At 41.3% G+C, this 142,661-nt stretch overlaps 7 protein-coding genes across 10 annotated transcripts in view; 1 reads left to right on the top strand and 6 right to left on the bottom strand.

Moving 5' to 3' along the window:
- Positions 1–4,631, top strand: part of LOC110966593 (solute carrier family 22 member 13-like) — a 4,714-nt gene extending 83 nt beyond the window's left edge. Inside the window, exons 1-9 of the mRNA XM_051940379.1 lie at positions 1–292; positions 430–533; positions 2,514–2,668; positions 2,830–3,001; positions 3,485–3,605; positions 3,700–3,794; positions 3,909–4,123; positions 4,247–4,355; positions 4,433–4,631. The exon at positions 1–292 is cut by the window's left edge and continues 83 nt beyond it. Of these exons, the coding sequence (XP_051796339.1) occupies positions 1–292; positions 430–533; positions 2,514–2,668; positions 2,830–3,001; positions 3,485–3,605; positions 3,700–3,794; positions 3,909–4,123; positions 4,247–4,355; positions 4,433–4,631 (1,462 nt within the window). The remainder of the gene's footprint in view (positions 293–429; positions 534–2,513; positions 2,669–2,829; positions 3,002–3,484; positions 3,606–3,699; positions 3,795–3,908; positions 4,124–4,246; positions 4,356–4,432) is intronic.
- A 3,427-nt stretch (positions 4,632–8,058) lies between these two features.
- LOC110966590 (solute carrier family 22 member 13-like) lies at positions 8,059–15,119 on the bottom strand. Its single transcript, XM_022216014.2, has 10 exons — positions 13,819–15,119; positions 12,022–12,125; positions 11,501–11,655; positions 10,108–10,279; positions 9,873–9,993; positions 9,703–9,797; positions 9,409–9,623; positions 8,899–9,007; positions 8,579–8,773; positions 8,059–8,501 (listed from the first exon to the last, which is right to left on the bottom strand). Exons 1-10 carry the CDS (start codon positions 14,197–14,199, stop codon positions 8,426–8,428), a joined length of 1,623 nt encoding a protein of 540 aa, XP_022071706.1. The 5' UTR covers positions 14,200–15,119; the 3' UTR covers positions 8,059–8,425.
- Positions 15,120–15,408: 289 nt separating this feature from the next.
- On the bottom strand, positions 15,409–57,568 carry oxsr1b (oxidative stress responsive kinase 1b). Of its 2 annotated transcripts, XM_022216012.2 has the most exons (19): positions 57,190–57,568; positions 48,572–48,684; positions 39,820–39,928; positions 33,203–33,344; positions 26,864–26,919; positions 26,501–26,610; positions 25,912–26,013; positions 25,660–25,793; positions 25,264–25,312; positions 24,076–24,141; positions 23,874–23,996; positions 23,617–23,694; positions 21,736–21,771; positions 20,497–20,682; positions 20,285–20,340; positions 20,112–20,164; positions 19,773–19,841; positions 18,253–18,317; positions 15,409–18,054 (listed from the first exon to the last, which is right to left on the bottom strand). In XM_022216012.2, exons 1-19 carry the CDS (start codon positions 57,257–57,259, stop codon positions 17,980–17,982), a joined length of 1,692 nt encoding a protein of 563 aa, XP_022071704.1. In that variant the 5' UTR covers positions 57,260–57,568; the 3' UTR covers positions 15,409–17,979. The 2 variants fall into 2 exon arrangements, with proteins under 2 accessions (XP_022071704.1, XP_022071705.1); XM_022216013.2 differs by lacking the exon at positions 23,617–23,694 and having other exon boundaries at positions 57,190–57,548.
- A 688-nt stretch (positions 57,569–58,256) lies between these two features.
- On the bottom strand, positions 58,257–62,953 carry myd88 (MYD88 innate immune signal transduction adaptor). Its single transcript, XM_022216011.2, has 5 exons — positions 62,513–62,953; positions 61,355–61,486; positions 59,680–59,857; positions 59,148–59,239; positions 58,257–59,052 (listed from the first exon to the last, which is right to left on the bottom strand). The coding sequence occupies exons 1-5, from the start codon at positions 62,820–62,822 to the stop codon at positions 58,898–58,900; spliced, it is 867 nt and encodes a 288-aa protein (XP_022071703.1). The 5' UTR covers positions 62,823–62,953; the 3' UTR covers positions 58,257–58,897.
- A 1,797-nt stretch (positions 62,954–64,750) lies between these two features.
- On the bottom strand, positions 64,751–71,648 carry cry-dash (cryptochrome DASH). The gene is made up of 14 exons (XM_022216009.2): positions 71,449–71,648; positions 70,261–70,433; positions 69,766–69,859; positions 69,543–69,673; positions 69,306–69,454; positions 68,796–68,884; positions 68,627–68,700; positions 68,438–68,527; positions 68,213–68,292; positions 68,061–68,120; positions 67,782–67,939; positions 67,268–67,387; positions 66,886–67,062; positions 64,751–65,290 (listed from the first exon to the last, which is right to left on the bottom strand). The coding sequence occupies exons 1-14, from the start codon at positions 71,509–71,511 to the stop codon at positions 65,183–65,185; spliced, it is 1,566 nt and encodes a 521-aa protein (XP_022071701.1). The 5' UTR covers positions 71,512–71,648; the 3' UTR covers positions 64,751–65,182.
- A 1,263-nt stretch (positions 71,649–72,911) lies between these two features.
- Positions 72,912–121,071, bottom strand: map3k22 (mitogen-activated protein kinase kinase kinase 22). Its single transcript, XM_022216016.2, has 18 exons — positions 120,675–121,071; positions 107,354–107,437; positions 106,610–106,657; positions 99,174–99,283; positions 97,358–97,395; positions 93,564–93,663; positions 92,840–92,956; positions 92,470–92,584; positions 90,972–91,108; positions 89,271–89,344; positions 87,265–87,326; positions 81,562–81,633; positions 80,851–81,015; positions 79,353–79,501; positions 79,131–79,262; positions 77,968–78,097; positions 76,544–76,721; positions 72,912–75,035 (listed from the first exon to the last, which is right to left on the bottom strand). Exons 2-18 carry the CDS (start codon positions 107,370–107,372, stop codon positions 74,807–74,809), a joined length of 1,875 nt encoding a protein of 624 aa, XP_022071708.2. The 5' UTR covers positions 107,373–107,437; positions 120,675–121,071; the 3' UTR covers positions 72,912–74,806.
- Positions 121,072–126,052: 4,981 nt separating this feature from the next.
- dlec1 (DLEC1 cilia and flagella associated protein) lies at positions 126,053–142,453 on the bottom strand. Of its 3 annotated transcripts, none has more exons than XM_051940636.1 (38): positions 142,117–142,453; positions 141,901–142,041; positions 141,649–141,805; positions 140,306–140,419; positions 140,052–140,221; positions 139,546–139,766; positions 138,793–138,877; positions 138,611–138,698; positions 138,137–138,310; positions 137,922–138,058; positions 137,701–137,793; positions 137,369–137,459; positions 137,110–137,272; positions 135,796–135,988; positions 135,603–135,679; positions 135,274–135,436; positions 135,074–135,170; positions 134,843–134,973; positions 134,566–134,727; positions 134,316–134,446; positions 133,753–133,903; positions 133,431–133,547; positions 133,124–133,245; positions 132,829–133,008; positions 132,671–132,738; positions 132,426–132,577; positions 132,222–132,337; positions 132,052–132,122; positions 129,870–130,090; positions 129,546–129,707; positions 129,327–129,449; positions 129,118–129,212; positions 128,871–128,958; positions 128,551–128,742; positions 128,294–128,455; positions 128,056–128,206; positions 127,770–127,875; positions 126,053–127,642 (listed from the first exon to the last, which is right to left on the bottom strand). In XM_051940636.1, the coding sequence occupies exons 1-38, from the start codon at positions 142,198–142,200 to the stop codon at positions 127,516–127,518; spliced, it is 5,076 nt and encodes a 1,691-aa protein (XP_051796596.1). In that variant the 5' UTR covers positions 142,201–142,453; the 3' UTR covers positions 126,053–127,515. The 3 variants fall into 3 exon arrangements, with proteins under 3 accessions (XP_051796596.1, XP_051796597.1, XP_051796598.1); XM_051940637.1 differs by having other exon boundaries at positions 141,901–142,018; XM_051940638.1 differs by lacking the exons at positions 141,649–141,805; positions 141,901–142,041; positions 142,117–142,453 and having other exon boundaries at positions 140,052–140,217; positions 140,306–140,412.
- Between the last annotated feature and the right edge of the window lie 208 nt (positions 142,454–142,661).

The raw sequence follows: 142,661 nt of genomic DNA, 5'->3' as shown, positions 1-142,661 counted from the left end.
CAACTTATTTACAGCTCTTGATGTGATTAGTCAGGTGTTTACCGGCCAGAGCTTCCCACATCACTGCAACACTGACTGGATCTTGGAGCGTGGACCCAACCTGACAGAGGAGAGACAAAAGAATCTCACCATCCCAGTGAACGAGGATGGAAGCTTTGAAAGCTGTGAAATGTTCACACCTGTGGACTGGGATTTGGAAGACATTGAAAAGTATGGGATTAACACCACAACAAAATGCACAGATGGATGGGACTATGAGGCCAGACCAGGTGGTTCCACCATTGTGACAGAGGTAAACAAAGATAGAGATCATTTGTTCATTTATATGCTCCCTGCAGACCACTGCTTGAAATCAGTTTCACTGTATGCCCTGTGTGTTGGGTTAAATAATCATTGCCCTTTTTGTGTTTCCATTGTTGCTGTTTTCAGTTTGATGTGGTTTGTGACAAGAACGGTTTGATTGCGGTATCACAGTCCATGTCCATGGCAGGAATTCTTGTTGGAGCTTTGGTGTATGGGATGATTTCTGACAGGTAATACATCCCTTCTTCTGTGGCAAGGTTTTCTGATTTTCCTTCATATTAAGGAACTATTCATGTCATAATTAACCTCATAACGAATAGTGTCCCAGCAGTGGATCTGGCACTACAAACGAATGCCAACAATGTTTTTTTATCTTGTCTCTTTAGAATTATTGTGGAGATGTAATGAAGAGTTGCTAAAGGTTGATGCAGTCAGTCAGTGGAGATTAACATGATTCTAACAACCCTAGAAGCTGCTGTATGGAAAACAACAAGGGAGCAGTGACTGTTAAAGGGTTAATATAATTCTGTGACTTTATGAGTTGAGTCACCAAAGGAAGGCAACCCTTGTATAGCAATATACACCAATCAGCCACAATGTCTGCACCTGTTGCCAAAACAGCTCTGATCATTGTATCATAAAAATGGACCTCTGTTATGTCTGGCACAAGGACATTGGGAGTGGATCCCTTAGATCCACTGGGTTCCTGGATGGTACCTCTATGGATCGGGCTTGGACCAGTAAAAACTGTGTTGATACAAAAAATGTAATCTAGTCCAGATTTAACCCATGTAAGTATAGAGGTTTTTGATCTGGACTTGATCAGATGCAAAAAGAAAATGCATTAAAATCTCCATGTTTTTACATTTTAACATAGAACATAATGGTCGTACAAATGAAAAATGACATGTTTTAAAGTGTCTTTAACCTTTGCACAACAATCTCTTCCAGATTTGACCAACCTAAGCTCACTGGTTTTCGATCTGTTTTAATATGGTCCAGATGCAAAAAAAAAACAAAACAACAAATTATAGTGAAATTTCCATGGTTTTGCATTTTCACAAGTAGAACAACAGTTTTACTGATCAGAAACTGTGCATTAAATAATCTTCAGTCTCTGTATGACAACGTAGCTCATTTACTTTTACCTGTCAGTGGTTTTAGTCTTGTGGCTGATCTGTGTATTTTTTCAATAAAGTTATTGCCTACCATAAACATACACAGTTGTAAAGACTGTATCTATCATGGCAGTCTTAAGCTTACAATGATTTTTGTAACTTTCAATTTTCTATAATGGAATTAGTGAAACAAATATGTACTTGTCACAAAAGCAATCATGCATTTTGGTTCTTTCATTGATTAATTCTAGATTTGGTCATATGACCAAAATCTGCTGGGTGAAAAGTATACATTACAACTTGAATTATCAATTTTGGTGATTTTGAAAGCTTTGTTCATGAAAACAATTAAATTGTCTTAGTGGCATGGCCTCCTTGTCAGTGGAGCTGATGAATTTATGAATGGTTCATTTATTACACTTGTTAAATTCTGCCACAAACATGATGGTGGGGAAGTCTATGGAGCTCAGCACACATCTGAAAAAGCCAAACATTGCCTTAAACAATTCAGAAAAGTGACTCCAAAAATTATGTCTTAGTGTTTGACTTCTGTTTGATGCATATCTGACCGACAACGAAAAGGCCCTCTGGAGGAAAGTTTCTCTGGTCAAATGAAACAATGACCAGAAGTATGTTTGGAGGAGAGAAAGGGAGGCCTTTAACCCCAACAACACTAAACCTACCATAAAGCATGGTGGTGGCAGTATCATGCTCTGGGACTGTATTACTGCCAGTGAAATTGGTGCTTTACACCAAGTAAATGAAACAATGAGGAAGAAGGATTACCTACAGATTCTTCAGGGAAACCTAAATCATCAGCCAGATGGTTGAGTCTTGGAGGCAAACACAGAGCAATCAAAGGAAGTAAAAGCTTGTAGAAAGCTCCCAGAATCACCTAATTCAATTAAAATGACCAAGATACATTCACTCAATATTAACATTGCTGGATGAAAATTGGTGACACAGAAGATAATGCCATATGTCCAGACAACCTCTAATAAATCTATGACAGAACCAAAATGCATGACTGTTTTTTTAAATAATATATCTATAATATAATACGTTTGTAATTCTATTGTCCCCTCTGAATAGGTTTGGCCGACGATTTGCCATCCTCCTTGCAATTTCCCTCCTGTTGGTGTTTGGTGTGGCCACTGCTTTCTCACCAAACATCTATGTTTACATGGTTTTCAAGTTTTTTTGTGGGACTTCAAGTGTATCCATGACAATGAATGTATCAGTGCTGGGTAAGTCCACTCCTTTTATCATTTATGTCTTTCATATTATTTTATTTTTGTCTGGTTGAAATGTGAAAGCACCAGAGAAGTGCTGCTGCATTGCATACTCCAGTCTCCTGGTCTGGTTTTCTGTTTCTGTAATGTATGACCGACTCTCTTCTGTTTTACAGCTATGGAATGGACTGGTCCTTCAAAGGCTGCTCTTTGCACAATGTTAATCATAGGTTTCTTCGGTATTGGACAGATGTTGTTGTCTGGCATTGCCTATTTGATCCACAACTGGAGAATCCTGCAGATGGTACTCTTCAGCCCTCTCATCATTCTCCTTGTAGTCAATTACTGGTAAGACCTCTTCATAATACCATACCATCCATCCATTCTCTATACACCACTTTATCCTCATTAGGGTCACGGGGGTGCTGGAGCCTATCCCAGCTGACTCGGGCAAAGGCAGGGGACACCCTGGACAGGTCGCCAGTCTGTCACAGAGCTACATATACAGACAAACAATGACACTCACATTCACACCTACGGGCAATTTAGAATAATCAATTAACCTCAGCATATTTTTGGACTGTAGGAGGAAGCCGGAGTAGCCGGAGAAAACCCACGCATGCACAGGGAGAACATGCAAACTCCATGCAGAAAGATCCCAGGCCCACCCCGGGATTTGAACCAGGGATCTTCTTGCTGCAAGGCGCTGTGCAGCCCATAATACCCTAACCTTTTCAGATATTCTTCAAATGCTAAACGCCAAATAAGTGCCACAGAAGCTATGGTTTTAACGACTGAATCATTCTTTGTTTTGAAATTGTGTTTCCACAGGTTTCTCCCAGAATCAGCTCGGTGGCTCTTGACACATGGCAGAAAGGAGAAAGCACAAAAGGAGCTTCAGCGAGCAGCCAGGATCAATGGGAGGAAACTACCAGAAGACCTGCTAGACCAGGTGATCAGCATCAAGCACACTTTGACTTAGACAAAATACATTAAACCTCTCCATGCAGTGGATGTTTTCTAAAAGTTGTCTTTTCCTTATTCAGATAAATATGGAGCGTACATCTGAAAGAAGAAACATGTTTGACATCTTCAAAATACCGTATCTGAGAAAATATAGTCTAATAATGGGCTCCATCTGGTGAGATGATGTTCATGCCACTGTCCTTAATATCTGCAGTGCAAACATTTGTCACAGTTTTCTTGTTTTTGAGAAGAAGTGAAACTCAAAGCCTCTCTTGGTCTCCGATTTCAGGTTTGCGGCAAGTCTTCTGTTTTATGGACTGAGTCTGAACATTGACAGTTTTGGCTTGAATATCTACCTCACACAGTTTATTTTTGCTCTTGTTGAAATTCCTGCAAATGCTTGTGGTTTGTTTCTAATCCAATACTTTGGAAGGAGACTATGTGAAGCGTCTTTTCTGTTCTTTGGGGGTACTGCTTGCCTTGTGGTCCTCGCTGTCCCAAAAGGTATCTTGCAAACTTTGAACATGTTTCTGTTTTTTAAAAAATGTTTACAGAGAGGTGAATTTTTCAATTTTCTAACTGATATATCAGTCTTTATGTTTGTGTTCAATCTTTTCCCCCAATCAGATCTTCCTGTGGTGGTAACAGTCATCGCTGTGGTGGGGAAATTTGCTGCCACTGCTTCTTTCAGCACAGCCTACGTTTATGCAGCAGAATTGTACCCGACTGTTTTAAGGTAATGCCAAATATGCTGTGATGCATATGTAAAACCCTCTAAGTACTCATGTGATTCTTGATTGTGGGTCTTTGCAGACAGAATGGTGTCGGTCTGAACTCCATGTGCGCTCGTGTTGCCGGCATCCTCGCTCCACTGATCAGGCTGCTGGAGGTTTATCATTACACCATTCCCATGCTGATATATGGCATTATCCCCATTGTTGCTGGTGGTTTGTGTTTGCTGCTGCCTGAAACCCTCAATAATGAACTTCAGGACCACACTGAGCTAAAGTGAGTTGAGTATTCTTACTGCAATCCAAAACATCTATAAATATATGCATGCAATGTGTTTTAACTACATAATACAGTAGTTGTATTAACTGTGTTCCTTTTCTGTTTTTCTTTTCATTTAGAAAACCAGTGAATGGACCAATGAAGGACAGTTATCGTGCTGAAAACAAAATTCAAGAGCAACGACTCTAATTCTTTGAACTGCAATTCAAACCATAATCAGACTATTTTAACTGTTCTTTTACCATGTTAATCATTTTTGAAAGATAAGATTTTCCAATAACACTAACATTTTTTTTTGGCAACAAGATTTATTTGCGTATCTGGTTGTGTCTGAAGTCAAATAAATTCAAGTGTTACTTTCCTAATCCTCACAAATGCACACTCAAAACTCAAGACAGAACAGGGAAGTTTTACAAGTGCTGGTTCAGAACAGTTTGCTGACACTGCAGGAAACCAGGTCCAAGAGGGCATGTCTGACTTGGTGTTTATTGTTGACTTGTGTGTGTATAAATGTACATTCTGTTGAACATGTGATTTGTGCTTGTTTTTTTAAACCTGTTAAAAATCTGTTTTATTTCAACAATTGTATACCACCATTCAGAAAGTTTGGGGTCACTTCGAAATGTCGTTATTTTTGAAAGAAAAGAAGTTGTTTTTCCATTAACGAAAACATCCATCCATCCATCCGTTCTCTATACACCGCTTTATCCTCACGAGGGTCGCGGGGGGTGCTGGAGCCTATCCCAGCTGACTCGGGCGAAGACATTCAATTAATCAGAAACACAGTCTAGACATTGTTAATGTGGTAAATGACTATTCTAGCTGGAAACGACTGATTTTTAATGGAATACCTACTTAGGGGTACAGAGGCCCATTTATTATTTCTCCTAATCCATATCCACTGACCAGATCTAGAAGCCTCATTTGCCATGTCCCTCACCGTCTTCCTCAGACTCTGCACTCCCAGCGCTCTCAAAAGTGAAAAAGCTGACCCTGCAGAGCGCAGGGTCAGCCATGGTACAGCGCCCCTGGAGCACACACACATTCACCCATTCACACACACAGATGGCTGCCATGCAAGGCGCTAACCACAACCCATCAGGAGCAATTAGGGGTTAGGTGTCTTGCTCAGGGACACCTCGACATGAGCAGGGGATTGAACCGCAACCCTCCGGTTGCGAGACAGCCACTCTACCCACTGAGCTATGCCGCCCCGTTTTTGTTGACGTTTTTGGCCCTTTTTCCAAGCTTTGACCAACCCGAGAACAAGAAGTACATCATCAGCATCGGCGGCGTAACCAATGACGGGAAAACCAGCCTCACCAACCACCTGATCAAGAACCTGCCCAACTGCTGTGTGGTCCATCAGGATAATTTCTTCAAGCCCCAAGTTCAGATTGAAGTTGATGAAGATGGCTTTAAGCAGTATGATGCCATCACTGCTCTGGACATGGACGCCATGATGAGTTGGATCTATGCGTGGCTGGAGAACCCGGTGAAGTTTGAGAAGTCTCATGGCGTTAATAAGATCCTGGACACAGAGATCGTCCCAAAGTCGACCACAAGGAGGAGGAAGAGGAGACTCACATCCTCATTGTGGAGGGCTGCCTGCTTTATACCTACAGGCCTTTGATGGACGTGCTAAACCAATGTTACGGTTAGATGGAGGCAGTTGATTCGCTGTGGCGACCCCTGAAGGGAAAAGCCGAAAGGAAAAGAAGAAGACTTTATTTCCATCCCATATGAAGAATACAAAAAGAGGAGGTGCTCTAGGAAATAGACGGTGCCAGACCCCCCCCCCCCCCAGCCTGTTTGATGGCCACGTCTGGACCATGGACCTGCAACACAAGAACATCTGCTCACTGTGAAAGATTATTGAGAGCAGCTTTTTGTGATTTCTATGCAGAACACTATGATGTTTGCTGAGCTGTGCACTTTTAAATGACTTAAGAATATGGAGTACTGCTAGTGTTTATTAATGTTCTAAGGTTTACTATTAAATGTATAGAGTGCTATTTACTGTGTTCTATTGTATTTTAAAATTGACATTACTGCAGAGAACATTTCAGATTATTTTACTACAGATCACAAATCCCTGGATCCAGACTATAAGCCGCATCACTGCCTAAACCTAATGAGGGGGTCCTTGTGTCATTTCTGACCTTCCCTAAAATTTTCATCCAAATCCGTTTGTCCATTGTTGAGTAATGTTGCTACCAGACGGAAGGATCCAGGTTCGCCGATCTTCACATAACTCCGCCGAGTTCCTTGGTGGAGTAATAAACACAATACAGGTCAACTTCATAGCTAGTGCAGAGGAAACAAAATGAGACAAAGAAATGTCAAATATGTACTTTTTTACACCTTGAAGTATCAGCAAAAAATGTAATTTGTCCAAATTATCATATATTTTTTAAATAATTCTGTTAAACCACGCTTCAAAACCAATGTCTGATTTTCACTGGTAAATTTTCCTGGAATTTTTATTTATTAATTCTTTCGTCAGATTCAGATTTTTTCTGTGACCATTGTGGGTTTTTCTTTCATTAATCGAAGGGCACCAACAATTTTGTCCACGTGTGTAGCTGAACCACAACTTTACTAACGTCACCTTAGTGTCTGTTGCCTCGACTCCCATCTCCGTATGTCTCTTCCTCTTGTATCTCATATTTGAAGGAATAAGACAGGAGGCGAGGAAAGGAGTCGCATGTGTACAAATTGAGAAAAGATTGGCTGCAATTTGCACCCTGACCACTAGATGCTGCTAAATCCTACATGTGTGCTTTTAATGAAAAGACAGTCAGCGGAAATGGGTAGCTTCAAACACAGGATGGAAGGCACCAATGCCTAAAGCAACACCTATCAGGTTTTTTGAAATATGGATGCAGAGCTCCAGAACAAGCACTTTCCAAACTTTTGCACCATCAACACTCTCAATAAAAAGCTGCTAATATTTCACTTTGTTCAACAACTCATTGCTGAATTAATGGGTGTGAAGAAAGATGAATAAAAGTGATGATTATGTTGTACTTTATTGTACTTACTTTGCTACGACGGGTCACGACAGGTCTGCTTCTTCCTATACTTTTTCATGAGAGCTGACTCATAACATTGGTTTCAACAAGAATAATGAAATATGACAACATCAACCTTTTTTTAACAGCTGAACGCATGACCTCTTTAAAATCTTGTCTTAAGATTTCTTCTAATCAGGAAGCCTTTTTCAGAGTTCTTATTTACTTTGAACTTTAATTTATTCTTTTATTAATGTTCCTACTCTGCTTGTTTTATACACTTTCTTGTGCTGCTATCAGTATTTTTAAAATTCTGAGGATTTCATGACCTTCTGTTGCATTTTGCTGCCCTGCCAAGCTAGATTCTAAAAAGTGCTGCATAAATAAAGATTATTCATATCTGATACACATACAGAGGGTTCATAGTTTATTCATGGGAAAAGAAGAACACTTATACTCTCACCCAACAACCAAAGAGAGAGAAGACAAGTGCATAGCCAATATATAGCACATATAAATACACACACATCAGTTATCAAACAACACACGGCTTTTGTACAAATTAAGCAAATTGTTAACAGATTGTAACTACAAAAACAATTTTCTGGTTACAACCTGGAAAAAAGTAACAGATTGTAAATACAAAAAAAAAACTATTTTGTGTACTAATTTACAAGTTAAATGGGATTCAGTTGAAGGTCTGCATATAAACAAATTTCTTGTGTGCCAGCTGTCAGGAAGTGCAGCAATAAAACTGTGCAAACCAGTGCAACCATATAAATTACATTTTTGTGCTCTTTTCTGATTTTCCCTCATCAGTGAAGGATCTCGTGTCTGAAGTCCCATCCTTAGGTTCTCTGAAATGGAAAAGAAGATGATTGTTATGTAGAATTCTTGTAAGCGAAACAACTTGTGAAATGGTTCAGCAACTCACGCAGATTCAACGTGGTCCTGAAGTTCAGCATTGACGGTTTCAGGAAGAAGGAAACAAACCCCCCCAGCGACAATAGGGACAATTCCATATATCAGCATGGGGATGATGCGATGATAGACATCCAGGAGTCTGATCAGCGGAGCGAGGATGCCGGCAACACGAGCAAACACGGAGTTCAGCCCTACACCATTCTGCCTACCAGGACAGACAAAAAACTCATCAGTCTCATTGCATCTACTAAGAAAAAAACATGGCATCTTCTGCCAGTATGTCTTATTAAAACATTTTTTGTTTCTCATCAGGGATATTACCCGTCTTACCTTAGAGTTGTTGGATATAATTCTGCAGTATAAACATAAACTGTGGAAAAACTGGCAGTAGCAGCAAATTTTCCCAGCACGGCTACGACTGTTACCACTACAGGAAGGTCTGATGGACAAACAAAAACACATATCTGGGTCAAACAGGGAAGAAGTGACATACAAGTTTAGTATTTTCTTCTTCTGCATAGATCCACAGTGGATTTAAAATAAAGAAATCAAGATATAATTGAAGACTTCCAGCTTAAATCCAAGGCGTTGAACAAAACTTTAAGTCTGGAACCAATGGACTTTACCAAATGTTTCTTTTTAGCACTCGCTATAGTTTGTTTTTAGAGCAGGAAAGAAGCAAAAGCTTCTCCTAAAATAAAACTCCTGCTTGAATTACTAGATAAATCTCTTAAAGAGTAATATTTTTGTAAAATTGTGATTAGTCTCGATCTTCAAAATCAAATGATCAGTATCTTAAATCAGATAACAGCAGACATGTATCACCCATCGCTACGTTACCTGTTGGTACAACAAGGATTACGAGGCAAGCAACCCCTGCAAAAAGCAGCACCCCCGCTTGACAGATTCTCCTCCCAAAGCGCTGGAGAAGAGGCAAACTGCCCAGACGTGCAGGTAGTTCTACCACGCCAAAGATGAACTGCGTGAGGTAAATATCCAGACCAAAATTGCCAACATTCAGGCTCAGCCCATAGTACACCAGACTAGTTCCAAACCTATTAAATGTGAGAGACATCTTCAGTGCAGCCGCAGAGAGAATGGTTTCGAAGGGCAGAAGTTTGGAATTATACTCACCAGATGTAGCTCATTATGATGGCACGCTTTCTCAGATAAGAGATCCTGATGATGTCCAGCATGTTTCCTTTTTTGGACGTATCCTCAAACTCCAGCTGCACAATATACGTGTATTGTTTAGGTAAAAGGTGTGTTCCTTTCAGCACTTTATTGTGTTTGATATTGCTCACTTTTTCTAGAAGATCTTCTGGGACGTTTCTCTTGTTCACTCGGGCTGCTTTCCTGATCGCCTTTATGGCCTCGTCCTTCTTGCCCTGAGTAATGAGCCAGCGAGCCGATTCTGGAAGAACTCTAGCAAACAAACAGGTACCAGGGTTACAAACTGAAATCTATGTGGTCTTTTATGTTTTTCTGTGGGTGCGATTGTGGAAATAAGCATCTAATGTGGCGAAATCGGCTGCTGACATGTAGAAAATTCCTAGGACGAGGAGGAGAGGGCTGAAGAGCACCAGCTGCAGGATCCTCCAGTTGCGGATCAAATAGGCGAGGCCAGACAACACCATCAGTCCAACAGGGAAAAAAGAGTGGCAGACAATGGTACAGAGAGCAAACTTGGAAGAATCACTCCATTCTCCACCTGAACAGCAACAGCACAGACGGAAAAGGCACAACTTCAGCATTGTTCAGGTGGCGTGTTACTTATTTTAATGTGTTTTTATGGTTCTGGATTGCGGCAGGGCAACGCATGCAAGGCTCAAATCATAATATACTTCTGGAGTGCAAGCCAAGACACTGCTGAGACGTTTGATTTTACAAATAGAAAGACAGACTAAGGTCTAACTGATTTAGCATTGTTGTGTGCATTAGTATTTGTTAGCAACACCCATCAATGATTATGGGCATGTATGTTAAACTCACGCACTTTGCTTTGATTATTTAGATGGATGTAGATCATAGTCAAGGATTAATGAAACACAGGATGCATGGATCAGTTTGTTGATTAGCTAGTTAGCGTATTTAGGTTTAGCTTGTGTAGGATTCACCGTCCCTGTCGCTCCTTCTACCCTCCTTTCCCTTCCCTTTTGTCCTGTGCATGAGCATGAATGTGTAAAAGCAAAAATGTGCACAGGGCAAGCTAGAAAAATGTTGTGTGAATTGGTCCCAGCCACTTTTGTTTCTCATTTACAAAATATTTTTGTGTGTGCTGAAAAGTCACACAAGCTAAAGCTAGCAGATGGTGCAAAATGTCTGTTCCCATACAACTAAACGGCATTTGTACTTGTGTTTTGAGGGAAATATATTTCCTGACAAATTATGAGTATTTGCTGAAAGTAAACAACAAGCAAAAACCAAACTTGAGTCTAAGAATAATGCTTCCACATGGGGCACAAACCCCAGCTTCACGGGTGAAAATCCTGTTGCTGATGTACACTTTGATCCTCCCTCTTCTTCCTGACGTGGACTTTGCAACTTTGTCATTTTGAAAGCCAAATATGTCACAATGTTAGCTTTCTTTTTTCAAAGCAAAGTTACATTTCTTTCAAAATTGAAATACAAGTGCAGTTTAATTGCTTAGGAATGCCATTTTGCAGAGACAGGGTTGGATCATGAACTATTTTCACTTGATTTGACTCAAATTGCAATTCATTAAAATCACATACTCCCTCTTTAAACTGTGAAACAAAATGGTGTCGGTTTACATTCACTCAAGTTATTTGGGTCATCTACACGTATCGGCAGCTTTAAATCACCATGTGCAGAATTTAACAGTCTGATTTTCGAGCTCTGCAGTGGTAGGACCAGAAATGACGCGGTGTCAGACGGACGCATTAAATTCAGCTGTGAACGTTGTACCCACCTATCACAAATGCATTGGCGATAATGCCTGAAATAGCGGTGCCACCTAAAAATTTGAGAACTATATAAACATAGATGTTGGGTGAGAAACCAGCACCCACACCAAACAACAGCAGGAGGAGGAGCGAAAGCAGGACCACAAAGCGTCGACCAAACCTGCAGAGGCACGAAGAAGATCTGTTACAATGATGTATGAGCTTTTATACAAACGTGATACGCAGCAAAATTAATAGTATTTGTTGTTTTCCAGATATCACATGAATTTCATCTATTGTTTTCCTTCAGTCTTCTATAAACCTCACATTTCTCTTGCCTTTTCAGTGTCATATTAGCAAAATGAGCTTATAAGCTGCTAATCATTGGACAATTGGACTTAAAATATGGAAGCTATGTGCAGTACTTTTAGTAGAATGTGTGCATCCAATAGCTATTTCTTATTTTCAAGAATTTAAAGGCCAAGTCACTAAATGGACTAAATAATCAGCGTCTTAAGGTCAGTTGCATTAGAATAGAGGTTCGTACCTGTCAGCTAACTGCCCCATCAGGAATGCTCCGACCAGAAGACCAGCCATGTAGATGGACTGTGAGGCCTCGATAAAACTACTCCTGTCACACACCAGGTTAAACTGATAACAGCAAAAGAAGAAAAAAGAATAAATCATGACATTTGAAGTGTGCTTTTAGTCAATTTGTCAACCAAACAAGCTATCATTAAACAGCATCAGGTATCACAAACCAGTTATTAACCAAATTTCTTTACTAAAAGAGCATGGTGTCTCAGGCAAGAACTAAAGATCAGAGTTGACAACGCTTACTAATAGGCTTTGGACATATCTTTGGGGTCTAAATTAATGAAGCCAATGCAGAAGGGTCCTAAACTTGCATTTTTTGTGACAGCCAACGGGAGGCGACTCTTCTGGTTGCAAAAAGAAGTCTGATTCTATAGAAGTCTGTCAGAAAATTACCCCACTAGTCAGATTTATCATGTCGGTAAACAATTTTTTATTTAGTTTATGGTCTTAATCACTAGTTTTAAGTCTCCTTCAGTACAGCATGATGATCAGTCTGTAAATTACCCCCTTTCCCAGTAAAATAGACAATAAAGCACTGTATACTTTGAGGTATTCCAACCTTGTCAGTGACAAGTTGCTACCATGGCAGGTAGAGGGTCAGCAATGCATATCCATGGTAATGTGCACATTTAAATAGCTGTGAATGTGTTTTGAGCTTTGTCTCTTTTAGCACGCTTTCAGTTTGTGAATGGTGGTTGTAAAATTTTGGTCACCTAAAAACACCTTGTTGTTGTTAGATTGTACTAAAAGACACCCAAAGATTAGGGTTATATTTTCTGCGAGTACATGAGTGTCCACTAGGGTCCCGGTGATGTAAATTTAATCAAAGGCCATACACAAACTTCTGTGCAGATGTATAGATTCTCTACTCTGCTGTACATTATTTTGACTCACTAGATGTTGATTTTGGGTATGAACTCGCCATTTAGGCTGTTCGTTTCATTCGGCTTTCTCGACTCATGCTGAAAATGGCAAGTTTCCTGTAGATCTGAATCGTGCAGTAAGGTCGGCTTGCTTAGTTCTTTCAGTAAATTCGCCACTTCAGTGACAGTGCTTTCCTCATTACGTGCAAATGTTCCATCGAAACAACTGCCTTGCATCTAATTTGAGGGGCCACCATCACTGCATCCTAGGCTGAGGGCCACTGTGCAGTTGATTGTGATTGGTAGCCCTACAAACACACCAGAGCGGTTTCTTTCCTATATCTGATGATGCAGTGCAGTCAGACTATTCTACATTGCTGTTGATAGGTCTGGCTCTACAAGACGCATCCTTTAAGTAGGCTACAAACTGCATCTGCCATTTTCTTCCCCCACGGTGAGTATATTTTGCTTCAAATTTGACTTTCACAATCTGAAACTAGCATCTCCTCTAGTATCACAGTTCTTGTGAATTACAGCTGCTCCCTGCTAACCAAGATAACTGTGCATTAGCAGGTAACTTCTGGCGCATCTCCTCCAAAGCCCCGCCTTCTCATCCAAAGATGAGGTGGCAAAAACAAACGGCGATGACAAACACCAAACACAAGACTTCAGAGCGGTAGTCCACAACCCAATGGGTGACGTCACGTTGATTACATCGACTTCTCTTATCCAGTTTATGTTTAATGAGGAAAACAAGAAATCTCACAACATCTATGTAAGTAACAAGATGGCAATCTGCAATACTAAAATCCTACAAGCAGTAATGATGATACTATGAACTGGTGGCACAAGATAAGCTCAGTTTTTGCACAAATATATCTCACCTGAGTCAGAATGCTGGAGGCACCTTCAGGTATCTCAATAACCGTTCCATTTATGCATCCTGTTGTGGTGTTAATCCCATACTTTTCAATGTCTTCCAAATTCCAAGCCCCAGGTACAGGTGTGAACATTTCACAGCTTTCAAAGCTTCCATCCTCGTTCAGTGGGATGGTGAGACTCTTCTGCCTCTCCTCTGTCAGGTTGGGTCCACGATCCTTGATCCAGTCAGTGTTGCAGTGATGTGGGAAGCTCATGCCTGTAAACACCTGCCCAATAACATCAAACGCTACAAACACGGTGGGGATGCATAATGCAACCACCAGGCGTTTCTGATATAAACCAAACTCCCCGATCTCCTTCAAGATCTGCGCAAAGTTGCTCATAGCTGAATGTGAATTTCCTCAGAGTGGAACGCAAGAACAGGCGAAGATTTGGTTTAAAGCGAAGCTCAGTCAGCAGCAGTCCACTTGACGAAAGACCTCCGAGTTAATGTTTAAACCGATAATCACTGTATTTATGACAGTCAAATTGCTTACAGACTAGCATACCGCCCAGCATCAACAGTCAGATTACCTCAGGTGTAGCTTGTTTTATCAGTATAATAACTGTGTTTGATACACAAATTGTAGATAAAAGGCCTAAACCTATGACTGCAGCACACAAAAGTCTTATCATGACCTTATCAGGAGGAGCACATATGGTGGACATTCAACCTTGGAGCCAAAAATATATTCCCTGGACTGTAGATCTCCCAGTGTTCTTAGAAATCCTTCACTAACCAGACTGACTGAGCTGCTTTCAACAGCAGCAGCTTAGGACAGTGATCATATCTCACTGCTACGCAACATGCAAGAAGTAGAAACAATGATGTTGTTGCAAAAACGCTAAAGTAATTTTATGTAGCTGGCAGGACCACAACGTCCAAACCCAAGCCCTTGACAAAAAGCTAACAGATAAAGAACTCCCAGTCCTTTAAACAGTGCAGTGCATTGACCAGAGGGTCTGCTGCAGAGGTGCATTAAGGTAAATGCTAAATATTTATGAAGCTTGATCAATACTAGGGACCAAATCAGGATATGACAGGACAAAGTGGACACAAGGGCACGTAAAACAGGCTGGAAAACGCTGATAGAAGCAACCTTTAAGATAGTAAAAACAATAAACCTGAAGGGATTAAGAGCTATGGAACAAATCCAGTTCCTCAAATGGAGAATCAGCTATAAAATAAGACTTGCAACAGGTGACATAACAATGCAGAAGATGAGACTGAAGTCCAAAATTAAATGGTAATTAAATCACTTCAGGCTTCTTTGTTGTCCCCTTTCAGTTCTTGAGTAAAGTTCTCTTAACTAACAGGAGCAATTCTATTGAAAACCAGAGTTACATTTACAAAAACAATGTTGTAGGAGGAGGCTGATATGCTCATTCTTTATTGATTAAAAATAATCCAGAGAAACATGCTTCAAACTCCAAAACAATCAAAATTAGAGCAAATGAAAGAACGAAAAAAAAAACTGAAAACATGTGGAAAGTTCAAATATACTACAGCCTTGATTAGTTACTGCCTGGAGAAAAAGTGTTGTTGCTTTATGTTTTGTTTTTTTTCTGGTCATCTGTTCAGTTGCTACAGTTTTGTTAGAGACTGTTGGAGAAAGAGGGAGGAGAAATAAGCCATTAGATCTTCAACTCTTGTTAGAAGAAGGGCTTGAGCTACACAACACACACAAACAGACACGCACTTCTCTCAGGGGTCATACACACCGATCCTGTCCTCGTCTGCCATCATCTGCAGACAGGAAAATGGCACCAAATACTGCAGTTTGACAACTTAAGAGTAACATTGGGTTTGCTGCACCTCTTACAGGAGCAGATGAGTTGGTGTAATTTTCACATGCCACCAGAACTACTTTTCAAAGACACTTAAAGTCTAAATCAAAACCTTGACCAAAAAAAAGAGAGAGGAAAAAATACACTTGGTCATTTTCAGTTTAAGGCTAGCGTAAAATTTAACATGTTTATAGTCAAAATACTGAACATTTTATCTGCAAGCAAAAATGCATTCAATTTCATTCAATATGGCATCTGTAGGGTTATGACAGCATCACATGACCAAATGAAACAGTTCAACTTTGCTGGCATTTCAGATCTACACATTACAGCAGAGAGGTAAACGAACCTCCCGCTGACGTCGCCGGTAACTGCGAGGTGCACATTCATCAAACCGTGTTATTAATGCACGTTAACGCACAAAAACATCCAGAGTGCGGCTGAAAAGGATGAAACGTCTGTGCCGAGGACAGCCTTTTTTCCAAAAAAAAAAAAAATGTTTACAATCACGGCTGAGGTCTCAAAGCTGAAGGAAAGCAGAAAAACACATATGTTTAAGCAGCTGTATGACTTCAGATGTGGGTTAAAAGAACTAGCTACTGTAAACAGCCTCGGCTTTATTAAGAGCTGGAGGCGATTTTATTCAAAATTTGGGGAAATTTAAGGTGGCCAGGCATGACGTGGTGCATCTGTGCCTCCACTGTAAAATATATTCAAACTTGTCAAAAGGCAAAAAAAGTAAAAAGCTGACGATATCCGATGAGTAAAAGGTAAATGAGCATCATACGTGGCACACAGTTGACGACAGCGCGCCCTGCAAAACGTCAAACTTGCGGCGCTGCTGACGTCTTCCTTCAACCCACAGTCGTGTCACGAGACAGAAAAAAAGGCCAAGAGTGAAACACCCGGTATAAAAACAAATCAAAGCCAAATGTCATTATTTACATACTAGAGGTTAAATCAAGTACTTATTTTTTCATCCACATAAACAAATATGCACTTAAGTCTTCGTCTTTTTTTTCTTCTTAAGGATTTGTGAAACCGATTCCAAACAGACACAAACTAATACCGACAGACTGGCATCTGCTCGGACAGCATGTGGTTTCAGCTGCCGCACAGCTTTTTACTTTATAATTCAATCGATAATCAGATAGAGAAGATGAAGAATTTTTCTAGATTTTTTTGGAAGCTACGGTACTTGTAGAAACTCTTCTCCTAAGCTTTTTTTTTAATCGAGCAAAATTATTTGAGATTTCCATCAGGAGCATAAGTCTGATGATATCCTGTATTTTTTATTATTTATTGTCAACAAATCCCAAGTCGTATCCCAGTTAATATTCATATTAATGAGTAAGTTTGATATATAGTAGCTCATTAGCCTCTGCAACAGACCTCCTTTGTTACTGGGATACAGTGTAAACGTTGGACAGCCTTCATTAAAGGTAAACTGTAGTCAGAAAAACAATTTATTTGACTCAGTGAATTTTACTGCTGCTGAAATATCTCACAAGGAACCAAATACTGCTAAGAAATAATCACCAAGAAGTGAATCGTTAACGTGTATTCCATTCTAGGAAAGGATTTCACTGCTTTTATTAAATGATACCGTACAGTTTTTACCCATTTTTAAAGGAGCAAATGGGCAGTCACTGTACAGAAATTCAACATTTAGAGATACACTTTGCTGATTTTGGTCTTTTATGGGTTTTGTTGATAATAGGAAAAATACAGAATTTAACTAAGCCATTATTGTGTTCACAGCCTTCTGATCAAGTCATTTGGAATTACATTAAGTTTGTCTAAAATGTCATATTCAGTTCATTTGAAATGTCGTAAAAAGTTGGACATCGGCAGCTGAAACCACATTTGTGCATTTCAGACGACGTAATGCTCCACATGGTAGCCGGGGGACGTCCCCAAAACGTGCATTCAGTAGTTCTGATGAATATAAGGCATTGTTACACTTATCGGGGTTCGAGGGCGTTAGTTCAGATTGTGCAAATGCATCACATATTAGAGAGAAAAATAACAGAACGATGGAGATCAGAAAGGAAAAAAAACAGCTTGCTGTTGATACTTGCATCCTTCTACTTATACACTGTAAACTTTTATTTTTTTCCGAGTGATTCTCATACTGTTCGCTCTGACGCTTCAGCGGACCGCCTCATTTTTATCCAGGCGGCATTTTATAATCCTATGGGTGACACAATGGTACTGTTTTCTTTGGCAGTAGTGGTTTCTTTACAGCCATGGAAAGAAAAAAAAATGCATTAAACTATTTTTTTTTTAATTTTCACATTTTTTAGGCAAGTCACGGTCCCAGGTAGAACAACAGTTTAACTAATGCTGAGCTGAGCAAAGCCCATCAACTTGACGTCGTCTGGTATTTCGGATCCCTCAATTCCAGAAGCCTATGGAAATAAATGGTGGTGTTAAAAAATGTCAGCAAAAACATGTCTGAATGGTAAAATAATACAACAGTTTTGCTTAAGAGTAATCTTTTCTTCACTATTAGACAAAAGATGCAGTTGGAAGTAGTATTAAAGGATTTAACTTCTAGCTGGAAAAGACCTTTTTATTAAAAAATAAGAGGAAAAAAGCACACTCACCAGCTTGAAAGTGACATTTTTATTGGATTGAGGCTCATCAACTATTTTCTGTAAATTTGCAGCAACTGAAAAGAAAAGTAAATTTCAGTCCAACAAAAACTAAAAACACATCAAGACATCAGCTGTCTGGGTTCAAAAAGCAAAAAGATGTGACATTATTTTATTTACACTGCTATTCTACTGTCCTCTTGTCTGACTTGAAAAACAAAGCAAGTCAAACACACCCAGAGCGTCCTTTTGTTTTCCGGCTTCACTGAACCTTACAACCGCTATCTAGCTCAGCGATCACACAACGCCGGTCATAAACTCGGTAAATCAACCCTGGATCTGGCTGTGAGCCACATGAATGGGGCTGAGTTGGCATCTGAGAGTGTGAGTTATTAAGCTTATCATTATCACTGGGATGATGGGATTAGCCTTTTATAATCATATAATCATTCGGCGCAAGTTTATTTTTTAACAATCGGTTAAATCATTACCATGCACACAAGATTATGGAACTAAATTACAGATGCAGTCCCACTAACAACACAAATTATGCAAAGGACAAACAAGTATATTTACAGGGAGGACAAAAATAGTAATTTCACATTCAGGGTTAATGTAATGCTTTGTACTACACCTGCTGAATAAAAAAAAAAAAAATCACCTTAATGTTACTATAGAAGGCCTAGAAGCTTGTAAATGGCTGATTTGCTGTAGAGATAAAGGCTGAATGTTTAAGGAGAGGATATTTGTAGGTAATTTGTAATTCTCATTGTGTGTAAGGCCGTTTTATTCTTTCAGCTGAATGGTGGTGTTAAACAGTTCTGGGAGCAAATAAAGAAGAAATATAAAAACTTCATTCAAATCAATAAAAAGGCTCACTGCAAATTTTATAAAGTCAAGAAGTATATGGCTTTGGAGCTTTATCAGTCTCTGTTTTATGATTATATTGACATAAAAAGGCCTGCAGAACAATGAAACTGCTTTCAAATGGCAGATCTAAACATTTGAGGTCTGCAAGAACTTCCAGGAATAGTGAAGCTATTTTCATGAGCTTTGATCTGTTTTCTTGAACAAAACCTGTTCTGGGGCAGGTCAGGTGTTCAGCACAGGTTACCACGGTGATGGACACAGGAAGAAGTGAACCACGGTCCTTAATAAAACCTTAAGTCAACTCAAATTCTGCTTTGCAGTACAGGCCTCTGGACTGACCGTTCACTCGATCTGACCTGAGGTATGACACCTGTTAAAGCAGATTTCAGCATAGCTCACACCTCAGGATTGATTTATTGCTGAACTCCATTTGGGTTGTTACTGAGAACAGTATAAACAGTACAGATTTTTAATTTGTCGTTTGAAGTTTTCTTAAACGTCCTGCACATGCTAGTTAAAGAGTTAAACTGTTTGTATGACTGAAGGCCAAGTGACTGGATGAAATGTGCTCTACGTAATGAAAAGATAATCTTTAACCTTCCTGCTGAATGTGTCGAGCAAAGAATGCGTGAACTGGCAGCGAAAGGATTTTTATTACTGACCTATTACTAAGTCCCTCCCGTCCACCAGGCCTGCTGACACCAGCTCCTGCGACACACCATCTGCCGTGTCTGTAAATTCAAAGCATGAGACACCGGCTGTAAAAGGTGCACCAATACGGAACGTACCTCAAAAAAGCAAACAGGGCAAAATCGTGGCTTAATGATTTGTAACACACTTGAGCTCCCCGTGCTAAAAAAAAAAAAAACTCTTCTGGCGTGTTCCGACTGTTCCAAACATGACACCCAGAGCTCACATTTTGTTAAAGTAGACGGTTATCGGAGTACACCAAGCCTTGGTTTCGAGTGATAAAACTGTCTCAATACATAAAGCCCACTTACCTCTCCCTGGCATAAATTCAAAGCGGATGTCATTTAGCTCCTTCTTTGAATTTCTGAAGGGACAAAGGAAAGAATACAGATAAGAGGTGGAAAGTTCATAGAGTGTAAAGAAAAGGTGATGGCTAGATTGACAAATCATCCCCTCATTTTAGGTGGTGATGGGGAAAGCATACCTTAACCTTAATACCAAACTAATGGGAGCCTTAACATCGCCAGAGGCAGCTGGAGTCTGTTGGAACAGATACAAACATTTAATTTGCATAAAATGAAAGCTTCATTAATAATTTGCATCCCTACATGATGTTAAAAACAGCTTGTAGTGAATTGTGAATTTGCAGTGTTAAAATAAACCTCGTGATGGCAAAGACAAACTAAGGAGACTGGCCTGAGTGGGAACAGTAGCAGCAGCAGCAGCAGGTAGGCCTGGTGTGGGAGATGCAGCCTGGGCAGTGGATTGAGTGTTGACTGGTGTGGGCTGCAGTGGAACTTGGCCTGCAGCCTGAGGTAGTTCAGCCTGACCGGCGGCCATCGGCTGGAGTTGACTACTTAAAGGCTCAGGAGTCTGGAAAACCTGAAGGAAAAATGGGTTGAGTGGTCCACCTTTTGGCCCCAGACTGAAATATTGTATTTCAAAACCAAGGAAACTAAACAATAAGTCTGTCTCCAAGTAAGAAGCATTCAGTTCCAAAATGGATGTGCTCCGTTTGTTGTGGCATCTAGTGGCACAGAGTGTTTAAATTCCTTCAACAAGGAGAAAATGGTGGCATCATCTGTTACCATATTTCCTTTATTTACTTCGTCGTTAGAGGGTAAGAGGCCTTTATTTGAAGCAGGCATGTATTAGAAGCAAGCCTTTATCTCTAATTCCCTCCATTTGAGAAGCAAAATTATTCCTTTTTGATCCACTCCCATTTGCACAAATGCACTAGCCTAGCCGCGCTAGACAACCCACGGCAACGAATTTAATTCTCTGCCAGGGAGGGTCTAGTTACCCTCCATAAGGCTCGAGGTTGGATTCTCCTAAAACTGGCCGGACCAATCACCATGAAGTGTAGAGTCAGAAGGCGGGCGTAACTAAGTGACGACAGAGGCGCGACGATTCTGACAGAAACAACCGGCGCACAATAAACATCTTTCGACTCAGCTTTGGCCACAGCCCTTAAAGATTTGAAGCTAAAATTCAACTTGAAAGATAAACAAAGGACGGCACTGAAGTGTTTCATTGAGAAGAAAGACGTATTTGGACTTATGCCGACGGGATATGGTAAATCCTTAATATACCAGTTGGCTCCGCTGGTTGGGAAGCTAATGGGACTTAGCCACAATCCGCCGGCGCTCTAGGAACTACGTCAGCCTATTCGTTGCACTGATTGGTTGTATACCTACCCAATTGCTGCAGAGTGATTTGATAGACAACCTTTTAGCCCGCCTCCCTCCCTGTCGAACGGCCCTAGACCCTTGTGCCTCAGAACATGGGTCTAGCGCGGCTAGGCTACAGATCCATTACAAATAAAACCAAATTCATTCACATTCTTTCATAGATGTTGATTCTACCCAAATATATACCAAATGATCCCAAAGTGCAGAAACTACATCTGAGCAAAAGAGCAGCATTTTTACTCACCTCTGAATTCTGCGATCCCTCCTTCACTCTGGGTGACTGTTTCAAAAACAGAAGAGGATAACGGTCAGAGAAGGACTTCACTGTGACGACTTCAGCAAAGCAAAAACAGCCCGCATGGATGCAAAGAACACACAGAGCGGAAAAGATAAACGGATTAAAACGGCGCACTCGTTTACGTTGCTCACTTATCTGTCCTCTTAGTTTATTGTGGTTTCCATTGAGGTGAAGCAGTGAAGCTATCATCGCAGTGGGAAAAGAGATATGATATTGTAATAATACTTTAAATACACTTCACTGACTGGTGCTGATACGGGAGATATAAGAGTATTTATCGACCTAACACTGCAAATCGATAAGCAGTACCGATTTATGGGATTTGCAGGATTTTTGCATCGATATGTTAAATCCAGTGACTTGTCAGATATTTAACTGAATTTATTTCCAGTTTCTTAGATGAAAAATGACTAAATCTTTACATGTAAGCCTCACAGAATAAAGCTAAAAGATGATTTATTTGTAAACGAGTGACACATTCTACAACTGCGCTTGTGTTTTTAGTTTTTTTGAAAAGCAGAAAAGCAATATAAGTGAATGCAAAATCAGGAGGAAGTCACGCTGATATATTGTAAGAGCGCTTATCTGCAAAAAGAAAAGGTCCAGTTTAATCCAACTCTGAGGAACATAGAGGCAAACAGAAGCTTTGCAGGCCAAATGAAGACAAACTGACTTTGACTGAGGAGACGTGATGTGGCGTCTGAGCTGACGCAAGAAATCGGCTCAGGAATCTGCTGTGTGACTCACAGAAAGAGACTGTATTCGTCTCTACAGCCCAGAGATTACACAGGTACTCAGCCAGGCTCTAATGCTTATCAATTCACTTTAAATGTAGTGAGAAAATATGCAGTCATTTGAAATATTGATGGATGACGACGAATTCAGGGTAGTTTGGAAACATTATCCTACAGCTCTAGTGGAAGAATTTTAAGTTCAGTTTGCCAACAAGCAGCCGATTACAAAGCAGCGAGAAAGGAGCAGAGATAATATAAAAGTTTAATTCCTTGATGGTCATTAGTGCTCTGTTTGAAGATCATTACAAGGCTGATAAGTAATGTTCCTTGTTTTTTTAATTAAATATGATTTGGTCAGTATAAATTTAAAAAAAAAAGTGATTTAGAAATAGAAATGGAAATACAGATGGCTTCCAGGAAAGGTAACTCTCACTCCTTTGATTACATAATTCTAGTCTAAACATGAAATTTTCATTAGAAGTCTATTGTGGAGCTGATTTTAATTTTGAAAAAGCCACTATATCTGTAACACTTTAGTAAAAACCACACATTTGTCTCCTCCTCCATGTGACACAAAATATATCACTCTTTAAAAAGACACCTAGAGGGTGACTAATGGACTCAGACGAGGTTGACTTGTGGGTCAAATTCCACTCACGTGTGATCTGCAGCATGCACAGATTTCTGCTTAGGGAAAAAGCAGTAAAGCCTTCTGACCAACAAACCTGTTGCATAACTCTGGTAATTACCAGTCATCTTAGGTTAACGTCAAGCTATATAAGACTACGACAAAATCATTGCTTTATGAAGGATAAGAGCTCATCTGTGTGCAGATTTGCTCTTCTAAAAATCTTTCATATTTAACCAGGCACCAAAATGAGCCCTGATAATCTGTTTTGTCATAACTGAAGGATAAACTTTAATAATTAATAACTATATAACCGTTTCCAGCTTCCACGGCCTTCTTCTAACGCTTGTGTATGCAGCCCTCCTGCTAAAAGTCATCTATCTGTCCACATGCTCCCCTGCTAACATGTGAGAGTCCTTCCTTGTTAAGGGAACGCCATCTGTATCGTGGTGGCAAGTGAACAACCCTGGATGCAGGCAGCTCGAGTGGGTAGGAGAAGCGCACTTGTCGCCTGGGGGCGCTAACAGGTTTCACCTGCTGCTCCTTGTCCGTCAGACAGAACATACACACAGGGAGACTCAGTGGAGAGACAATGGACAAGCATGCTACTGCATAGACATGAGAACGACAATTTAAACAGAGTACAGCGATTAAAAGACATGACATGTGGAGTATAACAAAAGTGTTAATGTGTGAGGAGAAAGAAATAAGATTAGTCTCACCCTTAAGGCTGCAACAGCTGCTTTGCCTTCTTCACTTTCTTCATCCAGCTCGTCGTCGCTCCATTCCCACTCGCCATCCTCTGTTTTATGCAGCCGGCCACTGGAACCTGGCACTCGACGTACCTGTTACACGTACACACAAGTGAGCTCATCTTCTTAGCAATAAAGCACCAAGTGTAGCTTTAAACCTTTGCCCTTTTACCTTTTTCGACCTCTCTGTTATTGTGGGCGCCCTCTGAAGTAGCTTCTCATGTAAATACTCATGGGTCTGTCATGAGAGGAAAGAAAAAAATGCCTGTCACTCCACTACATCTGTTTATTGTGTTGCCTGATTAAGTCTCACATTACTCAGAGGTTTATTCCATAATGAGCTTCACTAAGACTCCTCAGCACTCTGGCTTTATGAAATTTAGGATTCAAAATCCCTGTAATTCATTTTACAGCTTTAAGCAACTCAGCTCTATCATATGAGTGAGTTGCTGACCACATGAAGGCCAATGAGGGCTCACAGGTCTCCAAAAAAACGGTGTCTGTTTTTTCTCCGCTCAGGCTTATTTTAGTCTTTGGAAGCAGTTTATCAAATAGTCTCCCCCTGTGGGCAAGTTCAGCAGCCGTTTTAGATCCATCTCAGGATTAACTTACACTAAACTGATGCTTTCTTTGTTTGATTTAACCTTTTACTTTATTGTTGCATTTTAACAGTGTCTGCTTTCAACAGATGGCAACATTTCATCAGGAGAATAGCATATGTGAGTGTTATATTCACATTAAAGTCCCTGCTGCAGAGTGACACAGTCCTCTTTTTTTACTAATTTATATCAGAGGCATCTGTGCTCTGAAATGATGAGCAAGCCTGTCCTCTGCTGCAAGTTCAGAGTACTGCAGTTGTGGCTGCTGATGAGGATCATGCCCAGAAAGCCTACCAGGTTGTATTTGGGCTGTGTGACTCGCTGAGCCAGCACTCTAGTTGTTGCAGTTGCTAGGGTACTGGGCAGTCAGAGGCTGATGTTACACTGCCTTTGTTACAAACAGCTCTGTATGGCCAGTAATGATGATCTCAGCTTGGGTCAGCCACAGTGACAAGTTAAGAAGTACCCTGAATCACACAAACATCTCAGCAAGACACTGTTTTGTTTTTTCATCTATTTCTACAATAATCTCTTCCTGTGTCTTTTTCAGAGCTTCAAGAGCTACAAACACTCCATCTACAGCCATTAGGAGCAGCACATTGTTTAACACAAGGCCATACTGAGGCCATTCAGACACCATCACGTCTGCAGGTACAGACTTTTGCTCATCAACTCAATCTAGTGCTTCCTAAAATGAGGATGATGCTGACTCAATGAGCAACTGATTCAGTTTAAGGTCCGGGGGGAGCTCCAGCACCTACCTTTGCTTTCTGAAAGAATTTATGCTTCAACAGCTCTGAGGACGTCGGCCTGAAAACAGCAGAACGACACTGAATTAATTCTATTAATTTGACTTGTTCGAGCTTTTGTAAGAACTCGGGAACCCATGTTTTACAGAACCGGTGAAGTGTGGTGGAACAAAATGGCAGCGGTCAGGACAAAGAAAGCAATTATGTGCTTCTTTGCTTTACAAGTGCTACGCATTATAAACCAACTGTTAACTGTCCATAACTGAACACCACTTTCTTCTTTTGTAATTAATACACACAGTAAGTTAGCATACAGCACAAAAATGATACATTTGATGAATTATTTATCCTTGAAGCCACTGTAAAGTATTCTGTGTTGTACGAGACAATATAAAAACCAACCGGCACCTTTTCTCCGGGTCCTTCTGTAGACACAGTGAGATCATCTTCCTGAAGGATTTGCCGTATTTCTTTACCATCTCCTTGTCTGTGATGCCGGTCTCCAGAGCTGGAGGATCATTCTGCAGCGTCAGCATCAAGACCTGAAGACACCAGAAACACTTTTTACTCAAATATCACAGCTATATTTGCTCCATGTCACTAATAAATGATAATAATTTACTTTTAAAAGGAGGTTTGATCGTCCTACAGTGTTCTTACCTTCATTGGTGGGTATTTGTGATAAGGTGCAGCTCCCGTGGCTAGCTCAATGGCCGTGATTCCAAAACTCCAAATATCGGCTTTGAAATCATAACCCCTCACCTGTGGAAGCAATTTTAAGCCGGTCAGGTAATTTGGTTTAAATTAGTTTGGTAAATGTGTATCATGAACAATATCTGTAAAAGAACTTGTGATGTAAATTTGGGGTCAGTGTTGGTTGATTTAACTGTCCTACATAAATAATGGTGACTTATCTCATACTGAGCTGAGAGTTCATAAACCATAAAAAGTACCTCAATATTGCAGTGAGAAAAAAGCAAAATGAGTTTTTAGCATATAAACAGGCTTATTTACCATTTGCACAGTGTGTTCCCAAAGCAGAAGCTGTTCCGACTGTCAGAATTATTTATTCAATGTATAACACACATAATCTGCACATTTAAGTCCTACTGTCTTACTGTTTGGTGGCAGAATATATATATATTGGTAGTACAGATGGTGAGTCATAAGCAAACTTTGTGATTGTCTGATTGTGCCTTCTAACAAAAAGTCGCCAGTTTCTCAAGGTTTCATGCCGGACTGTACTGACCTGCTCCATGACCTCCGGGGCCATCCAGCACGGTGTTCCCACAAACGTCTTGCGCACTTTATTTCGAGTAATATCTCCTCCTGTGGCTAGAAAGGCACTGACGCCGAAGTCTAACGGAAGGAAAAGTGAGACAAAGACACACAATGGACCCAAAGCTGTGAGTAAACATGACATAAAGACGTCTAGTTTTCCACTACAGACTAGACCTCTTGTGTATTAACCCACTGAGACGCTGCAGCTGTCTAAAGGGAGTTCAATAAATGAGATTTCAGCAAAGGTGAGGGGAAACATCTACCTGTTCACACCTTATGTGGATCAATAGTGACAGCTGATGAGAAGTAGTGTTGCCTTGAGGCTAAATACCTGCAATTTGCACTGAGCCATCATCCCCGAGGAGAATGTTTCCAGCCTTAAGATCTCTGTGAAAGACAAGATAAGAATTTGTGTATTAAACAAATCCCTCTTGCATATAGCTGCCAAACCGAAAAATGACTGTGGCTAAAGTCGAATGTATGGCGAACATAAACAGATGAGGCAAGTCAAATCAGAATAATTAAATTAAATTAATTGTCAGGTTCATGTTTTTTGAAACAGTACCCAGTTGTAATTTGTCAACAACATCATCCTCATCCATCTTGGTACCGCAGTCAGCTCTCATATTTCTTATATTTCCAGCACCTTGTTTAAGACTTTATTACTGACACACACAGTCTGTAGTTAATTTGTTCATCCCTGCTCAGCCTCCCCTGGTGGTGATAAGAGGATTCAGCAGGGACATCTGTCTGACTGCCTGTCTGCCACACACAACGAATACTGCCATCTCACCAGCCAGCCAGAGTTGTCATGGCAACAGACTTTCAGAGATAAAGATGAAGGGTCAAGTGAAAGGCGAGGGCATAAAAAGTAGGGAAAGCAGCGGTGTCACGGTGGACAAGCCAGTTCTCTCCGCTTTCCAGCTTCTCAGGAAATGAATGTCGATTTCAACAGAGAATAATGAAATAAACGCTTTAACGGGGCACAGAACACCAACCTCAGAACGTCATCCAACAGATTTGGTTTGTACAAATTACCATCAGACAGCTCTCTGAACTGTACTGACATGCAAATGATTCAAAAGAGATGCAATTGTAACCACAGAGCAGTTCCTGTTGTTGCCAGGTGAGGGCACTGGAGTAAAAAACTTGCGGAGGATAAATGCTCTTGGATCATTCTAGCAAACAAATTGGTCTGAATGAATGTAAAAATAGAATGGGCTTTAGAGATGAGACATGACACAGCTTTCCAGAAACAAAGACTCCCTTTACCACTTTATTGGGCCTATAATTCATTCCAAACAGACTGTAAAAATGTGCCAAATTCCAGATATGTGGGGGGCAAGTGCTGCAGGAGGAATTGTGGTTGCGGAAAAGATTTTTTGAGCTACTCGGAGAAGGATACTACTGGGGCGTGCATACGACTTGAACTGCATGCTAACATTTTCCCTGATGCACAAAAATACTTGTGAAGGTCCCAGGTTTGTAGGAAAAAGTGAAGGACGTGAAGTAGGCAGTTTGGCTCAAGTCCTCTTCTCCTGCAGCCACAGCCCAGAAGTGCAGTCTTCACAAGCAAGCTACTTAGGACTCAGTGTGTTAAAGGGACCCCTGAGTTTGCAGGCCACAGTTTAGATCTTTGTTCAAATCCTGATGAATAGCTACTTGAGTGCAGAGGCCACTTTTGCTAAGTGTGCTCCAGAAAAATACCACACAGCCAATAGATCTCATAGCGACAAGCGCCAGGGAGTGGCAAACACTGAGCCCCAGAGGGAGGAATGCAGCATATGTGACATATTAGGGACCAAAGTCTGAAAGTAAAGGATGGAGATTCCAACTGCAGGGCAAACTGGAGAATACGAAATAACCGGAAGACTGAAATATGACACAGGATGGGGTATTAGCTGACTTCATCAATACCTTCTCAAAACAGAGAGCTATGAGTAAGCAGCTCACTCAGAAGGAGCTTTTTGTGTACTATATGGGGCAAAACTTTGATGTGCATTTAGATGATTTACGCAACTGTCACACTAGGAATGATGCAGAGGAAGGGAAAGGGCGGATGAAAAACAAACATGACAGCCTTCGCTAGTAGCTTTAAGAACCACCGTTAGAAACGTCTGCTGTCGTCTGTGCTCAGCGGCTCTCCGGCTTGTCACTCTGCTGCCCTGACATAACAGTTAGGTGATATCAGGTCACAGTATTTTACGGTTTCTCGCCCACGCTACCTTTTCACGAAGAACACGCTCATCTTCTACCTTTGGTGTTAGCACATACAACAGGTATCGGTTACATCTGGTCATTTGAGATGTTGCTTTTTAAGGATTGGAGGGGAGGTGCTCAGCTGAGGCTGAAAGACAAGTTCGGGGGTATCCTAAAATACTTTCCCTCGTTTACACAACAGCACTGTCCATCTCTAGGAACGTCCGGTCATGTCTTCTGTTGCCTGTGATTGAGAATTTAGCCAAGGCTAATGATGCCCAGTATTCACATTTTGTGTTCAGTGCGAGCCAGTTTAACATCGAGTTCTGCCAACTTTTTCACAATAAAAGTCACATTTAAGAGTCTACAGCCATGTTAGCTTTTTCATGAGGCTGTGCTTTGGAACACTGGTCCTTTGAGCAAAATTTTAACATTGGAAAGCTAACATGGCTTAATATAACTCAATGCTAGTATGTTGGTGTTAGAAGACATAATGTTCACCATGTGTGAACATTCTGCATTTGTCAATTAGTGCTGAACACAAATATGTGGCAACCAGGGTTCATCAGATGACCACTAAAAGCAAGTCAGTCCCCACAGACCCCTATGTTAAATACCAAACTTTACAGCAGAAATAAAAATATTAACAACCTGACGCTAAAAATGTTTTCAGTCTAGATAGCTATTTTTTTCCCCATTCATGGCAACTGTACAGGGGCTGAATTTGCGCATAACTCGCCTGTTTAAACTGCATTAGGTCTTAATATTATACACAACTCAGGGCGTGGCCACTGTGAGTGACAGGTTGGTCGATCAAAGTTACTCAGCGGCAAAGTTATTAGGGTTCATCATTTGGATAACAGGTATGTGTGGAAAAAAATTCAAGGCAATTCATCATATAGCTGCTGAGATATTTCAGCCAGGAGCAAAGTGGCAGACTGAAACTCTGGCATCCCTGCAATCACTTCTCTGCTGTTGCTACAGATAAAGATCAAGAATCAACACATTTTATTGAAGTTAACTTAATAAGTTAGTCCCTGACTCTGCTGACTCAAACAGTTTTTGTTTGAGGTTCTACATCAAAATGAGTTTTATTTAAATTGAAAGCCTAAAGCTATGGCTCAGAGCCATCAAATCCTCTGAGTTATTTCAGGACTCGCTGTGTATATGCGTCTCTGTATGACATCATCGTCACTACACGCTGCTCAGCTTGTTGAAATTCACAGAACCAAATTAATGTCTAAGAAATAATTTTCAAGTGAATTTTCTCCTTACTATGCTCCACAGTGATAAAAGACAAGATGTGACGCTGAACCATTCACAAAGAGTGATCAAGGCGATCTGATTGTACCTCCTGCGCTCATTCAAGAACCATGGAGGCTATGGTTCACTGCAGCAGATTGTAATGTTCGGAGAAAAAGGCTGCAGAGTGCAGACAGTCATTAACATTCACAGGAGAGGAAGAGGAGGAGGGAGGAGGAGGAGGTGGTGACACAATGCACCATGCAAGTTCAAAGAAATACTGTAGCAGACAGGCAAAAAAAAACCTTCAAGTTCCAACTCCTAGTAGTCATCCAGCCATATGGTACAAAAGTAGGTGGGCTTGAGCCTGAAGAATAACTGGCAAATTATGTTTGTTTCCGTGTTAGGCACATGTTGCTAAAACCTAGAAGCTGTTATGTAACCACAAGAGCTTGAAAATTCAACCAGATATGTATAGTCTCTTCATATTTATGACCTACTGAAATGATAGCCAGCCTGTAGCCAGGTGGGAACAGCCGTGGTATGAAACTGTCAAGAAGATTTATCATTCTCATCTGGCAGCACTCGCACCTTGCAGCTCCACCGGGTCACCTCCTATGACATTACATCCTGGTGCCAGGCACACAGTGCCCCTAACAGGGTCGTAAAATAGGGTTTATTAGATACCCCGTGGGTCTCTCATAAGGATGAAATACCTTTTCCATCTTCCCCTCTTTTAAGAATACCCTGCTGACCACCAAATTATCTTCCCTCTGCATCTATATTTTGATTGCTTTTTCCACACTGCTGAATTTCATACTCATGTTTTTCCAAATCAATTTGTTATTTTTTTTAGTTCACCAACTTTCCTGAAATGCACAGCAGGAGCCTCTTTGCTCCCAGAGACAGCCATTACCTGATCATTACTGTACCACACACTGAGTAATTTGCTGGGCAAAACCCTCCCACTCATCTCATAAGTCAGCTAAAAGGCGAGTAAGAGCCTGACCACAGCAGCAACATCCCTGCTGTCCAGAAGGCATTTACATAATTAACTTGAAAGCTGATTTTCTACAATTCACTGACGGAACTGAGAATAAGTAGAATTCTTCTCCTACCATGTGTATGGTGTCTACCTGCTGCTGAAGTTAGAGAACAAGTGACACCTTTGAATCACTGACTTTCCGAGCTGCTGTGAATGAGGAGGTGGAGCAGTTCGCCGTTTTGTGGTAAATGTCTCCAGTTGAGCCTAGACCCCAGGCCATAAGACTCTAATTGCTTTCCTGCCATCCTGGGCTGGATGCAGCGTATCATGTGACACTTTCTCCCTTTCTTCCTCTTCGTAGAGCCTCACCCCCTTGACTCTCGTCTCACCCCTGCCCGAGGCTCCGACTCATATGATCCAGCTTACACAAGGTAAATACACATGGCCATATGCACTAATTTACATCAGCAGACACTGATCAACTGACCGTGGCCCCTCCAATCTCAGCATGTCAACAATTTTCACTGCTGGGGGATTACTTCACGTTTCCTTTTCCACAAATCACACCTTAGAGTCTTGGGATGAAGTGGTGTGGTGAATTAATGATCCATTCTTGTTTCCCTAATGTCTCCGTAAAACAGGGCCGTGTTAAAGGCAGCTTTTACTCAGGAAAAACATTTCCCTCTCTCTGGCATTGACCGATAACCCCGTCACATTATGCTGAAAGTGGATACTTACATCCTGCAGCAGCAGCACATTGCAGTGGATTTTCCTTTTAATTAACCCAGTAATTTAAACAGTATTTACGCTAATACCTTACATCTCTACCTATATTTTCCAAGGCACAGCAGTTTTCTCATTAGCAGCCTAATGAGCTGATTGTTTATTTGCTTCATCTACACGGCTGATGACAATACATTCCTCATCCGAGCTCGCAGTCAATCAAGCCTCCCTCTGTTTCTCATTGGTATGCTACTCTGAAAGCTGCTCAGCACTTAACCAAGCCAGAATGCTATGCATTATTTACACATGTAGCCTGTCCCCGGCTATGTGTGTGTGCCGGTGGGAGAACAGAGGAGTAGCATGAAGAAGTGAGTAATGAATATTAAATGCATAAGCAGCATTGTGAAGGCTTAGAGTTCATTGTAACAGCCTGAGAGCAGTGACTAAGGTAGGTCTTGAACTGAAGTGGAGAGCTTTCAGGATCACATTCCCTGTTGCATGCAAACTGGTTATTGACTCATTTCACTTACATATTAATAAAGTAACACTTTACCATTATTGGCCTGGAAGTGTTGATCTACTTACACGTCCTGCAGCAGTTTCCAGTTTAAAGTTATTGCAGTTTATTAAGCCACTGACTCCTTATACCATGTGTTTAGGAAAAAATGAAAGTGGGCAAACTGATTTTCATTCACAGCGTTTCTATAATGACAAGCCATAAACTCTTAACTACTGCCTCTTCTTCTGGAACATTTCTCACAGTCCCACTGGTGAAGTACAATGTCTCAGCGCTGGACAGATCCCAGTATCATCCCTGACTTTTAGAAGTATAATTGGCGGTCTGAAAATTTCCTTGGGTGCCATCATACATCTAATCTGATGAAGAATGCAAACCACTACTGCATATTGCATTTTGAACTGAACTGTGTACTAAGACTATGAATTTCTCTGCACAGGTCACCAGAGATTTCACTTACTTGTCTTGACTGACCGAAGAAATATGTGACAAGATCACTGAAAAATGGAGATAGTATGAAGCCTGATTAAGATAAAGAGCACATAATGGCATAATTAATCACTATAATGTTTAAAAATAGCCCGGAACGCCACTAAGTACATTAATGAACCCAAGGAGAGGAGCCAATGCTGTAAAGATGTCTCAGTGTGACACATGAATTCATTGATATTAAAATCTATACCTTCAAAACATGAATTTATGGTTGTCTCATTAAAATGCAAATTTATTCCACAATTCATCTAAGCCTGACAATGCGGAGGTTTCATAATGCATTGTGTATGTGTTTACAAAAATGTGCCAATACAAAAACTATACACGACTAAAACATAATGACATTTACTACGGGGACGACACAGAGGAGAAAACCAAGGGCAGACGTCTGTATTTCTGCTTCATAAACCTTTAAAGTGAAGTCTAATAAAAGCGTTTGTCTTCAGTAGTGATAAAAAGTCCTTTGTCAGTTTTATTATGGTACCAGTGTGCAGGGCAACAAGTCTTGTTACCTGTGGATCTGCCCATTCTTGTGTAGGTACTCCAGGCCTTCGAGCACGTCTTTCAACACGGTGGCTATGCTGGCCTCGTCCAGGACACCAGTCTTGTGTTCACCTCGCGAGATGATATGCTTGATCACATCCAGCACTGAGCCTAGAAAACAAATCAAACTGGTTGATAAAAAAGGCTAGACTTACAACGTCATCTTTTTCTGTGTTAAAAACTCAATTTGTGACTGTCAACTGTAATGTCAGACAGAAAATAAAACCCTGCAGCAGTTAAATTCTTTATAAATGGCTGGTTAAATGAACTTCTTCTGGTTTCAATTGATGACTGCATGCGCAAAAAGTCACCTCAGGCAAGCTAATGTAATTGGTTTAATCTGCTGTGCACCAAAACATATTCATACAAACACATACTTCTTGTTGGATTGGCAGCTGTTCAGTCAAGTTAATTCATGTATAATCTTATATTGTTAGGACAAATTAGATTTTTGGGACAGAAGGACCATTTTTCCCCCCCAATTCTGAATGAAAAACTGGATTTTATTGACAATCCAAATGACTTAGCTGCGTCAAGACAGAAAGTCCTAAACCACAAACAGCACAATGACCTTTTAACTTGGCCATGGCAAAACAGACCAATCATGGAGGGAGACAATTCAGAGCATTCATTACCATGCATTTTAAAAGGTAAAGCCACTAGTTGAAACAAATTTACACAGTGCTATGATTTTTTAAGTGTGAATGAGAAAAAAGTATCAGCATTTCAATTTATGACATTTTTTGGTCAAGTGACTTTAATTTAGACCGTTAAGACACACAATCTTTGTTTGTGGTTCTCCATCCAAAATGAGCTCCACCTGAATGCTTTTAGTCGGAAAATGTGCTGTTATAATCACCATGGCTACTGTCAGAGACTCTCTACTGTTTGCTGTCTGTAGCTACAGAGTTCAACTCTCAATCACACTATCATTGCAGTCTGTCTCTGCAGCTCAGTTCAACTTGCTCAAATTCATTATTTAGGTGAAAAATCTGACTTTAATGGCATTGGAACAGGGCAGAAATCCGGTTCAAATTAAGTATGTGGGTTAGTATTTGAGGGTATAAGTCAAACAGTTGTTTTTGTGTTCACTAAATAGAGAACCAGTGTAGCTTTGTTAAGTGACCTGGCCTGGTTAGGGCCATAAAGACAGGTTACCATGTCTCCCACAGTCTGGCTCCTGCTGCATAAAGGAGAGCTCTGGCTGAAAAGTCAGACTGCTGTCGGTGTATAATTTCCTTTGTGCTCCTTTCCACAGAATAAAGAACATCTCTCTGAAAAGAGGTTCAGTATTTGCATTCCATATGACACAAAATTGGACAACACTGGTGAATGGGGACAAAGCAGAGAAGCCAAAAGAGCGTCACTTGCCTGACAAGCTTTATTGTGCTGCGGTGATACACCAACACAAACATCCCTCTGCCACACTGTCTGTCTGTCCCTGCTTCTCTGACACACACACACCCACCCAACCTCAGCACTTGCAAACAAAAGCTGGAAATGGTTTCCTCAAGGTCCAGAAACTGCTCATGACACAATTCCAGGATTAAATTGATTGTGTTTTAGCAACAGTGCCAGGCTTTGGGTGCAAAGATATTTATTTGCTCAATCACTTCAGGATGTCCTCGCCTGCAGCACTCAGTCGAGCACTCACTGCATTACCCAGGGGAGCCATGGATGATGGGTCACCTGAGACGAGACGGTGTTATTGCACAGTCGCAGGCACAGCGAGACAGAAAGGCAGAGTAAGAAGGGAGTGAGGGAGAGGCGGTGAGTTCAACGGGTTCTTCACGCAGTGACAGTGCACAGAAGAAAATGTGATTCAGCACCGAGGGAGAGAAGACAAACTCATTCAAAGCAAAGGCGGTAGAGGGAAGGCGGGAAACAGCATCCTAGATGTGTGTCTGAGTGTGTGAGACAGTGGGTGTGTATGTGAGCATGTGAGTGAGTGAATCGGGGGAGGAAAAAAAAAAGTGAGAGGAGAGTGTAGGAAGAGTGCAGCCTAGCATCTCTGATGTGACAGCTCTTTGAAGCTCATTGAGAAAAGGCTGCCTGTTTGATTTTCTTCTTCTGTTCCTCCTCCACACACGGTTCCCCTCCTCTCTCTGTGCTACTGCACTCAGGCTGATTTTCATCTCCATGTCTGAAATGGCTGGAGGGAGGAGAGGTAGTGACAAGAACTGACAGGTGACAACGAGGAAGGCACTGCAAGTGAATGGAGCAGAGTTCAAATTAGAGGGAAATGTAGTCCTAATGAGCTCACAAATGAACGTGTGATTACACAAGAAAGCGGTCAAGTAGTTAATGTGCCTGACCTTAAATCTTTGCTCAACAGGATATGAAAAGTTACAGCTTCATTTTATCTTTGTGCCATTAAAGAAATAGTTTGACATTTTGAGAAATGTGCTAATTCGCTTTCTTTACGCTCAGCATGATGCTACTGCCTGCAGCTGGCGAACTCAGTTTAACTTAAAGAAAACCAGATCCTGTTCACGGAAAACAAAATCTGCCTAGCAGCACATCTGAAGCTCACTAATAAACAAGTATCCTAGTTATTTTTGTCATCTTTAAGTATAAAAATAGCATTTTTCCCAAAATGTCAATCAACTAAAGCTTTACAAAGAGGGTAAAGCAAGATAAATAGTGTATAGCAAATAATTTCACTGCTTTTGCACTGACAAGTCTCCTTTAAGCTGAGGTGGCTCTAGGAAAAGGTCCTGAAGTGCTGACAAGCACAGCGTGATGCAGGCTTTGGAGGATCACTAAATGCCAGCCTTGTCAGCCTCTTTCAAATTCATCTGATTGAACTCTTCATGCCTCATTAGGTTGTTTCAGCAAGCTGACACTGACTGACAGGTTAACAATCCAAAGGTTCATTTTGCATGGGAAAGGCAAGACAAATGACACCTGTTGGCCTGGTTCGGAGAGTGCGAGTCCAAACCCCAGAGGAAGACTTTACACAAATCACAGGGAATGAATTAAGTCCTGAAGGCGAAGTGCACTGTAAAGCATGCAAATACTCTGGAAAATGCCAAATCATCATTTCAGTTACACGCTGGATTAGCCAAATCTCACCCTTTCTTTGGACTTTAAACAAAAACTGTGCCCGTGTAAAAGTCGGGGATTCAACATAACTCTGCTCGACTCTACTTCATCCAAGAACATCACCTTCACAGCCTTTTTGTTTTCCTGGTCAGAGCAGGAGCTTTGGGGCTGAGGGAGAGGATGAGAGAGTAAAAGGGGCGGAGAGCGAGGATATGGGAGGTGGACGAAGGAGAGTAGAGCTGGTGCCAACTGTGCTAAAGGCCCATGTGGCATGCCAAGTGAAGTCGGAGGAGGAAAGTGAGGGTGGGGCATGGGAAGGACGGCAGCAAGGTATGGGTGGTGTTAAGGCAGGGTTGTTGGCTCCGGCTGAAGGAATCCTCTATCAAAACTTTTAATTAGTTACGCAATTTTTCCCCGGGGAAAGCCCAATATAACGCGAAAGTGAACAGAGACAATTCTGCATGTCGAACAGATTTCGATCGTCTTCATTCTGTGAACCTGGAGTTATCATTAAAGCTCTCCGTCAGAGCTTTGGCAATAGCTAAGGACCACCTCATGATGTGACAAATCCACCTGATAAGAATCTGGATTCTACGCTGAGTAGCATTCGATTGAGCTCAGCAACAGTCATGGTAGGTCGGGGAAAGCTGCACATTAATCTTCTGGGAACACATTCCTCTGCTTGCTTTGGCATGACTCATATTCTGTCCCTGTGGGTTTCAGTGGATGCCTCCCCGATGTGAATTCAGTCAGTGACAGGTTATGCGGCACTCTAAAGAAACAGTTGTTCACATGTCACATGGAGAACAGGAATTTCCTGAAAAGCCCTTCGCCTGCAGCGCACCTACTTCGAAATTCAGCTCTACAGGTTCGGCCTTGAACGGATTTGTCAGAGAGGAGGTCCGTCCTGAGTAAAGAACAGAGCTCTATTCATTTGGGTGAACTCCTGACATAACGTCTACAACAGGATACTGCAATGGGACCAAGGATATACATCATTTTTTAAGAAACATCACCGCTAACTTACTATTCAGAATTTGTGGTTCAACGTACAAGAGAAATTCTGAGCAGCACCAAGATGAAAAGATGACTAATCATATGGCACATGTACCAGTGGCATATTCAGGTTCTCAGTGGTATGACACTGCTGTCAGTTAAGAGTAGAATAGATCAGTGAAAGATCAATAAAATGCCATTTGAATGAAAAAGCTGTTATACAACTAGCTAAAGAGGCATATTACTATGAAACTGCAATCACTTATTCATTGCTTTTAGTGATCAACTTTGGTTTCTCGGCTCATTGGCTTTCACACCCTCTAATTAGCTATATATGGTCTTAAAGCTGGGGTAGGTGGAAACTTAGAAAAGACATAAAAAAGACGCAGTCCTCCTCCCTTTCCCACCCCTTTTCTAAGATCCTCCCACCAGAGGAGTGTCAAATGTGCAGAGATAGCCGAGCAAAAGGTCTACATTTATTTGTGGCTTCTCACTGAATTCAAACCCTGCTGACCTATTACAGCACCATCCTACTCTTTCTACTAACTTATAGCTGTTAACTTTATCTCGCTTGCTGTGGGTGAAAAGGTCTGCAATTGGTTTCAAATTTTCCAAGCCAAGAAGAGGTACAGATGTTTCCTCTCAGACCACTTGAATTACAATATTCTGAAAGGTTATTATGGAGGTTTTTTGTACAGTCATGCCACAAAATATTGCTTTAGGATGATGCAATTAGCTGAGGTCACGTGTGATGTGGAGTTGTTCAGATGGCCAGTTATAGTTTGCGGTTTAAAATAATTTCTGTAACAAATATACTAAAGATCAAACTGGCACTGCAGGGGCCAGATGGTGCACCCTGGGGTACAAGTACCCACACAAACTAGTGAAACACTAACATGACATCATCTATTAGGGCCATAAACCTATAGTACAGCAACAGTCAAAAATAACAAATGGTTTCCATCAGTAAAATTAGTCTTTCAAGCAATTCAAAAAGAACCTATTATAACTTAAATGTTTACATACTGCCTGTGGAAACATCTGCAAACTATTTAGTTAGGCTGGCGTGAGTTAGTACAACAGTATGTAATTTTATATTCTTCTCCATTACCAGTCGCACCTGTAGGAATGTGCATCCATCATAGTGCACTTTTACAACAAGATGTCACTATAAAGACATGTCAGAGCTTTGTCAGATCAATTGTGGAGTTGTTATTCGTCTTTCAAAAGCAGAAGGCATAAGACAGGATGGAGTCGGAGGGTGGAGGGTTTCTTACGCTCCATCAAGCCAGAGGAGCAGACAGGACTTGGCCTTCCTCTGGGTTGGTATGCTCTGCCCTGTGGAGTGATGGTCTATAAACTCGACCTCATTTGAGGTCTGTCTCCATGGCAGACGTCGCCATGGCCATCATTTAATTACTCCACACAATAAAACTCAACATCAAGGGCCCTGTTTAACTAGGATAAGGGGAATGAGAGAGGCCATCTTAAGCGGTGTCTGCTCCTGCTGCGAGGCTGGCCGTCTGCTCAAGCGTCGCTTGGCGGGCACAGTGCCCCGGGCCCAGCTGCAACACGGCTGCCAACGGGCTCATGCTCTCAAGTGTATTCGAGGGAGCCAGGCATGCCACCTGGGCACTATCCGTTACAGTGAGACGCTGTTTACAAAGGAGACCTGAGAGGAACAAGGGAGGGCAGAAATAGAGTGTAAATGTTTAGTGTGTGGACGTATCTGTGTACATTTGTGCCTGTATAATCGAGTGAGTGAGATGAAATCAAGGTGGAAAGGGAGACGAGTAGCAATTTTTTGCATCTCTGTAAAATGATAACCTTTACTCTCATTAAGTTACTCCTTCGTGCTTGTCAAATGTTTGGCACAGGACACCTTCATCTGCATGTCGTTTCCCTCTGGGAACTCTGAAAGTTCTTTTTCAAAAACTCTTCTCTCCCACAGGTGGATGAAGAACAACAAATACTACATCAGTTACTGTTATTTTATAATTTGTTTTACAATGCTGCTGACAAAAATAAAGCCGAACAACACAATTAGATCCAGATGCAATTGTTGCATTCTGAGGTTTTGCCCTCCATGGTGGCCTCCTCTTCATGCTCCTCTCACTAGTTAATTGCAGCGCTGCCACATGGATGCCATGACACCAGCTGGTGGTCTGTTATTACCTCTGCCCTGTCATTAGCTGCTGCACTGTACTGAGTTAAAGCCCGGAAAGAGCTGCAGCTCACTGGGGGCACAATGAGGTTCAGTGTTGTCATATTCCCTGCAATCACATCCTTCGCACCAAGTAGTCCACTCCTTCCTACTGGACCACTCTCATTATGAGAGGCCAAGCCGGTACTGACTTCAGGCCAGCAGGGCAAACCAAATCATCCTCTTGGCCCTTTTCTCGAACAGTAATTTATTTTTCATTAGCAAACAATGAGCTTTATTTATTCGTTTGTCCTTTGGAAAGATATTCAGATTGGCAGGCAGAAGTCGAGAGGTGTGTAATAAAAGCTTTAAAGCTCTTGAAGATTTATACGGTGTACTTACCACCACTGAGCAGCTTCATAACCAGCCACAGCTCATCCTTTACCACGAAGGAGGTGTAGTAAGACACGATGTTGGGGTGGTGGCACTGGCTCATGGCCTGAATCTCTTTCTGTTGGAGAAAAAAAGATGAAAGGGACAATATCCAACTAATCAGAACTGTTTGACAACAGACGACGTATTTATTTGCCATCAGTTACATAAAGCTTGTGGAATCTTTCAAAGCACTGAGACATCAGCTTTTGGTAGAAATGGGTTGAAATATTACAGTGGAGCCAATGGATTTTTATTAATGACCCATGGCAGAAAGAAAACAAACATTCTTAGAGCAGTTACAAAATTTTGTACAAGTGAAGTAAATTAAAACACCCAGTACAGCTTCCTTATGATTTCACCCCAATCCTACAGAGACAACAGACTAAATATTCTTACTCCCACCAAAAGCAATGTAGAACTAAACTGAATGCAGCCACAATAAAGGCTTGTGCCTTTGATGCTTCACACATTCTTGAAATTTAGTGCGTGCGATACCTAAAATGTTCATGATGTCAGAAGAGAAGTAGGCTAGGTCAACGTAACGCACATCTACGCAGAAGCAAAAATTAAAAAAAAAAAACATTAAAAATGGCCGGCACTCAGCCCTTTATACAGCTGTAAAGCTCTCTTTATGTGTGTGCACTTGGAAAGCAGGAGAGCTGAGGTAATGCTGGCACTGAGGTCTAATCCATCACTTCAGCACCAGTCCAAAAGTCGTTTGAGGACAGACAAGCTTCCTGAGAGAAAGAAAATCGGGCTGACTTTGGAGGTGGGACCACTGACTCAATGAGGTTTTGCATTCATTTCCACACTTGAGTACTTGACAAAGTGTTAGCTGGAACGCCACAGTAGCATTTGGCGTGTAACAAAAACAGCATCTTTGCACTTGCTGCAATCAAAAGGGATATCACTACTTGAGACCGAACAGATGTGAGTTATCAGAGCATCAGGCTAATACAGCTAACCGGTCATTAAATCCTTGTGGTTATCAAACAATAATACTGGAGTGTTTTTCCTGGCTCAGAATGGTCCATTTGAGGTCGACTACACAGAACAGTAAGCATGATCGATCTGCTTACAGTAAAGGCAATAAGTCTGTGCTCAAATATGACAGAATCTGTGCATTTTCCTGTAATTTCTTACCTCACTAAAACCTCTAAATCCTTACGCTGCATATTACCATTTATCAAACCGAAAATTCTAATTCTTTCGAGCCAAGTAATCAGGTTTAATGAACAGAAAACTACTGGTTGTGATTAAGGTAATTGAGCATTCATTTAAATCAGTCAAAAAAATGTCTTCTTTTACTTTCTTCAAAATGAATATCTGCCATTTTCTTAAATGATTAGGTAAGCTAAACACTTTGGATTCTGGACTGCTGGTTGGAAAAACGAAGCAATCAGAAGATATCTTGGGCTCCCTCATCATTTTACAGGCCAAACTGCTATGGAAAAACATATTTGCAGATTAACCAGTAATGATATTTGTAGGGATGCAAGATTATGACCCAAATCATAATCAGGACGATCTTGATCAATTTTGAGATTTTGATTATTGATTGATTTTCAAGGGACAAATTATTTTTAGTGCACTTCTTTCCATTCCATACCATGCTATGCTCCTCCTAAAGTTGAAATTTTTACTTCAATAAAGATTTATGGTTCCTTAAGGCAAAATATAAATACAACCCTACACAAAACGCTGAACATCTGCTTATCAATCCAATAAACAATGATCGACTGACTATTACTGAAAGACACAGATCAGTGTTCTTTAAACACCTCGTATGCAAGATAAAGTAGACACTACCTAGGCATGTGACCAGAATTTACTCTAAAAAGAGTGAAATAAGAGTTACATGGTCAGATTTACCCAAGTTCAAAACAAGTGATTTTACAGATATGGGCTGCTGGGTATTTAAGCTATCACCATTTTAACTGATCATGCACATTTAATTTTGTGAATTCAAAATTGTGATTAGTATTTGTCTACTTGCGCAGAGCTACATGAATAATATTTTAGCATTGCAACATATAGGGGTAGCAATAAATATTACCGCAGAAAATTAAGAACAGAGTTTACAATAGTAAACTACATTCACAGCTTCATAATAATTTTGTCTGCTTGTGCCAAAAATGTGCTGCATGAATTCAAAGTGTGTTTACACAGTGCATCCTATCTTTTAATTTGCCACAACTGATCAAACCAGTTTCTGTGCCAAGCTGTACTGAACATATCATGCACTGCGATACAATCGGTACTGATTTCCTCAACTGATAGTGGGTTTAAACAGCAATTTATTACATTTCTTCACATTTCCAAGCATTTTTAATGCAAGTATTGATTTGACTTTACCATGACAAGTTCACCAAAAAGCCTGTCAAAGGAGAAACCTTACCACTCAAGTGGAAAACATTTGCAAAAGACACCAATCAATAGATACTCGTAGGTCAAACCGTAACCAATCGAAGTGAGATATTCCATCAGCAGAAATGCCTCGCTTACACAATGTGCATTAGCAGCCGTGTGCCTCTGCGGTTGAGTCATCACTATTGAACCTGTGGCCTTCGGTCTGAGCCTTCACCAAGACGTTTTACGGCAGACAAGGGACATCACGGTGTCTATGGAAGGCATTTGACCGAGGAGAGCTAAAAACATGAACAGAGTCAAAATATGGGTGGATACAGACTGTGCATGAAAGTCATCAGACTATGACAGGCCCAGACATGTTTAAATGCACACAGACCTGCAGCGGTCAACTGCTCTGAAGAGTGTCAGTCAACAAATAGAAGAACTTGAGAAATTCACAAGGTACAGAGTCTATAAAAAGTATTCACCCCCTTGGAAGGTTTGCCCTTCCATTGTATTTCAAAATTGAACTGAGGTGAATTTAATTTGGCTTTTTCGACAAGAATTTACAAAAACGTATTTTCCTGACAAAGTAAAAACACATTTCAACAAAGTGATATTGATTAATTCAAATACAGAACATAAAATAAGTGATTGTATAAGCATTCACTGCTGTAAAATGACTCATCTAGTTAAACATGGGTGCAACAGTTGGTGACAGAAATCATATCATTACTGAAATGGAGATCATCGGAGTGCAGTGAACTGTAGTGTAAAGACACTACACCAGTCCAGTCACTGGTGAATCCGTACTTCTGAATTTAACAATACCGTGAAGACAAAAGAACAATTCCACCAAGACACCAATAACTACTCTGAGAAGACTTACAAGCTTCAGCAGCTGCGATGGGAGAGATGCTGCGTACAGTAGCTGTTGCCTGTTCTTTACCAGTCAAACTGTTATGAGAGAGTGGCAAAGAAAAAGCCACTGTTGGAAAAAAAAACAAAAAAACAGTAAATCTCAACTGGAGTTTGCCAACAGGCATGTGGGACACTTTAAAGTCAAGTGGAAGAAGGCTCTTTGGTCTGATGAGACCAAAACTGAGCTTTTTGGTAGATGCTATGTTCTGCAGACATGAAACACTACACATCATCATAAACACACCATCCCCACCATGCAGCATGGTGGTGGCAACATCATTATTTGGAGATGCCTTGGCTGCAGGTCTGGAGAACGTGTAAAGGTAGACAGGAAAAATTAATTCAGCAAAGTATAGGCAATCCAGGACGAGAGAGAACGGCAGCTTTGAAGAACATTTGTTTTCCAGCCAAACAATTACTAAAAACTACCGTCATGCTTTTGGTGAATGTTCTCAATCAACAGAGAATTTGTGGATGAACTTGAAAAGAACTGTTTACTCATGATCTCCGTGTAACCTGACAGAACCTGAGCAATTTTGCACAGAAGAATGGAATAAAAATGGAATGTCCAGAAGCGCAAGATAGATTGAGCTCTATCCTCACATACTAAATGCTGTAATTGTGACAAAGGTGCATTTACTAGCTACTGATGTGAAGAGCGTGACTGCTCATCCAATCACTTATCTTATGTTTCATATCTTTAATGAACCGACTTTACTTTTCAGAAATATGTTTCACTTTGACATGTAAATTTTTACCAGAAAAGACAATACATATTGACCATGATTCAATCATAAAAGTAATAAAAGAGGGAATCTTTTAATAGGTACTGTACAAGGTTTAGAGAGACAAGCAATAATGCACTGGCTAACAGGTGAGCCCACATACCACCCTGGTTCTAAACTAAGCTGCTCCTGATTATCAAACAGTTGAATAATTTCCAGTCTGTTGGGCCAGACAGCGAGCGATGCGGGCTGTCTCCCCCATCACTCTGTCTCTGGATACTGCAGAGAGGGAATAATGATGATATAGCCTGCTGGCTGCAAACTGGCTTCAGCCAAGCCCTCCCACCCCCCTCTGTTCTCAGCACAGTGAGGAGGGGAGGTCACCACAGCTCTGTGGGCCAGGGTAACCCCAGAAAAGAAAAACAATGGGATAACAGGGAGGATATCGTGCTCTGGCAGTTGGCAGGTTTTCCCATCTTTTTCCAGCAGACAATGTGAGAATGAGAGAGAGACGCTTTGTTGTGTGGATTAGGTCACTGTAAACCTATGCTGCAGCAAAGGTCCTGGAAATGTTCTCATCACTCTAAACCATTCATGCCCCTTCTAACTGTGTAACCTTCAACCTGCAACCGTTGGCATACGATTCACTTTTTCCTTTGTGGAGGTTTTTACAGATATCTCAGCTCTGACTGGAAAACAAAGATTTTTTTGAACGCTTCTGCATGATGTAAAGGCCCGTCATGCATGCACTTCTCCTGCACCATGTCATTGGCCTATAAATTTTTACTAGGCTTCTGACTCAGGCAAGCAGAATAGATGGGTGAAAAAACAGCAATGATAAAAGGACTATAAGGCATAGAAGATCTTTGGAAATACTTTCTCGGTCCTAACATCACTTTTATCAGGATCTTTATCCATACATAAAAGAAGAGAGAACTTTCTCTTACTGTCTTTTTACCGAATAAACTTTATTGGAAATACAATTCCCTGGCCTGTCTCAGCTGATTAAGTGTCGGGTATATCTGTCTGGCATATTCATTGTTCCTTAGTTTTGCCTGATGAAGGCCAAAAGACCAAAACATTGTATTTCCAATAAAGTTTAGTGCAACTGAAAGGACAGTGCATAGGTGTTCTCTTCTCTTGGACCTCCTACGCATGAGACTACAAAAATCCATAGATATGCAGTCAGTGTTTCAGCTTAAATAAGGGTCTTTATGGAAAGAAAACTCATTCAAACAGTTTACAAAACCATTAAGAATGCTTAGTAATGAGGCAGTTACATTTTTTTAGATTTCAAATTGATTCTTATTATTTTATCTGAAAAAAGTCAAAGTCAGCCACATTATATTTTTGCTGCTAGCGGATGAATTTCTAATTTGGATTCATTGCATTTTGTGCTTACTGACTGATCTGCTTCAAATGATTAAAAACAGCACAACACCTCTTCCAAACTGTTTTGCTTCTGGCCTGTATTTGATCGTGGGTGTTGTGTTGACTTCATACTAACACACAGGCATTCAGAGCAGTTTTATTCAATGCATCCAACCTGCAAACCACAACAGACACACCTGTCTGGCATCACACGCAGAGCCATCTGCTGCACTAAACAGTTTTGTTATCCACTGATTACATGTTGGATTTAATATACGAGTCATTCAAGACATCAAAAGAAGAGTTTATGGCGTCCTGCGTAGGCCATCATTATCAAATTAATAGAGATAATGACCATCTGCATAATATTTTTATGCAGTATGCCATTAGGCTAGTATTGTTCATGATTCCCACTGCTTTTGGATAGCGATTGAAATTCAAAGATCACGATGATACAAACATACATTCAATTTCTAGTATTATGTTTACTGAATGCTTTGTTACTTCACACTAACATTTGAATGCCATGACACAGAAATAACTCACTTAGCACTACATCATTATTAAGCTTCTGAGAAACATATTTTTGTCACAATCCATCCATCCATCCATACACAGGGCGAAGGCAGGGGACACCCTGGACAGGTCGCCAGTCTATCACAGAGCTATATATGGAGACAAACAAGCAGATTCACATATGGACAATTTAGAATTATCAGTTAACCTCAGCATGTTTTGGACTGTGGAAAGAAGCCGGAGAACCCAGAGGAAACCCACTTATGCATAGTGAGAACATGCAGAAAGATCTCAGGTCCTGGCGTGGATGCAAACCGGAGCTGACCACTGTGCAGTCCATTTTTGTCACAGTATTGTAAACTATTAACATTTAAATCCTCCACATACATACACCCACTTTAATAATACATGTGTGAAGGATTACATATTTTCCTCTTAAACTTAAGTCAAAGCCTTAGACATGAGAAGTTAAATTCTTTTAATTAAAAATAAAGCTTAACACCATCTTTATTTATGGAGGACTACCAGGCAGAGGGTAAGCCAAAAATTCTGATCAATAACAACATCCGACCACTGTTCCCATCCATCAAATAAAACTGTCCTTCTCCCCCTAATTGAAACACTGGTTTATCCAGTCAGTAACCTTTGACTGACATCTTCTTGACATTGCATGCCATCCCACAATCCCTTTTTTTTAATGATATGAGTAAAAGGGGGAACCGAGATGCTCTTTAAAATGTCACTGTGGCGTGAGTGATGCTGCATTGGGCAATGTCATAAAAAGAACTGAAACCGACTCATTCTATCTTGTGATGGGCCTAAAAAATGTACAATCACGGCATGCTAAACCCCAGCTGAACCCTGCACCGCTGGAGACGCTTTAGCCCGCAAAATAAGTAAAGGCTTCTCAGGAAATAGACCAGCCCATGCCAATTGTGTTTTCCTACATTAGGGCCTGATCTGTTCAGCATTTGTCGTGTCTGCGGACCTTGAAACTGAGCAAAAAATAAATGACCTATTGTCACACTGAATACAGTGCTGGGTCACACACTGGTGCCACAGAATCACACTGATGGCAGACACACAGAGAAGCCACTATAGAAGCAATGTTACGTCACTATCAGTTACTCAGAGCCCCACACACACACACACACACACACAATCACTATGACTCAATCTCACTGCAGCACGCACACACACACACACACACGCAAATCTACTAAGAAATGAGAAGCTGCTGATGTGCAAATCATAACAAAATGTACTACAGTGTCATCCAAATGCCAGGTAGTAGTTTCCATTCAGACTTGCACCAGAACTACCTATTTTTACCTCGATATCTGTCTCCAGTCACGGTGACATCAAGGCATTTAGAGATCTTTCAAAGCCAAAAATGGATTTTTACAGCATAAATAAAACCCAGCTAGTCACACACTGGAAGACTTCCTTAACAATATTCACCACATTTTCCTCTGAGTTTCAAAAAATAAGCAAAAGTTGAAACAATTGTGTAATTCTAAGCAAGCCTCTCAATCATCTGATCCAGACAGAGTCACTCAAAAGCACCTGACCGTTAAAACTCCTGTGCCTGGAATAACTACAACAGAGATGTGATAAATTATAGCTCTTCTGGCCTCAGATAATCTCACATTTAACGTTAAGGACCCGCAGGCTTCTCTAAAAGTTATCGCATCCTATTTTAAAGCTGCTTTTTTAGAGAGGCAATCTGGGTTCAATTTAATGCTTCCTCGACGTTTAACCGTGCACCCAACAGGCTGTGGAATTGGGGAGGGGGGGGACCACAGGCAGGAAATCCGATCTCGCTGTAGTCCATGTGACCGCCTGCTCCGAGAATCCGGGAGCAACATTCCCCTGATTCATCCTCCAGAATTCGGGGTGGGGAGGGGTTTCGTCTCGGTTTAGTGTTGCCATTGAGTAGTGAGCAACCTGCCAGCGATCTCTAGCCACGATCTTCCTGCACACATATAGGCTTACACAATATTTATTTCCCACAGGCTACTTTCACAGACTTTTGGATGAGTGCTAGAGAGGACTGGAAAAAATACATCAGTCTCACTTCAGGAATAAGCTAACAAAAGCTCATTTTCCATTGTTGGACAAAAAGCTGAAATCTAGTGGGTGAGTGTGTGTGTGCTGTGGGAAGAAAAAAAAAGTGAACAGTAACTACATAATTTTTGTCCTACATTGTGTCCCAGCCAAGTAGTGTGATATATTTCCTCTTTTATTGCCAGAAAAAAGGTGCTTTAAAATGAAAGAACTGTCAAGCAACTGTTGTACTGATTGTAAAGTGACCCACAAATTTTAAAACAAATACAGATTTTATTTCAGGAAGCCTTTTTCATCAGCAAAGCCAGGACACAAACAAACACCTGATTATTTTTCAGTGCAGAGGAAACTGATATAATCCTTCCATCTCTTGAGCTAAATTGCAAACCACGTCACAAAGTAAATGATGTGCTGAGCTGCGGTGCGGTGCGAGATTGTATTGAGGGTATAAACACACAATGCAGAGTTCAGGAAGATATCCCTGTGGTGGTCTAATAGTTTCCTGGCAGTAAGTGGAGTCCTCCTTCAGAGAACAACCAGAATAGTGTTTGAAGTGACAGGGATGATTGGAGGAGGGCTCAGAGAAAACGAGTAATGAAAAGCAGAGGTGGAACTAACTCCATCCACATGCGCTGACCACAGAGACAAAGCCTTGAATGAAATCTTGCGCTGTAAGGCAGTAGCTGCCTTTAATCACGCATGGGAAGTAACAAGGTCACAAAAGATATTCTGTCTAATCTGTGCTCACTTAGCAGTGTTGGGTGTCTTACCAGGAGTTCATCCATACTCGTCTGGCACTTCTCAAGGTTGATGCGTTTGATGGCCACCTTCTCCTTGCGAGGTATACAGTAGGCTGCTTGAACCACTGCTGTGGCCCCACTCCCTAAAACAGACAAGAAAACAACATATTATCACACCGATTACACGTCCATTTATCCATTTCCTACTGCATCCCAAGGTGGGTTGCAATGGTAGCAGCCTAAGCTAGCTTGGAAAATCCAAACTGAATCTCCATGTAATCTCCTATCTCCATGTTAGGAGATACAGGAGAGTCAGTTTGGCATTGTGCAAATTGAATCGCGTTTCCCTCCCGGTACAGTTTGGTACGACCAATCATAGCACGGGAGGCGGGAGTTAATGCTGCGTCATCTTCAGCGTCTGGATTACCCATAAAGATGATGCCGGAGGAGGAGGAGGGGGGGGGGGGGGGGGGGCCAAAGCGAATGTTTTTGTGGTCTCTTGGCGTTTTGGATGGTGTTAGTCGTTGCCTCTTGTCACTAGACGTTTCCGACGATGAGGAGGCAGTGGATGGCTCGTTACTTTCGCCTTCTTGCCATTGTTTGTACAGAAGAAAATCCCGTTCCAAACGTGTGAGTAAATTTAAGCAACTTTTACACATACGCACCGACTTGGTTTGGCTCCGATTTGAAGTTATTCCTAACACCGCTATTCGTTCGGAAGGAGTCTTTTGTTGCGTAGCCTTTTCAAAAATAAGTGTTGTACTTGAGAGTACCCCATGTATTCGCAGATTTTTGTGACAAAAACGGCAGTAATCATTCACCGCGACGCTTTCACGGCTGCATGCCATTGTTGTTTGGACTACATGGACTACAAGGTCGATTTGTTTGTGCGTCACATCTGTGTTACGCTGATTGGTTCTTTCTCGTTCAAGCTGCATTCGTAAGCCCCTCCTTTTTGAAATCGTCTCCTATCATCACAATGCCAGACTGCCTTTATTTGTATTTGTATTAATACATAAATAAAGTCAGTCTGGATTTTCCAGGCAAAGCCTAAGCAACAAAGTCCATCTTCCCAGCAACGTTTTACAGCACCTCCTGGGGGATTCTCAGGTGTTTCCATTAGAGATGAGATATACAGTCTTTCCAGTGTGTTCTCATTGTACCACAGGGCTTCTTTTCAGTTGGATGTACCCAGAAAAACTCTGACGAAACACACCCGCAGGCATCGTAATCAAACAGCCAAACTTAAAGGTGATTGAAGCCGCTCTGTTAGGAAGCTAATTTCAGCTGCTTGTATGTGTGATCTCACTCCGTCTATCACTAACCAGAGCTCAGGACCATAGGTGAGGGGGGAAATGTAGATCAGCTAAATCAAAAGACTTGCCTTCCGGCTCAGTTTATCATTCAAAGTCAAGTCAGTCGATACAAGACCACCTGTGCTGTTGTAGAGTTGAACTTTTTTTTGTACCTACAGCACAATGACTTCAGGTAATATTCAAATCTTTGAGCCATGGCAGTGCCTTTCAGTTGTATGCCCTTCTCTAAGCCTGGCAACATCTGAAACTCATGGCTGGTCATACTGTTGGATTACTGTTATCCAGTACCTAAAGAAAACTCCAGAGCTCAAAAAGGTTAAATGGAGTTCTACTCAGACAGTTTATCCGATTTCTCTTTCGTCCAGCTTAACTGTGCATTCATCAATTATGAATCAGCTTTCCCCAAGTCCTGCCTAATGAAGCAGACCTGATCGGGGTCGGTGACTAAACCCTGCACATCCCCAGGAGGCTTCGCGGGAGGCTCACGCTGGATAAGCCCAACAGTCTTTAGAAATTTCTCTTTTTGTGGCACAATGTGAAAATTGTGTTCACAGGTAACTGAAAGCAGGCAGTTTGTCCTCACAGCAACAATCGGAACAATCCACATTATAACAGTAACAACAATATGTATAGTGTCCCTTTTTACGTTTTGAGATTGTGCTTTACCATTGAAACTAAAAGCATTAAATAACAAAAACAAAACTACAGACTGCCACATGTAGCACATGCAGTCGAGCAGTATACATTAGAAGCCATCATTTACTGCTCAGTAAGTTTCCATGTGTGCATTTTATGAACTTTCCAAGGCCTGTAAACTTTAAATCAGCATATCAACGGGGTGGAATCGACGCACTTTTTAACTGCTATTTTGATGTGCAAGCAAACGAAACATAGATTACGATCTGATTAAAGCTTACAGTAAATCCCGCAGGAGCGGGCTGATCTTTATTTTGAAAAACATGTGATAGTTGAGAGTAAAAGCTTGTAAAATCCTCCCCAGGAGAGGTGCGCCTGTTGTTCCTGCATCGTGTGAGGTCATTTCACTGCCCCCTCACTGCTCTTATTTAACGCCATGCACGCACACACAAGGCTGTTGCCACAAGATCTCTGGTGTATACGTGACGCTGAGCAACGCTAGGAGCACATTCCCCTCTCGCAAAAAAGGCTCTGGTGAGTGAAAGAGTGAGCGGTGAGTTGGTCCACTCTCCAGTAAGCTTTTCCTAACCTCTCCTGCCCTCATCTTAGCTGTGCCCAAATATTAACAAAGTGCTCATTGTTTGGAGTTTTTATGGAGTCAGTGGTGTATGTAGGTTTTTTGTTGTTTTTTTTAAAAGGGAATATAAAACACCCCCCAAAAAAAACAACAGTTCCCTGATTTTAATTAAAAAGTGAAGCTGTCCCTGAAGACGTGACCATTTTTTATCCAGCTGTTTACATTTCCAATAATTATTATTTCAGGCTACATGAGAGATGCCGAGAATAAAACAGCAAACATCTATTCAAAAACAACAAACTGAGATTAAAGACAAACCCTTGCATTCTTGAATAATCTAATAAAATTGCAATTTCCTTGTAATTTCCCATAATTGATAGAAAGTAAGGGTGATTTTGATCATCCTGAATATACAATATGTGAAACCCTGCTTCTTAGTGGCTGGGTGCCATCTATTGACTGATAACCTCTAATAACATGTGGCTGGCCTTGCTCAACTGTCCAGGATCCCTCCAGCATTGCTCAAAACTAAGGTGCTGATAAATTTATCCTCCAGTCCCCACTCCTCACCCCCCACCCACCCACCACCACCAATACCAAACAAACCTCTGGAGACTGGCCAGTGATGGGGAGCTCAGCCTTGGCAGAACCACAGGGAGCCGGTTTCCCTGTACACAGTGGAGTGTAAATTCCTCCACACAAACAAACAGCCAGTCGTCAGGGGTGGCTGGACAAGCTGGAGAGCATGTGTGCTTGCATGTGTGTGTGTGTGGAGAGGATGGAAACGGGAAAGAGTGCTGGGTCTGCAGCCAGCAAGGTCAAAGGGCAGCCAGGCTCTCCGAGCTACTGCAGTGTGCTGAAGCCCAATCTACCAGCCAGCTGGGTTAACATAGACCTGGTTCTCTATGATATTTACTACTTACAAGCTTAGCACAAGGTTATTCTGAGCAGCCACATCTCTACTATTTGTATCCAGTTACAAGATTACTCAATAGCAGACCTTCTAGGTTCTAACCAGTGCTTAAATTAAGTAAATATTTGTGCAAAGAGGGAATGTAGGCCAACCTTAGCATCATATTCACCAACCAAAAAGCCAGTAGTTTTTACTAAGAATACAGACCTTATTGTGACATATTAAATATAGACACAAGTCACTAAAACATCTAATCTTTCAAATAGCCCATACACTGTCGCATCTGCGTCCTTCTCACATCATCAGCAACCTTTCAATCAGAATGAGAGGAGGCACACAAAAGAGCCACACTCACAAAAAGCAAGCACTGCAGTAGTGCCAGGGCTTTGAAGAACTCAGGCCAGCATCTAATCTGCTAAACAGCCCAGCATGGACATAAAGGCCGCATATAAAGCAGCAGTGTTTTCTCCTTCGTTTTTCAGCAAATTAATGAATAAATCAATGAGCGGACTGCCTTTACTGTCAAATCAGACATATTAAAGCAACTACTTCAAAGTTGTTGCGTCGTTATTTTCTATTTCTAGAGGTACAACAACAAGATGTAGCTTGTTTTGGAAGTGGATGACTAAATTAAATCTATATATTAAGTTAACTTATTACGCAAAATCAAATGAAGATGATCCAGCTACCAGCTGAAAATGAGGCATGTTGACATGGCTGAGAGGTACCAAGTTATATAAGCTCTTATGTTTGTTGATTCCTATTTGTTTCCATATCAAATTTTGTTTTCACTTTTTAGTTTTCATATGGTGTTTAACATTTCAACATGAGTTAGTACAAAGAGCTCTGAGAAAAGCATAGCTAAAATGAAGTTTATACTGATGCTAAAAACACCCCAAACATCTAAAAGTAAGACATTCTCAGCAGATATAGTATGGATGATTCAGCTTTGTTTCCAGTAATTAACATCTATAATTAACCCAGCAATTACTTCAGAGCTAGTAGTGATCCCTAAAGCTTTATTCGATACCAAAGCATCCAGTTATTGTCTAAAACGCTCTGATACTCAATTACAGTCAGTTGTAAGATTAAGTGTCAAATTTGCGTTCACGTATGACTTTAGATCGATCATTTTTCCATTTATTTTAGCATTCTGTATGTGTGACAACCTGTTACGGCTCTTGATGCAAAGGTCTAGTTACAGATGGCGTGAAGCAACCTGATCATTCTGCAGGAGAAACATTGACAAAACATTCATGATATTTGGCAAAAAGCTGCCAGTGTTTTCTGTAAGCATGTTTCCTCTAAACAAGACGAGCCTGGCATGGGAATCCTTGGGAGCATTATACCATAACCTGGCAATGTGTGAATGAGGCACGCAAGACTAGCGATTTCTCTTCACAATAGACTTCACCATTTAAGCCTAAATACTCCAGTGAGGGCTTAACCCGTGAGCGAACGTTTGCTTTGTTGGGATCAACACGGAGTTCCACTTATTTCTGCCGTATTTCCATGAAGTCTATTCCAAATGCAAACAGGAAAACACGCAGGGCTAGTAAGCAGAATAATGGGCTTAAGACACAGGCAAAGCTAATGCATTACAAATAATTAAAATTAATAAAGCAGCCGAGAGACCATAAAAATACCAAGAGGTAAATTAACTCGACTAAGCTTGCACGCCACATGATGTTTTCACGGTTTCTATTTCTTGCCTGTACCTGTGCATTATTTGCGTCTGCATGCTGTGTGTTCCATTGGGAGTTTTCTTAAAGCACTTTCATGAGACATCTCAAGGTTGTATTAAACAGCCATTATGGTAACTCAAAAAACAGAGAATCAAAATAAGAGACTTTACAATAAAAGCCAACATCTGATTTATGAAAAGGAGAGTATACTGGTCAAAGGGCTTTGGGCAGATCATTAATTGCTCTAGTTCATTTTTTAATCCAACAAAAAGGTGTATAGTGAATACAGACTAATATGTTATCAGGTTAGGCTGGCCTTGAAGTAGTTTCTTACATGAGTAGGTCACTATGAGGCCTGTGTCAATGTCCTCCTTCATGAGCTATGACCAGCAGCATGGCAGCAGCTCTCAGTTTGTCTTTCCTGCCCTCACCAGGCCAGTTTAAGGCCTGACGTCAGTTGGCTTTTATTACATTTCCTCTACATACCTGGCTGACATTCCACACACTATTCAAAGGCACAATGAGAAAAGTCACACATGACTAACAACCACACCAGCACCCACTGCCTTTTTCGTGTGTATTCCTCGATAGCCCGATATTCTAAAAACGGATGTGGCCTGAACCTTTAAGTTGACATTAAATTACAGTAAAGTTAGCCATGGGGTTGCTTCCTGTTGTGGTAAGTACTTCGTATTTTTTTAAAACACATCTAAAGGGACAGAGCAAGCAACAGGGAGGAAACATGGTTGCCGGTGGATACAAACACTGCGAGCAGAAAGTTTCCAGTCCAGATTTGCCAACACGAATGATCCAAAGTATGATCCAAGATCGGAGAGAGAGCTGTACTATTTTCCTACGAGCTCTGTCCAGTATGATCCAATGCTCGGTGGGGTGAAAAGAGTGGGTGTGAACCATGTAATAACAAGTCCTCTTTCCCTGGGGAAGTTACCAAAACAATAGGGCGTGCTGGGTATGCAGAGGCATCATCGCTGCACCAGTCTTTCAGCTGAGCGAGAGAGCTGTAGGGAGCATCTGCCTGGAATGAAATGGTTTATACAGTATCCAGCAACAGTTTCTGTAAGGGCAAGGAATAGGGGGTTTATGTCTGGGAGGCTGGCTTGCTCTTATCTGCAGTGGCGGTTGTGCTCTACTAATGGGCACCTGTTGAGGTTGTAATACACGAGAAGAGCTGAAACAGAGCTGTTTATGGCTTCGTTCAACAGCAGAACAATAATCAGCAATTATTTAAAAATATTTATTTACTAATTTAGGTAACTTTTAGGAATAAAATGCCACACATTTTCTGTTTACAGCTTTGGAGACAATAAACCAAATGTCTTCAATTTTTGATGTATTGACTGGCTTGGGATTCATTCTTTTGCCATGAGATTTCTCACAATTTCCTAAGATTTAACAGAACAAATGACTGATCAAGAAATAACTGACAGGTTGTTTGATAATGATATGGGACTCTATGTAACCCTGAGTGTTTTAACTTTAAGGCAATTCCCAATCTACATGATAAGAACAGAAAGAGCTCCTCAGTGTCCCAATATTTAATTTTATCAAGGACTAAGCAACATACAAGATAGGAAATGGAAAGTGTGCTTTTTTAACCAATCACTGTTATAGTAGTTGGCCTGAAAGGAGAAAATGATTGCATCTCATCCCTAAAGAAAAGAGAGAGAGTGAGAAAGCTCCACAGGACTGTGACAAGCTGAAATATGAACAGAAGCAGATGCCGAACAGGAGCAGTGTTCTTGTTTCATGTGTGCTCACAAGGAGCCTGGAGACAAAGCCTCGCTCAGAGGGTTATGCTAATTCAGATGCTATACAAGGTAAACCAGCCCTTTTAGATTTAAGAAGCACAAGTCATAATCATCTTTATGGAATTTAGAAAACAAGAGAAGGAAACAAGGCTAACTGTGCATTTCATATTCAAAGCAAAGTTAGTAATTATGACCCAATGCCCTAAACCTGAGGTAAGTAAGCACTTGAAGTAACATTACCAGTTTTAAACCTATGTGGACAATCTGTGTTGAACACTGCATAGGAAAATGCCACAGAACTGGTTTCTATACAAGAGGGGCTTTATCTTGGTGTGCATGCCAAATTGTAGGGCGTTATCTTGAGAGGTTCCCCAGTCAAATTTTACAAGGAACGGAAGGGAAATGCAGAAATGGGCTGAAGTTAAATTAAGCTCTTTTAAAAATACACAAAAACGGTTGATTTAGAGGCTGTAAAATGGACCCTCTATAAACACACAGATTCCCTGTGGAGGAAGCACACCGCTTAGGTAAAGTAAACCAGAGGCACAAACTAGCTGATTGGAGAGAACAATACTTTGCTTATGCGCTGCACGCTCCGTTTTCTCCTTCTCCCTCCTCAACAAAGTCAGCCAAAGGTAGGACAGGTCAGCTACTTGTGGGGAGGGGACGCTGCAGACCCTACACAAGTAAAGGCTGTCAGTCCTCAGGCAAGCCAACCTGTAAAGCCATCCTCAGGCCTCACCAAGGCTTGATGCTGCACAGGGAAGGTGCAACATGCCTCCTGTCAAACTGCAAGGTTTGACAGAGAAATGCATTATTTAAACAAACTTTCTACACTGACATTAGCCCAATAGCATGCTTGCAGTTTCAATCGCAGACCAAGTTACAAGAGGTGATGGTGTTAAACAGCAAATTATTACATGATTTTTCCAGGTTTCTGTGAAGCGAGAAGCCCCATAATACTGATTAATCCTCTCCAAAGAGCTCTAGCATAACTGGATTAATTCAGGCTGCAAATTACCCCAAAACACACACACAACTTCAGTGTGAATAATCTCTGGATTGTCCACTGGCATAATGTTTTTAGGAGCAGCCTTAGCGAGAACATGTAGAGTATTTTAAATGGAGATGGGCGTGAACACAAGCAGTCTAAGTTTCAGTCTCTGTCTTATCTAGCTAAAGTAACGTTACGGAATGACTGTTTGGACTTTACAATGAAACGTCGTCAGTAAAATCGCAACATAACTTAGAAAATGTGGTATTTGTAATGTCACCTCTGGTTTCAAATCTACTCGACCGACACTGATTTGGTATGATAGTTAGAATTCCTGCCATTGACAGATACGACGCCCTCCAGCCAGAGTACAATAAAGTATCAAGCTAGCTGCTCACATAAATAACCGGCTGCTAAATGAAAGCAGTTTTATTTCCAGCAAATAGTCAGAGCCTGAATAGATAGTAAGCGGTGTATCGCTCGTTTAATACTTCGGCATAGCCCCAGTGGACGGGGTGACCGCTCGCACGGGGAACATATTACTGACTCCAAGTCACAACACCGCCCGGCTCGGATCACCAAGTTACACATAGCGATGAACTCAACAGAAAGAGGATGCCTCCTGCTCATTTTTACACTTGAAAGATATTAGCTCATGTTCGCCGTTTAACGCCCGCTTTTCTTCCCCCAGTGGGCTAACAGCACAAATTCACAAACTGTCGGTTTAACACAGAGCTAACAAGCTAAGGTTCACATACCAATCACCTCGTGTAGCTCATAATCATCTTTGTTGATGGACCAGGGTTGGGAGCTCAGGTCCTCCGACATGGCTGAGGAGTCTGCTGGGGCCGAACTATCTGCAGAAAGGTGGTGAATCCGACGGCTGCGCGTAAAAACAAGTCAAAGTAATCCAAACAGGACCAACAAGGGCGACACTTCCCCTTCTTTGCGAATCCTGCAGCACTCCTGTCATTCCCAAAGTTTGACACTAGCCTAGCAGCCCCGCCTACCGCATTCCTACTGAGCTAATGTGGACCTTTTAGGCGGACATATTGAGTGAGGACCTCGGCCGAACTGAACGCTTCAGTGCCGCTTGCGACTAGGAAAGAGGAATTTAACTGTCGTTGCTAGATGGCTAATCTGACTGAAGCGCAGCAGAGCAAGGACAAAATGCAAAAACATAGAGAAAAAAGTCCGACTATTTTAAATATTAGCTGCACAGAACTTTTATCTACTTGGTTTTATCAACCAACATAACTACATCTAACTTTAAACTCAAATACAAAACACTGCAAGAGGATGTTTAAAGAAGTAAAACAAGCCGAGAGGTTCCGCCACACTTTTAATGGCGGACACCTGGTTTTGACAACTTTATATCCCGGAGTAATCCCTTGCAGGTACTAACTCTTCACATAAAGAAAACAATCCCTAATTTTTAGCTCAAATTAGCACACTACGCTGACTATCCTTGGCTTTTTAGAATTATTCGATTGATATAATGAATATTCGTCTCTCTCAGCCTGAGAAGTGCTACCTGACAGGCAAAGCGTAGGGCAAATAAAATCTCTATATCAGTTCTGTGAAAAGAGGCGTGTCGCTCCAGGAACATTCTGCCCTCTGATTGGACAGCACCACGTCCCCTGCACAGTGATTGGATGTTCGCTGTAAAATGCTCTCTGCCATTTCCAGTGTTAAATCAGCGAGACCTCTGCTGGTGTATTTCATAACTTGTAAGACTTTCATAATGACACATGCTGGAGAACCAAAGGACACATTCAGCTTTCTTTACTGCACATGTGACTATTAAATAAAACAAAACTCCCCATAAATTGTAAAACATTTATTTTGAAGACTCCCATACAGAGAATTTGTTCAAGTCAGAATAAAATTCATTTATTTTGAAACCGTTTTATATCAAAAATACAAAATTGAAGACATTGTGGTGGGAAAAAGTGCAAGAGAGAAAAGGCAGGTGTCAGCTGTTAGTAAAATTGCACATGTGAAAGTGTCACAGTCACAACATCTCTTCCTCTTTAGCTTCAATCTCATCTAGAAGTCGACTCATACAAGGAAGTGGCCAACAAAAAAAGAACATCCCGCCTTGAGTAGAAAAACCCCCCATATAAATACTAAATAGTGGCAAGCACAAGCTCCAGTGTTAACATGGTAATCGTTTGTGCTGTGAGAACTATGATGATATCTGGCAGTCTTGTACAGCTTGACTTTTTTAATGATAATTTACAGAAATCTATGTAATTTTCAAAGGAAATGCAAATGGAAGCATTAAAGTACATAACGTTTCCACACAGTAAAATTACAGGTAGTTTCTGAAGCCAGCAGAATATGGATCACAAGCAATAACGCATAATTAAACCTGTAATATTTGGCCATTGTCAGACATGATCCATTGCATGGAATTTTTAAAAAAAAGGCACTTTAAAACACGATCATTTGTCTGGTTCATGTCTATGGCAGTGAGAGAGCTTTAGCAAGCCGTACCCAGAACCAGGCCTGCGTGCAAGGCCGGGTATAGTCACAAACGGTGAGGAAGCGTAAGATGCTGGGGAAGGGCTTTTTCATTGGTTTGTAGATGACAGGAATGAGGCGTTTGCTTCGAGCTCCTAAAGCAGAAAGAACAGAGAAAAGATTTTAAATTACATACATGCGTAGGAATGTCAGAAAACGGAACATAAAGCCGTGTGTAAAACTCCTTTACCAGGACAGAGGCTGAGGGCAAACTTGGTCTGAAAGTCACAGGCATCACTGTCGAGGTATTCATCAGAAATCACAACCACCATCCTCTTGCACCTGCACAGATGGTGACATAGTATGTTACAGTCATTTGCAAAATGTGAAAGACAGAAACTAGGGAGATTTTATGACAGCAGGCGTGCAGAAAATTTCAATTTCTTGCTCTCAGGTGATTTTCTATGACTGGATGTAAAATAAAACCGTTCTCAATCGAGCTTAGCTTTCCATAATCCCTAAAACTTGAATGATTTTTATATCTCTGAGCTTCTCATTTCTTCTTTTATGTCCATATAGGTTATTAACAGAAACAGGCCTAAGATCCCTAAAACAAGCAAACCGCAATAAACATCTTGCCCCTGTTTCTCACAGTGACCTAGTTAGAGTTTCAGTCTCACACCTGGGCCCATGTGCCAGTGTTTGCTTAATTTTTCTGGTTAAATTTAGACCAAAAAAACAAAATCAACAGAACAGACCTGGATATGTTTGGTATTTCTCACCTCCTCTCAATGAGTTCGCTCGTGATGGTCCATACGCAGGAGCCCGGCAGCACATCTCTGTCGAACACACACAGCTTCAGCTTGTAGTCCGTCTGTTCCAGCTCCCGGATCATTTCATGGACAAACTTAAAGTCACTCTGGCAGTAGCAGATGAAGGCATCAAACAACTCAGGGGCACCTGGAATCAATTCAGTTTGATTAAATTCAATAAAACAACTTTATTGATCCCTAGAGGGCCAGGACTGTGAAAGAGCTTTGTAAAAACAGTATTTCCCAGAACTGAGATATAGCTTAGATCAAAGTATGTCGGCCTAAATAGGACACCAAAAGACGGTGCAGGAAATTAGAACCGAGCAGCAGAGCCGGATGTGTGACTGGAAGTTAAGATTAACAGTCAGTTTAAGAGATAAACTGAAGCTTTTCCTGTACGACACCTTATCACAAATTGCTCAAATTTCACTTGAATGCATTGCAAAGTCAAAGTTATACATTTATTATTATATAATAGGAGGCATATTTGGAGCAAACACAGAAATCAGCAGGGAAACTGTACAGAACAGCAAATGCAAATGATTGTTGATAACCTAAAAAAAAAAACAGCACTAGCGTTGCTGATGGCTTCTGTTATTGTTGCTTTCATTAAACATGCATTTATGCATTTTAATGCTCTGTTTACTTGGCGTTAAAGGGGAAACCAAAGCTAATAAAACAATCAGAACACGCTCTGTGATTTGTTTTGAGTTCAGTTTCCCTATTACCAGTGGTAGAATACGTCTCATTGTACTTACTTATCGGCAACATGTATTTAAAGCATCATAAAAAAAAATGCTCTGTATGCAAATGCCATTGGAGTTTGTGAGGTCAGATCTATTTTTAAGGACTTGCATGTAGGATTTGGTGGCACCGAGCTTTGAATATGCAGATTTAAACCTACACACTGTGCTGAGTTCCATGAAAAAGAGCCACTGTGTATCTCTGATGAGCTCATTCTGAACCAGTGAGAACACAGTCTTCTGTAGTAACGTGTGGGTATACTCGAATGTGAATACTATATTCCAGTTTTGCGAACAGATACCACCAAATACTACACAGTTAAACATTTATTTTATTACCGACAGTATCCAATAAATACAGCAAAGTAAAAAGGACTACATTTCCCTCTAAAATGTGGCAACGTATGCCTAAAAAGTTGCACACGATGGAACTTCCAGCACTATTCATTGTTCCACCATTATTCTTTTCCACCTGTGTTCCTAAAAAAAATCAATATGGGGACATCTTTATTTTTCCTACTTTCTGTGTGTTACTGACAGCTTCCAAGAAATGTAATTTGGCATGTTAGACAGCGTGCAAGAGTCTTTTTTAAAACTGTGTTTGACCAGAATGTCAAAATGTTTCATGAATGTGCAGGGAACCTATAATAATAAGGGAAGCTCTACAATAGCTGTGGCAATAATGTTCTGCACTTCAGTCAGTAAAGCAACGATTTGTTAACTTGTGCTGAATCACGCACTGTGTGATTTCTGGAGTGATGCAACTCCAGAGTCAGAGTGCATTTTTTGGGGACTACTGGGAGTGTCTGACGCACGGTGTAATTATTAACCAGTGGCAATAATTTGTGCCTGTGTTTAGCATTCAAAAAAGAAGCCTGAAATAAAGTTCATACAATCCTCACCATCGGGGTCATCGTCCACGGTGATTCCAAACCTCTCCGGGGTGCGAGGGACACAGCTGTCGACCTCAGGAACCTGAAGTGGAGGCTCTGACGACTTCTTCAGATTCTCATAATACTTCCTGACATCCTCATCTGGTGCAGAAACATGTATTTGTGCAACCAACACAGACGCACACACACACAAATACAAACAAACAGTAAGTTGGGGAAGATGTTGCCAGGAAGCAGAGAAAATCAGCTGAAATGTCTGAATATATTTTAGGCTGATATTACATTGTTAACGATTACATTTGAGCTACATTATGTTCTATAGAATAAGCTGGCCACGCAAGACTAGATTTGAGAGAGTATCATTTCCACATTCCTCATCCTGTGTAAACAGGCTCAGATTTTTACAATAATTTTTGCCACCCTCATCTGGTACAAAACACATATTTGTGCAAACTACACAGACACAGTAACACAAATACATACATAAAGTCAGCTGGGCGAGATGTTTCCAGGAAGTGGATACAATTAGCTGACATGTCTGAATATGTTTTAGGCTGGTAGTACATTGTAATTACTACTTTTGAGCTGCATTATGTTGACTGCAATGAGCTGCTTGTGCAAGATTACATCTAAGAGCGTGTCACTTTTTTATCCTCTGCTTGCTTTCTCAGATTTTCACACGCAAATGCATGCATGCAGAAAGCTGGAGGAGGTGTTTCTCGGAAGTGGACACAATTATCTGAATTGCATTATATGCACAGAATATATTATAATTTATCAACAGATTAATAATGACAGCCTTTGGGCAAATGTTACTTGATGCATTCCTAATCATGCGGCCAAATAGTTTCAGTTATGTGTGCAAATTTCCTTTTTTTTTTATTTTTTCCGGGCAGTGTTTGAACATGTGACTCATTTCCTGACAAGACTGGATAGGCAATAAAAATTATGCTTTGCTCTGTAATGCACATTGAATCTCTATGTAAGCCATATTTAAATTGTTAGGCTCTTTTGAAAGAAATTCCAAATCTCAGTTAGCTTTGTCGTGGTTAAATGAAGTTCAAACAAAACCAAACAAAAAAGTCAATTAAATGTATTGTGACAAATTAAAAGCCACGATCTAAAGCTAGTAAAAATAAATAAATAAAATGAATAAGGGTAAGGCACCTATCAGAGGTCGGAGGTCCTCCACTATGTCCTCCCTCTCCACCTCCCGGAGGATTGACAGCAACTTTCCCACCGTCGCATCAGAGTTCCGGGCCTGCCAGTCCTCCAGAACCCTCTTGGTGGGGTTGTTGGACGCCTCGTAGTTCTGGATCTCCAGGTAAGTGAAGCCCATGGCCTCTGCAACAGCCATCCAGTCCGCGGCCACGGTGTGTTTGGGGTTCAGATAAAGTCCCAACTTTTTCCTCACGGTCATGTTCAGCGCGATGAGCGGAACCGACGACAAGTGGACCTCCGGGTCGGCGCACGCCATGTCCGGCAGTCTCCGTCAGACGACGGGCTTCGGTCAAAGTATGAGGAAAGAAAACATTGTACAGCACAGACACTGGTTTAGGATAAGAGGCAGCCTCAGGAGAGCAAAGCTCGGCCCACCTGAACACTCAGGAAGTGATGTGAAAGTGGTCTTTACTGCGCCTGCGTCATCCGGGGGAGGAGATGTTCTGTTTACTTTCTGACTTAAAGTACATTTCCACTTGTACTGTTTGTGTACTGACGTCACATCTGCCATACACTGCAATACCTGATGGCCCGAGAGAAAACAGATCCATAATATTGACAGATATTAAAATGACTCATAGCAGTGGGCACTACAGAGAAATATTGGTGAAAAATACAGATAAATGTGAAAGTGTTTCCGTTCCCCTTTCGTAACTGCACTTAGAACTTCTGCAGAAAACCTTGGCTGACTTCCTTCCTGTTGCAGTCATGAATAAAAACTGAAAATGTTAAATTTAGTGCTAATAAAAGTGCAATTTACTGCACAGGATCACAAATTCTTTCCAGAAAAACCTCCATTCAGTGGCATTTCTGCATTAAGAGACACATAAATTTGTTAATGTGCTGAATCAAGGACAGTGTGTGTGTGTCTCTGAGGTATTGTAACTAATAATGACAGAGCTGGACTGCAGGTTTTTGGGCATATTTAGAGTATATGATATATTAAAGAAAAATATATAAGCTTAAACAAATTCTGGGGTGCAAGGAGGGCACAATATTCTTACAGTACTTCCTGACATCTCATCAGCTACCAAAAACATATTAACGTTTTTGTGCAAGCAACACAGACGCATAAATACATGCATCCAGTAGTTGGGGGAGATGATTCCAGAAAGTGAATAAAAGTCTTTGAAATGTTAGAATATGTTTGGGCTTATTAGTACACCAACAGTTACTGCATTTGAGGAAATCTTTATATATTCCTCACTGTGTTATTTTTTTGGGGGGGAAGTCAGGCATGTGAATGATTCTCTGAAAGTACAGGATAGGTCATCAAACCTAAACCTGATACTGTAATGCACCAAAATCTTCATGTAAACCCTATTTAAACTGTTCAGTGTCTATAACCTGTTACAGTAATTTGTCCATGACACTCTTGTAAAAGAGAATAATAATCCTAGTGACCTTTTTTGTGGTTAAAAAAGACCAGCTAGTGCTATTTATTGTTAGAAACCCAGAACAGTAATTGTATAATCGATGTTCTGTATCACTACTGCTTCAATTAAATGTGCATTTATGCATACTGATAGTCTGTTTTCTTGGTGGTAAAGTGGAAACTATGCCTCATCAAACAATCGGAACATATTCTATGATTTATTTGAAGTTAAATGGTGGAAGCAGTCTGAATCCACCTACTCACTGGCAAAATGTGTTTAAAGCATCAAAAGTTTACGTAGTCAGGATGGAATTGAAATGATTATTCTTGTCTTCAACTTAGAGCTAATTTTAAAGGACCTGTGTATAGGATTTCATGGCCATGAGCAGTGAGGTTATAAACTGAAACCAGCTTTCTCATCCCTCCCTTTCCAGCCGTGTGGGAAAACCTACAGTATGTTTTGTGTTTCCATGACAAAGGAACTATTCACTATGCAACTCTGATGGGCTTTTCTAAACATGAGAACACAATGATTCATAGTTTCAGGTGATGATACACTAACAAAACCATGAATTTGAATATTATATTCCATTTCTGCAAATAGATACCACAAAATCCTACACATTTGTTCTGTAACTACTTTATATACTGTCAAACACTTGTTATATATTAACTATCAGATGATAGTATGACCGTGAAGTTGCATAAAATGGAGCTTCCATAACTTGCAAATTAACAATTAAAATTTTACTCTAATGCTAATCAAGTTGTATTTTACTACCTTGGATAATAAACTCTCATAACAACAACAACAACAACAAAAACTTCTATTCAGTATTTTGTTGTAACGGCCACAAACAAATTTGAACTTTAATACAAAGTAAAAACAACCGAGTAGAAGAAAACTGGAAAACAAACTAAAAACATTCGGACACAGTCAAATACAGGCCATTATAACAGGTCTGTTGTGTCAAATGAAAAACCACATTGCGGCGTTTGTTCTTCCTGCTGCTTAACAGGAAATGTAGCAAAGAGTTCATGAAAAGTTTTTATACTGAACTGATAAACTGCATTTAAGCAGTTTATGTATTCAAGAACAGGAACAAGCATTTCCTCAAATCCTCATCACACAACTTCCCACCACCATATCGGTGTACAATAGAGATTTTACAGGACAAGCTTAGCTTTAAATCTCTGGAGCATCCATTTGTGCGTTTGTCTAGTGTTTGCTTTAAGAATTATCACAGGTTTTTGCTTTTGGAGAAATAAAAGTCGATGCCTCTGTCCCGATGCTGTTTGGGAGTGTGAGACGGGCCTCTCTTTCCTCTTGGTGAAGGCCCCACGCCAGTCTGAAAAAAATAAGGAAAACAAATGTTTGTGATTGTTTAAAGAAGCAACACTGTCTTTCAAGTGTCCTTTTTTAAATATATAATTATTACTGTTAAATACTGAGGAAGTATTCAGGCCCTTTACTTAAGAAACAGTCGTAAAACAACAGTTAAAATGCTTAAGTAGAAGTCTAAAAGCATTTGTTTGCAGAGAGATGGTATATGTGAGTAAAATATTTTTAAATATGAAATAATTTGATTGGAAATGTTGTGGAACTGATGTGTAATTAGCATTTTATTGTAGCAGCTGGTAGAAGTAGAGCTAGTTAGATAACTTGTATGTCTATAGGTTTAGCCCAGTGATTCCTAACCTAGGTGTTTATTTTCATTTTTATTTATCAGCGACCATGCACAAAAACATTATTCTCATAGGAGAAAAGATGCGTAGTGCCAGATTTTGCTATGAGTTTATTTACATCTGCAGTCCTTGGGCAGGAAGGCACAATTTAGTGACCCACTAAAGATAAGTTTAAGGTGCTTTAACCCTCCCGTCATCTTTATTTACGGGCACCAAAAAGTATTGTTTCCTTGTCTGAAAAAAAAAAAAATTCTGAAAATGTGCAAAATAATGTCCAATAATTCCCTAAGAGTTTCCCTGAAAATTTTTATTTTCAAAATTCCTCCAAATTTGGCAAGACAATTTTTGTAAATATTTTCCAAAAAATGACTAAAAATCTTCCAAAAAATCTTTAAAAATAGCTAAAGTGATTCTATATTTATCAGTAAAACTTGTAATATTTTCTTTAAGAACATTCACAAAAAAATCAAGCAAAATCCAGTGAATTTCGCTGGATTTTGCTTGATTTTGGGAATGTTCTTTAGAGACATTTTTTAACACTTCTTTTTTTCAACCAAAAATGTTCAAACATTTCCCAAAAATGTTGAAAATGCGGACACCAAAAGTTTCACTGTGAAAATATTTTTTTTCTCCACATTTTCAAACTTTAAAATGGGTCAATTTGACCCGTAGGATAACAGTTAAGATAATTAACAGCATGGAAAGAAAGTAAAACAATATTCTGTGACACAAATTTATATCAACACATTTGGATTTCTCTATAACCTTTGGGGTTTTTTTGTTTTTTTTTTGTTTTTTTTTCACAAAATACTCAATAATTAGACTTCAAAAAATTATTTGTCTTTTTGTAGTGCATTTGAGAGGTTTGGAGGGAAATTGTCTCTCCGAACTTCTTCTAAAGCCTAACAAGCAATTTATTAATATTTAATACTAGATTGTGTTTTACAAGTTTGTGGAAAATGTTAGTTCAAGTGGAGGGAAAACATTAAACTGAAGAGTAGCAAGTAATTATATGTGTGAGTGTAAGTGTTGCAGTGCAAAGAGTGCAATACCTGTCTGAACTGTAGTAGAGTAGACTTATAAAGTAAAAGAAAGTATAAGCACTCAAGTAAAGTACAAGTCCTTCAAAAATGTACTGATACACAGCCTTCGAGTCCTTACACGCCACCACTTTTGTTTGGTTCCACAATGGATAAAAAAACTATTACAGCAGTTTCATGCAACCACATTATTCACTTCCCTTTTCTCAAACACCCACCGGTTTCTTGTTAACATGTCTGCTCCACTCGGGCGCGATGACGATGGGGGTGGGGTAGGTCTCACCCAGGGACACATGAGCATGTGACAGTGCAGCAGCGCTGAGGGTCCAGGGAGTGTGGACATCACCTCCTCTGACGGCCTGCAGCTCTGGAACCCACTGTCGCACATAGTCACCCTGAAGCAGACGCATGAGTAATGATTCATAAATCAAATAGTGAAAACTGATTTTTTTGTTGTTGTTGTTGATATCTGCACTGGTTTCATCATTGTAATGCGACGGCAAAATCATCAGTGTGACTCAGACGTTTTGTGCGATTGTGAAAATGGTTCAGCTCCTGGCAAATGTCAAAGGGAAATTACACTAAACTCCTCAAACATACGTTGCCGTCGTAGTCGAGGCCTTGTTTGATCATGTTGAACTTCCTGTTTTCTCTGGGGTCGTTGCCGATGCCGGCGCTGTACAGCCAGTTGCCGTAGTTGCTGCAGACATCATGGTCAACCTTTGGGGGAAAAACGTAAATGATGAAGTCAAGACATTTGTGAGTAGCAGCATCTAAATATAAAAATAAGATGACTCAACTGATGAGCTCACTGCTTGTTTCAACTTGTTACTGAGCAATTCCACAGCATTTCAGGAATAGAATAATTCATTGTATAATAGTCCTTGAGTCTTCTCAACCCTGTTCCTCAGGACCCACTGTCCTGCATGTTTTAGATGCTTCCCTGCTCCAACACACCTGACTCAAATGATCAGCTCGTTATCAGGCTTCTGCAGAGGCTTGCTGACGAGCTGATCATTTGAATCAGGTGTGTTGGAGCAGGGAAGCATCTAAAACATGCAGGACAGTGGGTCCTGAGGAACAGGGTTGAGAACCACTGGTCTAAACTACTTGCCAGAAGGTATTCAAACCACTCCGCTCCCATCCTCCAGTCAAGGCCCAGATCTTTTGTGAGGAAGCTAGCAACATTTTGTCGCCCCCTGTTGGACATGAAGCCCGTCATCGCCAGCTCTCTCATGTTGGCATCGACAAAAGGCACTCCTGTCCGTCCCTCTGCGAGCACAAATGTTACACGTACATTCAGCTACAAGTACATAACATACTATTTCAATGCATCTCTTAGAATACAGGCTGAATATTAAAAAAAGAGTATTTTGTGAATGATGGTGCAAACCTTTCCATGCATTGAACAGCTTCATGTCCTTTTTCCATGGCACAGATTTGTCTTGAAGCCCTGAGTTAAAATCAGAATGATATTAACTTTGAATTAATTTCCTGTTAAAAAAAAAAATGCTAACAATAAATTGAAACTTGAGCTAAATTTACCTTTGAGCTGAAACATTCTGTTTCCATACTTAACAGCCACAAACCTGAAGTAGTCTCTCCATAAAAGTTCAAAAATGACCCTGTAGAACCACAGTGATGAGCAAAAAATGAATGATGTGTGACAGAATAAATTAAATTTCCATTAAAAGTAGTGTTTTTTTTCAAATAACAGACACATTTTGGCATTTAAAAGCAACAAAAATGACTTCCACTATGCAAACTCACCAGTACGTGCTCTGATTGGCTGTCCGCTTGCTCTCATACTGCTTGATCTGATCGTAAATATACCTGGGTGAAATGCAACCCATCGCCAGCCTGCAGAGCGTTAGAAATATAATTATAGGAATCCCTTACATGGAATATTAAACTCCACTGAGCATTCGGGTGTAGACAAAACTGTACCATAAAACTTACCAAGGTGCAAATTTAGTGGAATAATCCACCCCTATCAAGCCGTTACGAGTCTCTTTGTACGTCGCAACTGCATCCTACAAAACAGAAGGCATAATGTATACTGCATATTAAGTTTTTTTGGTGTTGTAAGCAGCAAGTAATGTACATTTGCAGTGAATCTTGTCCTTACAGTGTCCCAGAAATAGTGTCTGAGTCTGGCCAGAGCATGACTTTCTCCACCGCTGCAGGGAAAGGCTGAGCGAGGATCACTCACAGCCTCTGTACGAATAAAACAAGAGAAACATTTCAGGATCAGACCGCTTCATACGTGTTGAACACTCTCCGGTGCACATTAAGACACACAGAATCGTAAAGATTTAATCATATACATGGAAATGGAGGCAGTCAGCTCCCATGCTGGCATTTAATTAGAAATTCTGTACTCAGCGGTTTGCCTATTGAATTCTGAAAACAGTCGAGGAGTGGATTTTCTTAATAGAGTCACCGCATAAAACGAGCAATTTGTGCTTCACAAATTGCTCATGTTATTGCCAGCAGCATGTAAAGACATTTTCACAAAGTCAGTTTATTAAGCACATAAAATCAATGCGCAAGAGTGTGTCTTGGTGGTACAAACGTAGGCGGATTTTTATTATTTCACAGGATATAAAAGGCACTAAAGGGAATCGTAGACATTTACCTGTTTGTTGCAGGTCCTCTGCTGAAGGGATGGCTCCTTCCTCCAGCCCTGAGGGAAGTGGATTCAGCTTGTCGGGAGTCGGGAACACAGGCCTCACCCTGCTCTGGGCCTCCACCGCCTTTCTGAACTGAGTGTACACATCAGGCAGCCTAAAAAAAAAAACGGAGAAAATGTCGCAAATTCAAGCAAACCGAAAGAATCAAAAATGCACGTTCAGCAGAAACTGTCCCCTCTCACCTGGACATGTGGTTGAAGGGAAGATCATCTCGGTGGTACAGTGTGGAGCCCCAGCAGGTGTGAACTCTGACCTTCATCTTTGCACAGACTTCCTTCACCTTTTTCTCCACATTCAGCTCTTCCGAAGTAACCTGGAACACGAACACAGCACACGAAGGTAACACTGTGCCTGAATCACAAGACTAAATGAGACCCAAATGAGAGAAAGACTATGTAAAACTACCTCTTCGTGAAAGGCCACACTGCTGACAGAGCCCAGTTGCTTGATGAGGTCAGCGACTACCTCCTCTGGTTTACCCCGTCTTACCACGAGATTGCTGTCACAAAAAATAAAAATAAAAGCACATGCAAGTCTCGGTTCACACCGTGCCAGGCAAGCTGCATCCTGGGTAGAGGGCTAGTTGAGCGGAAAAAGTGATGGGAGCACAGCAGACATGCTAATGTAAACATAACCCCTGTGAGTGCAGGTGTGTCCTGATCCTGTGACACAATTAAATCCTAGAAAGCTGATGACAAGGTTTGCACTGAGTTAATGTGTGACTATAACATGGTGTAAAAGCGTGTTATCACTTATACGCTCTATAAACAGACAGTGGTTCTTCAACACCACAACAAAAGACAGAGGTGGGCTGTCGAAACAGTCTGCGATGCAAATCTAAAGTAGAAGAAATTGAAGAAACATGCAGGAAACTCAGCTAGTAAGTGCTATTTGAATTACCTGCCCTTGTTGAGCAGTGTGTTCCTGAGGTCTCTGATGCTCTCCAGTAAGAAGCGCAGACGGAAAGGCCCCGTCTTTGGCAGGTTGTAGTTGTAAGTTCCCACATAATGTCTAGGGTCGAAGCAGTACAGTGGCACTATGTACTCAGCATTTCTCTGAGCCCAGTGGAAAAGCTGCATGTCGAGAAAAGAACAGTGTCAGGATCATAGCTAAATCTCATTAGAAAAAGTGACAGCAAACACATAAAAGAGCACATGAATCTTAAAATGACTATGACGTTTCATGACTATGACGTTTCAGGTAGTCTGAAAGTAATGAAACACAGCTTTGGAAATAACTGCTTTACCACTGTGACCACTGTTTTATACCTCTTCCTTTGTGGTTCTTGGTGGAGCCATACTTTGCATTCTTATGATTGTAATAGACAGCTCTTTTGCTCATTCAAAGTCATTTAGCAATAGCTAGACTAAAGACAGACGTCTTCTTATCATGTCCCGATTATCTTACAGGTTAAGCAAAAAAATAATGCTGACTCAAACTACATCTTTGGCCATCTAGTGTGAATTTGTAGTGCTTCAATACATCCTATTTTTTAAACATAATTTACTGCATGTGTTGCCTTGCTAAGCTGCTAGGATTGTCACATGTGAAAACAATATTTAAATTAAAACGAAGTAAAGTGGTGGGGTCTTAACCTTTATATTACACTTGTTTTATAAATTTGTAACACTGGTCTTATTTCTCTACTGGAAAGCACTTACACTTGTTTTAAATGTGCTGTCAAATGAGTCAAATAAAGTCAAATAACTAACAATGACATGTATTGACATAAATTACAATATATGAATAAAATATAAACGCAAAAAGGATATGTTGACATATAATCTCTTGTATTTTTACGATTTCCTTTTTTTCTTCTGGTTATTTAACTTTGAAAAGGGGACTTTTATTCTGAACGATCCTTCCCAGAAGAAGTACTGCTTTTGACCGCTGTTGTCTAACTTAACGCTCGGGTACAAACGTAAATATTAACATGCTTTAAATGGTGCTGCAATTTCAGTAACAAAGTAAATACTGATCACATAAAGTTAACCAGATACATGTAATGAAGTTAGGCTAGCTCAGTAGCAAGAAGCTAACGTTAAACACAACCTCGGATGTTTTCTTTGAACACATTCTCAGTCTTACCTCGTTGTCGTGCAGACGCAGGTCGTTTCTCAGCAAACATATAACTGTTCTGGACGTAGACATGTTGGTTTAGTTTCCTTTTTAGCAGCAAATATTATCAGAAACACCGAAAAGAGTTCTGTATCAGAGAGCTTCGTGCTCCTGTCCTGTCGCTCTCCGGCTGCTGCTGCCGTCACGTTTTCAGCCACGACGTTACAAAACATGAGGTTTTGTAATCTGGTTTTCTGACAGTAAAGCTACCTTTTTGTACATTATTTCATTATGCTGCTGGCCTTTTCATAACTTTAAATGCTTCTATTTTGCACATGACACTATATTTGTTTCATATATATATATAACATATCTAAAAAATATTTGGTAATGGTTTAGTGTCGCATATTAATATGTCTTAGAATTCAGTCGGGGTTGAATTTGTATATTTTTATTTTTTCGTGTGTTGTTCGGTTAATTGTGCGTTACACGTGTATTTTTTCTAATGCAGTCTATGTTTATTATCCCTTTGCTTTCTGTGTTAGAGATGGTGTGTCCCCTCAGGCTTGCCGTAGGGCAGAAAAGTTGTTCGTGAACTTTTTTGGCCTCTGACGACAAGCTTTGAGGAAAAAATGGAGAAACATAATAGGTTGGTATTTCATTTAATCTCCCCTTTAGCTTATGGTTTTCTGATTAAAATCCCACTTCATGATAAACCCAAGGCACTCAGAGTTCAAATAAATTAATATCAGTGTAATTATAGAAATTGAATAGAGATGTACACATCCACACACTAACACAAATCACCTGTACACTCATTTTAGTGTTACTAATAACTCTATCAGGGTCAAACATATAGTAATAAAAAATAAATGATTATAAAAGTGATTGTTTTTCTTAATTTCAAATTATCTTTTATGATAATCAAATCATAAGCATATAGCCATACCTTAAGTTTCACAGTAGACATTGTACATTACAATGAGCATATAGTGTTAATGAGAAATTAACATCAAATTGTACACGTTTGTTATTATCATTAGGATGCATTTTTGCATGAGGAAATGCATGAGAAACAGTAGAGCAAGCAGCCACATGTCTCTGACTAAATCAAATCAAAAATCTGCTCAGGCTATGCATACCCACTTAATGCAAATTTAAGATTATGATTTATTGAGCTATTTAAGACATGCCACAATATAAAGGCCAAAAAAGAAAATCACACAAAATTAGAAAGAAACTCTAGACTTCAATGTCTGAAAACAAGTAGGATGAAGTTTAACTTATCAGTTTCGACCTGCTACATGTCCGTACATCTCATATTCTACAGCTTACTATTTGCTTCCAGCCTAAAGCCTGTGAAGAAACCCCAAGTACACCTTTACTATTAAATATGTGGTACAAGTGAATAAAATGGTGGCAAGAACAGAATAGTTTTCATAACATACTTCAGTTTGACTTTGCAAAAAACAGACAAAAATCACACAGGAAAATAGTCTTAGACCTTTGATTTATTAAGTTAAATGTACAAAAGATCGATGACTTGATACATTTCATGTTTCAAGGCTTTGTCATTAAGACAAAACAAACTGTCCCAATCGAAAGCCTCCCAACCTTTTCATACTGCCTGCCAGCTTTCAAAGAGACAATCATACATAGTCCTGTCTAAATCACAGTACAATCTACTGTATAGCGTAGCTATTTCATCAAATAGATTTGTATATAATGTAAAAGAAATTTCATACAAAAGTGCAGAACAATATGTATTTACAGTAAAATCTTTTTTTTTCTCCATATAAAAGAACTTCAGCAAATCCTGTGTGTGCTCTCTACTAAACAGCTGCTCGCCTTGTACTAGGAAGCTCTCCGCTTTGGCAGTGAACGTTTGTGTTTACAAGCAGATAAGGCACTGACAAGGGTCAAATAGATTTGATCGTTCCTTTAGTGCCACTGTATTACAGCTAGCCACTACACCTCTGACATCAATCCCCCCTAGTTAAAGTTTCATCTCGTCTCCGCTTTAAAGAATACAGCATTTAGCTCCGTCTCTCCATCTCGACACTTTTTGGCGACTTGTAACATTAAGCTTCATCTCACATGGCGTTGAACAGAGCGAGGTGTGCCGTCAAGTCATAAAGTGACCCATTCGAATGGCGTGGAAAGCTAAATAAAGGCATGGGGTGAATGGATTCATATAGAAGTTACAACAGAAACATAAACAAGACGCGTCCTTCGATCTAAATTCGCTTTATAGCAATACAATGCATGTGATTTGGTCTGTGCAGTCTACTGTGCAGTCTACTGTGCACAAAGCTGCCATAACACAGAAAAGGCTACAGGGCTCTGAGGTGACAAAAAAAGTCCAACAATTACAAATACTGCGTATTAATGTAGCCTAAAATTTCTGTTTCTGCAACTTGTCTTTGGCCACTTCTGAATGGAACAAGGCTCACCGCATGGGAAGATGGAATGAAAGTTTGAGTCCAACGGTAGTGTTGGTATTGCTTAAGAGACATTGCACACTAATGCAAAAGTTTGGTTCTTTTTTCTTTACATTGCAACTCACTATGAAATTATAAAAAAAAAATGCATCAAGTAGAAAAATATCTCCTCGGTTGATTATCCTGCATGTCGGAAACTTTTCAATGCATGATATCAAAAGTGCAACGTTGACAATCCTTTTGGATGGGGTTGTGAGTGCTGTGAAAGCAGGGCGATGGTAAAAAAGACATTCTGACTTACAAATTCTTATTGTAAGGCGTTGACGAAAATACATTTCCATTTTTGTTCCAGGATGACAATAGAAATCTCATCTGCTCAGATGACTTTGTATGCGTCGTATAAAAATATTCTACCATCTTATTTCCACTCACAGCTATCTTAGGCCGATGAGTGACTTACAGTACTATCAGGTGTGACCAATGTCACCGGTCACAATGTCTGCTCAATCCAGAGACTGTTCTGTGGCAGTAAATAGGTGTAAAGTGAGACCCAGAAAGCTTCACTTCACTCTGGCTTGGGTCACTTTTCCTGCTCTTGTTAAAGGACAGGAGTCGGGAGCTCCTGAGACTGCTAAGTGCCTTCTTGTCAGTCCCCTCCTGAAGGAACACATTGCGATGCCTCGGAGGACTCTGGAGGTGTGACAGCAGTCAGCCTGGCCTCTCTGGGAATAGTCCGGGTTGAGCTAGTTGTCGAGAGATGCAGGGGTCCTGACAAGGCAGACACTGGTGATAGATGACAGGGCGGGAAGTCGGAGTGGTGCTGAGCCCTGGAGCCGGGTGGCGGGGTGGTGGGGGGCCCTGGGGACGGGGCGGGCCGGAGAGCAGGGGAGGCGCCGGGGCCACGGAGACCTCGCAGGCAGGGAAGGGGAGGAGGGGGTCCACGGGCCTCAGAAGCTGCCCTGGACGAACGGGTGACAGAGCAGAACGTCTGCGGTGGGCCGCCACTTCTTCTCCACAAACACCTGCCTCAGGAAGTCCCTGCACGCATCGGACACGTCCTCTGGAAGCATCGGCTTCGTAGGCTGGGTGGCGATCTTAAAAATGGCCGCCATGGCCTCGTACTCGGCCCACGGAGGTTTCTGGGTCAACATCTCGACAACAGTGCAGGCGACACTCCTGAAGAAAAAACACAGCAGCAGTAGTTGTAATTATAAGTTACACTCAATACAGTACAATATATTTGTTTTATAGACAGGGTTACACATATTGCAGTTCAATGCGAAGTGTCAAGCCCTTAATACTTGCTAAAAATAAAACAAACTGTCAATTTTTTTTATACTTTATCCTCACATTTTCAACCAGAATGCTTCAGATGTGAGTGACACTAAATCTTTTAAGGCTTCACATGTTCATATTAAGAGTTAGAATGAAGATAAAAGAGCTTTTAAATGTGTTTTTTTGTTGTTGTTGCTGATGTTTAAAATAAACACAAGACTAAAAAATAATCCATCAATAGACATATTATTTTCAAGTAGCCTTTTCATAGCTGTAGCAGAGGTTTAAAACTGCTTTGAAACTGTCAAATCTCACAAAAATCCGATGTTACAATCTACACAAGTGGTTGTTTTGGAACACAAATGTCTGTTATCATGTACTGGTGGCTGGTATATCTATTTGGCTGCTGTCACAAGTTTTACTACCTTGTTGAACTGAGCTGTCCCCAGGGCAGCAGAGTAAACAAAGCCAGAGCAGTTTACATTGTATTCTTTGATTTAGTACCTGTTTCCAGACTGCTTTATAGAATTTAGAAATAGTGTCATTTCATGGTTAAACAAGGCAGTTCTGACTTCGTTCTTTACAATACTCTCAGCACTGTCTGCAGCACATGTAGCAGAGTATGTATCACAACTGAACAGACGGTGGTTTGGAGTCCATTCGTGTCTTGACAGTAAGTTGCACACTAGTTTGCTGGATCCCTCCATCATTTTTCCATCTCAAAATGACTAACTTACATATGAATACATAAAAATAATATTGTATCAATATCAGAAGTTTTTATTCGCTGTTTTTGCTCCAATTCTGTGTCTAAAAAGGCAGTATCTGTCAAGTAATTCAACCGGGCCTGCACAGTATTTGTATTTTTGCCACACAACATGATTGCATGTTAACTGTTAACTGTACAGATGAACATGCGTTCACTGTTTCCACTCATTTTTTCAAGTTTTTCTTTTAATTTGTCACATGTCCATATATTACATGATCACATTTATGTGACTTTTTTTTACAGCATTACCACTCCAGTTTTATATAGTGCTAACATTTTATGGTTTTGCCGCCTTAAATCTAACATTACATGCCTAATATATGAGTTTATTGCTGTTAAACTGTTATTATAATTCACATGTTCATTTGATTTATTAGCCCCTGTGCTGTGTTTAAAATTCTGAGTTAATATTTCTGTTTTGTGGCACAAATTCAGTCACAACACCGTGCTCTTTAGTGTCACCAGTATTTGTGTGCGCACGGCACATACCACCAAAACTGTTTACATAAAAATGTATCACTTTAACTCCAATCTGTTGAGGTCATGTTATTGCTTTTACTGCGACAGTGTATTTTTGTGCTGCAACAGCCCAAATATCCCCTTCGGGCCTCATTACGGCTCCATCTGATCGTGTCCTTACCATACATCAGCTTTCCGGCCGTATCCCGCCCCGTTGATGACTTCGGGGCTCATCCAGTAGGGGGTGCCAGTGACGGACTTGATTCCTGTACCAGACATGCAGATGGTCTGGATACGTTTGCTGGCTCCGAAGTCTCCCAGCTTCACGTTCCCCGAGGAGTCTCTCAGGATGTTAGCACCTGGTGGAACGAAACAAAATGAGCTCAGAGTTATTCAAGAGTCTCCTGAGAACTGTCAATATTCTGTCAGGGATACTGGAGGTTCATTTAATGTTGTGGTAAAAAGAAAAAGAAAAGTGCCTGTGCCAGCAATTCTACTGCCTGAACAACTTATAGGGGAAAGGCACATTTTCCTCTGTCTTCACAAGTCTGAGGTGATGGAATACTCACAGAGGGTATATCTTTTAACAGTCTTTGTATAAATACTACACTCGCTCGACTCTACAAACACTCGGGCTTATTTTTCTTTCGCTTTTCTCACATTTGGGGGGAAACACCTCGCTGGTTTACGCAAATCAGAAAATCAAACACTGAATAAAGCATCTGCTGGAACGGATCGAAGCTCGACACCCTTTCTCCTCCTGTCTTAGTAATTTTCCGACATGTCGTTGTGTCTATCCCATTTCAGGCACGCCGCTTGTTTGATCAGTGACTAATGTGCGCCGCTTGCCACTCAGCCTCCACACCCACTGAGAGACTGGACGCCTGCGAAGACGAGATTGAGAGGCTGAAACTGTAACCTTTACTCTTTACTGCCTCGCTTCTCCAACGTGTTTCCGCTGCCTGCATCATCACGTGTTTAGGATTTCTTTGGAACACTAAATTCACAGAAACTTCCAACTGATCCAATGTCACGACTGCAGTGCCGAGCTCTATTCAAAAAACCGCAAGTGCTGACATCTCTTTTGCAGCATAAAGAAGAACTCTTGTGTGGCGAGATGAGCACACACCGTATTTTACACACGAGGAGCATTTCTAAGTGGAAAATCCCACCCACATACGCTCTCATACAGGCAGCCTGTGTCCTGAGAGACCTACTATCTTTTTCCCCTCCAGACGGTATATTTCCCTCTTCCTTGCCCGTGGCTTAATGAAACAGTGACTCCCAAAGCTGCGGCCAGCCAAACTAAAGCCTTTCCGTCCGGTGTTGAACATTTTTAGACTGGCCAATTTCACCAGCGTGAAGCCTAATATATCTCAAAGGGGGGAGTTCAAAATAGCACATTTTTCCAGACTCATTCTGCAGACGGTGAATAACCAAATGCGGAAATGTCAACCAGAATAAGATGAATGGATCTGTAGTTTTCTCCAGCAACAGTTGCTGCAATAGGAACCACAGAGAATGTCTTTCAAGTGTGGGTGTTCATCGGTTACAAATCCAATTAAAATCCTACCCTGACCTTTGCTACGCTGCAGTTTCACTTGCCTTTGATGTCTCTGTGTACAATCATGTTGCTGTGAAGGTAGGAGACTCCTTGGAGGATTTGTCTGCTGTATCTTCTTGTCACCTTCTCTGTCAGGGCCCCATAGGCTTTTAACTGGTCTTTTATAGAGCCCTGGAGAGATAGAACGAGAGCGAGAGAGAACAAAAGCCAGTGAGTGAATGTGGGGAATTCAGAAATGTTGGAAAAAACACTTTCTGTACTACTGACACAGATTTATAAAATCATAGAAGATCTGCTTTGGTGTAACGTGGATGATTATGTGGTTAAGTGTGTGATGTAACAAATGTCGGCGTTCCAGCGAAAGTGGAGTTAATTTGTTTTTATAAAAAAAAAGAAAAAAAAAGCAGCATTCAAGCCAATTTTAATGCACGAAACCCGAGTGCATAAACACGCAACGTGCTGAAAGAATCCTGCCCGAACTGCTTCAATGAGCTACATTTCCTTTCATTTCCTGTTTTCAGTTCCTCGCAGGAGCAAGAAGGCCTGATCCAGTAACACCTGTGACGCACTTTTTGGACCTGAAAACAAAACTTCTCCCTCCGTGCCTGCAGCTGTCAGCGAGACACCTAAGCAGCTCTCTGGTTTTCTCGGAGGGACACTTGGCCCCCTCCTTCCCTCGGGCCACTAAAGTGTTATCGGTCAGCCACAGCAGTGCAGTCGTGCCGCGCAGTCACACACAAAAAAAAACTTGGCTCCGTCACCTCTCCTCTTGCTCTTGCCAGCTCCAGTGAAACATAAACATTTCCAATTTCCAGACAATGTGTGACTAAGACACTCAGCGGCGCAGAGAAATAAAAAATAGCCCAGGAAATATTAAAAACAGGCTCAGGGATAGGGGTCCGCAGGCGACAGTCGCTCATTAAGGCGCTCATTTAGTGAGAAAATGATCTCATAAAATGGGCTGTTCTGCTGACATCAACCACTGAGGACATGTTTGTTGACAGCTGGTGACATTTCAAAATAGTTTTCTAGCAGATGTGGCCAGTAAGGGTTTGATTTGATGTTTTAAAACGTCTGTACCTATCTTTATAGCCACTCAAACAGCATTAGTTGTTATTGCGAGTCAATCAAACTTTAAGGACTGCTGTCTCGGTGTCATACATCAGTGTGACTTATTAAAAACTAAATACACTCCAATACGCACCCCGGGCATGAACTCGACAAAAATGGTGAGCTTTTTCTGTTCGAGGTCCCGAAGACAACCGTAGTACTGAACAATCCTGTCGTGACGCAGATTCTTGAGCAGCTGAATCTCACACTCCAGAGCGTTTACTTCCTGCAGAGAGAAGAAAGTCAAATCAGGGCATCATCACCTTTTAATCATAAAATCCCTTATTCCAAACAGATGTGAGGTCTTTCCTCTCACCTTGCTGGTTTCGTGACACTCGGGATCAAAGGGCACCTGCTTGGCGGCCAGCTCGCGGCCCGTGTCGGCATCGTAGCAGAGGTAGACCTCTCCGAACGCCCCTCGCCCCAGGAGCTTTCCCTGTCGCCAGTTGACTGGCGCCCGCGGTGCTGCAGAAACAAAACACCAGATGATGAAAACCCACCAGTAATTAATTCTGTTACAAAGCCCCCAGAGACAGACAGCTCCGCTATGAAATACAGACTAGAGTGCACACTAATGCCGAAGCATGCGTCAAAATCCACCACAAGGCCCGACTGTAACTCGTGCAGTAACTTCAACGAGACCAGACGTTAAATCCACCGCAGCCTGTTAAATAACTCCCCCTGCAGACCCTCTCAGATCGGGGGAAACCCCAGATATCACAGCCGCACCGCAACCCGCCGACACAGAGTTGTCAGAACCTACAAAGACCATCTCAACAGCTCTCGTCTTCTCAGGCCCAGACTCTGAGACTTTGTTTTGGAATTAGCCAGCTTCTTTGTGGCTGGGTTAGACTGTTTTGCAGTGTGTGGGTGAGAAAGACACCAGAGGCTGACACGTCGACCACAGACTGCTGAGCCGGACTTTGGGATCGTGACAAAGACAGTTTCTGGGCAAACGGCACGTATAAACTGAATGAGGGCAGATGTGATCAGTGAGGCTGTGACACGACACAATCTGGATGATGAGAGGGAAATTCTGCCACACACAGTGTTACTGTACATCACGTCTACTCCCTCGCACTACCTACAGCTAAGAATTAAAACATGTGTCACAGTCATAACAGATTATCTTTTCCTTGTCTCTCTGCATTATGTCAAACCAGATCTTGTGTCTCCACTGTTTCTGATTTTTGCCTATTTAAACATTTTAGTCACAATAAAACGCCGCCCTCACAAATTCTATACTGAGGATCGGTTTGTAAATCCATCTGGCTTGCTCACAGCATGAGTTGTGTGTAATTTTACCTTGAATTGAAGATATTTATCCCTGAAAGAGCTCCTAGGCAAGAGCTGAATCGATGAGTTCATCAACAGATCAATTATTTGGCAGCTATTTTAGTAGCTGATCTGCTGCTTCAGTTATTTTTCAAGCAACATGTTTCCAGTTCCAGCTTTTCAACTGTGAGGATTTGCTGATTTTATTTATTATCACTGTAAAGTAATATTTGTTTGGATCATTAATCAGAGAAATATAACAATCTGAAGAGCTTTTCTGGTCTATTGCTTGTTTACATTTCAAAAATTCAACGATTAATCAAGGAAATACATCTTTGCTACGGACGATCTGTCCTGGTCTGAACAAAAACCTTAATTCTCTGCATTCATCTGTGCATTATGAATGAGGAACCACACGAATGCAACATCAATCTGCAAATATCACCCAGGAATGACGATTGTTTTGCAGCATTTATGTGTTTTTTTGGTTTTCCTTTCAATGTTTTGTCTCTTTTGGAGACTTTACGTGGACTACTTACACTTGGCTGTACCCCGCTGGCAGCTTTTGTCAGCAGGCCGGCCCAGTGAGCGCAGGTCGCTGTACTGCAGCGTACTGTCTCCGTTGTAACTGCGTGTGCGGCAGGAGGGAACCAGCTGAAAAAGGTTCTCCTGCGGCATGAAGCTCCGCGGAAGTGTCCTGCGACCTGAAAACGCATATGCAAGAAGGAGCAGATACATTGATGACTTTCAGGACTTGAGGCCATGGCATCTTTCATTTGTATTGTGATTCTGTTTTCACGCAGATGCTTTCACAGATGTGCACAAAGCGAGCTCTCGGCCAAGACTTAGGGCCAGCCAGAGCAGAGCGCCTCTCGCCACTCCGTCCCACTTCCCTTCAGACAGGAAGCAGGGCGCTGTGTTTTTATACAAGTTCGGGTTCACCGCAGGGAAACGTAAATCATTGCTAGCCAAGGTTAGCCTCTGAGTAAGCAATTACTAGCAGCTGTCTGGAACAGCAAGCCAGCACTTCGTGTCCCAAATCCACAAAAGGTGCAAGAAGCAGTCAACAATGCTCCAAAATATTTCATGAGGAAGTGAAAAAATGCTAGAAATGTGAAGAGGAGGCACTGTGAAGAATGTGAAACTAACCAGAGGGTGTGTGTGTGTGTGCTGTAGACATAGTAACATATCTGTTTAATCTGTTCAAGAACAGTGTTGTTATTATTGCTCTAGCAAAGCTGGTTTCTTACGGTCTCCGTAATCCTTGCTGCGATTGGGCAACTGGAACTGGCGTGGGAAAGTCCCTCCTTTCCCATGGCGACCTAAAAAAAAGGGAGCAATGACAGTCATCGAGGAAGAAATTTAAACCTCAACAATTAGTCTCATTTTGCACCTGAAGTCCGCACTCATACACACATACAACAACTCTCAAGTTACATCCATGTGCGTGTTCACTTCTCAAGTTTATTCATGCAGGTTTAATTGCTTGGAAGCACCGGGATGCTCCTGAGAACAAACATATTGCTGCTTAACGGGGACAAAAGAAGTTCACATTTCAGCTGCTCATCTCTGAATCAAAGTTGAGCTCAAAAGCAGTCGAATGGATCAGCAGCTTTTCAACTGAGCTGTTGTGTCGCCTCGCTCACAGCTCATCCGTGTGCTAGCTGTAGCTTAGCTCTGAGCACGGTGGAGCAGTAACTGAAGGCAGGTGGGGCGCACCGCTGACGTATGCGAGCGCTGACACCAAAATTAGCGTGGCATCGGTGTGTACTTTCGCCAAAACCATGTCGGACTCTGTAGTTTTCTCTGGACCCTTGCCTGATCTGACCAGCGATGACATGTTTAGCCGCATGTCGTCGTTTCGCCGCTGGTTGTCTATGTGGTGTCCATCAAACGACGTGGGCTTTATTGATAATTGGAGCTCCTTTTGGGGAAAACCTGGTCTGATTAGGAGAGACGGCATCCATCCCACTTTGGCTGGTGCAGCTCTCATTTCTAGGAATATGGCTGATTTTATTAGTACTCCTAAAGCATGACAACCCAGAGTTAAGACCAGGATGCAGAGTTGTAGTCTTACACACCTCTCTGCAGTTTCCTCACAGCTGTCACCCTCCAGTAATTCAGTTAACTTTATTGAGACTGTGTCTGTCCCCCGACCACCAAAATTCAATAAATTACACAAATCAAAAATATACAAAAGAAATAGTAACCACAAAAATTTAATAAAAATTAATACCACTATTTCAACAGAACACAGAGACAGGAAAATTAAATGTGGTCTGTTAAATATTAGATCTCTCTCGTCTAAATCTCTGCTAGTAAATGAGTTGATAACTGATCACCAGATTGATTTGTTCTGTTTGACTGAAACCTGGTTGCAGCAGGAAGAATTTGTTAGCCTAAACGAATCAACTCCCCCTAGTCATATTAACTGTCATATTCCTCGAATCACAGGCCGAGGAGGAGGAGTAGCAGCAATCTACCATTCTAGTTTAAAATTGAACCAGAGGCCTAAACCTGATTACAGCTCATTTGAAAATCTCACTCTTAGTCTCTCTCATCCAAATTTGAAAGCTCAGAAACCAGTTTTATTTGTTGTTATATATCGTCCTCCTGCTCCTTATTCTGAGTTTTTATCTCAATTCTCAGACTTTTTATCTGAATTAGTGCTCAGTTCAGACAAAGTTATTATTGTGGGTGACTTTAACATTCATGTTGACATAGACAGCGACAGCCTTACAACAGCTTTTAATTCATTATTAGACTCAATTGGGTTTTCTCAACATGTAAATAAACCAACTCATAGTTTTAATCACACTCTTGACCTTGTCCTGACTTATGGCATAGAAATTGAAGAGTTAACAGTATTTCCCCAGAACCCTCTTCTTTCTGACCATTTTATGATAACATTTCAATTTAAAGTAAAGGATTGTTTAGCAGCTGAGAACAAATATCATTACAGTAGGTGTTTGTCTGACAATTCAGTATCTAAATTTAAGGAAATAATACCCTCACTGTTTACTTCAGCAACATTTACTGATAAATCAGAAGGCAATTATTATTATTTTACCCCCACAGAAGTGGATTATTATGTTAATAATGCTTCAGCCTCACTGCGTACAACTCTTGATAGTGTTGCACCTGTAAAAAAGAAAGTTATATCTCAGAGAAGACTTGCTCCTTGGTATAATTCCCAGCTGCGGACTTTAAAGCAGGCATCCCGAAAGCTGGAAAGAAAGTGGTATTCCACTAATTCAGAGGAAGTGTATGTGGCTTGGAAAAATAGTCTAGTAATCTATAAAAAAGCTCTTCGTAATGCCAGGACAACTTATTATTCATCTTTAATAGATGAGAACAAGAACAACCCTAGGTTTCTCTTTAGCACTGTAGCCAGGCTGACAAAGAGTCAGAGCTCTGTTGAACCTTGTATTCCTTTAGCTTTAACCAGTAACAACTTCATGAGCTTCTTTACACATAAAATAGTTATGATTAGAGATAAAATTAATCTGGCCCTTCCTACAAATGTCACAGATGCTTTTGAATTGGCTGTTAGACCTGATGAATCTTTAGAATTCTTCACTCCTATATGTCTCTCTGAACTAATTTCAACAGTTTCTACATCCAAACCATCAACATGTCTTTTAGATCCTATCCCAACTAGACTCTTCAAGGAGATTTTACCTTTAATTAATTCTTCAATGTTAGATCTGATTAATCTCTCTCTAGTAACAGGCTATGTACCACAGGCTTTTAAGGTTGCTGTCATCAAACCTTTGCTTAAAAAGCCCACTTTAGATCCAGATGTGTTAGCTAACTATAGACCGATATCCAACCTACCATTTCTCTCTAAAATTCTGGAAAGAACAGTTGCAAATCAATTATGTGAACACTTACAAAGGAATAATTTGTTTGAAATGTTTCAGTCAGGCTTCAGAGTGCATCATAGCACAGAAACAGCTCTAGTGAAAGTTACTAATGACCTTCTCATAGCATCAGATAATGGACTAGTCTCTATACTTGTTTTGTTAGATCTTAGTGCAGCGTTTGACACAATCGACCACAACATTTTATTACAGCGTCTAGAACATTCAATTGGCATTAAAGGGACAGCACTGGACTGGTTTAAATCCTACTTATCAGATAGGTTCCAGTTTGTGCATGTCAACAATAACTCTTCTGAGCATACTAAAGTTAATCATGGAGTTCCTCAGGGTTCTGTCTTAGGACCGATACTTTTCACATTATACATGCTTCCTTTAGGCAATATTATTAGGAAGCATTGTATTAACTTCCATTGTTATGCAGATGACACACAATTGTATTTATCTATGAAGCCAGATGAAACTGATCAGTTAGCTAGACTGCAAGATTGTCTTAAGGACATTAAAACCTGGATGACTTTTAACTTCCTACTGCTAAATTCAGACAAAACTGAAGTCATTGTATTTGGCCCCAAACATCTTAGAAACTCGCTTTCAAAGCAAATAGTTACTCTGGATGGCATCACATTGGCCTCCAGTACTACTGTGAGGAATCTTGGAGTTATTTTTGACCAGGACATGTCCTTTAACTCACACATAAAGCAAGTCTGTAGGACTTCCTTTTTTCACCTGCGTAATATTGTAAAAATCAGGAACATTCTGTCTCAGAGTGATGCAGAAAAATTAGTTCATGCTTTTGTTACTTCCAGGCTTGACTATTGCAATTCCTTATTATCGGGTTGTCCAAATAGTTCTCTCAAACATCTACAGTTGATCCAAAACGCTGCTGCGAGAGTACTGACAGGAGTTAGCAAAAGAGATCATATTTCCCCTATACTTGCTTCTCTTCACTGGCTTCCTGTTAAATCCAGAATAGAATTTAAAATCCTTCTTCTGACATATAAAGCTCTTAATAACCAATCTCCATCATATCTTAAAGATCTGATAGTACCATATTATCCTAGCAGAACTCTTCGCTCTCAAGCTGCAGGCTTACTTGTTGTTCCTAGAATTTCTAAAAGTAGAATGGGAGGCAGAGCCTTCAGTTATCAGGCGCCTCTCCTGTGGAACCTGCTCCCAGTTTGGGTTCGGGAGGCAGACACCCTCTCTATTTTTAAGACCAGGCTTAAAACGTTCCTTTTTGACAAATCTTATAGTTGGGGCTGACTGGGTGACCCACAGGGGTTCGGCTTGTGTCTTCATTTGCACAGCTGACTCCTTCTTGGACGTCCCTTCGTTCTGCCTCTAGTCATGCTGCTATAGGCCTAGGCTGCTGGGGACTTTTCTTGACGCACTGAGCCCTTCTCTATCTACCTTTACATTTAATATGTATACCGTTATTGCAGTACATTCACTCTGTTTCCCCCTGTGCTATTTCTCCGAGTGTCCCTGGTCCCAGAGCTGGATGCTTCAGATCTGCGGTTGATGTTCCACCAGCTGGTCCAGTCTCCACCATGTCCACTGTGGGATGCTGCTACTGACCTTCCTCCAGCCCTCTGCTTCCAACTCCCTTTTTCCACCAGTCAACTCTGCATTGCCTTCACTATACTGTTATGCTAACTTACATACTGTTTGAATTTTACTGCTAGCTATATAAGGAGTATGTTTAATGTCAGAGCCGTACATCATAAGAGTAAACTATGAGTCAGTTTTCAATGTTAGCTTATACTTTGTCTGTGTCACATATCCTGTCATGCATGTATCCAAATGTGTGTTGTGTTTTCCGTGCTTTCCCACCCCTCCCTCTTCTCCCATCCCTCCCCCTTGCCCTCTTCTGTCCTTCTCAACCCGCCCGGCCAGCAGGCAGATGGGTCCCCCCTATATAGAGCCGGGTTCTGCTCGAGGTTTCTTCCCTGTTAAAAGGGTGTTTTTCCTTGCCACTGTCGCCTTTGGGCTTGCTCTGGGGGTCAGGCATTTGGGTTCTGTAAAGCGTCTTGAGACGAGTTGACTGTAATTGACGCTATATAAATAAAATTGAATTGAATTGAATTGAATTGAATTGACACTCGCTCTCTCATAGCACACTAAACGGAGAGGAGCCGGAGCCACTCGCAATTGAAAGCAGCTGTTCTGTCAGATGACTGCCTCCCCTCACGCTGTTTTTGTGGCTGTATCCCATGGAGATGGAGAGTTATTTTTTGTGTTTGGCAGCGCGGGATGGAGGGGAAAAATCTACTCACAGGGAATGGTAAACAAATACTGTAGCCCTCAGCAGGAAGGGCCACACAGCTTTACATCTGGGAGCGTGGATGTACGTGTGTGTGTGTGCACGTGCACGCATTACCAGTGTTTTGGAGTGCTGCTGCAGCTATACGAGGCTCCCAGTCACTGTGCAGCACTCCCCCCTTTTTTAATTTACAGCATGGGGGTGGTGTGAAGGGAGAGAGAAAAAGAAACGGGCAGACTGAGAAAGCTGTTCGCTGGGGTTAGTGCGGCGTTATCTGTCATCCCACTCTATTTGATCTGCCTTCTGAAGAAAAGGGGGACAGACTGGGACCTGAGGGACGAGGAACAGACGAGTAGAGGGGCATCAAGAGGCGAGGATAGTGATGTCTGCTGAAAACTGGAGATGGGGAAAAAAGGCAGCTGAAGAGGGGAGACGGGATGAGGGAGACAAAAGGTGAAAAAAGGAGAGTGTGTGGAAGATAACACGAGAAACTCAACCGAGATACCCTCTCCATAACCAAAGTTTATACTAACAGATAAAACCCCTTAAAAAATATAATCTGCCTCCTCATTAGTAATCTCTACAGGGCGTTTGCAGTGAGGGAACATTTTTATAGAGCTTTGGTTCTTTTTCCTATAAAACTGAAAGTGTGGCTATAATTACCACAGGGGGGGGGGGGAAGTAAGAACAGACAAAGCGTTTCCAATAACTCTCTTTATCTTTTTTGTAGGGTTTGAGCTGAACTCAACAGCAAAGAAGCATTTTTAGAACAGGAGAGAGACGGCTGCGGATTTGTCCTCTCTTACCTTTGTATTCATAGTTGAGGTTCAGGTAATTATTGTCGCGGTTGTTCTGTGAGAAAGGAGGGCTGAAATGACAAGAGAACAGGGGGAGGAGGGGAGAGGGTAAAAAAAAAAGAAGTTGATTTGCTATTTCAGTCAGTAATTCCCCCCTTATCTTCAAACAGAGTCTGGCTACAGCTGCTGGCCTCAAACTTCAGAATAGGCTCGACTGTAAAGCAGCATAAAATGCCTTCATAATGACTTTTTGCGTTCAAGCTACTATTCTGTCAGTCACAATTGATGTTAAACAACAATGTACTGAATGAGGAAAGATAAGCTGGAAGTTGAGGACCTCTCAGTGAACATGAAGTTTGCTGTGTTGCTGAACAGTAAGCGGAACACTGGAAAAACTCCAAGTCTTACCATGTCTATTTGTCTTACTTTTAGTCAAAATGTCTCATCCCACTTGATTTAAGATAAATTCACTTAACGAGTGACATTTCAGCAAGATGGAGGGACTTGTTTTGAAATGATCTTGTTTTAACCCTTGTGTCATCCTGTGGGTTATATTAACCCATTTTAAAGTTTAAAAGTGTGGGAAAAATATATATATTTTCACAGTGAAACTTCCACATTTTAAAATTTTTTAGGAATTTTTTCAGACAATTTTTGGTGGAAAAAAAGAAATGCTAAAAATATGTTTCTTTGAGAACATAAGTGATGGAATCATTTATTTTTAGGATTTTTTGGAAGATTTTTATTCATTTTTTCACATGAAAATATTTAGAATTTTTAGATTTTTAAAAAAATATATTTCTTGTCCAATTTGGGGATTTTTTAAAATAAAAATTTTAAGGGAAACTTCTAAGGAATTTTCTTCCTGAAGATTTTGTAAATTTGTATAATTTTTTGGATTTTTTTGCTGAATTTTTGGATTTTTTTCAAACAACACAACAATACTTTTTTGGTGCCGTAAATGTGGACAACAGGAGAGTTTAGACACCTAAGTTGACAATCCTGGAAAAATATAGCTTAAAATATGTTTTCCCAGCTAATTTTAAGATCTCAATATTCTAAATACCATAATCTCACCAAGACATTTTTCACTTGTTTTCACTTTGATTTTTTTCCACTCATTTTAAGGTAAAAGTTCTTTGAAATAAGTTTTGTTGGCTTGTTTTGGGAGGGGTATTTTTTCCAGTGAATCAACCGCATATCATTAAATGCGTTCATGTGCATCCAACCCCCAACCCTCCCGCCCTCTGCCTCCCTACAACCCGACAGAGAGTGACGTGTCTGTTGACCGCAGGGCGGCGCGAGGCCACGAGACCCTGGATAAGGGGCACGCATGCCCGTTCGCAGGGAAAAGTTCCATGCACTCGTTTCCTGCCATTGTTCGGCAGCCTGGAGCCCAGATAAGCCTCGTGCAGGTAGAACCATTTCCGTCCTACTCTCTCTCTCTTTTTCTCTCTCACTCACTCTTGCTCACTTTTATTTTCCCCCTTTGATTCAAATTCATTCTTCTCACTCTTTAGCCACTTTTTCCACTCCACTCTCGCCACTTCTCATTTTTCTGGCTCAATTTTTCCCTCTCATCCAGCATGTTCTTGCTCACTCTTTCACATCTCCCACTCTGTCTCTCTCTCTTTCTCTCTCTCTCTCTCTCTTTTCTCATGATAACGGAGGAATCCAGGCGTCCAGATAAGAGTTCTGTCACCATGGCAACAGCAAAAAAAAAAAGACCTGATTCCTCTTTTTATTTTTACATTTTTCAACACGGGCAGCTCAGGAAGGGTCAGGGACCTGCTGCGGCCTTTAACGCCATTTGCAAACTTCGCTGGTTGCTTCTGTGTGTGTTTCCAACATGCACACTCACATCCGAGCGTGTTAACGGGCACAGCTGCTCTGCGATGTGAATCTCACATCCCTGTGCATCTGACTGCCGGTTTGCATTATGAATGTGTACATCATAAAAAAAAACAAACCCACGCAGACGAGGGCCATAAATCACACGCTGCATCGTGACTCACCTGTCCAGTGCTTGATCTATTGATTGACAGCTGCTCGACAGTGAGTTGTCCGCGCTCCCGAAGGGATCCAGCATCTGACGGACATAATAACACAGAGCATGCAATCATGTGGGGGTGAATATCAAGCAGTGCAGACGGGGGAATGTGCATTACCGCAGTGCAACGTAAGAATGTGAGAGACATGGGTGATGTAGGTGTTAGACAGCTGTCTTCAAAATCTGCACATAAATGTTATATGCAGCTATATTAAATTTTTATGAAGAGAAACCTATACAGCCTTGTAAAACACAGCTATTGCCGGTATTTCTACTAGTAATAATAAAAGAAGGTGCATCATTTTTAGCTGGAGAACAAAATGAGTCTGATTTGGAATGCATGATAAGATGTGGTGAATTATTTTACGCTGTGGCCGCTGAAAGCTTTTTCTTTCTGTTACAATCTGCACAACAAAAACACATTTCAGTTCCGTCTCTATTGAACAGATCCATTCTTCTGCGAGCTTCCTAGTCAGCGGACTTCACATCTACAGGATGTTCCGCTAAAGCCACGTCCAAGTAAATTATCTTGTTTGGCTGCTGGATTAAAAACCTTGAAACAGCTTCATGATGCGGATACTGAAGCAGCCCAGACTAAAAAACAACAATACCTACCAGTCAAATAAAGGATGCACACGTAGCCAAAGGCAACTACGGCAAGAATAATGTGTTTGAGATGTCACAGTGAAAAATAACGGACAAGGAACAAAGTCTCTATAAAACAAAGTGATATTACTTCCAACAGAATCCCGATCTCTGTTGTATTGAAATATTTGAACACAAAGTTGATCATCCTACACACTGTTTTTAAGGCTTTAGGTCCAAATGTCTTCAAAAAGAAATTAAAAGGATACTATAATTCCTCACTGTATAACAATCCAATGTGGATGCTCCAGGTTTCCATTCAGTATACAGAGTAAAAACATTGATTAAACAGATTTAACAGGAACGCACCTACAGCAATGTTTACCTACAACCTTGCACAAGAATGGGGTTGGTTTTTAAACTGTAATATATGTGATAATTGCGAGCCAAAGCCACACAAGTTTTCATTCACAGCAGTTTCTTATCTGCCCTCCTGACCTATTTTAAAGTGAATGAAAGAATGAAGCAAAGCAGTTTGTGCCGCTGTGAGTTAACAATCTGAGGACAAAAGGGCAGAAGGATTCATCTCAGTTTGTTTCTCGAAATGAATGAGATGTGATCTTCTTCTCCTTATGTTTTTTTGTTAATTCTTTATATGGTTATAGGTTATGATAATTACAGCATCTTCTGTGCATGGAGAAGCCTTAAATGATTTAAATTCAGTCTAAAATATGATGTAGTGAAACTGTAAATTCTTAAAAAACTCACACAAAGTGGCCAAAAACTTTTTTTTTGAGGCACCACAATTTTGTGCTTAAACTGTATCTGCAAAGTTGACAGATAATCCAAATGAAATTATAGCTCAACCATGTCTAACGGAAGAGAATTACAAAAATAGGAATAGAGCCATAGAAGTCATTGCTGACAGGTTTGAAACCATAAAAAGAGCTTTACATTAGAACCCTAACAGGAAAACACAGTACGACTCCACCAAGAGCCGCAAAGGAAACAGTGGTCACAGTGGTTTAATATGGTTTCCAAAGCTGTATATGCAGCATCTATGCTATAGATGAGCTCTTACATTCTGATCCGGGGTTTCTGGGATGAACTCCCCTTCGCTGTGGATGCTGGTGTAGGAACCCTGCCGGGCGATTTGCTGCTGCTCCTCCTCTGGAACGCTGCCTGGAGGTGGAGACGTCCGACCTGTGTGGAGCGAACCTGGGAAAGCGGCAGTTTGGGTAAAAGTGAAGTAAAGAAGAGCAGGAATAGGCAAGCAAAAGAAAGGAGCGGGAGAACGAAGCGGACCGGGCGGTGAAGGGGGCAGAAGTTGAGTAGTAAAAAGATGAGAGGGAATGCAGGGAGGGATGATGAAGAGATGAAAACGAGGGGGCAGAGGGGAGAGAACGGCGTCGCTGTGTTATTCATGGGTACAAGTTCAACAGTGCCACGACTACGAGAAATGATTTACCAAACCACACCGCCGCCACCTCTAACCTCAATTACTGTGACGAATGCTACCCCTGGCTACCCAGCGGCGACTGAGCACTCGTCCTTGTCACGGTGAAAAGACCTACTGACGCTGAGTGTCTGAATGAGCCGACAGGGGGAAGAAAAGATGGCCAACATGTACAGGAATGTTCAAAGTAAACAGTCTGGGGTTTTTTTTTCTGAGTGAAAGCTGAAATTAAAACTCCTTCTTCTTCACAGTTGCTGCCTCCTTTCCCCCTCGCTCTGTCCTCCCCCTGCTGTTATACGTCATGGAGGTACCCGGGCTCGCATCACATCTTCACTCAACCATACACTGTGACCGCTCTCCTGTCACCTCTCATCTGCCACCACTCCCTCCGCCTCCATCGCAGCCTCTTCCCCTCCTCTCTGACTTGCGGCTGGCAGGCTGACGGGTAATTCTATACAATTTATATAGCGCCGAATCAGGATCGGGCGTTAATGGAGCCAGATTGGCACCGACAGCTGTCATAAAGCAGCAAAAAATGCAAATGCGGCACAGAAACGAGCGCCAGGATCGTGTCTCCGAGTCAGATTGACATACGACTGAAACGCTGACCTTTCTGAACGGGCCTGATACAAGGAAAGTGAAAAGCTTTAGACATGTGAGGCTCGCAGTGAAATAAACCTTCACGCTGTGTTGCCAAACAAGCCAGGGGGGACAAGGAAACCAGAGTGTGTCGTGTTATCTAAGTGTGGAGCGTGACATGACAAGAAAAGGACATTTATCTGTGTGAAAGCAAGAGTTTGACATTTTGGGAAACAGTCTTGTTTGTTTTCTTGCCCAGAGTTAGATGAGAAGATTGAAACTAGACTCATGTCTGTACATTAAATATGAAGCTTCCAATGTCAAACTATGGATTTATGATGATCTCCACTTTTAACATTGCAATGGAGAACTCGTCCTTGCTTTGACTTGGTGGCTGCTTTCGGTTTGCATTTTCTATTCTGACCAAAGCATCGTTCCATTAACATTCGTATAACTGATTGGTTGCAACTCTCTGCTTTTTTACAATTGTGGCTTAACGATTGGTGGGAATTTCACACAGCAGTATCTCGGCTTTCTGGCTCACCTGTCGAGTGTTTGCGAACCCTCTCCGAGCCCTTGAGCAAGGAGCCCTTCAGATCTCCCAGTGACCTCGATGACCTCATCTCGCTCTGCTTGTCCCTGCTGTTCACCTGTAGGTACTGCACAGGCAAAGCGGGGAGAGAAGGACGGCATTACATCACGGTCCAGTTGCGTCACAATGTCAGCGAAGGAAGCCGGTTTCAGTAAAGATCATCTCTGACGCGGCCGCCTTGTTCAAATGTCACACGGTTTTGAAAGAAAACCAACCGCCTGTTGGTGACTAACTTTTATCTGATTGTTATCATGGTTGCTACGGCTACAGTTTGTCAGGGTTACAACACGAGGTATGCTAGTGAACGCCATCAGGGACTCACATGGTTGTTTTTGGGGTTTTTTAGCAGTATCCTGAGCAGCCCGTTGGTCCCGGAGCTGCAGCCCAAAGTCAGCACGGCCTGATCCAGGTCCTCCTGAGTCTTCAGAGGCAGCAGCAGCTGAAAGAACAAGAAAACATACAGAACGTGACCTTTCACTTGCTATTGTTCCATAATGACGGCATGTAAATGCATACGGGGAGCTCTACAAGGCGCCCAGGATTGGCTCCGAACTTCTCAGGAAATAACCTTCATTACACATGAAATCTCCAGAGTTCGAAGCTCTGATCAAAAGATGCAGAACTTAATGTGAAGCGCAGGAACTTACTGTTCCTGAGCTGGACTTTATTTTATATATCTCTAGTCCTTTGGTTGTTTTAATCTGCTTTACTTTAGTTTTAAGTTGGTCAATTCAGATTTTTTTATAATGACATGTCTTCTTGACCATGTCTCCCTAAAAAACGACACTGTAACATCAAGGGACTTGCTGTTTAAATAAAGGTTAAACTAAAAAATAAATAACTGCAGTACTATATAAATGCTGTCTGAGGTCTCACTTACATACTAGACCATTTAAAAGACAAGTTCTTGATATCCTTTCAGATTTATGCATACATGCTTTGGCAAAATCTCACTTTAAAATGTCCCAAATGTTCTTACAGACATTCGTAATAGCAACTAAAGATGGCAAATCAATGGTGCACGTGTCCACTAGTTGTTCTCTCACCTCTTTCTCCATGAAGAACATGTCCATCTGCTGACCAAAAGCCTCAGTCACTTTCTGCAGCAGTTCCTTGATCTTCAGCGGCCTCTGAAACGGGATGATTCTGGGAAAAGGAGCACGCCAGAAGGGTCAGAGGTCGGAGACAAGATGTTTGTGTTGTGTCTAGTTACGATTTTCATTGGCAAAGTGAGCTTTTCTCATGTAACCTGCTTCTACTTTATCAGTTAGAATTTTATCAGCCTCATCATAATAATATGAAACAGCAGAAAAAGGCAAGTTAACATATGATGGATCTTTTCTTTTGTGCTTATTCTGGTTCTACAATGTGTTTGGGTTGGATTGCGATGTAAGAATTTATTTCTCAGGCACTTTTTGACAGCGTTTCTATGGCAACAAGCAGAAAAAAAATGGGCAGGTCAGCCGGGTCAAGGAGAGGAGTGAGCCGAGCCACCAAGATGCTAACAGGACATTAATCAATGCAATGAAAACAGAAAGCACAAGCGTGAGCCCCTCCCCCCGATGCAAACGTGGAGTATGGTAGTGCTTATCTACTGTATGCCTACGTGCACTGCCGAGCGTGCACGCTTTGTCTGTGTGTCCGAGTCCGAGCTTATCAGCGAGCTTTGCAGCGAGTGTATATATGGACGCATGTTTGTAAAACTCTACATGCATGAGTGTGCTTCCCAATCAGTGTGTGCATCGGCCGCTGTTTCAACACCACTGGGCCTCTCCACTAAGCCAGCACAAAGGCAGATGGGAAACTTCCTGAGAGGAAAGGGGGAAAAAATCTGGAGCGGCAGCAAAAGCAGCAGGATGTGTGTCTTTCCCTCCTCTTTTAAAGAGTGACAGAGTGAAAGATACAGAGACGCGGAGATATTTACAGACCGCGAGAGGGAAAATAAAGGAGACAGCCTGAGAAAATAGAGGAAAGAAGAGGAAAAAAAGGGATTGTCTCCGGCGTTTCTTTCCCATATACCCCCCCCCTTCGCTCTCTGCTTTTGAAGAATCTGTAGCCCACTATCTCTTTATAGTATCCTGATAAAAGGGCTTGTTTTCATCCCATCACTTCCTCATCAGAGGCCAAAGCTCTGCCTATCTTAATGACCGCTCATTGGTTCCCTCATTTGACGAGAAGATTCTGGGAAGAGGGAGGCCTGCAGATCAGAGGCAGAGCAGCGGCGCGGCGGCTAAACGCTCCCCGTCTCTGTTTATATTCGCCGATGATGTGTGTGATAAAGAGCTGGAGGGATGTGGAGGAGGGGTGAGAGGCAGCGGGAGGTGGCCGGGGGGGGGAAGGAGCGTGAGGATTCTGCTCCAAAAGATATGGCTTTCCTTCCTCTGTGCAAGCATGTGGACACACACTCGGTCGCAGAAAGAAAAAAAAAAACAAAACACAGATTTGCTAAAAGAATGCTTTCACACATCCCACCACGCTTTCTCGTTCTCTTGTGGACAAAATCGCAATTATATGCACACAGAATGAAAAAAAATCTGGCTGTGTTCCTTCGCTCTCTGGCAGGAGACCCTGAGGCAGAGCCAGAGGAAGAGAGAGACACTCTACAGCTCCTATTTCCTGCCCCAAACCCTCGGTGTTTGCCAATAAAAAGAGAGACCATCCAATTTGATTCCATTGTGGACCGACAACACGATTATCCTGACTCAGGGACTGGTAGTAACTCAAGTGTTGTGGACGCTGCTCAGATATAACATTTACACCGGTTCTGCAGCTTTGGGCTATAACCGTACAGTTGGTTTGCCTTGACAGAAAGCCGATGAGATCTCAAGGGAGTTTTAATTCACTGTGTCCTATCCATAAATATGCACATAAGCAAAGTTAGCAGTCGCATGACGTGACCTCTTTGTTGCTTTGTTGCAGATCTTGAAAAGGAATCTGGTTGAGCTGCCTTTCATTAGTTTTTTATGGGGTTTCTATTTCATTGCAGCTTTTGTTTTCTTATTGAGCTGAGAATATTTGCACAAAAGCACTTATAGAGACAGAAACCACAAAAATAGCTTTAAGTGCATGCAATTTTATGTGAGTTTGGCCAACGCTGAAAAACAACACTGACGTTTTAAAAAAGGGGGCAGATATTCATTTGGACGCATGTTAATAGCCACCCCATGAATGTAAATGTAGAATGCATTCACTTTTCAGCTCACTTTTTGTTCTACAGCACCTCCTGAGGTAAATATCTGCGTCTTTTACTGCCATTATATTCATGAGCTAGTTGCTAAATTTGCCATTCAGCTGTTCTGGACAGTTCATGAAGCACACAATAAGATCATCACAGCTTTTTTGCATGCCGAAAACCGCCGCCAAATAATGTAAGTGGTGAGAGGGAGCCAAAAATGTGAAGTGGCAGATTAGAAAAGCAAAACAATGAGCTGGAAAAAAAAACCCCGCTTTGTTGGGAAACGCATATCGGTGATGATTCTTTGTGTATGTGTCGCTTGTGTGACCCTGTTCACATACCTGATCAACTGTTAAGATAAGAGATATTGATTGCAGCAGCTTTAAATAAATATTTAACCCCGGCCGATGCTCATAAACTCTACTTCCAAAACAGGCCATAAATCTAAGTGGAAGCAGTCAGAGCTCAGGCATGCACAACACGGAGAGGAGCTAACTAGCAACATGACAGGAGAAGACCGAGGAAAAACGAGAGAGTGAGAAATGACGCAGTGGATGAAAAATGCATAATAAAAAGCGTCGCCTTTCAAATCTATGAATGGTGTCTTCCAAAGTGAGCGGTTGTCTGTCTTTTCTGAGCAGAGCGGTGTGGTGTGAGGGGGGCTCCCGAGGAGGGAGAAGACGAAGAAGAAGACCGAGGCAGAAACACAGAGAGACAGGAACATGAAACACTTGTCTCTTCCTCAGCAGTAGCCAATTAGGGCTGAGAAAAAGTGGAGAGGCCCAGTGTGAAACCGTCTTCTGCTGCTGCTTTTCCTTCTTTTACTCGCTGCTGTGAGCCTGTGGCTTTCTAATCACAGCATCACTGAACCAACGCCTGTTCGCCGGGTCTATATTCTGATGAATCGAGGCAATTATTCTTGTAGGTTCTGGTCAGTTTCCCTCCCGTGTTTCTCCACTATAACAAAACACAACATGTCCCCCCTTCTGCAAGGAGTTGTTTGAGGATTTCTTAGTGACAAAGTCTGCCTGTGAGCTTCTCCCAGGATGCAATGCTAAAAGGCAGACTCACAGAGCATCCATACATGGACCAACAGAGCTGTGGATAACATGAAGCACAAGGCCAAATAAAGTGTCTTGCATTGAGAAGATCTGTTATTTACACTTGTGTTCCAGTGTGATAAACAAACTTTAAGGCACCTGAGTGAGAAAAATGCTCGCAAGGCTGTGAGGAGACAGACTTTGTGTAAGCATGTTTGGTCTCTTGACTAACTCACAAGCTGTGAGGGAGTGCAGACGTCTCCTGGGTGAAGGATGTGTAGGAAAGCACAAGAAAACACACAAGATGAAGTATTAATTCGGGGTGTGTCTGGGAGACTGGACACTGAGCTGAAACACTTGGTCTGGCCTCCTTTTCTCTGGCCCTCTGTCTGTTTTTTTTCCCCCTTTCAAATCGGTCCGACGTCCGAGCTTCAAACAACAAGGCCTCGGCTAAATGTCAAAGTAGGAATTTTCCCTCTCTTTATGCGACTCTGGCATGTAACTGCGATTTCCTCCTCTAGACACAAAATCCCAGGCATGGCAAAGCATAACAAAAAAGATCCGAAGTAAAGAGTTAAGGCTTGGACAGAGGAGTAGAAACAACAACACGGAGCTTCCAACATACCGTTTTTCTCTCTCATGCTCCAGCTTGACTCTTAAATCCTGTTGAGAGGAAAAATGACAACAGAGGGGAGTTATGGAAGTGGAAAGTTAAAATGATTCATGCTCACATGTGGGATTTGGGCTGCCGAATAAATGACAGCGATAAGCTGGACAATGAATTTAAGTGACAAACGGCATTATAACGATACGTGTTTTATGATACGGATTTTTGCTGTGCAACACAAAGGCAGCATTATCTTTCAACCTGACTGTGAGGATGGCATGACACAATCTGTGAGTTCTATTCATAGCTATTACTAAAGGGAGCAGGAATCCGGAGGAGCCTGCAAGTCTGCATGAGGTCATGGTGATAAACTTGTGTCATCATATCAGCGCAGGAGATTGGGTAAAAAGTAGGGGTTTACCCCGAATCTCAGAGGAAAGGCAGCACTGCGAGCGGAAACTCTCTCTGCTCCTCACTGTTTGTTTATGTCCCATCATAAACATTGCTGCTTTAAGAGGATTTGCCAATTATCATTCCACAGACAGGGAACAAATGCACGAGGAAACGACTTCTGAGAGCTGCACAAGGTGATTGAGAGGATTTAAATCCTAGAAACAGTGAAGTTTCTCAGTGAAGGAGAAACATCAGCTATCCAAAATGTGCCACTTTAGTTTCTGTGCTGCTCTATTGGACGGCAAACCTTTTTTTGGCCACTGATTAATTTGTTGTTTTCCAAATAATGTTATCTGTCTCCTAGTAACGTTATTGTCATTATTATAGACAAAACTGTTGCTTATTTTAATCATTTAGACCCAAACGGATGGGAAACTACACTGCACAAGGATACAAAATATAATTTTCTTTTATAATCAATAATAACAAGTTCCAAGAACAAATGAATCCCTTTAAATATCTTCTAACAGTCAAGAAAATTACAGATTTCTTAAAAGCAAGTGAAGATTCACAAGGATGTATTTCGATTTTTATAGGAAATGATCAAAAATAGCAGCTTTACACTTGCTATTTATCATTTTATGACACTTTAGTGCCACTTGAAGCAGACAAGTAACATAATCAAAGAGAATCACATGTTGCGATTGCATCTGTCTGCATAGAAATCACCAATTTAGCACCAAGCGTCACTGTTACTGCGCGGAGTTCTGTGAATCGGATTGGTAGCCCACTGTCACATTAGCGTCAGTAACATTCTCGAATAAGCTTCTCCTCAGCACTCCATGAAAACCTTCACCTGACTTTGGCAGCCTGCAAACTGTCAGTCCAGCAGAAAAAAAAAAAAAAATCAAACGGGAAGTGGAGCTGAGGTATTGTGTGCGAACCCAGAATGACAGTTAAGGTTACAGGCGCTGCTGTGATACTACTGTGCGTGGTTACACAAACTGCAATGGAGCAGGATGCACGACAGCTTTAAACTGAAGTGAAATTTTCGTATGGAACTCCCTCGCAGCTTGGAAGGTGGCTGTAAATGTTTTATAGTTTGCTTTAGCAGCTGCGGTCAGACTGAAATCATATCAGCCGATTCTGGTTGTGGGAGTTTTTAGAACGGGAGGAAAAAAAGTTTCAAGAAGTCCACCGAAACTTCTCAAAAACACTTGTGGAAATAGATCCTTTGATGTTTATTTATTTGCTTAGCACGTCCAAATCAGTGATTGTTTTATCAAAATATACTCATTTACGTTTTCAATGCAAGCATAAGCCCTGAATTTTGACATACTTTGGCTGAAAAACAAACCTATTGCAGCCAACTTTAAATCCTGCTGAAGATAGATGACAGATTTAGCAGAGTTAAAACAAAACATCCGCATGCCATGTGTACCTGTTTGTAGAGTAAAGTTCTGTTCTTGGGCTTGTGGCTGTTCTGCTGAGTGTAGCAGCGGCCCAAAGCTGCCAGATCCTTCATGATGGAGTTCAGAGCCTCCTCGTCCTCTGAAAACAAAACACAACAACAGTTATGTGCAATCACTCTCACTTCTTTAAGGCTACAAAAGATAGATAAGGAACTGATCTCAACCTAGCATTTAACCGTGTCATTTCAACCATTCTTGGACCTTTGGAAATGTCACAGATGAGTAATGAAAGCCTCAAAAGGAGATACCGGTTTGGTTTGATCACTCGTCATGCGGTTTGTGTGAGAGTTTGTGTTGGCTCAGACGGAGTGATGAGGCAACACCTGGTCTGTAGCTTCCTGCTCTGATGTCATCTGTGAAGTTCCACTAGTGGAAAGAATCCAGGGCTTTCTCTGTCTAACCTGATAAGAACATCATGTGCTCTGTGAGAAGAGACAACACCTAGAAAATAGATGTTTTCTCTGCATGACCCAAATCTTCCCGGCTCTGGATGGACCTAACAATGCTCATCACACTCTATGTTCTGCATACAAAAAGCGCCAAAGAGCAAAGCTGTTTAATAATGCAAGATGTGTATCCAGTCCATGAGCACCTGCCACAGAGGGCAACGTGGTCGCCCGGAGCTTGGCTATTAAGCATTCAATATTTCATCTCACATCACCAGAGACACTACATTCAGACAAAGACTGATCTTTTCCCTTTTCGTCGAATACTGATTTAGAATCAAAGCGGCTGCGGGCTAAACAAGAGCGAGTCAAATATGTTTGGGATTCATAATTCACACCTTCTAAGGGGAAATGTGTCGGGTCTGCAGAGTTCATTAATGCATCTCGTCAGTCCTCTGTTGCTCACTTCTCTCCGCTCGCTGCCACTCTCAAGTGTAAAAGGGCCAATCATGCAGATGAGCATGTCAGACATTACCATATCAAGAGACTTTAATAGAACCAATTATCTGAGCGTGGTGATTACAATATAAAGGAGAGGTGGTTGACCTCGGCCCCGGTCTGCCTCTCAGATGAGCCGGCGGTGGATTCATTATGAAAACACGCGCTGTTCACGGGGGAAACCAGGCCAGGTGTGTGCAGCGCAAAACAGCACCTGCAGGAACGACCACATTCTTCAAATGAATCTCTTTAATGAATCAGTGTTTATATTGTGTCGGTGTGTGTGTGTGTGTGTGTGTGTGGAGGACCACTGGGGTTGTCCGTTGCATAGCTCATCTGGTAGTAACACGGGGAGCAGATGGGGTCCGAGATGCCATTTGATCTTGTTCTCACTGTACGGCTCTTGTGGCCAGCTGTTCCCCGACAGCAGGGCAGTCCGCTGGGTTCAGCCCGGGGTCACGTGGGCGAACATCCAGTTAGAGATGCACCAATCTGAGCTTTTCCTCTCACAATACCTCCGAATCTAACAGCAGCGTTCTATTTTTTTTCTAAATTCAAATCTTTATACCTCACTCATTGGGATCATTTGTTTGGAAGGTAACATGAGGATCCCTGTGGAACCAAAAACTTCCAACGACAACCGAATGAATGCAACTGGTAACAGACGCACGGAGTGACTTAATGACAATGAGGGAGTCAACATTTAATCATTCTGATACCTGATCTGCTTTGTGTCGCTTTGCCAGACCATTCCGAAGGACATAATGGTCTGGCTGCGCCTTACTATCGTTCTACTATAGAGGACAAAAACACTCTGGTTTGCTTGTATTTCTTTAAACCAAGGACGCTGCTTTGGTGTTTCCTCAAAATAGAGACGGTGGAACGGATTTGATGGAAAATTTGCAAGCAGTGAAGCGATTAAAATGGATAATTCACTGCAAAAAAAAAAAAAAACAACAAAAAACTTGCAGGGCTGCTTCATTGCACAATCCACGTCCTTGGCAATACTTGAAATTTTCAGTGTGGGATGCTGCTCAGAGGTTGTTGTTTCCGTAGTGAAGACAACAGTAATACATAGAGAGCAGAAGGAAGGAAGGACAAAGCCTAAAATGTGCAGTGGCTTATACCGGCATCCCACATCCGGTGATTCAGGCTGGTGTCACCCTGACAATACTGTGGTGGATCAGACTGGCAGTATGAAATAACAGGTAACAGGTAACAGAACATGGCCAATTTGTCTCCACTGAGGCTTGTGATTTTCAACATTTTCTGGAGAAAATTTCAACAAGCTGAATAAATTATGCCTGAATCTGTTTATCTGGATGCAGTTCAGCATGGTGTTCATAAAATAAACCTACAAATGTAATTGCCTACTTTTACACTGTTTCAGGCTGGAAACAAGCTTTATAATTTGAACTAACCGGCCCTCTAAAGTGAGATTTTGTTTAACAGCATCCAATAGTGGGATAATCAGACAACATAAGGCTGTTTTATTAATATATCTGAGTGCTCTGGAGTAACCACAGATGTGTTTAAAGTGTGGATTCAACTTTCTAAAGTAGATGAATATCTCATTTCTTCTTAAATCCAGCTTTACTTGAAAGTTCCTCCAGGCTTGACCTTTAACAGCCTTTTTATTCAAAGATGTTTTTTCAGTCTCTTGGCAACCGCTGACTTTCACCTGTGGCCTGTAAACTTCTCTTTAGGTCACATTGGCTAAGGGTCAAACCACATCAGCGGCGAAAACCTCGGAGGTGGGCGTCTTGTTTGACTTTCCCAATATAGCAGCAGGAGCGAAGTGAGAAATGACATATCTGCTCTGTGCCGTACGACACACTCCCTCTGCTTACAGAGAAACTAAATAATGCAGAGTGATAAGAGAAGTTACACCCACAAAATCTCAGCCCACAGTGCAAATAGTGAAAAGAGAGCGAGAGCGAGGGGAGGACTGACATTCTGGAAATGAATGATGACGCTTTATGATGTGAATACTGCAAAACGACTGCAAATTAAGTTTAACTACAGACCGTCCAGCATGCATGTCTTGTCATGCTGAGAATTTGCCAAATTGGTTCATTCCTTTCTGTAGAAGCAGCTTGAAAATGACACGTGTGGGTGTTTATTTGCAAAACAGTAATTGTGAAAAAGGTGAGTCACTTTTTGGGGTCTTCCTACCAGACAAATGAACCAAAAAAAAGATCTACAAACATGAACAACCCACATAAATCCATACGCAGAACTACACAATGTTCCCTCCCACAATCAAAAAGCAGTTATATACTGTAAACTCCCTGCTGGGGCTCGAAGAGGAGGCTCGGCTGGTAATAATTTATGCCGTCAGCAGTGGTGGATGACTAACTGCTCGACCAGGCCTGTCCTCTCCAGGCAGGAAGGAACTGAATCACCGTCTCTGTTCTGAATACGGCGCTGGGCTAACCATGTTATTCCACGTCAGGAAATTAATGGATTTTTGATTGAATCAGTCAAAGATGGACACCAGGGAAAAGAGCGTTTTTCCATGGCCAACCTTCTTACGAGATGAAAAAAAAAGAAGAAGCGTGTGGCATGTTTAGTGTTGTTACATCAGAGGAAGGCTGCAACTGATGACTGTTTCCATTACTAAGCAATTTGATGGGCTTCTGTCCCAGTCAATCAGTTAACTCTCCTGTACAGGCACCAAAAAACATTGTTTCCTCGTCTGAAAAAAAAATCAAAAATTCAGTAACAAACTCCCCAAATTTCTGAAAATTTGCAAAACCTTCAGGAAGAAAATTCCAATAATTTCTTAAAAGTTTTATTTTTAAAAAGATCTCCCACATTTGGCAAGAAAATTCTTGTAAATATTTTACTCAAAATCTTCCAAAAAAAGCCAAAAAATATCTAAAGTGACTACATATATGTCAGTAAAACTTCTAATATTTTCTTTAAGAACATTCACAAAAAAATCAACCAAAATCCAGCAAATTTTGCAGGGTTTTGGTTGATTTCTTTGTGAATGAGTGAACTTTTAACATTTCTTTTTTCCACCAAAAAATGTTCAACAATTTCCCCAAAACGTTGAAAATGTGGCATCAGAAGTTTCACTGTGAATTTTTTTCCCCCACATTTTCAAACTTTAAACGGGTTAATTTTGGCTCGCAGAATGACACAACGGTTAACTACACACAAAATGTTTCAGTACAGTGGAGGAAGCCTATAGCGAGATCCTAGACGGGTTACATCTTTGTTAGCAAAACAGAGAAGAGCATGCATAAAAACTAAAGCGTTGATATTGATTAATCTCCCATCAATCGAGATGTTGATTAATTCTGCAAAACCCAGCCTTACATTTAAACTCAACACCAGCTATTGCAAATAACTCTCCTCGTTTCTCATTATCGCTGCCTCTGTCTCTGGTGACATGAGTTGTTTCAGTCCTGCCTCTACAGGCTCAGAGCTCCACACTGCTCTGTGCACTCGCAGTCAAGGATACAAAACAAACAGAGGCCGGCATGTGTATCTCCATGTGTGTGTGTGTGTGTGTGTGTGTGTGCGGTTGAGGTCTGTTGGGTATCCTATGGATGGATAACAGCAGCGGGAGGGTGGGCTGGTGAAGGGGGCAGCGAGAGTGTGAGAAATGCGTGGTGGTGGAGTGAGCTGGCTGTCATGGTCGCCTGTAAATGAAGTTATTACATCACTCGGGCCTGGTCCACTTCCACTGCCAGCCCGAGGGCAGCCAAGGCTAACCACCAGCACAGTGGAAAGCAACCAGCAACCAGCTCCCACACCACTAACCATGCATCACTGCCAGGAGCGGCCTCGCACATCGGCTGCAGAAACGTCACCAACCTTATGTCAACAGGAGTGGTTCATTTTTTTTTAAATTTTCTGATAGATTAGGATACCTGTAGCTCATTTCCTGAGCTTCTCATTGTGTCTGGGGTAAAATGTGACTAGCATAAGAAAAGGGGGGAATTCCAGGAAGCCAGGCAGAGTGAGCAACATTACACAATGGAGGCTGATTGCTGGGCTATTGCATCATCACTCGGCATCTTTTTCTTTTTCTTTTTTTAAGCTAAAGCTGGGAAGTGTGAAAGTGGCAGTGGGTGAAATGAAGCAGGAACCGAAGTCCGAGACAGTTTACATAAAAGGAGATGTTCCTGTGTAACTGCTGCTCAAACCAGAGCAGCTAAAAGACTTGCGAAGGTGCACACTTTTTGCACCAGGAGGAGAAAAGCACTGATTTTAGGAGGCCGGTGCTGCAACTTGCAGGCCAACAGAGTGTAAAAACCAGCAAGGCAGCGACTGAGTGTGTGTGTGTGGCGTGAGGCAGGCTGCCTGAATGAAGACATTGAGGGGATTTCCTGGTGCAGAGAGACACATCATGGCAAAGGCATCCGGCAGGATTAGCAGCTGGAGCCAAACGTGTCCTCACTCTGCAGCAGCAGTTCAGTCCGAGCTCTGACGCACAACACGTAAATGCACGCACGCCAGCAATAATAGCCCGAGCGCACTCTAACCTCACGACTCTAACACACCTTGCTCAGTCGAAACTGTGCTGCAGCTAATTAAAGACCTAATGGGTGTAATGTTTAAAGCCCTTAGTTAATCTTTCACTAAGAATAATGGCTCTGATGTAATGTGGCACACTGTGGGTGTGCGACAATAGTTGCACAATTAATGTTTGTACAAGGTCTATGCCTTAAGTCCTGTCACTGGGGAATGGCTGTCAATATTTCCATTCAATGTCTGAAGGCTGCGACATTCCTTCTCTCAGCCACCACTGGAAGGGAAATGTAAATAGCTCTGTGATTATCAAAAGCGTTTAAAAGTAGGTTTGACAAACATGCTAATTCCCTTTTTTGAAGAGAGAGCTATTTATATCATTCCTGTTAAATATGGCGCTAGTGCCAGGAAGCAATTAGCGCAGCATAAACAGTGGAGAAAGTGGGAGCTGGACTGGTTCTTTTAGGTCCAAGAAAACATCTACTAATACTTCTAAAGCTCACTTATAGCTCTGTTAGTATGTTTATACAGCTGCCTTTGCAAAATGACTGTTGATAAAGGTTCGATGGCATAAAGACTAACTGTAGCAAGGAGCTATTGTGGCTATTAGCATGCTAGCTCTGCAGAACTCTGCAGCTTCTTTTTTTACTGGGGTGTTTCTTCATACTGGCACTTTCTACTCAAACCTGCACATATTTGAATTCAACAAAAAGTTACAGTTACAGCTTTTTAACTTTGAACAAAGCTAATGTTAGGAGTTTTCCCCTGTTTGTAATCTTTATGCTAAGCTAGGCTGTGCACCGTTTCGCACCAGCTTCTCACTTAAGACATAAACTCTTTTTAGACATAAGATTAGAGCTTCATAAGTCTGTTAGAGTGACAACATTCTGTCATAAAAAATTAGTCATTTTTCTTTTAATGTTTTTCACAACTTCAAACATACCCTCCAGTGATATAGCCACGCATGCATGCAGTATTTGCCATTTACACAAAATTTGACAACACATCAAGTGATGTGTCTTGAATAATAATGCAATAATAAACAAAAGAAAAAATCTAGACTAAAAAGAAGCTTGTAAATAACTAAAACGCTGGTTTATTTATGACTGAAAACTCTATCCATCGATCATGCTGCTGTTTGATGCTGCAGGTACTAAACTACGAGGAAAGACTCTTACAAACAGCTGAAGGTAACAAACTAAACTTCAGCTCCTGATAATGTCTTGTCAAAAAATACCATTAATCTGAGCTGTTAGTCTTTGCTTTCATCACAGTAAAGTTTTATTGCCACAATGGACGTTTCCGCGTTTGGCTGAATAGAAGTGAGATTGTCGTGTCAAGTGAATGAGGAAGATGTGTTGTGATTTTGGCACACAAACTTTGCTCTCTGTGATGTTCTTGGACGAGTGTTGTTGCTGAAATGTGGAAAAAGCCTTCTCTAAATCACTCCACACAACTCAAAGAACTGTCGCTTGTGCACGTATTTCTGTTAATGTAACAGCATGCAGCTCAGACTTGTGCCAGGTTGTAAGCGATAGGAAAATGTTACTTGGTCCTGCGTTGTAAGATTGCCAACACAACTTTTATGTAAAAGTGAGCAGAGTGTTCATTTAGACACATTCAGATACTGTCAGATTATTGAAAAGGTTTGCATATATGAAAGGAGCTTTAGAAGAAGTTTGACCTGCAGGAAAAAAAGAGCTTTTTTTAGCTCTATTTTGGGACAAATTCTGCACATTTACAAGCAGTTCATATCACATTTGGTGATTCTATAGCTTTAATGTAACAGTGATCATCAACACTGTAGTTTCAGCTCACTTCCCATGATTTTAAATGGGAACCTGATCCTGATAACCTGAAATGACTGACATGGGATGTTCCCATGATGACTGCCAAATGGTGAGAATTCATTATAAGGACTTTGGCTCTGCACCTTGACCTGACACATAGACATGGAAGTGGTGCTCATCTATCTTTTGGCAAGAAAGTGTAAGGAAATCAATGCTGCTGTTTCATTTCTGCAAATCAGGATTTACCTTGTGAGTTCCTGTGCAGCTGTCCGGGTCCATTTTGGAGACCGTCATCTGTGAAAACAAAGTCCACATGCTTTTGATTTACAGTGGAAACAGGTCTGAAATAACTACCCACTGGTGATGTATTGCACTTGGCTTTGTACGGAAAGAATGAACAAAAGATATTGATCTGGTATTTTGAGTTTTGTTTACAAATCTAGCAACACGCTGGGACTAACAGCTCCTCCAGGCCTCCAGGTCCGGTGCACATGCAAATACACCACCAGAGAGAAGCTATTGTTTGACTGGTATTGTACGGAGGAACACAATGTGTGTGTGTGTGTGTGACTTGAATGTTGCATAGATATACAAGTGCATGTGTCTTTTCAGGGTCACTCCTACATAGTTTATTTATATTTACACCTACAAAGTGTGGATATAAATGAATATGCATTACTGGAATTGTGAAAACTTTGAATGTTTGAGGGAGAAATGTGGTCACAGAGTCCACGTCTTATTAAAGCTTTTAAAAAAAATAAGGAGAAACAGCATGTTTACTTAAAAACAATGCAAAAACACCAAATATGTGCGCACAAAACGAGCAATCTGGAACCACCACTTATCCTCTCTCGCACATGTGTTATTTTTTTCTGCTCTGTTCCTGCCGGGGGAAGTGTGAGCGGTGTGTATGTTTGTGTGTATCCCAGCGAGCGAGCACCTTTGTGTATGCATAGTGTATGGCAAGACTGCTTTCAAAATGCAACTCACCCATGTTTACTGTCATCATCAGGAAGTGGCCCTGTTGAACTCGAGCGCAGAGCTCAACTTCTCTCGGCAAGCAAAGACTTCACCCTGAGAGCCAAAAAACAAAAACAACAAGGTGTCAACATCCAAGAACCGTGCCATTTTCCTTCGGCCTGGCGCGCATAATAATATTTCTGTGATTGCACAAAAACACTGACAAAACAGGACGCAGGTGGTAGTATTAACACAAAGCGCTTATTTTCCACATCGGTGTCACCGCTCCTGTTATTTGTTTAATCTTTATTTAACCCGCTCTCTTGAGATTGACATATCCTTTTTCTGAAAACTGCTGGCAGAAAAATAACAACACAACAGCCAAAGAGGCGCATTTGATGCTGGTAACTCAATCAATCTCAATCCTCTGTATGCCCCGACGGCTCTTTATTGCCACTCGGAAAAACCACCAGACAGCATCGGTGAGGGAATTCCTTGGCGTTTGATGACGGAGGAGCCACATGCCCCTGAGATCCCACGGTGCAGCAGTGAGGCAGGCGTGGGCGTTTGCCTCGCCACCTGCCTCAGGTCAAAATTGAGCATTTCCAAAACAAAGCCGGCGCCTTCTTCGTGCATTAAGCCGCAGCAGAAAAGCGGCTGTCACTTCCCGTAATAGCGCGATCCAGAATAGAGTCTTCTACCTGTGACATTTTGTGTTCCACGGATCACAGTTGGTGCAGAATGGAGGAGAAAATCCTTCCCAAAAATCCATCGCACACTGTTTACATATAGGAAACCATCATTTCATGCTGCAGGCCGCCGAAATGTTGGCTCTTCTTAAAGACGATGGCTACATCCTGTAATAGGGTACATGCAGATGGTTCTCATACAAACACTGTGGGAAATATTTGTTTGTTCTTTGAATGCAGGCTTTGCAAAAGAGGAAGAGGAACTAGAGAAACAGCTGCGCTACTGTGTGTTGTGATATTAAAATAAGTGCGGTGGTTTATGAGCGGCTGTGTTCCCACCTGCAGTTTAAAAAAAAAGCCATGAAAGGCTTCAGAAACGTGATTAAGGTTAAACAAGTAGAGACGGCAACGTTAAGGGTGAACACCTAATTGAAATATTATTGACAGTATAACAACATGATTAAATGCAATATTCGAATTGCTACAATTTTTCTGAAAAAGGCAAAATTGGCCAAAAAATACAACCCCAATGAGTCAGTGTGGTGCTACAGTTACATTTTCCAGACATAAGAGAACATGCTTGTTTAGTACAGACTGTGGGGGAAAAAATCACATTTTTACTAATTATATATTATTGTAGAGGAAAAGAAAGACGTGAATTTAGAAAAAAATCATAATTTCCTCTTAAATTGTGACCCACATCACAATAGCTGTCAGAATAATTGCTTTGCTTTTCTTTTTTCTATTTCTTTTGCTGAATATCGTTCAGCCCTGCAGATATCACATTTTCACTACAGGCCCGGAGAATTCACAACAATGTTATTATTGCAATATTATAAAAATAAGCTTAGTTTAAGCTCATGTTACATCATAATCTACTTACATATTATTCATTTATACAGAATCAATAACTTCTATGTTTGCTTTTTTTCAAAGAAAGAGAATGTGCACCCATTTTCAGGTTGTATCTTTATAATAACTAGAGTCAAAAACAATGAACTCAGGACTTTATGACGAATGCAGTTCCAGTTTGCAGAAGCTCCTTCATTGTTGTATAAAATGAAAAGGTTCTCAAACTATTTGAAATGAGCCAATGGAAAAGCGTTTTGTGCTCACTATCACGCCATAAATAAGCTCTCACTCCTGTAATTTTCTTTTAAAAAAGAGAGAAAGAGAATTCTGTCTTTCTTTCTTCCCAATAAAAACATTTGCCAAGCAACCTGTCAGTGTTGTAAAATCATCAGTCATAGCGATTTTTCTACGACACTGTCTATAGATAATATGAAACAAGGCTATCAGTCAGATTCACCTTAAACTTTGGTTATTGTCTCTTTAGCTGAAATTCAATTTCATTCAAAATACAACAGTATTTGTAGAGGAAGAGTCTGTAACCAGAACTGTACTGCATGCTGCTCCAATGTAGGTGTGTTAACTAGATAGTTGCTATTTACATTTGATCATAAGTGTATTTTAACATCATATCAGTCTTTCATTTTGTAAATATCACAGTTATTGTTGATACAGGTGTAACAGGCCAGAAAAACCCAATGGCCAAAGCATAACCAGGTACTAAGTGCACACCTCTGAGTATACTTTGGCCAAGGCTTGTTTATACCTCAGGGGCTGGAGCAGCGTAGCGAAGAATATTGATCTCCAGGCCAAAATATACCACAAGCAAAACAAGATTGCATCACATATTTAGGCAAAAATGCAGAAATACTAAGACATATTATGCTGATAAAAGGATTGACTTGAGCACAGATGAAGTGAATCCTAATTTAAGCACAAATCAAAGATGACACAACGAGATTTTGTACAGAAACAATTGGAAGCACCACCAGCCACTGTGGATGCTTTCTGATAATGTTTTGCTTACAACATAACTTTTCATTCATTTTAAATTCAATTTTTACTTTGATTTGAACTTTTTTAAGTGTAATTAGCTCAAGGACATTCTAGTAATGTTCTTTCATGATGATTTTCTTGCTGAGCAAACCTCTTTGTAAAAAAAAAAAAAAAAACTACCGGTAAATAACTTAACAATTAAGACTTTAACATGCTTAATCTTTATGTGCCAACAGGTATACTCTGGTCGGGGGGTTAATCTGGCCTGTTACACCTCTACATATGGTGGCACACCCAGCTTCAATAAAGTCAACTATACACAAATATCCATGTTAAATTTGACATCTTAAGACAGAAGTTCCCAAACTTTTCAGCCTCTGACCCTAAAACCAACTCATGACCCCAACTATACATCAAGGTGGTTAAACTATGACAACACAAAGTGACATAGCAGCTTAAAAAAACATAATATTTTAGAGTAATTTAATACAAACTAGTCACTGAATACATCAGCCAGAGTGATCTCCACGTCTACAGTGTAACACCAAGTAAACACGGAGGATGTAGATGCAGCTGACTCATAGGTGCTGTTTGTGCTGCAGTTTAAAAATACATTTTGGGGATTTTAACTATGATTTTCATCTCAGAGTCACCTACTGGGAAATGTGGGCCCGACGCTTGGAGCACAGCAGGTCAGCTTTACATCATCCTCCACACTTAGTCACTTTAAAGTGCATTTAAAGTGACCTGCTGCAAATTATCTGAAGAAACTTGTGGAGACAAAGAAAATCTGAAGAAAATGAATTTAACCTGGTTTTGTTTTGACGTTACAATTATTTTTTTTATCCATTTTAACACTTACAGTTAAATAAAAGCACTATTTCTAGTCATTTTAGAACCTCTTCGATGTCTGAAAATCTTGTCACAGGTGCATTTTAGTGATTCTGCATTTTTTTAAGGAATAATGTGCAGTTTTATTCTTTCACGGTTAACAGGTTGCGATGGCTGAGTGATCTGAGAGCTAGCTGCAGCTCGTTGCTACATACAGACAACACAGAATCACAGCTACTGTTGTCCGTGGCTACAGTCTAACACTCGCTGTGTTTCAGCGACAGAGCCAACATGTGATGTCAGCGCTGCAGTTGGACTCAAACGCCTCAGTTTTGCTGCTGTTACGATGTTTTGTGATGCACTTTTGCGCTCACAGGATTAAATGCATAGTTGCACTCGAGCATAGAAGAGTCATAATAGGAGATGATGTGTGGTTCGATGAAAAATAATGGTGACGAAGAGAAAAAATAAATAAGAAAAGTAATAATTTTAAGATTTTATTGGCAGATTGAGCTCATGGGAGTCGCAGCATCAACAAACGTCAACATTCAGCTCCTTCGAAAAAGACTAAAGAGCCTCAAGAGAGATTAATGGCAACTCTCCCCAGATATTAAAGTCTTAAAGCATCATTTACTTTTTGTTTGGCTATCTCCAGCGTTCATGTGTTTTTAAAGTCCCACATCAGCGCGTACAGTACAACATCCACATCACAGATAAATGCGTGTATGCAGAGACACAGACACTTTCTCTTCGTGTCAGCCCAGAAAACTTTTCATAAAAGCAATAAAAGGCGGGCCACCAGAGCAATTTACAGCCTGAGGGGCAGAGTCACAGGGTGCCGGCCGGGTTTGAACACAGGAACACACAGTACGCGGCTGTCAGAGCACGCAAATCACAAGAGCACGAGGGTTGGAAAGCTACAACTTAAAAGCAGAAAAAAAAACATGCAACGCAGGCAAAAAAAAAATGATTCAAGGGCATCCACTGTATGATAACAGGGTGCTCTAAATATGTCACAATATGAGCGTTAAATGTGGGTAAACTGTGTTTGATAGAAGGTGGCGAAGTGTGAAGAGGAGAGGAAATATGATAAAGCTCTGCGTCAGGCTTGTGTGGTGCTGCTGACCACACATGAAAGAGATGAAGAACAGCCACAAGACAGGTGGTCTCCTAACACCACGCCGCCCAGTCTGTTGACGCTGCACACACACACACATATACACATATATACACACTCACACAGGAACAGAACAGCCTCTGTGCGTTGCCAGCAAGTCACCAGATGGCCCATCTGCTTCGCCCCTCTGCCCAGCGTGATGCCAGGCCTAGTGGTGCCCACTGATCGCCCGCCCAATTCTCCACACACTCCTTGGCAGGCGGGCGACGTGACAGCCCCGCTTGTTGAAGATCAAATGCTAATCGCCGCTCGCTCTTGTTGCTCAGCAGCCACACGTCCTCCAGGGGAGAAGACTGTCTGTCTGTCTGTCTGAGCGCTCGACCGTTTGTGAGGGAAAACCAGAAAGCAAAAAAACAAAAACGCAGAAGTGATTCAATCACTGTGGATAAAATCACCAGTTCTAATGTTTCACCGGCAGACGCTTCTTCTTTGTCACAACATGAGGCAAGAGAGTTGAAAAGACCGGTGAAAGTTAATGAAAAAAAGAGCAGCACAGGATGGGATTTCACACGAGGGCTGATGGGAATCAGACAAAGCAGCAGAGCCTCAAATCTCACTCTGAGATTTTATTTTCCTTGGAGTGATCCAAAAAGAGGCTGCAGCCAAAGACTATGCAGGTCAGCACGTATATGCTTGCGTTCATGGCACGTATACGAACCTCTTTCAGCTCCGTTACATCACTCTCACCAAGTAAACACTGCGCCGTTGGCCCGGGTCTCTGAGGGAAACGCCTCCCCCTCCTCAGACGAGACCAGAGGAAGGTCTGCTCTCTTCTGCCCGGTGGCCCGAGCAGTATGACCTCATGTCTGACATCACTCTGAGGAGTCCCAGCGAAATCTCCATCTCAGAGGTGGGCCTCTGACCTTATGAGGCTCACCGGGTTTCCCCTCTCAAGCAAACATCGTCTGAACTCTAAAATAGGTGATCCATAAAGAGTGACAGACGTCAGTAGGTGGTGAGAGATGAGCACATGTACGGGGGTCTTTAAGACACTATAGTTATAGAATGCTGATCCACTGAAGGCATCAAGAGCTTACATTTTCATCATAAACAGCTGTGAAACTAATTCATTTTGACAGTAAACATGACGATTCTCCAGTTTCTACACGGTGGAAAATCTGCATATTGATCAGCATCACTGACAAAACGGTTTAACTCTGAAGTCCTAAACCAGCTGGTGAATTTGAAAGCCATGTTGTCTTTTTTATTTAAAAAACAGCCCAAATGCCACCATTTGTAAGAAGGAAAAATTGCAAAAACAAAAAAAAAATTTGACTTTTCACATTTCCGACTGATCCTTAAACTACTCATTTGTGACAAGCTTGTTTGTGAGGAAATTCAGCCAAACCTCAGCTTAAAATCACAATATTTGGGTTAAAATAAAAAGGACTGTACACTCCTCAGTGGAACTATGAAGCCATACATTATTCTAGTGCAATAAAAAGTCGTGACAAAAGTCATGGGACTTTCAGGATGAACTGCAGGCTGTGCACACGGGGCAGAAAGGAGACAAGAATGAAAACAAACCAAAAATAAAAGCAGCAAAATATCTCCATGATGTGAAGACACCATTTTTCACAGTATTTCTAACACCTGTGGGCATTTGGTAAAATGTTATACGTGTTGAATCCTGGCAAAATAAATAGTCAAAGACATAAAAGTTTTGTTTTGTGTTTTTTTTAAAATACTTTTGGCATTATTATCGTGTCATACAGCACAACAGAGCTGTTCAATTCTCTCTACTTCTAGCCATGGCTGTACCATTTCTATAGAAGCGCAGGATTTTATATTGCAGTGAATACTGAGCCCACAGTGAGTAAAAATATGAAAGGAGCAAGAAAACATCTAGAAACAACTCTGGGTACAGACAGCTAAACAGCAGGACTTGCAGGAGGATTTAAGTAGCATAGCAGTGTCTGTTCACTTTTTGTCGTTAACAGGGGGGTTTAGACATTTTAGGAAGTGCCCTTATTTACTTTCCAGCTGAGAGTTAGATGCAAAAATCAACACCGCTGTCACATCTGTACAATAAACATGACAGGTTAGTTTAGTTTAGCATGAACACTGAAAACAGACAGCTTGGTTCTATCCAACTGTAACGCACACTTTTGTAGCTTTTGATGTATCTTACTGCAGTTAGATTAATTTGCGGATGGATGGATGGATGGATGGATGGATGGATGGATGGATGGATGGATTATTGCATTCTATGAAGGTATTGTCCGTGATATTACACATAGTCTTATTTACGTTATTATTGCATTAATTCTGATTAACTCCAAAACTCAAGAGAGAGTTTCCAGAGTCTGCTCATTGATTTCCACATCATATGAAGGTAAATGGAAGCCAGCCCTTCAGCAGCAGACTTAATGCATCCACATTTCTAAAGCAACAGAGCAAAAACGCCAGCAGTATTGCAGAGTCATTCATGCACTTCTGATCTGATCAATCTGATAATGTGGGCCGCTGTATCCAAAATACAACAAAAACATAAATTTGGACCGCTGATGAGATCACATGCAATGTGTCAGACGCCTGACATCATAATACCCGGTAGACTGTCTGGATCGCAGCTCAGGCAGGAAATGAAGTGTGATTAGCGCGACGCGGCTATTGAGGTGACTTACTCGTTTTAAAAGGTCAACGGACGGCGGGGGTGTCCTGTCCACTGAACGCTTGCCAACGCCGAGCTGTGGCCACCCCACATGAGTCAGAGGGGCTCCGCCGGCTGATTCTGGGAAGTAAGACAATACTGTATGTCCTCTTGCTCAATAAGCCCGCTGAGAGGTTTTTCTTTTTTTTTTTTCTGTGCAGGGACACACTTAAGGACTTGTGGGTGCTGGCAGAAGTGTGTGTGGGTGGAGGAACATCGCTCCATGTGGGGTTCATTCATCATAACCTTGGCTCCCCTTGCTTCGTCTCGCAGGAGTCATCGCTGAGAGGAGATCCAAGCTCTTCAACAGGGCACAAAGCTTAATAACTCCTTCCTACAGCACATCAAGAGGACTCTTCCTGTCATCCAGCACTAAATCTAGGTTTTATTTCAAATAAAGGAATTTCCCGTTTCATGTGAAGCCAATATTTTTGCATCTGTCTTTGTTTCCACTGTAAGTAAACGTACAATTAGAGACACTACAGCGCCGATGACTCAACGTAGACAGATCTTTTTGTCTTAATGAGCTTCATTAAGGGTTACATTTTAGGATTATGTTCTTTACTGATTAATTCAGACAATAAAGGAGAAAAGGACATCACATTTTGCACAGTATGACATCTTAAAATGCTTGTTTTCACCATCCAAAGCCCGAAAACCAAATGAGGACAGAAATGCTACAAATACTCGCATGAAAACGCTTTGAGATTCAGCCAAATTCTAGGGATGGTAACAGTTACTCAGCTGCTCCACCACTTATTTCTGACTCAGACTAGACAGAAATATCTCAACCAATATGGATTAGGTGCCAAAAAATCTGGTACAGACACTCAGAGTTAAAAAAAAAAAGAAGAAGAAGGATTTTTTCGCACATCTATTTCCTGAGACAGGTGTGCAGGAGAGCGATGAGCCGAACAGAAGTTTCAAACACACTCCTCCACACTGACTAACTTACAAAACTACCTTCATTCCTGACTTTTCTGTGCAAGATCTTCATCAGGCAAACGGTTTGTGACAAAGAGAAGACATTTTAAATGGGGAGTGGCTGCAACAAATCACATTCCCTACGTGATATAGGGAAGGAACGAATATTAGACAGTTTGCAATACCATATAAGAAGGTGGGAAAAACATACTTAGAAGGCACAAATGTACCCCAAACGTCTTTATATTAAGGTGAGGTTAATACAACATGTGTGTCTATACCCCACTAAGGAATAAACTTAATTCACAAAAAATATAAACTCCAAAATCTTATCGGTTACATTTGTAGATGTACCTACGAGGATAGATTAGCATGGCAAAAAAGCACTGATTAATAATTAAAACCCTTAATAATACATAGAGCAACGTCTAGCATGAACATTATCATATACAAAAATAATAATCAGATTTATCTCTGTGCAGTCAGAGCTGCATACAATAAATAAAGTAGGTTCCTATAAATAGATCCTACAGGCCTCCAGAGGAAATTGCTCTAAAAAAACAAATTAAATTAGCAAAATCGACACGATCATAAATTTACTTCACTCACTTTATAGAGACTGTAGTGCTAATCACCCTTCAATAAGTCCAAGGTACATGGCTAAATATTTGCAAAAAGAATGATATCAGCCTCAGTCTTTCTTTGCGTTGAGGGCAAATCAACAAAAGCTACAATGCTAAATGCTAACTTACGATGGAGAAAACGCAAAGTAAAATAAAAACATAGCAGCAAGCATGACGCAAAATATGTTTTAAAAATCTGCACAACACTGTAAAGTTCAAAAATTGCAAAAATAGTAAAAATAACAACAAATAAATGCTTTTAAATATATATTTGTAGTTGATTTAAATACAGTAAAACTGCATATTTGCATGATCCCACACTGATAGAGAATAAATTACTGTAAAAAAACATGCTTTAAATTGTTTAAAAGAAATGTAAGACAATAGCTCCCTCTGTGATTTCACTAGATTTTGTGTATATTGAACAAAACATGAAAAACCTGTAAAAGAACAGTTTAAGAAAACAATTTACTATATTTCAGTGCTTAACATACATTCTTTTTTGGCCTGGTTTTTAGAGTTAACATGTAAACATGCAGATTTACATGTAACATGTGAATCAGCTAATCAAAACTGCTAGTGTGGAACAAGCCTTGCTTTGTGGGCTTTGTAGACACCAAAAGTTGACTCTGCACCACTATCAATTTGCCCATTGACCATAGATTTAAGGTTTGGTTTCATCACCTGTGTGTTTAATCTGTTCTATTCCAAAGAGACAGTCGTGGTAACAGGAGAAAGTGGATCCATCTGAACCCACAGGGGCAAATTAATGAGTGGACTTTAATGTATTAGTTTAACTCAGTCCAGAGGCACTATCAGGCTCCAGAGTAAGGAGATCCTCCTCAGTGAAAGTGATGGCTCTATTAGCTCAGAGATAAGTAGATCTCTCTGCCCTAACCATCAACCACACAACACCGGCTAAAAATAGCCGACCGAAAGCACGACTCTCCTGCCGTCCACAATGCATCCACTCCCTGGATCACCACAACCATATTCACCAGCGGGATGAATCTGTATAATCCGAAAAGTAAGCTGTTGTTTCCATTATGAGATGGCACGCCACTACAAGCACATTCATTCATGGTGTTTCTCCGCCCAGACGCAGCCATGCAGGACCGGCTCATAGACTTAAAGCCGCTTCAGGAGACAGAATGTCAAACAGCTGTGGGTTCAGGAAAAGGCAAAGAAAGCATGTCTGCTTTGCCGCCAAGCTGTTTCTCCACGAAGGGAGTCTCGGCTCTGGGCTGTTGATGCTCAAGAGGCTGCGTGAGTGTGGCAATGAGAAAGCAAAAAGCAATTTCATGATTTAATTTCAAGAGGCTCCCCTGTCGATTCCATTTAACATCTCTGCGACAAACTGGCCAGCTTCTTTATTTATACATATCAAACTAAACACAGGAGCTCCAGCTGACACGGAAAAGCCCGTCGTGGTGTTTTGCGTGCAGACACACACTTGTCTTCGGTGTTATTGTACGACCTAGTCTGGCAGTATGTTGTCTATCCGGTCGTCCTCGCTGCCTCAGGCTCTGCTGCTGATGGCATTGTCCTTACGGTCAGACAGGCCGTGCAGACAAAGCTCAATCAGGACAACTTCCTCCGAGTTTCTGGAGCGGCGGGGGCTGGACCTTACCGCACTTTCACAGATAAAGAAAAATGAGTCAGACTCACTTCAGGGAGCAGTTTTTTGCCCACATTTTAGCACACTTAATTCAACTCCGATCAAAGTCGTACCTTCTGCCTCTGAACACATTACCACGTCACTGATAACGTGTTCTAAGCGTGTGCACGTTTACAGCAAATAAAAGGCTGATATATGTGGGCAGAGCAGCAATCCAGCACCATATATAAGCGCCACTGTCAGCACTTGCAGCTTTACGTCATCTTGGGTGTGCCACAACATGCACAGTGCACCTGAATTCGCTCAAGGTTGGTCTAAAACGAGCTGTTGTGGAAAACCGTGATCCCGGTGTTGGTCGACAGATTTACAGAGTCAGGATCTTCAACTTAAAGCGGTGTGTCTTTAAGGAAGGCAGCAATCCAGGGAGATGATACAAACAGAAGGGAGGGACTTCTTTTAATTCTTTTACGACTGCAGAATCAGCAAAGTTGGGCCATTGAAACTGCACTGATGACTGCATGCTTGTTATTATTGGACACAGAGTCAAACAGGCTGACAGACTAACAGTCTGGACCAGATATCCACCATTTGTCCAATTATCTGTATGGCTATTTTTTTTCAGAAACTGATTCCCAATTGAAGAAAATAATTTAAAAATCTGCCACTTTGACTCTGATGCCGCCTCCTCTTAGTAGCCTAAAAAACAGTGAAGGATTAGGACTGAAAAGTTCTTTTTTAATTAAACAAAGGCAGATTTAGATACAAAGATTATCACTTTTACTGCAAATTATCAGATCTAAATACATATCTGAAAACACTGAAAAACCAAACATATTGATTGATGCCTATTGGCAATTCTTTACAGATATTCCTGTATCTTTAGCTTTGACCTGCCTCCAAGTGTTTGTTGCTAAAAGTTAGCCTCTATCAACACTGATGACACAATCCACGTAGTCAGTATTTCATCCCTGCAGATCCATTGCTGAGTAATCAGACCAAAGAGTTCATTTTTTTTGCCCCATCACACTAGACAATCTTCTCCTTCTCTCAACCTCAGAGTCTCTCAGCAAAGCCCGAGAGATTTTCTAGAGTCTTTTACTTTAGATTGGTTTCTCAAAAAAGCTCTGACTGATGGATGGCGTGCTGTCTGGTTCTCCCACAGTGAGGCACGGTGGCGGTATTATCAAACATTTTTCATTATGTCCCGCTGATGGAGCCCAGTGTGATCCTGCAAACACATTTTATATGATTTCTCCATTGTCAGTGCCTCAAAGTGCAGGTTTAGGCTTTCACCTGGACTCAACCTAAGAAGACTGGAGGAAATCAAGACAATCTAAACTGAATCTGAAGCATCAATAATAGCTTGTAAAGAGATTACCGCATCTTTAAAGTCACTGTTGGGTCATGTCTTTACATCGATTAGAGAGGGAAAAAGGCAAATTCAACAGCAGCAGTTCTACAAAGACTTTTAGACTCAAGTATGCTCCAAAAAAGTACATTTCCCAAAATGCGATTCGTAGCATCTTTCATATCTTTCAACATCCATATCTCCAGTAAAGCAAACGTGAAGAAAGCATGTCTGTGTCGTCTTAGGTTGGTTAACAAGATGTGACACTCTCAACTAATGAGCGACTTTTTTTTGTCTTGTTTGCTGCTCTAACCAGGCAACGTCTTCAACAGGCTTTCGAGACAACGTGATCATTCCCTCTACATGATTCACCGTAACCTTTGACCAGCAGCCTTCTGGTCAGTGGGCGTCTGGCCGGTGGTCAAGCTTCTGTTAGCGCAGCACATGGAGAGCACGACTGCACAGCATTCAAAGAGTGGACAGTCTAATTAAGACGGTCAGCTCATGAGGCCTGCAGAATATTGACTGTCCTGAGAGTTGACAGCAGTGTGCTAAAGAGAGTTGACTTTCTCATGAGCCACATCTATTCCACACACTGCCTTCAAGAAGGAAAACACACCTCAGATGCCCTCTCAGAAAGATTTTAAACAAAATCAACCTTGAAAGAAGTCAATATATGAACCAGAAAAGTCCCATCATGCCTCTCTTTGGTGGCATCTACTGTGGGATCCGGTCCTGCTATCAGCAAAAAGGTTTGTTTTGCTAGAGGCACACCAACCGTATCTGTGGGCGGCTTCCACTTGACTCTCCACTCTCACTTTAAGGCTACTTGGGAGCCCCAGGGCACGCCAAAGTGCTGATAAACTCATCCATCAGCTCACTGCTCAGGCTCCGTCCAGCGAGTGCATTTCATATTAATCTGACTTCATAAGTCTACTTTGGCCCATCCTCTCAGGATCACACGTCAAGCACTGGATCACCTGCATCACTTTCACACTCCGGCAGCGCATGGAAACAGTTGGCAGAAAAAAAATAAACCCGTGAAGGACTTTTCAGGACAAGAACAGAGGCTTCCTGCTCTCACCAAAAACACCAGTTTGACCGACCACTGTGAATCACAGAGGTTTTGGAGGAGTGACAACAGGAGGGGAAAAAAAGGACATGAATGAGTCTACAGGCACATGATGACAATGACTTTCCAGAAATCCCTCACATCTCACAATCAACCACATTTAAAGAGGAGTTTGAGCTGGAAGCAACCACCGACAACCACAAGCAAAGTTTAATTCCAGCAAAAATCATCTTCTCTTACAGAAAAAAATGGACTTTTATACTTGTGAAGCTTCATTTTAGGCTTCATCGAGGGCTTTTCTTTGTCCAAATTCAAATTCCCTACAGAAACAGTTGCACTGAAATCCACTGGAGGCTGTCCAAGTAACAGTTTCCACTTGCAAGAAGGCCTGTCCAACAGGGCTGCTATCAGCAAGTAGATTGCACATGCTTGTGGTTTATTAGCACATCCATTCCAGCATGAACCACAGAATTAATAACAGCTGCAAGTTTTTTTTCATATATTGTTTTTGCTTTTCATGTGCTGTAAACAAGACATGACAAACAAATGGAGAGAAAAAAAAGACTCTTACCTTGTTATCTTAGTGTGTCCATGTTGTGATTGTGGCTGCAGGATTAGTGAAGATGAGCTGATAGCGGGTTGTAAGTTATCACAGAGAGGAAAAGACGCAAAACAGACAAATCCCAGCAGCAGATGAGCAGCAAATCTTCCCAAAACAGTGCTTCTGATATCCGGAAACTGCGCTCTGTCTGTGCTGGAGCGCAGAAATGAGCTGAATTACAGCTGAGGCAGGAAAGGTCTCGTCCTGCCAGATGTGCAAGTAATCCAGAGGTGAGGCTGAAGCGGCGCAAAGTGCAGCCGCAGACGGGGTTCGGAGGAAAGTTTTCTCGCCCTGCGCTCCGCTCGTCTCCACACACACTAAAGAGAGAGGAGCCGAGTTTCTCCCGGAGCTGCGCCTCTGATGTCAGCAGCAACGTGAGCTCCAGGAAGTGGTGACGCTCTCCGGAGCTGCGTTTCCAAGGCAGCGGCGGCAAAGTGTAGCGAGGAGCGCCCCCGTGTGGACAGCAGGAGGTACTGCAAGACACACCGGTTCTGTTTGCTGTCCGGTCTGCACGGCTGGATTTGTTATGAGAAAGTCCTTAAAATATTTTCAACTTGAAGTTTTCTAGTAGTTCCCAGAAGGTTCTTCTTAAAATAACTGAAGATGTTCTAAATATGTCTGGTGAGAACATTGTTGGGCTATTATTGCTCCATTATGCATTAGTACGACATATTTGCACTAGTATGTTACTAAGCTGTGTTTTTTTGTCTTTTTATATTGTTTTTCCTATATTACTTGCTATACATTTGTATATATATTTATCCCTATTCATCCCTATTTCTTTCTTCTTCTTTATTTTCTTCTTTCATTGTTGCACTGCCTGCTGCCTTTCTTAATTGTCCCCTGGGGGCAAATAAAGTTTCCTGAATCTGAAAGGTTCTGCAAACACAGAGAACGTTCTTCCTTTGTTGTCATATAACACTGTGGGAACATTGTGGGAACGTTTTATACATTCCATCATGGGTTCCCTCAACAATGACCACAAAACATTTACAACATTGCAGCCAGAATTTTCCATCTTTGCTAAAATCTAGCAGCTCAGGAACAGCTTATAAAGAGCATTTCTGCATCTGAAGTCCAAATCTGGAAACATTTTTTGACTACTGATTTCAGAACATTCTTCCTTTGTTATCACCTAACATTGTGAGAACATTTTATAGATTCTATAATGTGTATTTCTTCAACAGCATCCCCAAAACATCCCAGTTTGTTCATAAATCGGTACAGGAACATCCTATAAAGAATATTCTGTCATCTCAGGTCAAAATAGAAAATAGCTGCAACATGCTGCTATGCATGTTTACATATGATTACATACAGCTACACCTTTTTTTGTACATTTTCCTCTACTTTAAGCCATCAGATATTTGTATATGTTCAATGTTCAGAAGGGCAGCATGAGTTACTCGACTGTTTTTATATTTCTTAATCGAGTTTTTCATAGAAACAACTGTGCATACTGTTTATCTACTAGATGTTTATATTTGATCTTAATGGACTTTTTTTTATTCTGATTTTGTGAATATACTGGCAGGACTGCTCTTCATTTTGTTATCCACTGTCTAATGACTGAATTATCCATAACGACTACATGCTATAACTCAACTTAAAGTGGACTAACCTGTTTTTTCACCGTTATTTTCCGTCCATTTTATAGCCTGAGGTGATATTTGTGCCCCTCCCGTGACCAGATTACACCTCCCACACTTAAAAACACAAACTATTCAAGCAAGGAAGTTTATTTATACAGCACCTAATCACACACACAGGCTATTCAAAGTAAAGTATAGAACGACAATGAGCAAAATCAAATGAATTAATCTCAATAAATACATTTGAAAAACAGTACAGACAAGAGCATACAATTGACCAAAATGGCAAAAAGAAAAGATATATATGTGTGAGTGTAAAAGATAAAAGACATAATAAAATAGAAACAACATTTTATTAAAATTACCTGAATGAAAGTGCCTAAAATGTTCAAAATAAAAATGATTCATTAAAAGCATTGGAAACAAGAACTGCCTTTAGCTTACTTAAAAAAAAAAAAAAAAGCTACATTTGGGGTAAATCAAAGGCCTAAGAGGAGCTGGTTCCAGCAGTATAATGACGAAATACCATTTCATCTTCTTTTGTCTGAACCAACTGACTAGTCTCTGCAAATTTTAGAGACCCTCCATGTTTGTGCTCAGCAAACACATGACGGATTCAAGGATACTGCAATAAGTTTTTATTTCACAGGCTGATGACACAAAATCATCCACCACAATGCACAATTTAATCACTTTAATGCCCTCGCAAACTAATCGGACGCAGGCTGCAATGAATCATGGGCTGAATAAAACATTCCACTGGCTTTGTGCGAATGAGCGATCCCTGAGTTTACCAAAAAGGAAACAAACTTTTTTTGCAGCGTGAGTCACCAACTTTTAAAATTCAGTGAATATCCACCAAAGCTAACAAACTGCTTCAGCTTTCTTGGCACTGACATTTAGATTTCAGACTCAGCAGCTCTCAAATTTCAAAACTATCAGACTCTAACTAAATTAAATCACGGTTTGCCACAACAGACTCTAATTACTTCACACAATGCTTTACTTCTGGCTGCAACCCCATAGCATAAAGCAGATGTCTAATATCCTTCCATGTAAAATGATCACTCAAAGAGAAAGGCACAAGTGATAGAAAGGTCTGGTTTCACACATTCTTCCTCTGACAGGATGCACTCCAAATCACGTACGTTTCTTTTTCCTTTTAGGTACAGCCGCCTACACAAAGTTCACGCGGTGCAGTTTGAATGCACATTACTCTATCATAACGGTGCGTCTTAAACTTTGACAATCTGCAGAGCAAAATTTACATTCTTATCTCTGTGCTCATGCAGACAAATGTGATGTAGCTGCACAGAAGGTTGTGGATCAAAACGGCGAGAAAGGAAAGCTGGCTTAGATACTGCAAAATCTGTCCAAAGGTAGAAAGAAGAACATCCTGGAATTTTGGCCAAGCTGTATTTGACATGTTATGTACTCTAACATTCTGACATACTATGCATACTGGACCACTCCCTCAGTCACAGAGACAGAGAGAGTCTTCTTCCTGAAGGGGGCGTGGACAGCAGCTCAGCTGTATTTAAAACTACAAACGCTGAAACTGCCCACTTCAAATTGGGCTACAACTAAAAGAAGAATTAGCTCTCTTTGCAGTATTCTGTGTGCAGATACTGAAAGACACATTCTTAGGAGGTGTGAAAACTTTCAATAATTTATTTAAAAAGGGCACAAGATGGATTCAAACTATCTCTTTGGATCTTTTATTTATTTTTTGGAAAGTGCAGTCAGAAGGATGTGTAAATTAAAACTCCTGACAATGCTGTTAGAAATAATCAGCTATATATATATATATATATATATATATATATATATATATATATATATATATATGCATGAAAATATCGTATTTTTCATTCAATACAATGTTTTCATGTATATGTAGTTGATGATTTTTGATACTTTAAAGGTCAGATGGCATCTATATTATCAAGTTTCATAAGAAACAAGAGCGCAGAGCGAAGTTTTAAAATCAAACATTTATACATTTTATTACTTTATTTGTTTATCTAATTCTAGCTCATGGCTCTGGATAGTCAGTGTGTCTTCTTTATCAACAGAACAGCATCATTATGATAAAACAAAACTGATCATACCAGGAATACAATCAGACCGATACAATATCCAGAAAAAAAAGTTGTGTAGATACAGAACACAGTAAAGGAGCCACGCACTGTGACATACTGTAGGATTGGATTGTTTGTGCACACTCACGTTAACAAACACTTGAAGGACTTTTAGGAAAGCTTTGTTTTCATCTGGAGATCCACGTATCCTCATATACAGCATCTTATGCACCAACACAGTAGCGGTGCTGGCAGATGTTGTACTGTTCCATAATGGGCCTTTCTATAAGCTGTTTCTATAAGCTACAATAATTTTGCATTTTGTAAGACTTGATGAAGTGTCTGATGGCAAAAGTAGCAGCATTTTCTCAGGTGGTGATCATCAGTACGTCATACGGTGATATGTCCTCCTCATTAGTGCAGCTCTCTCTTGATCCCAGTGGGGGTTTTTTTGTGTCAACATTGCTCTTTTTTTGTTTACCGTTTAAACCACAAAGAAAAATCCCTGACAGTGTACTAATTAGTAAAACCTCACCAAATCATCATCTTTAATCAAAATTCCTCCCTTCACCGTATCTGTTCGAACCATTACCAGCGAGACGTGTGTGTTAGAAACCGACAACACTGTCATATTTGGACAGCTGAGACTCCACTCATCCTTTTATTTGCATGCAGAGCATGTTATGTTCAATCAGGAAGCGAGCTGACGTGAGCTCCAGACTAATGGACAGTGACTGAGACAGTCGCTCACATTTGTCACGAACAGGCAGTAAACATGTGGCAGCACATCACTGACTCAGGAAATGATTGACTGTGTTATTTATCCTCACTTCTGATGTCGCATTTGTATTGTGCAGCCGAGAAGAGAGGCTACCTGTGCCTCAAAAACAATTTGCAACGGTCACAAAAACACAACCCCGGGCAGTCCTGTCTCCGCTTTCCAGCATATTAGACCTCATGTTCGGAATAACTAATGCTCCACTGACCTTGGCCCCAGCACCACTCTCTTCAGATTAGTTCCACACAGCACTGTTTTATTGTGATCAGACATGCCCTTGGTCTGTGTAAGACTGCTTGAGTGCAATGAATATCAATTGGACATTTGCATCCCTCTGTGGATTTGCAGAGCTTGTAGGTGTCTGTACTGTTAAACCGCGGCGTGGATGAGCACCACATGCGGCTGTTATGAACGGTTACACTCTGAATGTGTGTCCAAGAAAGAGTCTCTGTGGTTTTTGTAGCATCACTTCAGAGGATTTCAGAGAGATTAGCAGCCTCCACGTGAAAGTCAGTTTATAAATAAAGGTGATTTCTCACATTGTATAAATTTCCTACCCCTTCCAACTGACAAATTAAAGGACAAACCAACATAGAGGAATGTCTTGGAGAGATGGAACACCATTCTTCCGCAACATATTTGGTGTTTTGATGATATTGGTGGGAAGCGTGGCCTCACATGTTCCAAAATCTCCCATAAAGGTGTTAAAAATTGGGCTGAGATCAGGTGATTTTTATAACCTCACAGTGACACCTTATGGATGGACTGGAAGAGGCCACTCCTGTCAGGAAAGAAATGTTTCATCAAAGGATACATGTGATGACTTGTCAAAAGTCTGATAAAAAAAAGAGAAAAAACAACAAAAACAAGACAAAATGACACTCAATGACAAAAGAACAATGAGCACTATAGTATTTTATTTTATGATCAAAATAACTTGTCAGTCTAAAAATTATAGTTTGACAAATTTGCAGTTAATGTCTTCTCTGTAATTTTTAAGCTTTGTAAAGTCATCTGCATGTTTGACCTCCCTACTCTGAGGTGACAAGTGAACCTAAACCCACAACAGCACAACAGAGCCTCCAGATGCCCTCTATTGGGGTAAAGGGTTCAGAAATTTCCTTTTTTAAGAAAATAATGTTTGGTCTGTTGCTATGTTTCAAGTGCCAACATTGCTTCACACCACCTTCAATGGATTTTATGTCTATTTGAAGCACGAGTTATTGATTTGCTAGTGAATTCCAGTGCCTTTATATGTGTTTTACAGCAACTGACACATGAATCTTCAGTCCCCAGCTCACACCAATAAATTCTGTCACAGTGACTTCCAGCCAAATGCGATGTCCCCAAAGGTTACAGGTCTGACATGAGTCCCAGGAGCTCTGAAACCGTGGGAGTTCTCATCATGCTTTGGGTAAAAGCCTTTACTTTCCCGGCAGCGCTGGAACAAGCTGCTAAGGTGTATGTGCTGATAAACACGGTTGCATATTTATCTTTCTAGGTGTTGTTTTTTTGATTTTTGCTAAAGGGTCTTCTGGAAAAAAATCTGTTAATCGCTCAAGGGGTAAACTGCAGCTGATACTGACTTGCTGGAGCACAAATCAAAACAACAGGAAACCCTAAAAATACTGGAGATCAAAATGACTGCAGGAAATGGTAGATTTCTTACTCAGCAAACTGTTAGCAAAGCTGCAATTCCCAGTATGTAAACACAAAGGCAGAATGGTTTTGCAAACAGTTATTTCAACGTTTAAGACTAATTTGAAAAAATCCACCACAGAAATGCAGAATTTAATGCTCAAACAACCTTTCCTATCATCCGAATTTGGTGTTTTTTTATTTCAAAATAGTTTCTCAGGCATATTGCATGGGGCACATGAACACTCAGACTGAAATGGGAGCTGCTGCTGCTGCACGAGATAACTGGATGACTTAACATTTAAACATTGATTTTCCTTGGAATCTCCCTTAGTTTACCACGAGTTGCAATACCTCTATGTAATATACATGTAACAAAGCGGGCGATTAAGTTTCTTCACGTTCAAGCGCCAAATCAACTCAAATTCACATTGAACTGCATAAATCACTGATTGGTATGTAAACATGGAGTCTGAGCAAAGGCAATTTAATCAAGACTTTAGGAGCATCTAATGTATGTTAAGTGTCTTTAGGTCTTCAGGTGTATCGTGACATTATGAAAGCAGTAATAACTTAATTTTACGATAACGAAAATGGTTAAACACTGTTGTATGTAATTAAATGAGATCTGATTAGTTGTTCTTTATATTTATTTACATTCTTAAGAAAAAGTCTGTAAAGATTTAAGGAGAGCTGATAAAAAGCAGGTGGTGGCTGTGACGTTATAAGGACTTGCAGCTTGTCCTGTGCGCCTTATCAAAGGATCCTGTTCCCTGGAGCTGCAGAGTGAGGGGAGACTTCACCAGAGGAGACTGGACAACCAGCAGGGCTCTGAACTCTCTGCCCTCACTAAAAAACACAGCATGTAGACCATTGAAACAAAATTATGATTTGGATATGTTACCAAAATGATTAAAAAAAAAATGTTTTGTTTTACACATTAGAGTTTCACATTTGCCTGGGCTTTTTAACAAACCTGGGGGTGAAGCTGATCTGAAGACTCTGGCTGCAGCGGGCAGCATTGAGCTCCTTGGATCTGAGCAGCCCAAAGTCTGGTGTAACTCTGAACACACTGGAGTCTCCTGATTCCACACACAGTGAACACACACACACAGTTAAGGCTGACAGGCTAGTCAAACAAAGGAAATATAAATGATATTTGACATTATGGGCTCCATTCTTCTCGTCAATCTTCATCACAGACATTTTATTCTTTACGGTACATGTATGACTGATAGTTGTGAAGAGTTTTGTGTGATTACTTATAAGTGATTTCCAGTAGGTGTGGGCTCCATGGCAGTAGAGGTTCACTTCTCTGGTTTGGGTCTGGCCCATGTAGCAGAGCCCGAAGTTGATGCTGTCAGTGGATAGACGCAGTGTACAAAGTTCCACATTTGCACGGAGAGGCACAGTCTGCACAGAAGAAATGAACCATGTGAGGTCACATATCATCAGTTACTTACAAATGACCATACAGTCATCTGTACCGTCGTCTCTCACCTGCCGGTCGCTGTTGTCGTAGTGGATCACAAGGTTTTGTTCGAATATCAGCTTCTTTTGCCCCTTTGCACTGTGGCTCAGCATCACACCAGGAGGGGCTTCCTCATCCGTCTGGTCCAAATGGCCCAGAAGAGATAAAGAGCAGTGAAAGGCCACTTTCACCTAGAATTCACAGTAAAGAGTAACAACAAATCAGATCAAAACCCACTGTGCTACTCAGTCTACCATATACCCATGACTGCCTCTCCTCCTCTCACCCGCATGCTGTGTTGAGGCTGAAGCACTAGAGATTGATTTTCCGCAGTAGGAGGGTTGCTGGAGGTGTTGGTTCGGGGTTGCGGCTTGAGCACAAAAAATGGAGGCTGAGTCTTGACTCTAAAGTGTAGGGGGATCTCTGAGGCGTTTGTCAGCTTAAACGTCTGTGTGATGTCGAATTCCCGCAGTACTACCTGCAGAACAAAAGCAACCAAAAAAAAAAAAGCGACCACTGCTGTGAAATGCTGCACACACTTGGGACCAATAGCTCATGTGTGCACCTCAGCACAGTTAATTAGTGTTGTAGATTTCTCAGACCAACCTCCTTGTCTGATTCTGCCCTCAGTAAATCACCGGCCGAGGCATGAAACTCCAGCACCCCGTCGTCCTCCTCCATCTGCACTAACAGCCTGCAGCAACGGGAAGTCAAGAGGAAGATATGAGACTTAATCAGACCACCTCTGAGCTGTTTTTGCCTAACCTCAGCTTATTTTAATTTGGGAAACATAAATTGAGTTGGATGCATTAGGGGTCCGGGGAACATAAATAGTATGATTGTAATTGCTTACACTGCAGGTTTCACGGCTGCAAGTAGATCCATTCTGACAGGCTCTAAATCCAAACCTTGAGCCCTTCCAACTTTACCCAGGACACATGCAGCCATCTGTAAAGCACAACAGCACAATACAGGAATTTAACTTGGATCTGAGTTATTAACTGTTAGCTTTTGTGAGGATTTGCTATTAAAACATACTCATTTGTGTATTGAGTATCTTACCTGAGAGTCGAGACTCATGAAACCCACAGCCAAACCCACACATCTGGACTCACGAGCCGACTCAGAAAGAGTCAGAGGGGTGAAGGATACATGGATAGTGGCACTGCCCTTAGCTGGAATCACCTTGAGATACAAACAGCAAAGAATCCATCACAATTCAGATGGAGTAGTGTTTGAGCCGTAAACTACAAGTAGGTGGCTAAAATCTTAACAGCGTACTATCTGTTGTGGTGTGATGCAGTAGGGGTAGTCTGAGAGGTTGCCCATATGAGGTCTGATGTGCACAGAGATGAGTTTTTTCTTCTCAGGAAACGGATAAAGACGAGTTTCCTCTTCTTCCTCACAATCATCCTCGGATAAAACTTCCACCTCTTCCGCATCCTGAAATCAATAAAAGAAAAGCTGCATTTGAGCCATTGGAAGAATAAAATGTGCATTTATGTGCGTACTCTCACTGCTATTTTAACCATGAGGACTTCTCAAAGGCCATGTGATGAAAGCCTTATGTTTATGTATCTGTGTTCTGGTGTTAAATGTACTCACAGTCACGCTTTGAAGAGATGAGTTTGTTCCCTCCGAGCGAGGGGTTTCATCCCTTTCCCAGACTGTTTGAATGCTTCCATCAGAAAGCCTTAACGCCCCACTCAGCACCTCATTGCCATCAGCATCTTTAATTGGGAAGGCTTCTCCATATGTCACGACAAGATCCACCAGTTTATGGTCATTCTGATCTATGTTGTAAGTCTCCCAGTCAATACGAATATCTGTCACAAATCAAATATATGCAGATTAAGAATATGGACACACTAAAGCACATTCTTAGAGGACAGTGGAGTAGCTCAGGAGTCTGCAAAGGCACTAAATTTTTGCTATTTGCCATGCAGTCAAATAAAATGGACTGCATAGCAAACAAAAGGCCAGCCATAAGTGACACACTCAACAAGACCAATAAAACAGAAACAAAACCTTACAAATGTCGGTCACAGACTCAGTCATTCACATGTCTGTATTTATAAACCTATTCTTGGTTTCTCACCTCCATATCTATGAGTCTATTATCTTCAAAAAGCACAAGGAGCTATTGTCTTTGTTCCCATGATTTATTCCTGTTATCTGTTCCTAGAGGCTGGACTGACAGAAACAGTGTTTAAGCATGCTGCTCCCTTTGCCTGGAATCAGTTGCAAAAAATTGCCTGAATCTCAAAGAGCTGATCTCACTAAATGAGTTCAAAGCAACTTTGCGTGACTTGAAGGCAGATACATTCAGATGAACATGTTAGGACTGACTCAAATTGCAAATCTATGATCTTTAACATTAATGGCTTGTGACATGTATTTTGTGATTTTATGATACTGGAGCACACTACTGGCTTTCATGTAAACCTTATTTAAGTTGTATGTCTGCAACCTGTTAAAATGTATGTAGGAAATACAGGCGTACACCCCCTGTCAAAAGTTTTAGGACACTGTCTCATTCAAATAAAGCAGAACCTGCCCTACAACTTTTGACAGGGGGTGTATTTCATCATATGGATGTGATCAGGGCAGGACTCTGATCATACATGTAAAGTTTCAGGCAGATTGGAGCATGTTCAGGACATTTACACAGCATTTGAAAGTTCATGGCGAAGGATCAAAATTCCAGAGGTTGCCACGGACACGTCCTTTGATTTTGGAAAAAGATTTTAATAACTTTGGATCATTAAGGCCTCCTGTATGTACTGGCCGAATTTGAGGTGAATTGGAGTTTCCCCCTAGGAGGAGTTCGCTCTAGAAAAAAATGAAAAATGGGCAAAATCTGACATTCAACGCAAAATAGCTCACTTCCTGTTGGGTTTGGAATGTGGCTGTCACTGACTTTTTGTTCATCCTGATGTACTGCATGTGTGTACCAAATTTGGTAGATACATCCCCTGTCAAAAGTTGTAGGACAGGTTCTACTTTATTTGAATGAGAAAGTGTCCTAAAACTTTTGACAGGGGGTGTATGTGTTTAGTGGAGTGACTCCACACACTCTTAGATGACGAAAAAGACCGATCAGTGACTAAAATTGAAACTGAAGTGTTCTTTCCCCTTGTACTCTCCAGAAAGTCTACTCAGTTACTATCAGGGATGCATGATATTAGAATTTTGTCGATATTCCAAATGCTGATATTTTGCTGAATGTCTTTCCATTGTTATCATGTAACATTGTGGGAATCCTTTAATGGAAGAACATTCTATAATGTTCTATCTCAACAACATCCCAAATTATTCTTAGAATATTACAGGCACAATGTTCTACCTTTGTTAAAATATCACATTAAAGGAACGTTCAATAAAAAACTGTGAGGCTTCGATAACATTTTGAAAATTATTATTTTTTGTTTGTTTTGAGAACGTTCTTCCGTTGCTATCATGTAGCATAATCTGTGGCCCTGACAACATCCTGAAAACATCTTTTGAGTGTCTCAATCTTAGTTTTTCATTTCAGTTGTATAGGAACATTATTTGAAATGACAAATATCCTTGCCATTTTCTTTGGATACTAAACGCACATATTTTCATTAAAACATTTAAAGAACTTGTAAGTAATGCTAGTTGTGGGAGGATTTCTTGCTAGCTGATGGAACCAGTTTTGATCGTGTTCCTAAAATTGGCAGTGATTCTGTTTTTCTACAACACTGGAAACGTGAGGGTCAAAGAATTTTCCTCCAGCCAAACATGTTTTATTGATCGCACCTACCGAACATGGTGGGATTGTTGATGCGAAGAGAGCGAGACACTGTGTCGCCTCCAGAGATGTGAGTGCCAAAGCTAACAACACAAAGAGAATGGTCAAATCAAACAATATAATGCTGTGATTAAAAATACGGAGGTAAGAGTGGATTCGGTTGGAGAAGCTGTGAAACGGACCGTATGGTTGGTCCCTGGTGCTGGTTATCTGCTTGTGGACCTGTCATCTGGAAGTACAGAGGACAACCTTTCACTGTCATCTGCATGGGAATATGCACCGGCTCAAGCTCCCCCACCTGCAGCACAAAAACAAAGAGAGACATATATGTAAAACTGCACTTTTTTTTAACTCTTATTTCAGATTAAACAGAATAAACAACCTACTCTGCATATGAGGTGATCTCTGTATTCCCCCCACATGTCGCTGTAGGCAGTCACGTCCACAGTCTGGGTCTCAAATGGTCCCAGCGTCCCCGTGTCTGGCAGGACAAAGAAAGCTGCACCCTTTCCATGAGCCAGCAAGCTACTCACAAACTCTGACAATGGATAAAGAATCGCAACCAGAAGTGTTACAGCTCATTCTTGCTCGATGTGAAAAGCTTGCACTCTGATTAAAATCTGAAGCATACCCGCATGTGCTTTTTCTTCCACTTTCTTAGCTTGAACACAGTGAAGAGGATTCTTAGCGTATGGGAGTCTGCGATTAGGATGCAGTCGGCGTTACGTTTCGTTCACGGTAAAGTTATTCTTTGATCCATTATTCAGGTGAGTGAGCTAGCTCCCTTACCTTTTCTCTGACTGGTAATTTGACTTTGAGGCATGGCAGGTGAAGTATTCTACCTCTACGGTGAAAGGGGCAGGAATCGCAGTTTGATTAGATATCATTAGCTGCTTGGTAACAGCTCTCTTCACAATGGCATCATCTCCAAAGTCAAGCACCACTGCTGAATGGCTTCCTGTGGAGGACCTAGAGGGGGAAAAAATCAAGTGTGAGCAGCAATATTTCAGTCTTTCAGTACTTGTCACTTGTTGTATGGAGTAAATGCAGCTGCAGGGTTTTGAGAAACAACAGTTTGAGCTACCTGACACCAGGCAGTGAGTAGGACACACTGAGTTTCTTGGGCTTAGAAGCCACAATGCCAACAACGAGAGGAGAGTTCATCCCCTGGACCTCACAGAGAGCAGCCACCTCAGTCAGCTCCAGCTAGAAAAAGAGACAACCAGGAGGACAGATAATCAAATATCAAACAGAAAGGCAGAATAAGAATCTGTGACAACAGATCAAACACAAACTTTGCTCTTCACTCTCACCTATTCCCTTTGTCTCTTTGATGTCAATCGTACAGGCTTCAGGTTTGTTAAAAAGTTGTACCGCATATCAGTACTTACATCTATGTGAGAGGTAAAATCAACTGTGATCTCCATGGTGGCATGAGGTCCCAGAATACCAGAGGAGGGGTTAAAGCTGGCAGTACACAGTGAAGCTTGTTTTCCCTGGAGCTGGTTCTGTTGGGTAAAATATCAGACTGACATCACTAAGTTATTAATTGTGTTGAAAGACAAGCTAATTTTAGTTTGTAATTAAATGAATACTCCAATGAACATGTGCCTAGCTACCTTTAATATTATGAAAAATATGAAAAGCAAACACATACATTACAGACACCATTTTTCTACAGGATTTGCTGCAAGAAGAAGCAGTGAAATGTACCTTCCAGCTGAAGTGTGATGGCAGCAGAGTCTGGTTGAAAAGTGTTACAGTCCCCTTGGTAGGAACCCCAATGTAAAGTTCAGAGAGAACCAGCTTGCAGTTTAGCAGATACACCTGGGGAGACTGCACATCTGCTCGCACCAACAGGTGACTGTAAGGAACATGCAGGTTGTGCTACCTGTTATCAACAGGACAATGCCACCGAGTAACATCATTATTCCTTTAGAATATTGCTGCCATGGCTGGTACCTACTGACTCCTTAATAATCCCTGCATCCCAGAAGCTCTTACATATAAGAATCAGAATCACTTTATTGATTCCTCGAGGGGAAATACAGTTGCTCCCATTCAAAGCCAGAAATATAAAGTGTACAAAACATACAGATACACATAAGTAAAAAAAATATGCCCTAAAAATATAAACATAAGTCAAAACAGTAAAATGTAAAATGTGCACGGGCTAAAAAAATTGAGCTTAAGTGTAATAAACAGTGTGTTATTGCACTGCTGTAAGATAACAGCATTTAAGAACTATAAAGTTGTGTGTAAAAATGTATCCTTACCATCCTGTTCCATTCTCCACACTCAGCTCCAGCTCTGTTTTAAATTGCTGGCAGAAATGTGGCCTGAAGAACACATCCACATTGCAGGAAGCCAAGGGGGGAAGCACACCTCTGCATGGCTCCACTAAGATCTAAGCACCAACAAAAATTACTGCAGAGTCACACTGTACTGTAAAACATTCCCCTGATACTAACACAAGCCTGTGTTGTTGTCACAAGTGTGTTGCTGCATCAGTGCCTCGTCCTGCACCTGTGTGTCTTGGTGTTCCTGCTGATTGTGAAGCCTCTCGTCCAGTGTCCAGGAAGCCTCCAGCGGGGTGGTGTTGGTGAGGACCAGGGAGGTTTGAGTCTGCTCCCCGAACCTGATGAGCCCAAAGTCCACACTGGGAATGCTGACAGTGACTGTGGGACCCTACGGCACACCAAGAGGTCACAGGTCACAGGTAAATAATATGATAATTTAATATCACAGCAAACAAGTATTATTGTGGCATGGTAATGCATTGTGTGATGTGGTTTGGTCTTACTTTGAAGGAGACTTCTACTGCCAAAGTCACGGGCTCGTCATGGTGTTGAATGTAGCAAACCAAGCTAGTCACAACTCTCTCTGGTTTCCCTCCAGTCACAATAAGATCGTAATCAAAACACTCGTTTTCCTCTGGACACAGACACGTGAAACTTAAGAACTGAAATTTACATCAATGAGCAAATAAACTGCATTTTTCTGTACTAAGTTGCCCATCTACAGTGTGACGCACCTATTCTGCCAGTAGATGGCTCTACTTCTATGATGTGGCTGCTGCTGTTAATCTTTTCCCACTTAAACAAGATGAAGGTTTTGCTGTGGTTCCACATCTGATACACATACAACACAGAAAGATGTGATGCTGGCATACAATGATTTTATAGAAATCTAATATGGGTTAATCATGTCTAACATTAAGAAAAACTAAATTACCTTGAACTGCCTGCGAGTGGGGGTGTGAGTCAAAATCTCTCCAGGAACGACGACAGTGTAGGGCTCCAGCAGGACCCGGTATGGCTCTGTTGACCCCTTGACCTCTATCTCCATGGCGACGACACTGCTCACCTTGGAGCCAGTCTGCACAGGCTGAAGGACGCTAGGTTTCCAACACCCCAAACACACAATTCAACACTCTGTTAGACAAAATAAAATACTAGTATGGGTTCTGTTTGGGATACATTATTATTATAATTACTATTATTATTTTTTCTATTAACATTTACAGTCTGCAGTCCTACCACTGTACATGCAAAGAGGTTTACCTGCTGTCACTGGACTCTGGTGGCAGCTGAGGAACATCCGTCAGAACCAGGTGAAAGACACTGTGGTAATCCTTCAGCTTAACAAAACAAGCATTCTCAATTGAAAGTGCAGCTTTCAAAGCACAGATTCAAAAGGTAAAAAATGTAGTAATATCTTGTGATATTACTACATGTTTCCCCTTCTTATTTTTACCTCTGTAGGTGAGAAGGTGAGCAGAAACTCTTGATCCTCACAGGGAGCTAGAAGGCCTGTTAAGGGGCTGATGTTGAAAACACTGTCTTCAGCACGGTGGAGCTGGACATGGGAGGATTCTAGGGTTTCCCCTGGAAGTAGAGGGTGCAGGTTGGGCTTCATGACCTGCCAGTGGAAAGGGAGCTCCAAGTGGCTTCATCCCCGAGATGAAGAGGGGAGTAAGAGGAAGAAATAGACATGTAATATGGTGTTTAATGATCCCTGAAGGGAAGCTCTTTTTCTACTTGTGCTGCCGTGAAAAGAGCAGCACGGGGTCAGGAACAGAGCAGGAGCCCTGAGTCTGGGAGTTAATCAGCATTTAGTCTTGTTACTTAAGGACACTTCAAATATGTGAATACTGCCAACACTGGGGCTTGAGTCCTACTGCTCCACTTAAGGAGTCCTTCACACTGTTATCCTGTGGCTGAAAAGGAAATGGATTCAGTTTGTACATCTTGTCAAAAGAGATGGAAAAAGCATAAAGTACCAAGAATGCAGGAATACTAATGCATTTGAATTCATAGTTAAGCAAAAGCACAAAAACATTAGCATCAAAACATATTTGTATGTACCTCTTTTCTCATAGTACTTCTATTAGTGAAGAGGTATATTGTGCAGAATGGCATATTTGAGAATAATAAATTTATTACTGAATTCCAATTATTGATGCATTCACGTCTTCTTCTTTTCCTTTCGGCTTTTCCCTTCAGGGGTCGCCTCCATCTAACCCTGTCCTCTGCATCCTCCTCTCCCACACCAACCACCTTCATATCCTCCCTAACCACATCCATAAACCTCCTCTTTGGTCTCCCTCTAGGCCTCCTGCCTGGCAGTGGGAAACTCAGCATCCTTCTACCAATATATTCATTGATGCATTCACGTGTTTGTCACTTTAATGTTTGAGCTAATAAATATAGTTTATCATGCGGCTTATGCATTTCCCCTGAGAGATTAATTGTAATGTATCTTACTCTATAACAGCAGATCATCTCTTAATTATTGATTACATTTTATTTAATGAATGAAATATACGAAGTAAATAGTGACTACAGTTATCAAATATTTGTAGGGAAGTAATAAACACAATTTTCAACCCTGAATTTGAGTGGAGTTCAGGTATGAAATAGCAGAACACGAAAACACTCAAGTAAATAAATGACCTAAATCATACTTAAATACAATTTGAACAGGTGCGCTTTTCTGCTTGTCGTCACTGGTAGTGGTGAAGTATTTTTGCTTTGCAGTGATGATATTCTACAAAGGCGTGGGACTTACACATTGTTTCTGATGACCACCTTCTTCTGCTGCACAGAGTGAGGGCTACATGGACTGAAACGAACAAAGTACTCTGCAGTGAGGTCGTGCACCTCTCCAACCCCAAGAGGCTCCGTCTCCTCAGATACAGACAGGAGCTCAAGGGCAATCAGCTTACCTTCACCTGGGAAACACATCATTTCACCAAACATTAGAGGAGATTTACTAAATTCATTTATTATAGAGTAAGGCTCTTAGGAACTCTACTGCAAAGATTCACCTTCAATGGAAATGTCTTTGACCTGGCAGTTGTCACAGACCACAGTGAAAACCTGACAGCTCTTCTCTTCTGTGGTGGGAAAGAAAACCACCTGCAAACACGCATATGTAAAAGACACAGTTGTTTCATGAGACAGCTGATTAAATGTAAAACTTAGGTCTACAAAACTGGAAAGCATGCTGAAAATGAATCATTCTAACTGATTCTTTGTTGTAGATAGTGCTGACAGCAACTGCGGATTTAATCCCGTCACATAACGCACGCATATATCACAGCTATGAACTGTATTATTATTTATTGTGAATTTAAATTTACCTCCATAACTGACTCACCTCCATTACAGTGACTTCACCTGGCTGCAGCACAAAAAGGGAGGGACTAACTGCAAAGGGCGGCTGCTCAGAAAAGGAGGTTTTGGCCACAGACTACATAAAGAAAGAAAAACAGAGCTGTTAAGCACATGAGTGATTGTGAATCTTATCTTGTAGTACTACACTGTATGTATCTAATTTCTGAAACAGCCGAAGTGTGGATGTGTCAGATAGATTTATACCCTGAGATTCGAAGCTGGCCACTGGTTCTTGGGGATGATGCAAAAGGTCCCAGTGCTGAGACCAACATTGTGGCACAGAAACTCAACAAACTTAACTCCTCCAACCAGACAATAGCCACAGTCTAGAACTCTCGGTACTGCAAAGATAAGAAGGAAATATATAAATAAAGCACACTGATGTGCATATAGATTTGACAGACTGTGATGAGACTTACAGGTGAGGATAGGAGGAGGTCGCCGTGCCTCAATAGGCACCAAAAGCTGGTGCTCAGCCTGGGTCTCCACCACTATAAAATCCTTATAGTCTGCAAGTGAGTCTGGAGCAAAGCGTAATGTGTACTTACAGCTCATCCCAGGGGCAACAACACCACCGTCACCCGGGAATCTTCCTGCCAAAACATATCAAAACGGCAAGACGCATAACTCTACATTCAGTTGGGTGCAATTTATCTTCAGATCACTTAGTGAGTGTAACAGCAGGGGGTGCTAATATCACATGCAGGACTGCCACCGCACCCAGAGGGAATGCAAGAAAACCACAAACTGCATTCCAGAGATGCATGACTTTATTTGTCAAAGCTTTCTGGCGTACCTCCTGGACACTGTCACTGACTCTTGACATATTTGATGATTTTCTCATCGCATAAGGGTGCTGGATAATCTGATCAGAACCAAAAAAAAGAGCTCACCCAGGCCGATAGAGAAGTAAGGAGTGGTAGGGGGGATGACGCGGACATGACGGCCTGAAGAAGTCAAGTTTTTCAGCTCCAGTGTAGTCTGACACAAAACAGGACAAGACATGTTACTGTCACCATCTAATGGGAAAGGATGGGTGCAGAATTCATTAGTGTGTAACTGTTTTGAAACACACCTCATAAACATGTCCCACGCTGTAGTCAGTAAAAACCACCACTGAAGGTTTTGCTAGGAAGATGGGGACAGAATCCTCAGCGTGGCTTTCAGGGAGCACAAACACAACGACATCTGAGTATTCTGTGTGTTCACAATAAAAAAAACAGCCTCACAGGAAACGATGAGCTACGTAACAGTTAGCTGCGGCCAGCAGGCAAAATATGAGTCAGTCTATCTTTTTGCATCGCACACTCAGCTGTCACGGCAGGATGCGTCTTTCAGATGTGCCCTCTCCTATCTGTGTTTGTCTCTCAGAGCTGTGTGAAGTTGCTTTTGAGAAGTCTAACCCCCTCATTTGCAAAGAAGATCAAAACTGTAAAGTGGCGGGAGGAATGCTCCAGCGATGTTTTGATGTGGGAGAGTCACGCTGCTTCTTATTGCCTCCCCCGGCCTCAGCAGCAGCAGCATGAGCTGTGCACAGCCTGGCAGAGGTACTAGATGTGAAATTACATAACGTTCGGAGTATCAGCTTACACATGTGCACAAAGGATGTACAGTTGCTTGCACTGGAGCAAATGGCACGCTGTTAATATTGAATAGGGATTGTCTGACTAGAGTGTGTTGTATTTCAAATCCTAAAATCCAAGATTTTCACATATAACTCGCTACATCAACATTCTGCCTTTATCATATTTGCCACCCAGTGATACAATTTTAAGCATTTACCTTGAAATTATGAAAAGGACCTTTACACTGAAGCACACTGGGGTACCTTTGCGGCTCAAGGCATTTCCTTTCAAGCTCCATTTTCACTTTGGTTCTGGCCCGGGTAAGGGAAATGCTGCCCTGCTGTGCATTTGGGGGAAGGAAGCGTGGATTGCGTAGGAAGCTGCTCCGATCTTTCAGTTTCTGAAGTGCCTCCCACCCCTCTGCTCGATCCTTCGCACTTGGCTCACCCTTCCACTTTGGTCTGGTTTTAGTCTGGTTTGGCTTCTGAAACGGAGGGAAGATTATTGACGGTTTTCAAGAATGATTCATTCCTTCCTTCAACCATGCTAGACAAGAAAAATCTTGTGTCATTTCTGAAATTCCAGAGCAACAACTTATATTTTTATGTCCTGGTTGTTCCCTTTTTTGGTTCACTACAGTTAATATTTAGTTTCTACAGTTTGTCAGTTGTTCTTTTTGTGCTAACTAGTATACTAGATTGGATTTAGGAAGAGAAACACTGTCGTCAGTAGTAACAGTAGCACATCAGGTAAAATTGTGACTCCTTACCTCCTTCTGAGTTTTTTTCCTCTTTGTAGCATCTGAGTTGGATTCAGAGGCTAGACTATGATCTGACTCAGTCATTTCTAAAATAGGCTTTTCTTGGCTTGGAATCGGTGTAGAACCCTCAGACACACATGTGGCGTGGATGTTGGTGGGTTTGACAGGATTTAATCTTCCTGACAAAAAAAGGATGTAGGATATTGAGTCACAGCGCTGTGATCATTAATAATTTAGGATGGCTATCAGAGAGGGTCAGGTACCTGCTGCTGCTGCTAGTTCTTGTGGTTTTGGTGCAGGCAAGTAGTCCTGTGGGGCGATCAAGTTGTGCTTTTTGAGAAGATCATTATCTACACACCTGGCAAAGGCTGATTTAACTGCAAATAGACATAAGAAATGACATCACATAAGGAACATTATAAGATTTCTTGCAAATAAAGCAAATAAAGCTTTGGAAATAATTATTAGACCAGTATGACCACTGTCATCTGCCTCTTTCTTTTTGGTTTTTGGTGGAGCCACACTGTCTTGTCTTTTTAAATGACATTGCTTTGATGGCTCTCTCTCTCTCTACACTTCTCAGTTTTCTTCTTTGAGACATTATGGAGTGATAATTTAGTTTGGATTATCTGCTGACTTTACATATACAGCATAAACAGACAATAATGGTGACTCAAAAAATGTAGAGTGAATTTTGAATTAGTCGGAATTCCAGTACAATATATTTCCGAATTCATCCATCCATCCATTCTCTATACACCACTTTATCCTCACTAGGGTTGCGGGGAGTGCTGGAGCCTATCTCAGCTGACTCGGGCGAAGGCAGGGGACACCCTGGACAGGTCGCCAGTCTGTCACAGGGCTACATATACAGACAAACAATCACACTCACATTCACACCTACGGACAATTTAGAGTAACCAATTAACCTCAGCATATTTTTGGACTGTGGGAGGAAGCCGGAGTGCCCGGAGAAAACCCACACATGCACAGAGAGAACATGCAAACTCCGTGCAGAAAGATCCCAGGCCCACCCCGGGATTTGAACCGGGATCTTCTTGCTGCAAGGCGAAAGTGCTAACCACTATTCCACTGTGCAGCCCTTTCCGAATTCAAATTAAGGTTATTTATATAGCGCCAATTCACAACATATATCGTCTGGTAACACTTCACATGGTAATTTGTCTTTGGATATGAGGAAGCAGTCAATGACGATGGGAAGGAACAAAAAAAAAAAAACACTCCTTTAACAGTGACAAAAAACAAATCTCCAACAGAACCAGGCTCAGGGAAGGCGGCCGTCTGCCTCAACCAACCGGGGTGAGAGTGGGGATGAGGAGGGTGGGTGGATGGCATAATTTAGTGCATGTATTGCATTATCATGTGGCTTTTTAAAAATGTCTTTTAGAATATGCAGTAATTATTTTCCAACTATGATCAAATTCAAACAAAATCATCCATGATGAAGACCTTTTGTGAAGACTGGTTGGCTATTATTAATAATTAATAGCCAAGCTGTTCCAGCTCAACAAGCATACTGTGTTCTTTTCTAAACTTCACAGCAATGGAACACATCACATTAACTGATTAAAAGGTTACATCTCACCTGTAAGCAAGCCTGGGAGATCACAAACATCTCCCATCTTCTCCTTCATTTTCTCATATTCTTGCCTTTCTATGGCTGCAGCCCGAGCGGAGGCCTCAATTATGTGTCTCTCCAGCATGTCAGCCTCCTTTATACACCGTTCATATTCAGAATGAGCCTGTGTGGTTGAAAAATACAACACCACTTGCATTGCATCACTGTAAAAATCCTTCTGTGAGGCCTTCTGCATTGTTCGTGACAGAGTTTGGTTACCTGCTTAAGCTCCTCAACATATTTGTCATGATAACTGCTTCGTCCACTCTTTGTCTTGACGAGGTTGGACACAGTGTCTTTTCCAATGATGTCTTTCGTGTAAAGGTCCTTGAAGACGCTGGCGAACACATGAGAAATGTCCTGAAATTCAAGAAAGGAGTAACGGGAGTCACTTGGTTTAAGTTTCCTAGAAGTTTAACTAGAGCTCCGTCTTACCTGTGACTTTGCTGACGAGGGTCTGTGACTGTTCACACACGGGTCAAACTGCAATTTTTGCCTCGTCTCTGCTTCTTCCAACATTGTAGGCACAGTGCTGCGGTCGCGTAGCTAATGCTAACTTAGCTAACAGTTTGCTAAACAGGTGAACTCACGAGAATTTACAACCTAAAGTAAAAATAATATAAAGTAAAAATGAAGTCAGCGTCCCAACAGACGTGTAGCGTTAGCACAACACAAAAATATACATTTCAATACACCGGTATCTATAAATTGAGTCTGTAACTGCTCCTGACTGACATCCTCACTGCTTGTCAGCCATGCTTGTGTACCAGTGGTTGCCATAGCGACAAGCAAAGCTCCCTTGTACACAGCAAAGTAAAGAAAAAATAAGTCCTGCGTCTTCACTATAAACTAATAAATTAAATTATCACTACATTTTTATTTGTGCATTTTTTTATTGAACCAGTACATTCACTTCTTTTTTTGCATTAATAAATACAAAAAATGGCATAAACATTTACACTAAGATAAGATAAGATAAG

The sequence above is a fragment of the Acanthochromis polyacanthus genome, chromosome 20 (genome assembly GCF_021347895.1).
Source record: "Acanthochromis polyacanthus isolate Apoly-LR-REF ecotype Palm Island chromosome 20, KAUST_Apoly_ChrSc, whole genome shotgun sequence".
In the NCBI taxonomy this organism is placed as follows: domain Eukaryota; kingdom Metazoa; phylum Chordata; class Actinopteri; family Pomacentridae; genus Acanthochromis; species Acanthochromis polyacanthus.
This window is presented reverse-complemented; position numbering and strand designations above follow the sequence as displayed.

Excerpts from the sequence above, each read along its gene's own strand:
- map3k22 (XM_022216016.2), bottom strand. Across the intron at positions 93,664-97,357 it reads GAGCATGAGAGAGAAAAACG|AATCATCCCGTTTCAGAGGC; the intron begins GTATGTTGGAAG and ends TCCTTTTCCCAG. Across the intron at positions 92,585-92,839 it reads AAAACCCCAAAAACAACCAT|TACCTACAGGTGAACAGCAG; the intron begins GTGAGTCCCTGA and ends TTGCCTGTGCAG.
- dlec1 (XM_051940636.1), bottom strand. The coding sequence starts at position 142,200 with ATGTTGGAAGAAGCAGAGACGAGGCAAAAATTGCAGTTTGACCCGTGT. Across the intron at positions 139,767-140,051 it reads GGAAAAAAACTCAGAAGGAG|AAGCCAAACCAGACTAAAAC; the intron begins GTAAGGAGTCAC and ends CCTCCGTTTCAG. Across the intron at positions 135,437-135,602 it reads CCAGAGTCCAGTGACAGCAG|CGTCCTTCAGCCTGTGCAGA; the intron begins GTAAACCTCTTT and ends TTGGAAACCTAG.
- myd88 (XM_022216011.2), bottom strand. The coding sequence starts at position 62,822 with ATGGCGTGCGCCGACCCGGAGGTCCACTTGTCGTCGGTTCCGCTCATC. Across the intron at positions 61,487-62,512 it reads GGACCTCCGACCTCTGATAG|ATGAGGATGTCAGGAAGTAT; the intron begins GTGCCTTACCCT and ends TTTCTGCACCAG. Across the intron at positions 59,240-59,679 it reads AGCGAACTCATTGAGAGGAG|GTGCAAGAGGATGGTGGTTG; the intron begins GTGAGAAATACC and ends CCATCTGTGCAG.
- oxsr1b (XM_022216012.2), bottom strand. The coding sequence starts at position 57,259 with ATGTCGGAGGACCTGAGCTCCCAACCCTGGTCCATCAACAAAGATGAT. Across the intron at positions 20,683-21,735 it reads AGGGATCGCAGAATTCAGAG|GTTTTCCAGACTCCTGAGCC; the intron begins GTGAGTAAAAAT and ends TTTTTCCTTCAG. Across the intron at positions 20,341-20,496 it reads CTGCTACTGTTCCCACTCAG|ACTCCAGCTGCCTCTGGCGA; the intron begins GCCAGTCTCCTT and ends CTGTTCCAACAG.
- cry-dash (XM_022216009.2), bottom strand. The coding sequence starts at position 71,511 with ATGTCTACGTCCAGAACAGTTATATGTTTGCTGAGAAACGACCTGCGT. Across the intron at positions 67,388-67,781 it reads AGTGGTTTGAATACCTTCTG|GTTGACCATGATGTCTGCAG; the intron begins GCAAGTAGTTTA and ends TTTCCCCCAAAG. Across the intron at positions 65,291-66,885 it reads GACATGTTAACAAGAAACCG|ACTGGCGTGGGGCCTTCACC; the intron begins GTGGGTGTTTGA and ends TATTTTTTTCAG.
- LOC110966590 (XM_022216014.2), bottom strand. The coding sequence starts at position 14,199 with ATGAGCAACTTTGCGCAGATCTTGAAGGAGATCGGGGAGTTTGGTTTA. Across the intron at positions 11,656-12,021 it reads ATGGGGCAGTTAGCTGACAG|GTTTGGTCGACGCTTTGTGG; the intron begins GTACGAACCTCT and ends GTGCCTCTGCAG. Across the intron at positions 9,008-9,408 it reads AATCCTTGTTGTACCAACAG|ACCTTCCTGTAGTGGTAACA; the intron begins GTAACGTAGCGA and ends TTTGTCCATCAG.